The sequence below is a fragment of the Coffea arabica genome, chromosome 2c (assembly GCF_036785885.1).
Source record: "Coffea arabica cultivar ET-39 chromosome 2c, Coffea Arabica ET-39 HiFi, whole genome shotgun sequence".
In the NCBI taxonomy this organism is placed as follows: domain Eukaryota; kingdom Viridiplantae; phylum Streptophyta; class Magnoliopsida; order Gentianales; family Rubiaceae; genus Coffea; species Coffea arabica.
Genome location: NC_092312.1, coordinates 65059375 through 65163249, shown reverse-complemented (window position 1 = coordinate 65163249; position 103875 = coordinate 65059375). Strand labels below are relative to the sequence as shown.

At 35.3% G+C, this 103875-nt stretch overlaps 3 protein-coding genes and 1 long non-coding RNA gene across 44 annotated transcripts; 1 reads left to right on the top strand and 3 right to left on the bottom strand.

The window, feature by feature from the left end:
- Positions 1 to 18203: 18203 nt before the first annotated feature.
- Positions 18204 to 22788, bottom strand: LOC113724511 (uncharacterized). The gene is made up of 5 exons (XR_011839914.1): positions 22533 to 22788; positions 20530 to 20607; positions 20350 to 20438; positions 19891 to 20214; positions 18204 to 19009 (listed from the first exon to the last, which is right to left on the bottom strand). It is a non-coding gene; the product is annotated as an uncharacterized lncRNA (long non-coding RNA).
- Positions 22789 to 36455: 13667 nt separating this feature from the next.
- LOC113727460 (uncharacterized) lies at positions 36456 to 54712 on the bottom strand. Of its 41 annotated transcripts, none has more exons than XM_072076117.1 (18): positions 54183 to 54438; positions 53976 to 54075; positions 53771 to 53865; positions 53478 to 53572; positions 52409 to 52452; positions 51944 to 52030; positions 51739 to 51814; positions 51572 to 51645; positions 51322 to 51427; positions 51142 to 51230; positions 50681 to 50766; positions 50519 to 50581; positions 49999 to 50102; positions 49727 to 49799; positions 48729 to 48861; positions 46626 to 48619; positions 40705 to 43016; positions 36456 to 40608 (listed from the first exon to the last, which is right to left on the bottom strand). In XM_072076117.1, the coding sequence occupies exons 17-18, from the start codon at positions 41788 to 41790 to the stop codon at positions 40360 to 40362; spliced, it is 1335 nt and encodes a 444-aa protein (XP_071932218.1). In that variant the 5' UTR covers positions 41791 to 43016; positions 46626 to 48619; positions 48729 to 48861; positions 49727 to 49799; positions 49999 to 50102; positions 50519 to 50581; positions 50681 to 50766; positions 51142 to 51230; positions 51322 to 51427; positions 51572 to 51645; positions 51739 to 51814; positions 51944 to 52030; positions 52409 to 52452; positions 53478 to 53572; positions 53771 to 53865; positions 53976 to 54075; positions 54183 to 54438; the 3' UTR covers positions 36456 to 40359. The 41 variants fall into 41 exon arrangements, 38 of the variants coding, with proteins under 38 accessions (XP_071932218.1, XP_071932221.1, XP_071932214.1 ...); XM_072076120.1 differs by having other exon boundaries at positions 54196 to 54438; XR_011839530.1 differs by having other exon boundaries at positions 40705 to 40798; positions 41274 to 43016; positions 53771 to 54438.
- Positions 54713 to 69338: 14626 nt separating this feature from the next.
- On the top strand, positions 69339 to 72810 carry LOC113727459 (GPN-loop GTPase QQT2-like). Its single transcript, XM_027251625.2, has 7 exons — positions 69339 to 69490; positions 69616 to 69689; positions 69782 to 69899; positions 70056 to 70282; positions 71266 to 71556; positions 71966 to 72171; positions 72347 to 72810. Exons 2-7 carry the CDS (start codon positions 69627 to 69629, stop codon positions 72618 to 72620), a joined length of 1179 nt encoding a protein of 392 aa, XP_027107426.2. The 5' UTR covers positions 69339 to 69490; positions 69616 to 69626; the 3' UTR covers positions 72621 to 72810.
- Positions 72811 to 79516: 6706 nt separating this feature from the next.
- LOC113727458 (uncharacterized) lies at positions 79517 to 86471 on the bottom strand. Its single transcript, XM_027251624.2, has 9 exons — positions 86160 to 86471; positions 85475 to 85539; positions 84499 to 84547; positions 81253 to 81347; positions 80974 to 81059; positions 80843 to 80902; positions 80650 to 80731; positions 80219 to 80332; positions 79517 to 79987 (listed from the first exon to the last, which is right to left on the bottom strand). The coding sequence occupies exons 1-9, from the start codon at positions 86344 to 86346 to the stop codon at positions 79820 to 79822; spliced, it is 906 nt and encodes a 301-aa protein (XP_027107425.1). The 5' UTR covers positions 86347 to 86471; the 3' UTR covers positions 79517 to 79819.
- Between the last annotated feature and the right edge of the window lie 17404 nt (positions 86472 to 103875).

Here is a 103875-nt window from a genome sequence, read left to right as displayed (position 1 = left end):
GATGACATGGAAGGTGATGATAGTGACATTGCACTCATCACACGAGGTTTCAAAAGAATATTCAACAAAAGAAGATTCAGAAAAGGAGAACATAGCAATTTCTTTCCAAATCAATCCAACAACTTCAAAAATAAAGGAAAGCTGGAATTCAACAAAAAGCAAACTGATAAGTGCTTTGAATGCGGCCAACCTGATCATTATGCAAATGAATGTCCAATGAAGAAAAAAAAGGAGAACAAGAGTGAACGAAAACCAAAATTTAATAATTTCCAGATCACCTGGAATGACTGCAATTCAGAAGGAGAAGTAGAGGAAGAAGAGGAATCCGTCCAAGTGACTTTCATGGCCATTGGAGATGAAAAGGTAACCCAATGTAACTCTCAAACTGATAGTGATAGTGAGTTTGATGTTGATATTAATTCTTTCTTAGAAAAAATGCATAACAGCTTAAAAGAATCCTATGTTAGAAATAAGGAACTAAAACAGAAAATTAGCTTTCTAATACAAGATAATGCAAATCTTTTTCGACAAAATAAGTGTCTTAAGTATGAAAATGAGAACCTGAAAAGGATTGAAACTGATGTGCTTGCTGAACTTAACAAAAAGACAAATCTCTGTGACATGCTCAGAAGTGAACAATGCAGCTTAAAAAAAAGGATGAATGATTTATGTTAATTGTTACAACATATGAAACAAAACCGCCTTCAAAAAAATGACACTGAACCTCACCTTAACACTCATCAGAAAAGATTGAATTATAGTATGTCACGCCCCATTTTTTTAAATAAGAAAAATAAAAGACGAGTTTAGAAAAAGAGCTTTTGATTCAATTTTTGATTAAAAAATGAATTTATTTTAAAAAAAATGAAAAAATATGGGTCTAAATGGGACTTGAAAATGCGACGATTTGACCCAAAATATAGTTTAAAAAGGGTTTTTTGAATGAAAAATGGAGTCACCACTTGGTACAGAGTTAAGGTGTACCAAGTCACCAAAAAATGAATTTTTAAAGAAAAAAAGTAGAAAAATCCTTTTTAAACGACTCCAAATTTACGAAAATTAGAGAAAAAGATTCGGGAGTCACATTTGAAAAAAGGGAAGGCAAGGATAAGAATCCAAGGCACCCTTTCAACCTATCCAAGGCTAGTTGCGCGATTTAGTCAAAGATTTTCTTATTTTACCCTTAAGATTTATCACATTTGGATGTTTTATATGAATGCAAACCTTAGAACTAGGAGGGTATCGGGGGGTCGAAATGTATCTTCAAAACTTAATTGGTACCAATCACATTAATTGTGACGCCCAATAAAGACTTTTCGAAGAAGTCACGAATAATGCAAGTCATGAGATTTGAAGAAAAGAAAAGGAAAATAAAAATAATTATACAAATATACGTGACCTAAGGGAATGCATCATGTCAGGTATGGGGGACTAATGTTCGTGACTCGATGTTCCCTTTAATAGAGGGAATACGAGCGTGTTAAGGCTAGAAAGCCAAACTCGTCCATATCCCATATCCAAGGGATTTTTTCTAGTCTAATCAAGCAAATGTACTAATCTAGTTCTAATACTTAGATGAAATGCAAGTCTAATGTCATGTTTCATACAAAGGGATAAGTAATATACATATAAGGGAAAATATGGGGAAATGGATATATGTATAAGGAAGGATGTCATGCAAAAATGATAAAAAAAACCCTAAAAGTGAAAATATGCATGAGATGAAGTGATTTTATCATACAACCATGATCTAACGCTCGAGAGGCTCCTAAGAGTCTAGCATTGGACTAACCCATGTCTACAATTTCCCACTAACATTGGACTAGTGAGAAAAGTCGGAACAAAGGACCACAACTAGTGTTGGACTAGTGTGGACTCGAGGAATTGACCACAACTAGCATTGGACTAGTGTGGTGACATCACACATCGGTTACAATCAAATAAATCATGTAAGACCTAATAAAAGCATGTAAACACATAAATCACATATAGCACACAACACATAAGCATGATATTTAGATGTAAGACCCTAAGAAAGCGGTAACACATAGCACATAGACATGCAAAACACACATAAGGCAAATAAAGCAAATAAAGCCCTATCTATTACATTAGGGAGGCCCTACTACCTCAAATAACCAGATAAATATGAAGTTGAACCATTGAAAGCATTTAAATAACTAAACAGTCCATATTCACAAAATTAGGATCCAATTGAAAGGAAAAAGAATGTTTAAGGGATCAATTTGATTAATTTTTCAATTGCTTGGGCCATAGTATAATTAGACAAGAGGCAAGGGGTTGGAATTCAATTATTGGAAACTTTTCATGCAACCCATGCAATCCACGAAGGAAAACAAGCTTCTGCAATACTTCCTATTAAGCCTCAGCAACCGAAACAAAACCCAAGCACACAGCTTGTTTTCAAAAATCAGATTTCAAATCCAAATACACAGCTTTAAACTAGGCAGCAAACCACATCATTACCATCATCCAAACAGGCAGAAAACTTAGAAAGATCTCATGCAAAATTCTGGAAAAGTATGCAAACATTTGAAGAACGAAACTGCTGCAACTTTCTTAGTTTCTTATTCAAGCAACCCAGATTAGCATTATGCGCATTTTATCATGATCAAAGTAATATGTACACAATCAAATGCATTGTAATGAAGTAGATAAATGCATCCAGACCGCAAAACAAAGACAGGTGGCTTAAACTTGGTTCAAGGAACATCAAAATCACAACTTCTTTGCTAGTTTCTGGTCTCGAAAAGGAAATTTCTTTTGCAAAGGACACCATTCCCATTACGCACCCATTGCACCAAACTAGAGACAAAGCAAATGGAAAGACAAATGCAACCCAGAGATAAGCAAACAGGTCTCAAAAGTTAAACAAACCGAAAACTTCAGCAACTCAAAGGAGAAAGAAATCTGTTTGCACAACCGCAACGTGACTTTCAGCTCCTCTAAGCTCTAATGTACTAACCTAGAGATGACTCAATACAAATCCTAATATATTCCGGCACATAAACCTGGGATGACGAGGAGAGGGAAGATTCAACAAGGCTCCTAACATGAAATGCAGCAAGGCCGTGGAACGGGTTCAACCAAATCACAACCGAAATGCGGCAACAATGCAAGATGATATAAACATCTATTTACCCCTAACTCAGGACTTTGAGAAAATATTCTAAAGCCCAACCGAGACAACAAGCAAGGTGCTAAGAATAAAATGAAAAGGAAAACAGCAAGAAAACAGCAACAAAGCACTGCCGCACGTAAACGGCTAGAAGAAAACATCAATCAGAATTGCCCAAAGTTTTATGCCATTTTTTTTGGATTTGTTTGTTCAAATGCACGAAAGACAGCCATAAACATCAACGTCCCACATATTCATCCGATAAAACTTCTAGAAAAACCCATAAACCCATCATCCGAATTCAATACCAAACAACCAAAAGTACGAAAATCTGGGTTGGAGAAACAGCTTGCAAAACCAGACTTGTTTATGAAGCTTTTTACAAATGGAATGGGTTTGTTGCTAACTACCAGAAACATGGGGTCATTTCTACATAAAAAGTCTCAATGATGCATACTAACGCAAAACCCAGATGCAATGAGATAGTGCAAAGATCTGAACCAACAACATATGAAAAAGAAAGCACCGAAGGCAGGGAAAAACAGAACCATGAAACCAGAAAACCAATCACCATAGGATATGAATCTGAGTATATGTAAGTGAAAGAGAACGGAAAGAAAGGCTACCTTATAGATCTGAACACCGAGTATGTGAAACCCGTGAGCGTTGAAGATGATCGTTCTCCACAGAAAGCTAAACCTTCTTCAGACCTTGATGAAGAAACCTCAAATCTGGACCTTCCTAGTCTCGTTGTTTCCTCTCGATTCTTCGCTTCTTTTCACTCTATCTCTCAATCTATCCTTGCTTCCAGCCGCCACCCAAAAGAAACCTCTCTTGCTCACTCCCCAAAACCTAGCCGCTCATCTTATCCTTTTTGGTTTCTTTCTTTTGCCGTCAAAAACCTCTCTGTCGTTACTCTCTCTCCTTTTTCCCCCTCCGGCTGCGGTTTCTTTTCCCAGCCTTTATATATTAAGTGAAAAACCCTAAACCCTCATTTCAATGGTTACAAACCAACCTCATCTCAAACCTTCTCCCTTGGCCATCCGATTGCACTCTTGCATGAAACGGCATCTTTTCTCTTTCTTTCTCTTTTTTTTTTAAATAGAAATTAATTCTTTAATAGAAAAATTATTGCCATTAAAGTGCTTAAAATCCAAATCTAAAGGGTGAAAACACACTTTTTGAATTTTGTGAGGATTTTCCTTTCTTTTTTTCTTCTTTTTTTTTGACATTTAGTATAAAAGCACAAATAATAAAAAATAAAAATAAAAATAAAATAAACTTCAATTTGAAACACGTAAAACTAAAAATTAACTAAACAAATAAAATGTAAAAATAAAAAATTTGGTGTCTACATAGTAAAAATGAGTTTACTGTCTACAAGAGAAGGCAAGTCAGATTCATTAAACCTGTTCATTTGATTGATCCAATGACTATATGCAACTTTTGTTGTCAATTTGGTTACATGAATAGCAACTGTTATGTTAAGAAAAACATAAGAAATGGAATGAGATGCATGTGGGTTGTTAGACATAATGCTAACCATGAAGGACCCAAAAAGTAATGGGTACCAAACATTATATTGTGAACTATTGTGTAGGTGAATCTGGTGAACATTGTTAAAGAATCAAAATGGTTCATAGATAGTGGATGCTCAAGACATATGACTGGTGATGCATCACAGTTCATCAAACTCAAGCCAAAAATAAGTGGAAAGGTTACTTTTGAAAACGATAATAAAGTCAAAACTGTTGGAATTGGTGATGTTGGTAAGAATGGTCAAACTTTTGTTCATAATGTTCTTTTAGTCGACAACTTGAGTTACAATTTGCTGAGTGTTAGTCAATTATGTGATAGGAACCTGCTCGTGTTATTTAAGAAACATGAATGCCTTGTTCTTGACTCAAAGTTTAACATTGTTTTCAAAGAAAAAAGAGTTAATGACATTTATGTGGTGATTCTTGAAAAAGTTGATGCTTCCAACCTTAGTTGTCTCAAAGTAGCAAATGAGGATCGCTGGTTGTGGCTAGAGCTGCAAACGAACCGATCCGAGTCGAGTTTTGAGCTAATCGAGCCAAGTCTCGACTAAATTTTACCAAACTCGAGTTCGAGCTCGAGCTCGACGAGTCGGCAATTTTCAAGCTCTAGCTCGACTCGAATAAATAAAAAATAATATTTTATTTTTAAAAAAATAAATAAAATAATAATTTTTTTCTTAATAAATGATAAAATATTAAGGATATATACGTAATTTTACTATGAAAATAAAAAAAAATATATATATAATATACGTAATTTTATTATTAAATAAAAATAAAAATAAAAATATATATATACTCAAGCTCACGAGCCGACTCGCGAGCTAACGAGTTTAATATTTTGAGCTCGAGTTCGAACTCGAGTTTGACTCGAGCCGACTCGAATTCGACTCGAGCTCGACTCGAACTTGACTCGAGCCGCTCGCGAGCAGTTCGATTCGTTTGCAGCCCTAGTTGTGGCACAGAAGGCTTTGTCACTTCAATATGGATTTGCTAAAAAAGATTTCCAAAAAGGACCTGGCTAGAGGGCTTTCAAAACTCAATTTTTGTAAAGATTGCATCTGTGATGTTTGCCAATTTGGAAAACAAGTCAAGGTATATTTTAAACCAAAATAATGTGTTTCTACCTCAAAACTCTTAGAACTCCTACATCTTGATCTTTTTGGTCCAACTCAAACCACAAACCTTGGTGGCAAGAGATTCTGTTTTGTTGATGTTGATGACTATTCTAGATACACTTGGGTGATGTTTCTTGCACATAAAGATGATGCTTTCAAAAACTTTGTTTCCCTGTTTGCCAAGATTCAAAATCTGATTGGTTTGAAAATCATAAAAATAAGAAGTGACAATGGCACAGAATTTCATTTTTGTGGATTTTCAGAATTTTGTGACAACAATGGCATTACATATGAGTTTTCTATTGCTAGAGTACCTCAGCAAAACGGAGTGGTTGAGAGGAAAAATAGAACTCTTCAAGAAGCTGCTAGAACCATGCTTAGTGAATGCAATTTACCAAAGTACTTTTGGGTTGAAACTATAAACTCTGCATGCTATACCATGAACAGAGTTCTCTTAAGACCAATCTTGAACAAGACTTCATATGAGCTGTTGTTTGATAAAAAAATTTGTAGTTGGTTATTTTAAAGTTTTTGGTTGCAAATGCTTCAGTCTGAACATCAAGGAGTATCTTGGTAAGTTTGATAAAAAATCTGATGAGGGGATTTTCTTGGGATATTGTGAAAATAAGAGAGGCTTTAGAGTTTATAATCGTAGAACTCTGGTTGTAGAAGAAGCTATACATATCACTTTTGATGAATCTAATGGTGACCCTTCCATGAGTTGTGGTGAAGATGATGATGCGGGTGTTCGAGAAGAATTAAAGAAGCTAACAATCAGCAATCAATGCACAGCTCCATCAGAAAATGATTCAAAGGAAAATGAAAATCAAGACAGTCCTGCTAGAGAAGACAATGACAGTGACACTGCGATTCCTAATGATCTTCCAAGAGTCTGGAAATTCGTCCAAAATCATCCTAAGGAACTTATCATTGGGGATCCATCTGAAAAGGTTAGAACACGTTCCTCCTCTAGACAATTAATAGATAACTTTGCATTGGTCTCACATTTTGAGCCCAAAAATGTTGTTGATGCATTGAATGATGAGAGCTGGATTTTGGCCATGGAAGAGAAATTAAATCAATTTGAAAGAAATAAAATTTGGACATTAGTTGCTAGACCACAAGATCATCCTATTATTGGCACTAAATGGGTTTTTAGAAACAAAATGAATGACAAAGGTGAGATAGTTAGAAACAAGGCCAGATTGGTAGTTAAGGGTTACACTCAAGAAGAAAGAATAGATTTTGATGAATCATTTGCACCCGTAGCTAGGCTAGCATCTATTAGAATGTTTTTAGCTTTTGCATGTTTCAAAAATTTTAAATTATTTCAAATGGATGTTAAAAGTGTTTTCCTAAATAGTTTTATAGATCAAGAAATTTATATTGATCAGCCCCCTGATTTTGAAAATGAGAATTATCCAAACCATGTTTTTAAACTCTCAAAAGCTTTATATGGATTAAAACAAGTTTCAAGAGTATGGTATGAACGCTTGAGTGGTTTTTTGATTGAAAATGGGTTCAAAAGAGGCATAGTAGATACTACTCTTTTTACTAAACAAAGTTCACGTGATTTTCTAATTGTTCAAATATATGTGGATGATATTATTTTTGGTGCTACTAATGAGAATTTGTGCAAGGAATTTTTTAAAATTATGCAAAAAGAGTTTGAAATGAGCATGATGGGAGAATTAAATTTTTTCCTTGGACTCCAAGTGGTTCAAACCAGAGAATGAATGTTTATCAATCAAACAAAATACACCAAAGAGCTGCTCAAAAGATTTGGAATGGAGAACTCAAAGCAGGTTGGAACACCTATGTGCACATCTACCAAACTCGATAAAGATGAAGAAGGTATAAAAGTTGATGAAAAGAAGTATAGAGGTATGATTGGTAGTCTGCTTTACTTAACTGCTAATAGACCAGATATCATGTTTACTGTATGCTTGTGTGCTCGTTTTCAGTCCTGTCCAAAGGAATCACATTTGAATGCAGTAAAAAAAATTCTTAAATATCTAAAAGGAACCTTGAATTTTGGTCTTTGGTATCCTAAGTGTAATGAACTCCCATTGAATGGATTCTCTGATGCTGATTTCGATGGTTGTAGAGTTGATAGAAAAAATACATCAGGAATATGTAGCTTTCTTGGAAACTATTTAGTATCTTGGTTTAGCAAGAAACAAAATGATGTTTCTCTTTCTACAACTGAAGCAGAATATATTGCTGCTGGTGCTTGTTGTGATCAACTGTTATGGATGAAAAATACATTAAATGATTTCGGACTAATATATAAATGTGTGCCTATGTATTGTGATAACACTAATGCTATAAATTTGACAAAAAATCCCATTCAGCACTCTAGAACAAAGCACATAAACATAAAGTATCACTTCATTCGTGATCTTGTCCAAAAGAGAGAAATCTGTATTCAGTATGTGTGTTCGAAAAATCAAATTGCTGATATTTTCACAAAATCCCTTCCACTAGACCAGTTTGTGTATCTTAGAATAAAACTGGGCGTCTATAAAAAAGTTCTCTAAAAACTTCCATTGGACGTCCGATGTGTTAGAATGGACGTCCGACAGTGTTCTTCATCAGTTTCCCCAGAAAATTTTTGTTCGGACGATTGTGTCGAACGCTTCACTTCGTTCGGCCGTCCGACACTCAATTTACTGCGCCTTATAAAGAAGCCATCCACTTCATTTAGTTCAGTTACCTCCTTAGACTCCGACGCAACCCTTCGGTTCTTCTTCAAATTCAAAATTCAAATTAGTCTCTCCCGCATTCAAGTTTCAAGGAATTGATCCAACCAACTTCATCACACCTTCATTGACCGTTTTACTTCACTCATAATACCCCATAACTTTCAACTGCCTCATAATTTCCAATTCATACTAGAAACCCTAACTTTTCCAAATCCACTACCTGTAATCATCTCAAGCATCCTTTGCAGCTCTTAACGCACTAGTAGTCAATTTGACACGCATCTGCACTACACTGCATCTCAAAAATCAACTGCATTACATCATGGTGAGAGTTAGAGGCAGTTCAGCAAGTGCCGGACGCACATTTAGACTCAGGGATGAAGATGTTGAGATCGTAGAACCTTCCACCAGGGTATCCAAAAAGAGGACAGGGACTCGTGGTGGAAAGGCAAAGCAACCTGCAAAAAAGATACAAGATGCTCCAACTGCTGATCCATCTCCTCTACAAGTGGAAGCACATCAAACTAAGGAACAAATTGCTGAGGAACAGCAAACACCTGAACCCTCTACCAGAAAATCACCTAGGACAAGGTATGGTGCTCAGACTACTAGGTCATCTGCCAAACAAAGTGCAAAAAGGAAATGCACTTCAAAGGAACCAGAGGCTTAGCCTGTCAAAGAACCTACACCCCTGCCAAAGTTCATTGATGATGAGGCTAGAGATAGATTTGAGTTAATCTCTCAAAAAGGATTCATCATTTAGAGGTCTGTCATCCCATATGAATTTTGTAAGATTGACTTCGAACCTGTGCTTATGCTTTTTGAGTTCCAAAAATAGACTCACCTCCTGACTATCCTATACACCTTCTACCCTGACATGCTTTACCAGTTTTTTGCAAATCTTAGGAAAGGAAACTCACACACCGAGCTTATCTCTAGAGTCAATTCTGTTGATATCACTTTAACTCCTGATATCATTAACTCTGTTTTGAAAACTAAGATTGAAGATGGTTTCAGAGGAAAAATTGCAAATTTCTTTTCATATGAAGAATTCCCCTCTGCTTACCATCATTTTCACATCTCCAAGTTCATGATTTACTTTCGCACTCATTTCAACACTCCTGCTGAGGCGAGATTAGAGGATCTCAGTCCTCAGAACTTAATTATCTTCACCATTATTTTCAATCTGTTGGTACCCACTGATGGTCACAGAGCCGATGCAAACAAAATGGAATTGTATCTGTTTTACTATTTTGTGAAAAAGATCAGAATTGATTTTGGTTTTGTGATGTGCAAATTCCTGTTTAAGATTAGTATCGACAGTCGTAGGAAGCTTTCCTATGAAAAATTCCTAACTCCCATCTTTTCTCACCTTGAAATTCCCTTCACTGGAAAGTCTCCTAGAGATAGTGCCTCAACTGTTTTCTCAAAGGCCTATTTTGAATGAAAAAATTTGAAATTTTTTGAGGGTCACTGGTGTCACAAGGAACCTCTGTCAGAGTTCAGAAGAAAGAGCCTTCACGAAACTCCAGTCACTCCCAGGACCCATCGAGATCAATCCATGTATATCTCTCCTGTCACCATTCACCCTAAAAAATCAGCCAACAAGTCCTTTGTATATAACTCTGAGCTCATCATGTTGCTTGAAAACCTCAAGCAACATGTTATGCTCATTGAAGATGGTCTAATGTCGACCATGACACTTGACCAGCAGGCTTCCTTCATTGAGAAACGAAATCTTCTTGTGCCTCCCACTCCTGTGAACAATGAACATGCTCATCAAAAAGAGCCCAAAACTGAGTCTACTGAGCACACTCCTGGTACTGAAGCTACTTCAGAAGCTCATGCCTCCAGTTCTCAGCCCAAGAATAAAGGAAAAGCTCTCATCTCTGAAGAGGCGACTGAAGTTGATGCTGAAGATACTGAAGAGGAAGATCATGTAGATCCTGAGCAATTTCGTCTGACTAGGAGAAGACCTGGAACATCCAAGATCACCATATAGGCACTACTAGGCCACTGCACTTCATGAGTAGTTCTCAATAATTCTCTTTTGCATATTTTGCTCTTAAAAGACATCTGGTGTGTTTGTTAATTTTAAGGAGTTTACTCTACTAGTCTGTAAAAATATTTAGCTATCCGTTGTTGGAAGATGTTTCTATATTATGGTTGTGTCTCTCTTGTCTTAAATAGATGTTGTTTACTTTTAGCCTTGTCAGTTTATGTTAGTTCTTGTTGATTGCTGTCATTTGTTGCTGCTCTGATCTCAGCTCTGATTGATTTTGGTGTTGATATGGATATTGCTGTTATGATGATAAAAAGGGGGAGAAACATGGATGGAATCAGGATATGAATCTGATCTATACGTGAGGGGGAGTCAAGTAAATTTTTCTGTGGGGTATGAAAAATTTTCTGAGGGGGAATCACTGAAGGGATGTGGATATCATTCTGAGGGGGAGTTGTAAATACTCCAAAACCTCTCTAAGAAAAGAAAAACTATACCAAAATTCCCTCACTTCATCCATTGTTTTGTCATCATCAAAAAGGGGGAGAGAAATAATTGCTAAGAAAGTCTTTAGGTGGATTTTGCTTTTCTTCATATGTTAATTTCTTTTTAGATCAGTTTTTATTCTTCTGATTTTAGCTGGTAGTTATTGAATATTTTCTTTCTTTTTTTAAAAGTTTTTTGGTTATACAAGTGCTTGCTTCATGGTAACTGGTAAGTATACGAAAGAATTAGCGCGTTCTATTTTTTTCCCTCCTTTCCATTTCTTTCTTGACTACTCACACTTTTGTTTAGAGTGTTTTTTTTGGAATGTCGTTCTCATATCTTGCCTAATGGAATTTTTCTTTGATGTCTAATGTTTTGTGTGGTTAGAAATTTAGGATCTACTACATAATTGTTTATCTCTATTGTGCTTAAAGCTGCATGTGTTTCAGTGATTACTAAGATTCCAAGAATTTGATATTTCTCTTTTTTTCTACTTTTGGAGTTTAGTTGTTTAAGTATTTGTCTTGTTTGCATTGCTAAATCACTATTGTCCTCTTAAGGAAAAAAGCTTCACAGTAGCCAAGAGGTGTCCCCTCAAATTTTGGTTTTGGATTTTGCTTTGGAGTATAGTGTCACCTATTATCTAATGTTGGATTTGTTGCATGCATGGTCTTAGTTTCTTTAATTAATGATGTGCCTGCTGAATCTGTAGTTTCCAAAGCCGTGTCATGTAAGTTATAATCTTGTTTAAATTGATTTAATAGCTCTATTCTTCTCACAGGTCCTTGGAATTATAAGCATTAAGAATAACTTCAGCATGAGGCAATTGGCGCATGCATGGATGATTTCCTATTTCAATTTTGTCTGTGTTCTCATACTAATGGTGCTGTTATATTCATCATCATTGGCTTTTTTTTGTCTGCAGGTTCTGCTCTTGGTTCGGTGAATTTCTAGGTGCTTTTCCTACAGCTCCTATAGTTAGGTTTTGTCTTTACCCTTTTTTTTGTGTTTTTGTACTAATGATACAGCTTAGTTGATACACATAGTTTCACTGAAAATGCTATAAGTACTGAAATATCTATCTCATTCCACTGAAACTACATAACATTTGCCTAGTGGTTAGCTTTCTCAGCCATCAGATCTATGCATGACTTTTAAAGGGAAAGCATTAGCATTAGCTCACTTTGAAATAGTATTTGAGCTCTATAGTCTTGATTGTTCCCCTCTAAAAACTCCAAGAATCACCAAAAGCTGAATTTACTCAAGATCATTGTTTCTTCCTTTTTTTAAAGATCTTTTCATCTTTCCATCTATGGAGTCCTTTAAGTTCTTTAAAAGTAACAATGGTCAAAATTAAAATGAACTACAAATGATGAAGAAACTTGAATATTTAAGCACCTAGAGGCATCACCTGTTTCTTTATATTTGACATTTTCCTCTTCGTCTTATGCTTCTTTGACACAGAGATCTTAACCTTCTCTTCAACTGACTCCTGCCATGTGTACAAGAAGTTAGGAAACTGATTCTTCTAGTGACAAAAGTAAAATTCAACTTTCCTGGCATTTTAATTTGTGATTGCCAAAAGAAAGAAATTGATGACTTGAATTAGTATAATCTGTTAATGGTTTGTTCACTTTGAATTAATATAGATAGTGGAACCTGTGATTTGGATGGAAACTTAGAAATTGCATAACTCATTAATATCCTCCATATGGTCAATATGTTTATTTCTGCTGAGGATTTACACGATGACTAATTGGATGTGGAAAGGTGTTGTTTAGCAATTAAGATTGATTGTTTTGTCTCTGGAGTAACATGTTTATCAGGTGAGATTGACTTTGATTGTTCGTTTTTTTTACTCTTGAAAAATTGAGAAACATGGGGTTTGTTTGGACAATAGATTATTTGGGATTATTTTTAGCCTACTATTTAAGATTGCGTAAATATGAAATAGGCATTTGGATGATAAATAAATCGTGTAAATTAGTGTTTCGATAGGTGCTTATTATTGGATGTAAACAGTTGACTTTGACTTCGAAAATTTTGACTTTGTAGTAAGTTTAGACTAAAGCAATGCATACTTAATACATACAAAAGAGTAAGATTAATTTAGAAGTTAGAACAAAAGGTCATTTTAAGTACACCGAAAGATGGATTGTACTTTTGCGGACAATTACAAAACGGTGAATTGCGATGAACACCTAACGGCGTCATCATCCCCGTGTTGCGTACATTTGAGTCACTATGTAGTCTCGTTTAGTCTTCCATTCCGCCAGCTTTACAAGAGATATGTTCAATGCGAACGGCTGAGGTACTAGCCCGCTTACTTCTGACTCTTCATTTAAGTGCACGTCTTCTGAATCAAACCATTGAAAATGGGCATCTTCTGGTTGGTGCATCCTTAAAAAGTTGTGCAACGCACAACAAGCAATGACTATAGTTATTTGAGTGCTCATGTAGAAATTATCTACCAGACCCTTTAACCATTTGAATCTTTTCTTCAGCACACCGAATGTGCGCTCAATGACATTGCGAAGCTGCGAATGTCGAGTATTGAACAAGATTTTTGCCGGAGATTCGGAGCTCATGTTCTTGTACGGGGGCATGAAACCAGGAACATTCCTATATGCCGCATCAACTAAGTAGTATTGGCCTAATTGAAAAAGTTAAAAAGTTAATAGACGGGATAAAAAGTAGGAGTTTAGCATTTAAAGCATAGCAGTTATTGACTTGAAAAATTGGGCACGGCTAATTACCAGGTTGCGGCAGTGGAAAATCGAACGGATATGCTAATGCTGACTCTAATACTCGCGCATCATGTGCACTTCCCTCCCATCCAGCATACACATAGATGAAACGCATGTCATGGTCACAAACTACCAGAACATTCTGTGATTGAAACCCGTGCCGATTTGTATATGTCATTTGCTCACCTGTCGGAGGACAAGCTGAGATGTGGGTGTCATCAATCGCTCCTACGGCATCCTAATATTCATGAAAAACATATAATTAGCTTTTTTGAATTAATTTACTGCATCGAGGCAAAAAACACTCTTCTTTACACATTACCTTGAACCATGGATAAAAATTAGTTGAGTTTGCAATTCGTGGATGAACTGCAATCTGGTCACCCGGTCGTATTATTTTAGCTGTATATAGACACAGGCCTCGGAGCACCTTTCTTATATTTTGGTTAATCGTCTCTATGGATCGATCAAAAGTAGTCCCTAACACATGGTGCGTATGCTTGTGACTCACCAACATTAAAGTCATAGCTAGCGCCTCTTGTATGGGTACACGCTGTTGGTAATTGTGTGGAACGTACTATCTCTGGACAAAAATATCGGACAGTAGCAAGAAATTATCAACTGTGATATGCATGTTGTCTATTGATCGTCTATGATGATCGTAGAGTAATCGCTCCACCCACTGTCTATCGGTGAATGAGCCATCATGTTGCGGAAGTGGTTGATTTTTGGTTACGTGTGCAAGAGACGGATGCATTAACATTAACGAGGCACTCATAAGAAGTAAGGCCTCATCTTCCTCATCTTGCCTCATGCAATTCGAATTGCGTCCCCTAGCACCACGACGGTTGTTCCAGACTATGATAATTGAGTATATATCTGTATATATTTTTACATAAGTGTGTTCATGTGTGTATATCTAATTTCATAAATTTGTTTATATACGTGTTTGTTTACATATGTAAAACGTATATACTAGACATAAAATGTCTTTAACTTAAAGTATCAATTTCTACATAAGTGTCCCATCAGAGCCTTCATCATCCTTTCACACCAATTATGAAAACGAGAGCAATTTTATGGAATTAAAGATACATTAGCAATATGACTTTTATATCACAAGGATGATAATTCATTACTATGACAATTCTTTCCTACCGACCTCACTTAGGAAAAATTTTTCTACATGTAAGATTATTAATTGGAGTTTAAGAAGGACATAAAGTATGATTAACATTTGATGTGATATTCTTCCAAATAAATTTGAAACAATATTCAAGTTCAAAAAGTGGGCCAGTAATTGTTCTATATAATTGCACAAATAATCTAATCACATGAAGGCTCTTTCTTTCTCCTTAAGTTTAGAAACTGATTTATCAAGAATTTGTTCTCAAAATAACCTTTTAACTAATTTTAAGTACGTTGAAAATTGTTTTAAAGGAGAGGCTATGGTTGTATTAAATTGTGCACGGGACAATTAAATGAAATATCACTTTGAACATGCAAAAATCACTTTAATTCGTAATACCTCAAAATTAAAATATCACTTTAATTCGTAATACCTCAAAATGAAAATATCACTTTTTTTTCCTTTTTCTCTTTTATGAAAGTTATTAGAATTTAGTACTACTTTAGATTGAACATGCAAAAGACAACCATTGGTAAAAGTTTGATTCGTACTACCTCAAAAAGAAATACTATAATATGAATATTACTTTAACTACGAACTTCCACTTTAATTCACCCTTACCTCAAAATGAAATATCACTTTGAACATAAAAATATGACTGACTTTTATGCGATACACGTATAATGCATTAAATGGGACTATGAACGGTTTTCATAAAAGAACTAAATAACCACAGAAAACAAATATGTAGATTGCAATATTTACTGTGAGGAAAGCTGCTACTTACCTCGTTTTACCTGGCACACCACGTAGTTTACGGTTTGCCACACTCATTGCCCACACAGCTACCACGTACACAATCAACTGGGAAATATAACTTTGGGAGGAGAAATGGCCGGCTATTCGTCTTGGTGTTATGTCTCTGGTTTTCATTCTTTCTTTGAGGTGTAGAGGATTGGAGTGAATTTCTTATGGTATATATATTTATTGGGGTGGTTGGCTGATCTGCATTGGATGCATGGTTATCGTACTACCATAAGTATCTCTACCGCAATGCCTGCTTTATGGTAGTACGATATATTTGGTGTACAGGCCTTGGGATGCCGATTAGCACATACATTTCTGCAATTTATGGCCCCTGTAGTACACTTTATAGCTAGTACATACTGGCAGACATGACAAGTCCCTGAATATAGCAAGTGTTGTAAGTAGTACAATTGCTCACATTTCTACTTTTTCAAACTTGTATTGGCCAGCAAAAGCATGGCTCACTTACGTACAAAACCTATCTCCACCATGCTTGGTAGGGAGCCTGGCCCCATACAACTAAATTATTTGTTCATCGTTTTGTAGTGAGGGTGGTAGTACACATTGCCATGCTATAGTATATTTTTACACTTGAACAGCCTCCCTGTGGGTATAAGGAGTGTGTTTACATTGGAAGCAACGTAAAATCATTTTATTGTATAAATTTTAGTGCTAGTAAGACCACTTTCCCACATTTTATCCAAAGTCACTTCAATCTGTAAGAGGATAGCACGCTTTCCATCTAAGAAGAAAGCAAATGTTTGTGTGTTAAAATCAAATAACTAGAGGGGTTTGATACTATGGTTTTCTACGCTCTCTTTTGTCTTAGGGATAATTTGAGAAAGAGCCCAGTTTGCATATGTAAGCAAAAATATTCAACGACTATCCTGACATGCCTACTTTTAAAAGCAATAAAATATTTTTTTTTTAAAATTTAAAAAGCCGTTTTCCATCTCCAATCATGACCTCATCATCGTCGCATTCAGTCATTCAAATGTCCTCCACGTTGCCTTCCCTATTATCACCAATACCAAACATCAAAACAACACAATAGTTAAAACTGCTTTTACTAGTTTTGCTCTGCCTAATCACATCCTTAAAGAAAAATGTCTTGAGTTACCTTATAGCCGTAAAGACCTCTAAAGTCATTTGGTGCCAAGATTTGCTGGGTACCAATCACCAGCACGCTGAGAAATGAGGGGCCAAAGAAAACCCCATGAGATAATAGCCTAAGGTTGAACAGAGCAACTGACAATATGAGGGCAGATCATACCACATCCTACATAGATAGGACTAAAGGCAAAATAAAACCTACACGACAAGAGCAAGACACAAGCATCAGTAATATGTGCTACAAGGAATCTGCACTGGTGATCCTAAATTCACACTTGCAACTGGCCCTAGAAAAGGGCTCTTGATGTAAAGGATAATAGTAACATCAACCATGCCATGTTGAATAAGACAAAAGTGGATGAACCACAACATCCTCTTTCTTTCACTTTTTCTTCTCTCTACCATTGAAAAGAGAAAAATTGATGCTGATTTCAATATCATCTGATTAGACATAAAGCTATGTAGGAATCCAAGATATCTCGATACAATTATGACAACTAGTACCAGCCTGCTAGTGGTAAAGAGTTATTCAAAGCAACTAGTCACTTGTATAGCTATGCATCAACTCAGTCAGGCATTTTCTAGCTTGGCAACTAGCTATTCTACAACATGTGCCACATCTACAATGGACTTGCACCATCTTATGAATTCAACGTCAGGAGAAACAATGAGAATAAGAAATTAGACGTGGATACAGTAAACTATTTCAAGTATTTCCCACCTTTCTCAGGACTTATAACAGAGAGGCAGAGACTCAAAATCAAATTCACTTGCTGGTCTAAAAATTGCAGTGTGGACTTGAAATCAACTGCACCTAGCATTGGTAAATCCCCAGAAGAGAAGCTTACGTGTTCTTAAATAATGTCAACCCAAGGCTACGGAAATTGTCAAATCCACTTGTTTCCCCAATACCACTGAAGAACCATTTGAAGCAGCTCCAAAAGAAGCTAATGCTCAAATATTTTTCATGAACAGCCTCACTTGTTTCCTGAGAAGCCCAAAGTGATATAACATTCCAGAAATTAGGACTAAAGATTGAAAGACACAACTATTTGCACAAAATAAGAACCACACAGCAACATGCCTCCACCTATGTTTAACATTATAGTCATTTTTCATGAATTGTACTATAATTCACAGAAAGCAAAACCAAAATAGCATTGAACCCTTACCTGCTTAACATAAATAGCAGTTAGAGCTATCAAAGCTTTACCCAGCTTTACCCAGTATCAAAGCTCCACCATGTCCAGAGAATCCTATTCGAATAGATGTATCTTCAACAATCCAGAGCACGACAAGCAAAAGTGATGTAAACTTTGCTGCATAGTCATGGATTATATGTCCAAAATTGTCTAATGAACTTAATTCATGCTTCATGACAAGTTAATAAAAAAAGCAACAAGGACATGGAAGTGTGAATGCACAATCCCGAAGAAACATATCGTACATAAATGTTGGATACAAATTAACAAGAATAAAAAACAGATTACATTTAATCCATGGTCTATCACTTTCTAGAAGTACAATCATCCACAATGTACTTTCAAGTAGAAAAATTCAACATTGGCATGCCACATAATGTGTTCTTAAGCCATGCCTTTCTCCTTCATCAACTTAAGGATGTAGTCGTAGCGGTCTGCTGCAGAAGCCCTAAGGAAAATAATCCTTTCACCCTCTCTGTCACTATTGGCATAATGACAGTTAGCATGTATTCTCCAATCTTGCGGAATCTCCATTGTGCTAATCACATCCTGGCACTGCATTACACTGTAGAGGGACTCGAACTCCATCCTACTCTGTCTGTCCTCAATTACGAAATCGGAGTAATTTCCAATCTTGCTTATAGTATCCTCAAAACTAGTAAATGACCGTGTCAATTTTGAACCTCTAGTCCCCTCCGGTTCACCGCTGGTTCCTAGACTTGAGGCTGACCGTTTTCCTCCAACTGTCCCAAGAACTGGGGGAACATAGTACACATCATCGTCATCCTCTTGGACAGGGATGTTCGCTGGAGTAGGAGCCTTCGAGCTAGAGGCTTTACCTTTTCCCTTCCGACTTTTAGCAGAAGCGTTGGCCTTTTCACGGCGAGGCAGTTCCGATGGAACTACCTCGCTTGCAGACTGGGCACGGCTGTCTGTGACGTGTCTTCCAAGTAGTATTGGTGTCAACCGATCGTACCAGTAGCATGAATTCTCTTTTTGGAATTCAGCGTACGAGGCATTAGTCTAATGAAATGCAAATCTGAAGTCAGCATCAAGTAAAGAGGCTCTGACTACTATTTAACTACTGAAATAGAAGATATTAGAGGCAGTAGAGATGCATTTCAGTTAGTACGAGTCTTGGAACAGAAATTTCTTTACCAATATTTTTCACTGATAGAAAAAGTAATGAGCCAGAATTTGGGAAATATAGAAGGCCATAGATCATAAGCAGTTATCTAGACAAATATTGGAGAAGGAACGAAGCTCGGCAGGAGCTAGAAACAATACTAAAGTAAGGTAGCAGTTATTTTGGGACCAAATGTCAAAAAGTGTCCTAGCTACAGCAACCTTTCTAGAACCTCCTAGATTTTTCCACTTGTTTAGAGGGATAAGAAGGAGAAGAAATACGTTGCAAAACTTTAAATACGTTATTTGCACTTGAATCAGCCTAAATATTTCTCAATTTGAATCCAAGTAATATTTTGCACAAAACAGCATGCAAAAGGGTTTTAAGTACATCCACGGCAAAACAAATAATCCTAAAGTTTACAACCTAGAGGCATAATGTGAAAAACTGGCCCATACCCCTATGTAACGTGAACCACAAAGTGGACATGAAAATTAGGTCAAGAAACAAAGAGCAATGCTGAATTTTCTAGTGAGACAAGTGCAAGCTAACTTTATCTTTGGGTAGATACAAGTTTAAATGTAAGCATCCCACACAAGCTACTGCACTCAATAAGAACAATGAAAAGAAAAAAAGGGTTCAATACAAGTTTTTCATTAGAAGTTTTAAAAGGCATATATAAAATGCAGTATTAAAAGGCACTTCAGAGTCTGCACAAATCCAAACTGTGGCTGCCGAAAACCAATTAACAGAAGTAAGGGTAGCGACAAATCCATACCTGCACCAAGTTGGCTCAATGTTCATCATCAGCAGTGAAACAATAGCTGTTCTCACTCCACCCAACCCCGGTCTCTGATTTTGATGACATCCCCCATAGATTACAGAACAAGTCCCATTTCTTCTTGATGTGGTAGAATCTGGTCTGCAATTGCTAGCCAATGACTGTCATTATGCCATTACTTGCCAAATGGCCTGCCAACATGTCGTAGTTTGTCTCTAGCGACTTCTTGTTGTCCCACTAGTTATTTTTCCTAAAGCTAACATAGGCTGTGAGGAAAGCTTCGTCCATTGCATCGGTCCATTGAATCCTAGAAGCCATTTGCTATGTTTGATGGAAAAAAACAGTTAGCGCTTGCCGGAGAATACAAAAACTGTTCGCAGTGCTTTGAAAAAAGAAATGGACAATTAATAGAGAAAGCAAAAACAGGTGCAGAAGGAAGTCAACGAATTCACTTGCCTCAACGTAGATGGAAAGGCAGTCGATATAGTTGTTGGAGGCAGTTGACGAACGGGAGGAGCAATCGAACGTACAGCTAACAGGTTAGGCTTCAAAATTCGAACAATAAGCTGTAAGATTCAATTAATATGCTGCAAAAATTGCTTAAGTAATACAGATACACATGGAAGAAGGACATACAATTGCAAGAAAGCTTCTTCCTCTTCTCAGCGGTCATAACCGAAGGGAGAATAGCCTCAGAACAAGTAATGGCAGCAGCTGCTCAGTAAAATTATTTAGTCATCAGAAAAAATATGCACCTAAACAGCACCTAATTGTTTGCATCAAAACAATCCTAGCATGTTAGCCATAAATTCCAATGTGAAAAAAAATAAATCTTGCATCTGACCATTGTGGAAATTACTTTGAACAAATAATAAAGGTTTTCAAGTCCAAAGATCAAAAATTAGACTTAAAACAGGCATTCAAAGTTAATGCAAGTACATATTCATGAACTGTGCAGGCTATTGTAAGCACTTTCTCAGAGATGGTTGTCCAGCTAAATATCTGTGATTATTGTATTATATGGGAGATCCATTCATAAACAAAAGACTACCTTTACTCCGTACAAGAAACCGACAAAAAGGGCATACTATCTCACATACTTCCACATGAGCTGCATGACATATATAATCTGGCTTTTTGCATGGCAGTTTCTTTATAGTTCCAACCATGATACTACAAGACTAAGGCTGGTGAAACTAGCCATATCACCATCATCATTACTATCTCGATTTTAGGCAAGGCATCATTTTTCATTATCTAGTGAAATTGCTGTGAACCACTTAAATGTTTTGGTTCAATAATTTCCATTAGAAGATCTACTTGCTATCAAGATTCTATTAAAAGATAGAAAGGTAAATAGATCCTTTTCTGCACAACAATTTTATGGTGAAAGTAGAAAGTAATAAGGTAAATATGGTCGTCAATTTTTTCTTCATGATTTCTGGTGAATTAATCATTAGTATTACCAAGTACCAAAAATATAATGAATCTAATTTTTCCAAATTCCATACAAGTAAAAGTTAAACATGCAATTTATGTCTAGCATTAATTTATGTCCAAGAATATATTGTACTTCATTTCTTTTTCTTTTCAGGGGTGATGAAGAACAAAATAATTTATATCCTGCTTCAAAGTGAAATATTTCAAAGCAAAATACACTTCTAACATCCTTATCCTCCTAATAAATTACGACAAATTTTCCCATCTCCAATTTAAATTTTTCCATCCATAATCACGAAATAGGCACAAAGAGGAATAAATTCCCTACTTGCATTTTATTACTACTATATAAATTCCCTACTTGCATAGCTAATCCAATTTTTTTTTAACACACCATCTCGAAATCAGAAGCAGCTTTGGCAGGCCCCTGTTTCCGCTCTCCCTTCTTCTCATCCACTTCCGATTACCCATTCCCTTCCTCTTACCAAAATCAACATAAAACCATCATCTCCTCTATTATTACATTTAACCTTATGAATCCACTTTTCCAACCAACACCAAAACTCATAATTTAGTGTTGAAAAAAGCAAGAATTGCTTCCATTGCTCTACTTAAACAGTTTGCACCTTCATCGTGTGAAAATTGACAAGTTCTTTCATTGGTAGCGCCTTTTGACAGTATAAGTAAGAAGCCTAACAAATACTCAAGAAATAGACAAAACAGAGGATCGATCAAATTAACCAGAAATGAAAGCTCATGATGGGTATTAAATGTAAATACCGCCCTTGATCTGTCTAAAATAGAGAAACTAAAGAATTAATTTGTTCATTGCATGGCCTTGAAATGTTTAAGCAACATTTCAACTTTTGCTTAATTGGAAGGTGGAGTCTGCACAACACCAGCTAAAAAGTTAATCGGGTGGCAATCCACAATCAGAAAGACTGTTTTAATTCTCATTCCCTCCCAATTTGGAATGCCAGAGCAGCTTTATTCCACCATTCCATTCATATTCGTGTTCAATTAAAACTGAAAAATTAATCTAGCTAAAAAAAAACTCTACTCTTCACACATACCCAACACAAAATCAAGCGTTCCAACGATGACAAAAAGACTCAAAATCTGTGGAGAACTAGAAAGAGAGATCAACGAAGGAGGAGGAATATAAATTGTAGCTGATGGTAAATCGAGAAAATACATACCTGTCGCTGTAGATATGGAGAAAGAGGGGTGTTCTCGAAGTGCACTTCCGCTGGAGTATTGGATGTCTAAACCGCAGCTGGACGAATGCGGGCTGGAGATTCAAATCGCAGCTAAAATAGTTGTTTGCCAGATCTGATTGCACACTGGTTTAGATTGCAGCTGTCTTTGCCGGTGCGAGCTAGATGAAAATAGCGATTGGAAAAAGCACAGAGAGCACGTGAAGCCTGTCGTGCTCTATTGAGGAGTAAATGGCTTTACCCCTCAACCAACGGTTACTTTTGCATGCCTTTGAAAAGTTGAGTTGCCACGTCAGCTATTTGAAGTGTTGTATGACTTTAGTGCAAAAGGCTACGGCACGTATAGGAATCCAATGTCGGTTAAATGCACAGGAAATAACCCCACTTTTATCTTATACAGTCCAAATGGTAATTTCCTAAATAGTGAAATAACCAACTAATTCTGCTTTCCAAACAAACCCATGGTTGTTCTGGATCTTTGAGTTTTAAATACAAGTTTTAGCAAACGATTAACATTAGCAAGATAGAAAATATTTGTTATATCTTATATGGTCTAGACCATGCTAAGTTAATAGATATAATATTATGAGTCTCTAATTGGATTCCTTAAAATGTATTAATAGCAAGGATTTCACGGATTTCATTATTTGACTTTGTTCAAAATTCCATCAACTTGATAATTCTTAGTTCTTCATAAATTTCTTATGCAAGCCTGTTCTCATTTCTCTTAAAGTCTCATTATGGCATTTGCTTGTATAGTTGTGTTTTGACTTGTTGTTTTACTATTCAATATTGGCTATTTGTTTCATAAGGAAACTTCAGACTACTTGGCAGCTTGGTGGTCTACCTTGCATCAATTTTTTTGGAACTGTAAAGTATGATATTATATATTTTCTTTTTACTAATAAACAAAATAATTAGATACCGATCTTGTTTAAATTTGAGGAATTCCGGATAAAATGTTTTGCACTATGGTTTTAAGGCTGTAAATATTGGCCAACATGCAGCATAAAAGAAAATTATGTCATATCCTATTTTTATTTTTGAGTTGCTTATGATGTTTATAGTTTGCTCTGGTGGACAATTATAGTATAATTAAGTGGATGGACAATTACGTCACATCAATTAGACGTGATTTCGTGGACAATTACGTCATATCATTTTTTAGTTGCTCTGTCTCCACTTCATGTATCACTACCTTTTTTCTTTCGCCTTTCATTTTAATATAACCATCTCTGTGAATGGAATTTTTTTTTTACAACAGTGTCTATATTTTGTATATAATAATGTAATGAAAAATTGTTCATTTGTAGTTATTGCATGTTTTATATTGCATAATTGAAGATTGTTCATTTATTCTTTGGCTACACTGGTACAGTATGCCCCGACCTATGAAATGTACAAAAACCTTTGCCCCATACTTTTGCCTTTAGGGATGATTATATGGAAAAAGCTTGTCTGGCAAATAGGTGCATAGATAGACACTGAGTTGATGTTCCTGTAACTGAAAAATGTTAGACTAAAATGGAAGGGGCAATGATAAAAGAAAAAAATCTATGATATATTTTTTGAGAGTATGGTAAGTGTTGCTAATATTTAACCGTATGAAGTGACTTTTTGCAATACCACTCAAGAATGTTTTTGCCATTTTATTAACAAAACTATGTGTTTATTTATGTAGGAAGCAGAATCGGCCACCCTTGAAGCATCATCAAGTTCAAAGCCTGGAAGAGTATGATGCAGGATACTAGATTTTGCACTAACAGTAGCTATATGATCTCTGTATTACCTGCTGTAAATGTATATCAACTCTTGATGCATTATATCTCACGTGGATGGTGTTATCATGATATTTTTGTTTGGTTTAAAATCTTGTGTAACTTGCAGAGTTATTTTGTGCCAAGAGTTTGACCATCCCTTTTGATACTGATGTATTGAGACGATACAATTATGACCTATATTAATAATCCTCCGCTTTTTTTGGTCAAATGCAATTTATCCCACTAAGGTTGATATGTAAGCACAGTTTCTTTTCATTGAATTTCTTGAAGTTACAGGCTAATGAAAACCTTTATGATTATTATACTACAAAGTAATGCGTTTTTTGGTCTTTGGGTTAGTTTGAAGATTTTAATAATAAGGAAAAGCTGTGATGCAATACTACACTATCAATTTCTTTTTTCTTAATATTTTTCCCTTTTTGAGCTGGAACAGGTTTGATATGCAATGAAAACCTCTAAACTATAGTCTACTGGTCTTAAGTTTCATAAATGAAGACTTTACATTATCTCATGCACTTGTCTTTCCTTTTATGGGATTCTAGCTATTGACATGCATCAAATGATAAATGGTAGAATTGCATCAAGGCCTGTGTAACTTCCTTTTTTCCTTTTTTGTATGTGTTAAGTGGTTGACCATCCCCTATGTTATTGATGTATTCAGAGGATACACCCTGCATTAGTAATCTTCCTTCGTTTTTAGTCAAATGCAGTTTATCTTACTAAGGTTGATATGTAAGCACAGTTTCTTTTCCTCAGATTTCTTGAAGTTACAAAATAATCAAGCCATTTTGGTTATTGTATTACAAAGTAATTGGTCTTTCTTTGTGGTCTTTGGGTTAGTTTGATGCAATTACGAAAACAGTGGATTGGTAGTATCAGATTCTAATAATAAATAAGGCCAAGCCTTGATGCAATACTATATTGTGCTCTTTTTTTTTTTGGACTAGAAAGTCACAGGTTCTGGTGTATATAAAAAATATAAGGCAACATTACACAGCGATATATTATTTTCAAACTAATGACATTACCATTACTATCCAATTAGTCAGCAAAAGAAAAATGATTGTCATTTAGCAATCAGGTTGAAATTTTGGCTTCTCTTCATTACTTAATAAAATTATAAAAAATAATCACAAAGATTTTAGTGCACCTTTATGTAACTCTTTATATTTAATATCCCACTTTGAATAATAGAATATTTTTGGGCAAGTCTGAAAATTACACCATGCGAAGCATGGTGTTCTTCTCCTAGTTTTATTGAAACGAAGAACGCAAACAATTGCAATTCTAGAAAGTCATTGGGTTTATGTGTACAAAAGAACTAATAAATGTATATTGAAGCACAAAATGTCTTTATAAAAGGAATAGAAAATAAGCTGTCTTTCATATTGTCATAAAGATAGTAACATATACAAATTAGATAACATATTCATGAAGAACACAAATTCGACTGATCCAAAGGATAGAAACTAAGATTGCTGTTGACGGGTTTTTCAACCACTCAACAACATGTCTAAGATAATCAAATGGACTAATTCGAAATACAAAAGTGGTCAATACTCTGTTGACAATTAGTCTAAAACAAAACAAATGAAACTCTTAAATAAGTCTAATTCATGATCAATTTTTTTTTGGATCTCTTTCACTTTCGAGCAATGGTGGTAGTAGGTTGATGATTGCTGCAACTTGTTCGAACATCACGGTTGGGCTAAGTAGAAGAATGAACTTTTGTGCTTAGAACATGAGAAGAAGTAGTGGATGCTACTGCTTGGTGTCTTGTTGCACTTGTTATAAAGGTTGTTCCTATTTGGCTCTTATCCTATTGTGTATACACACATAAATAAGGGCAACAAATCTAGTTAAAGTTAGAACTGAAGGAAAATGTAAGTTAAAAAAACTATTAAGTGCATTTGATCTTATATTGTTTGGACTTGGGATGAGGTGGATTCTTGCATGTCCTTTTGTTATGCCCTGATTTAAGGCATCTTCTGCAAAAAATAGTCAAGCCTTTTCTCGAGGCTTTTTGGGGATCTCTAGACTCTTTAGCACCTCTGCACCTAAGTTTTTTAGGTCTACCAAGCTGTTTCTTGACAATCAAAGGCATCAACTTTTGCATTCCACTATCAATTCATAACTCCTTGGAAGGAATTGTGCCAATGTTGAAATTCTATGTTCTCAAGTAAGCCTATTTGATGTACTAGCTGTCAACATATTCTTCTACTTTTAATCTTGCCTTTTAGAGTACAGCAATAGCATGAACACATGGGACCCTATCTATTGAAATTCTTTACATGTACAAGTCTTGTTGAAAGATCAACCACTTTAGTTTTGTTATAACCATCTACCTTGTAAGAGTGAGCTCCGTCAATTATGCAAACACAATGTCTAACTTGAATCTTATACTTCTCAATTCTTTCAACAATGCTAGGACACAACTGGCCCTCATACTTCTCTATTCTATTACTCTTCACAATTATCCTTGTCATCATTTTTCTTCTAAAGAACTCAAGCAAAGTAATTATTGGCTCATGTCTTGCTTTTAGAATGTAGTTGTTGAAAAATTCATTCAAGTTGTTAATAAAAATGTTACCCCTAGCAGATGTGTTATAATATGTTCTAGACCATTGTTTGCTTGGTATCCTCTTCAGCTAAGTAGCTGCAATTAACTTCATTCTATCCTTAGGATTAGCTCTTTCCAGATTCTCCATTGCCCTCTTGAAATCCCACACATTGGTGGATGACGCAATTGCCCAGAACTGTTGCCTGAGATCATGTTTCTTGTACCTTAACTTGAAGTTGTCAAACAAATGTATTAGGCAAAACCTATGCTCTGCCCTTTGAAATAACTCTTCAATAGAAATGCACCAAGCTTTTTTATCTATTAGAAACGAATGTGTAAGGAACTTGATTTCCCTTCCCAAAGTGACATATCATCCTTTAAGTACCAGTTCAATTATCATATGTTTCAGCCTCAACCTTAGCAACTGCAATTGGAAATATATTCTCATTTCCATCTCTTCCCATTACAATGAAGAGCTGACTCCCAAATGGACTTTCTAAAAACAACCATCGACACCTTCTTCAGTATACCCAAAGCATAGTATATCCTCTCGAGCATGGCTCTCTGCTCAAGTGTCCTCCTTTTAATTTGCAAAGTTATGTAGCTGTCAGGATTTGTTGACTTTACTATAGCTATACAATCCTACAAGTTCTCATATTGTTAAGCATCATTACCCCAAAAGTCATCTTTAGCCTTTCTTTTAGCTCTATATGCTTGCTTGTTACTTATTTAAAAGGCTCTTCTAGCATCGTTCACACTCCTACTTATGCTGCAATTAGGGTCATCTCTCATCTTGTCTTGGAATTTCTTGCTTAAGTAAGAGGAAGTTACATGCCTGTTGGAGTAGTCCCTTCCACAATGGTGGCTACCTTTCAGTGTCTTTATTTGGAATGTGGTAGTTCCCTAAACTCATCCTCCAACTGCCATTGTTGTCATGCAATACCTCATACCCTTGTTTAATATTCCACTCAACAAGTGCCTCTTTGAATTTTCTGAAATTAGTGAATTTTTCTCTACCTTTAACTGGAAACTAGTTTTTTGGAACTCTATTTCAGCATTGAAGTGGCCATGAATAGGCCCATTACCATTTCCAGAAGCTGTATGATCATCAAGAAGATCTTCCCTTTCTACTACTGGCTCATTCCATTCTTCAGGCTGATTGTTTCATCATTTTCTTCCTATATATGTCTCTCTATTTCTGTTGTAGGCTACTTTGGCTACTCTAGGTGCTAATATAGGCTGCTGTTTATGGGGCTATTCAGTTTGGTGTTGCTATCTAAGCTACTGCTCATAGATTCTCTCAGGTTGGTATTGCTCTTCGGGTTACTGCTACGTCTTTGTCTTGCAGTGTGCAAATATGTTTTCATCCCTAAGAAATTCTGAACCTTATTTTAGCCACTTAGGATCACCACCTTGGCCTTATCCTTCATTTTCAACACTTGAGGGATTGGGAGTTGAACTCTAACAAAGTTTGCTAGGCTTTTATTGGAGTTATTTCCTGTAACAGTGCTTTGCCCCTGAGAAGCCTCAAACTGTATTTGCCTTGTTGACTAATGTAGTATCTTAGTTAAGTTCAACTCTTGTATTTGTTGCTTCCTTGCAAATTAGTTGCCCCACTGACTCTTTTGCAAATTATCTTTGTCCTTTTCATAATAGTTTGATCCCTTCTAATTGAAGGTTTGTCTAATTTCTTCTTTATTTCTTCACTTCTTCAAGTCTGCTGTCTCTTGGCTATGCATATCATGATTTGATACGGAAACCATAATTTTAGATATGGCACTTTCTCAATGGTGTAATACATTCTTAGCAACTCAAATGGTGATAAAATATAAGGGTCATGATCCTTAAATAAATATCCTCACGCCTAGGTTTCTCTATGAAACGCCTACCATATTGCCTGTAAATTTTAACTTTTCAAAGTTTGAAATTGTCTTTCACCTGAATTACATAAATAATTACATTATCTATAACTAGCTAAGCACACAAGCCATCAACTTAAAAATAATAGTCATATAATCAAACACATTGAAATTTGTAAAAACAGACAAATATAATTATCTATTCCCTATTACAGCAGTGTGGCCTACATAATTATATTCTAAATTGGTATGGACCACATGAAATTGTGTTACAATTTTTCCATAAAACATTCATAGGAGCTAAGTTTATTTATGTAGGCAAAATTCTTAGCAACCTGTAAGGATTGAGGACAACCTAAGAGGGGGGTGAATTAGGCTTTCAAAAACCTGCTAATAAATATTCTACCTTTTTGAACAGACAGCCTTTCTTTTTCCCAAATGCCTCCCAATGAACAAGATAATACAATAGCACAGGTATTAGTGAGATGGAGAGAAGAACAGTTTATATAGAAAAGCAGTAAATAAGAGTAAAGAACCAAACCAAGCTTCAAACACAACTGAGGTTTGAACACCACTATTATATACCAAGTTACTTCAAGTTGAATAGACTTGCAACCAATCTTATGTGTACAAGGAAGGGATCACTTCCTTCTTGCCCCAAATCACACTTGGTCAAGCAAGGAAGTTTTACAAACACTCGCAAACCCTCACTGTGCTACACTATTGAAGAAGCTATGTCACACTTGAAAAACAACTGCACGATGATTGCACATGCAAGGAATACAAATGTTTCTTTTGAGTATTCTATCACTTGAATCACTCACAATCTGATGTAGGCTTGATGTACCGAGTTCTTTTGAGGTGGTTGACTTTGTTCCTTTTATAGGAGACCAGAGAATTCCTCAATTAATGCTGTCAGCGGGTAGAAGGCAGCTGAAGAGTCAACTAGCCGTTGGTGCTGTCGGACGTCCGATGCTTGGTTTTTATGCGTCCGAACGATATAAATGAGTTCTGGAAGTTTTCTCGAGTCCCTTAGGACGTCCGATCATGCGTCCGAGGGTAGGATGAATACTTGGACTTTCTTCTTCAATTCCTTCGGACGGCCGATGCATCCAGAGTGTTGTGTCCGAAGATCAGCAACGTTTGTCGGACGTCCGATACACAGGTGTTGAGCGTCCGAACCTAATTAGTAATAGAGTAACTCCTGGCTTGTCTTCTTCGGACATCCGAGTCTGAGTTCTTTACTCGTCCGAAGATGCTCAAAGAATGTCGGACGTCCGATACTTTCCTTTTGTGCGTCCGACATCATCCTCAGCATACTTCATTCCTTTCTGATGTTCTTTTTCTGCTTTAACTCCACATACCTGTTTGGTTTATTTCTGAAAAGGATCTTTACAAAAAGTATTAGAAACATCCAATTGTTTTGTAATCATCAAAAGATATGAATTGAGATAAACACAACCAACGTAATTTCCCCACAAGCTTACAAGCACGCCAAAATCCCAAAATTTTCACCAACAACACATACGATTTTCATCAATACATGAGTAGATCTAAACCACAAAACCCTTGAATCCTTAAAATAAAATTTTCTTGATGTATAACTCTAGACCTAAATCATAAAACCCTAGAATCCTTAAAACAAAATTTCCTAATGTATAACTTTAGAGAACTAACACAATCTTCATTTCTTGTGAGATTCTGAGAAACTCTATGCTGATGTTTGTTGTGAGATTTCCTAGGTTCAAACTTTGGAAATTATCTTCCTTGATCGGAGTCTTGACCTCTAATTTCTCTACGATGAGATATTTTGAAAGAAAACATGGTCTCTCTCGCTATAACACCAAGAACAACAAGAAAGATTGTAAGCTGTCCACAATATCCTCGTATTTTAAGTGAGGATAGCTGTCCACAAGGGGCTTATGTGGATATTTTTAAAACATAGGGGACCATTTGTCTTTTTGTGAAACCATATGGGGGTTTATTGTATTTTAACCTTATCAATATGTAATATAGTACACTTGACAGGAGTCTAATTTTGGATGTTCAAGATCGTAAAGATGAGTGAATCAACTAATCAAGTGAGTGTACATAAAATTTACTCATTTTCTTTTGAGCCAAGAATGTGAAAAGACCATTACTAGTATAATGTGGTACACTTAACAAGTCTAATTAATACTCAAAATCATGAAGAAAATAAGAAAAGAGTGAATCAACTTATCTAGATTCACTCATATATATGCCTACAAAAATATCCATATCAAATCACATGTTAATATATGTTAAAACGCAACCCTCTTTTCTTTACTAGGAAACATTAATTTCCATTGATAATGAACCATTTTTAGAGTCAGCCATCTTTTCTAATTGTTCTTTGTCTATTGGTCTCAATTGAGTTGCTAAGAATATTGACTTGAATGCTAAAAGAATATACTACACCTCTAGTTGGTTCACAAAGGGAAGCAACAATGAAATTAACAAGAGTCTGTGTTTCTTTATAACACTGGATGTTTTATCTCTAAAAGAATAAAGCATACAAAATTATTTTTTATCCAAAGATGTAGACATCAAAATTTTACCATTTATTTTACTTCATTTTTATTCCTATTTTTGTTCATTTTTAGTTTATTTTAGTTTATTTTGTTTCATTTCTATTTCTTAAGAGAATCACTTCAAATCATTTTTTTAGAAAAATCAAAAAAGAAAAGGAAAGAGAAAATAAGGAAGAAAAATTAGAAAAATCAGTACCATTTCTTGTCAAAAAAAAAAAAAAAAGTACCTCACGCGTGCATCATCTTCATGGCTTCGTGCTAGAAGCCATGAAGATGAACATGGTACAATATTGCAGCTGCATTTTGGACCAATTTTCATGCTTTTTTTTTTTGCATTTTTTCTTTCCCTTCAAGCCCCCCAGTACATGGCCACCTAGCCTTAATATAAAACATCAATAATCTTCTAGAATAAAGCCATCTAATGGCTCCAAAATTTGCAACAAAATCTGTTTTTTAAGAACCATTGATATGACGGTTTAACAGCCCTTGTTCCTATAAAAAGCTTAAAAAACGCAACACTAGGGTAAAAAGAAACAAGAGGGAGGCAGCGGAAAAGCAAAAAAGGAGAGAAATGAAAGAAAAACCATAGAGAAAAAAAGAAAGAAAAATTTCTGGAAAATTTGATACTAGGCTGATGCACTAGCCCTCTTTGGATCCAAATTCTCACTTTGATTTTAACCCTTTGAGCGATCCTTTTGTTTCTGCATTATCTGTAGATGTAGGACAACAAATTTTGTCTTGAAACTTTCCCCAAAAAACATCGTTAATACTTTGAATCCGAGCTCAAAATCAAGGGATTATCAGCACTACAAGATTTGCAACAGAACTTGTTCAGCTTCGTTTCAGCGACTTTTTTCGGGATTTTTCAGCTTTTATTACATCAATTCGAGCCTCAATCATTGGTAGGTGATGATAGTTTTCCCTCTTAATCTATGTAACATTATTTCATGAGATTGTTGGGTCATTACATGAGTTGGTCTGCATGAATTAGGTTCTTAGATTTTTTTGTGATTTGTGATGCGTTGAAAGATTATTTTCATGGGTGGAATTCGCACAAAAGGGTTTGAAGATGCTATGATGTTGGATGATTTGATGGTTTGATCAGAAAATCTTCAGCATCCGGTGGATATTCCTTGGTTCCACCATGAGTTGATTTCACGTTCTTCCTGCTTGTCTTTCTTCGTTTGACCCCCAAGAAGTGGAATTTGTAGTTGGGTTTTGTTAAATAAAAATGGGTTGAAATCCTTGTGCTAGGTTTTTAGTTGATAAATCGATGTTTTTTTTTCTTTTCAGTTAGAGTAGGAATTGTTGTGATAGAATGGGTTGCAAAGTTGCAGCAGAAGAAAGGTAGAAGAAAGCTGTGATGAGCTTGCATGAATAATCTGGAAAATTTACACTTTGGCCCCTCACTTTCTAAATAATTCCACTATGGCCCAAAATTTGAAAAAATTGAACCAATTTTGCCCCTTTTAAGTTTTAATCCCCTTTTGCATGTTTTAAATGTGTTTTTGAGCAAATTATTTCTAGGTTATAGGACATAATTAGGTCTTAATTTTTTTAGGTGATTTAATGGTTTGTTGGGTTTAGTAAAATAAGATGAGAATTGGGTTTGCATTATTTTGTTTGGATTTTTGGAAGTGGGTTTTAGTTATTTCTGATGGGTTTTGACTTGGTTTTGGAATCCATGACCCATGCATTTTCGATTAGGTTTGTTTGGTTAAATTTATGGGCTAGCCTGTGTATTTTTCCTTGGATATTTCTCTGGGCTTGGGAGACTTTGGCCCAAAGAAGAAATGAACATGGCCCAAATGGCCTTTTATCTCAAGAAATCTGATCCCGTTTATTGCATTACAGTCCCTAGACTTTTGAGTAATTATACTATGACTCTAAAAACTTTTATTTTCTTTCAATTTAGGTTCCTAATTTAATTATATTTTGGTCCCTAAACTCTATTTTCCTTTAATTGTTGACCCCTAATCTTTGTAATAATTATAATTTGATTATAAAAACTTTCTTAATTTTTGCAATTAGGTCCCTTATAGTTTTGTTTTCTTAAATATAAGTTACTTTTCTTCTTTAATTGTTAATTATACTTCATTTAAGTGCTTTAATTGATAGATTTCATGATTATTTTCATTTCTTTATAATTAAATTGGTACCTTGATCATTTTGTTAATTTTAGAGTATAAATAAGGCAAATTTCACCCCATTTAACCACAATTTCAAGGGAGGTAACCTCTTTTATTATTTTAAATTCTTTTATGTGCTCTTATGTTTTTTTTATGTATAATTGTATGTTTTGAGTGCTTTTTTTAATAGTTTATTTTATTCATTTTAAGTTTCATTTATTTTATTTAGTTTTGAGGATTATTTAAGAGGCATTTAAATGCCAAATTATAATAGATAGGTGTTCAAACATGTATTTAATTAGGTTATGTAATAGATAAGTTTTAATTTTTTTGTCAAAAAATATAATTAATTAGATAAATGTAATATTTAGGTTATTATTTTTAAAATTTTTCCCTTTAGATTGTAGTTAGAACCCCGAATATAATAGTTAGACTTTTATTTGCATTTATTTGCTTTTGTACTTGCATGCTTGTGTGCTTGCGTGTTTATTCTCTTTCACTAGAATTTTGCATTTAGAAATTATGTGTATGTGTTATGTGTCCTATATACATTATGTATTTATTTGTGTTAATTATGCTTTATAAGATTTATTTAGTTATAATAAACGCATGATGTCGTCACACTAGTCTAGCGCTAATTGTGGTCTTTCTCCCTGATTTCTCACTAATCTAACGCTAGTTAAGTCTTGTAGAAATTGGCTAATTCAATACTAGACCCTTTAGGTCGTCTCGCGCTAGATTCATATTCTTTGCATGACATTCATAACATTTCATACATTTTTTTTCATTTTTAGACCATTTTCTCATCTTACATGATATTTTCTCTATATATTATCTCCTTTACCCCTATGTGCACGAAACATGACATTTAGATTTGCATTCCATTTAAAAAAATAAAAATAGGTTAGTCCATTTGTTTGATTAGATTAGAAGAGTCACCCTTCAAATATGAGAAATAGACGAGTATGACTTTTTAGCCATAACACACTCATAACTCCTCTATAGAAAGGAAAATTGAGTCACGAATTTAGATCCCCTGTACCCATTATGTTGCACTCCTCTCTTTTATGTCATGTATGTTTATATATTATAATTCTTCTTTTCTTCGAGTCTCATCTTTTGCATATTCATGACTTCTTCTAAAAATCATTTTGGGCATCACAATTAATGTGATTTATACCAATTAAACTTTGAAGAGATATTTCGACCCTCTCAATATTCATCAGGTCTAGATTTGCATCCATATAGAAACGCCCAAATGTGATAAGTTTTATAGGTTAGATTAAGAAAATTTTCAACTAAATCTCGCAACTAGTCTTGGCTAGGTTGAAAGATGCCTTAGATCAAATGTTTGCATTCCCTTTTTTCAACTGTGACTCCCGAGCTCTTTTATCTTATTTTCAAAGATCTGGAGTCGCCTAAAAAGGGTTTTATTTATTTTTTTTATCTTAAAAACATATTTTGGATGACTTAGTACACCTTAACTCAATACCAAGTAGCGAGTTCAATTTTTTTTAAAAAAATCCTTTTTAGACTATTATTTTGACCAAAACCGTCGCACTTTTTAAATCCCATTTTAGCCCTTTTTTCTTTATTCTATTTCTAAAATTAATAAATACATTTTTCAACACAATAAAGTTATTTTTAAAAAAATGGGGCGCGACAACTGGTGACTCCATTGGGGAATTTAGAGAATCCAAAAACTTGGTTTAGTCGATTCTTTTCTTTGTCTAATCTTTTTACATATCACATTGGGATGTTTAGGTTGCATTTTTTCTTTTTCTTTTACTTTTTTAGAATTTTTTGTATTTCACACACATGATTGTCTCTTGCTCTCCGTATATGTAATGGATGATTTTTTTTTACTTTCATTCATGTTATTGTGCTTTTCTGTTAAGGATGGGGGGAATATCACGTTAGATCCTTCACACGTACTTAATATTAATCCCTCCTCTCAAAAGAACACTTTATACATGCATACGCTATTTTTTTTATAACCCTTCATTTGATTTTTTTTTTTAGTGATTATCACACCACTCCTCCCTACTAAAATTAGAATCGATCCACTTGGACATGTGGCCATGGCACGACGTGCACATAGCAATGTATGAGAGATCACTCGAACCACCAACTGAAGGTGTTAGGATTAATGACCTTTTGCCACTTGGTCTGAAAGTTTGGGAGTCTGAAATCTTATCAAGTCTAGATGCATTAGTGAGTTTAATCTCATGCATCCATGTTAAAAATAGCCTAGGATAGAGTCAACATTACCCTATTAGGCACACTAGATACGAGGGGAGAGATTTTACTCATTTTCTCTTCTTTTATATTTTTGTATCATTTTATTGTTCCAACGTACTATGTGTTATTTATTAATTGAATTAACCTCTCTTTCTTTTCTCTTCTCTTGCATTCACAAACCTTAGAAAATAAGAGTTTTGGCATGATATTCGTTTAGAAAAAATTGCCTTTTATAAAAAGCATGTTTAAATTTTAGTTATTGCATTAATAATATGAATATATATTGCACATCATTTTCGACTTACCCCGATATTTAAATAGGGCACTTTTAGATCATATGCCAATTATCGCATTGTATATATTTACGCAATTATCGCATTGCAAGGAATAATCTTCTTTGTGCAAGCAGCGGCATACCATTCCTTACCAACAGCCCTAGTAAAGGTCAAATGGCCGCCGAAGTGGGCCGGAGAGGAGATGCGAACCTCCCTATTCCGGCTATGGCGAGTCCGGAGGCCTCTTGGAACAGTCGCTTGGGAAGACCTACTCAAAGGCACAGTAGGCTATGAGGTGAAGATGGAAGGTCTATTCTTGCTTTTATTTTTTGGTTTGACCATTTGATATCAGTGAACAAGGCAGGGGTCAGGGTACAAGTGCTCAAAGTGAGTCAACAGGCAGCCAACTAAACAAAGGGGTCCCCAATCACAGCTCCAAATACCAACAATTAGAGAACTAGACAATAAACATCCCAAAATCTAATTAAACAGGTAAACACAGCAAGACTCCCCCAAATACCACCGATTTAATCCAAAATTTAGCAAATAGTCAACAGCAACCACAGACAAAATCACAGCACCCAAATTAAGCACAAAATATATGTCATCAGCTAGAAAATCAAAATATCTAGCCTCAGCTACAAATTTAAAAATATGTCCTCAGCTATTCAAAAACTAGAAATCTGGTCTCAGCTAAAAGGGATAGCAAAATTAAAGAAAGAAAACACCTCAGGGAAGAGCAAGCAGCGGGTATGATGGCGACAAAGTAGAGGCGGCAATGAAGGAGGCCGCGCGCAACAGCCATGTGCGGAAAGGTGGGCAGATGCGCCCTGGGTCACACGAGTTGGAGGTCGCACGCGCGCAAATGAGGCGTGCGCTTGCTGCTGGGGCGCTACTGGGTTCCTAGCTACGCCTGGGCGTTGGTTGGCGAGCTGGTCGCACGCTAGGCTCGTGTGCAAGGTCACCCGAGCTGGAGTCGAGTGCCTGGTAAACGAGCTGGTCGCATTCTTGTTGCTACCACGATAGGAAGGAAGAGGGCACGCGAGCAGGTCCTGCGCCTAGTTTGCTAGTGTGCGCAAGTGAGATGCGCGCTGAGCCGCGCGCTTGTTGGCAGTGAGTTGCGGTGGCGGATAGCGAAGGGGAGACGGTAGCGAACCGTGGTGATGGCTTGGTGTGGCAGCGGAGGAAGATGCGGCTCGATGGAGGAGTTCAGAAATGGGTGGCGGCGGACAGCTATGGGAAAAGAAAGAAGAAGGAAGAAAGAAAAAGAAAGAGAAGAAAAGAAAAGTGGGGCAACGGGTCCTTAAGAAATTTTTTTATATATATATAATAAATGAGGGCAATTTCATCTTTTCACCTTTTTCTTAAAAAATAAAAAGCAAGGAACCCCTGTGTTAGGCTTGGGCACGCCTAACTGCCTACGAGTCTTCTGACCATCCTCCTAAAATTTGGATCTTAAGCGTGACCACCTAGCGTGGGTCCTAACTCATATGGAGTCTTCTGACCAATCTTTCGAAATTGAGTTCCAAGTGGTCACGCCTAACTACTGGAGAGTCTTCTGTTTGTGAATTTTCAATTTCGTTCTTTAGACGTAATCATTTAGCGTGGACACGCCTAACTGCCAGCACCTGCCACAAAACAACAACTCACTAAATGCCACTACCACTTAACAAAAACTCAAAAAACACAAGAAAACTAGAACAAATAGTCTTGGATTGCCTCCCAAGTAGCGTCTTTCTTTAACGTCTTTGGCTAGATTTGGCCGAAACTCTTAAAAAGGATGAATTGGATCCTCGAGTTGTATGAATTCGACTTCCTCAATGGAGAATCCTTCATAGTATGGTTTGAGACGATGGCCATTCACCACGAACTTCATATCCATTTTCAAATTTTGGATCTCCACTGCACCATAATGAAAATATTAGAAACGATAAATGGACCAATCCAACGAAAACGCAACTTACCGGGAAAAAGTTGAAGTCTTGAATGATACAAGAGGACTTTTTGCCCTACTACAAATGATTTGATTGAGACTTGTTGATCATGAAAAATCTTGCTCTTCTCCTTATAAATCATTGCGTTCTCGTATGCCTCATTCCTAATTTCTTCCAGTTCTTGTAGTTTCAATTTTCTTTGGACCCCTATTTCTTCAAGATCCATATTGCATTGTTTTACTGCCCTGAACGCTTTATGCTCGAACTCCACTAGAAGATGACAAACCTTACAGAAGACTAGTGTATACGGGGACATCTTAATCGGCGTCTTATACACGGTGCGATACGCCCATAGTGCATCTTCCAATTTCAAACTCCAATCCTTTCTATCGGAGCGCACCATCTTCTACAATATTGATTTGATCTCCCTATTTGACACTTTGGTTTGACCATTTGTCTGCGGGTGATATAGCGCAGATACTTTGTGGAGTACGCCATATTTTCAGAGCAGGGCAGCAATAGTTTTATTACAAAAGTGTGTACCCCTATCACTCACCACAACTCTCGGCATTCCAAAACGGACAAAAATGTTATACTTTAAAAATTCTACAACCACTCTAGAATCATTAGTTTGGGTGACTTTTGCTTCCACCCATTTAGAGACATAATCAACAGCAAGTAAGATGTATAGGAAACCAAAAAACAAGGGAAAATGACCCATGAAATCTATACCCCATACATCAAAAATTTCAACAAACAACATAGGGATTTGAAGTATTTGGTCCCTACGAAAAATATTCCTCACTCTTTGACACTTATCACAAGTTTTACAAAATGAATATGCATCTTTAAAAAGGGTGGGCCAATAAAAGTCATTCTCCAACACCTTACGAGCTGTTCGCTTTGGCCCAAAATGCCCTCCGCACGCAAATAAATGACAAAAAGTTAAAATGGAGTAGATTCACCTGCATTTACACACCTTTTTAGCACTTGATCTGAAATTTGCCTCCAAAGGTAGGGATCGCCCTAGATATAGTATTTGGCATCACTCTTCAATTTGTCTTTCCTAGCCTTTGACCAACCTGCAAGTAATTGATTAGTTACTAGCATACCAAGGTGTAGATGAATCACAAGCAAGTAGTTATCCCTCTGGAAACTCCTCTCTCAATGGCTGCTCCTTCTTATGTGCAAGCAAGCAACTCTAGTGATCAGCCACTAAGTTCTCTGTCCCACTTTTATCTTTAATCTTCAAGTCGAACTCTTGCAGGAGCAATATCCATCTGATGAGTCTTGATTTTGCATCTTTTTTCGACAACAAGTACCTTAAGGCTGCATATCAGAGAAAATTATTACTTTTGCAACCAATAAATAAGACATAAATTTTTCTAGTACAAAAATAACAGCTAATAATTCTTTCTTCGTCGTAGAGTAGTTAAGTTGAGCTCCATTCAACGCTTTCAATGTATAGTAGATTGCATGAGCCGTCCTGCCAATCCTTTGCTCCAACACCGCTCCTACTGCGTAATCACTCGCGTCGCACATTATTTCGAATGGGAGGCTCCAGTCTGAAGGTTGAATGACGGGAGGTAATATTAACGACTCTTTCAATTTATTAAATGCCTCCTTGCACTCATTGGTGAAATCAAATGCTACATCCTTTTGGAACAATTTGAACAAAAGTGCTCCAATTTTTGAAAAGTCCTTGATGAATCTCGAAAAGAACCCTGCATAACCCAAAAAGAAACGCATTTCTCGTACACTTACGAGATAAGGTAAAGCAGAAATAAGGTCAACTTTTGCTTTATCTATCTCTATTTCTTTAGCCGATACTATATGTCATAAGACAATATCATGATCCACCATAAAGTGACATTTTTTTCAATTAAGGATTAAGTTTGTTTCTATATACCGTTTCAGAAATAAAGTTAGATTGTCAAGACATTTCTCAAAATTATCCCCATATAAACTAAAATCATCCATGAATATCTCAATAATCTTTTCTACATATTCGGAGAAAATACTTACCATGCACCATTGGAAGGTTGCTGGAGCATTTTAGAGGTCGAAAGGCATCCTCCAGTAGGCAAACGTATCAAATGGGCATGTGAATGTGATTTTCTCCTGATCCTCTGGTGCTATCGCGATCTGGAAGTATCCTGAAAAATCATCAAGAAAACAATAATAAACATGACCAGCCAACCTCTCTATCATCTGATCAATAAAAGGGATAGGGAAGTTGTCCTTTTTGGTCACGGCGTTCAGTCGCCGGTAGTCGATGAACTGGCGCCATCCTGTGGGATTTTTGACCGGAACCATCTTGCCTTCCTGGTTCTCTTCCATAGTTACTCCCGCCTTTTTCGGAACTATTTGAACTAGTCTCACCCATGGGCTGTCTGAGATGGCGAAGATGATTCTTACTTCCAGGAGTTTGAGTATCTCCTTCTTAACTACTTCCATCATCAGTAGGTTCAATTTTCGTTACGCTTGTCTCACTGGTATTGCATTGTCTATGAGCCGTATTCGGTGCATGCATGAGGACGAACTGATCTCCTTGATGTCTGCTATACACCACCCAATCATCTCCTTATGATCTTGAAGAAAACGAACTAGGTTGTCTTCTTGACTCAATGACAGGTGTGCAGAAATTATCACCGGTAGTGTCTCCTTATCCCCGAGAAATGCATACTTCAGATGTTTCGGGAGAGACTTAAGCTCCAACTTGGGTGCCTACACAATAAAATGCATCAACTTTTTCTGAGTCTCTGGCACAAAGAGAGAAGTCAGCTCATATCTTGAAGAAATGGGTAGGAGTGAGTACAGTACTTCAACGGTACGGTATAACTCATCACTTATTTTCACATCAAGAGTTAATTCCAACTCGAGATGTTTCGCCAAAGCCACTCTCAGTGCATCCTCCCTATCCAATTCAAATGTTTTCTGTATAAGGGACTCAATAATACTTAAAGCAAAAACAGAGTTAGATTCCTCCGAGTAGTTCATCGCATCAAAAATATTGAAATTTATAATTTTTCCATCAAACTCCATTGATAGAATACCTTCATTCACATCTATTTTTATCCTAACAATGTTAAAAAATGATATACCTAACAAAATAGGTGACGGATTTAATAACCTTTCATCCCCCATGTCTAAGACATAAAAATTCGCAGAAAAAACTAACTCATTGACCTGTACGAAAACATCTTCAACTAACCTCTCTGAATAAGTATTGGTATAGTTTGCTAGTTGAATTATGATACTTATGCCTTTTAACAACCCAAGATTTAGAGAGGCATAGATGGTTTTAGGCATCACGTTAATCGATACCCCCAAATCCAATATTACTTTCTTAATTGGGGCATCCCCTATTTTACATGGAATTGTGAACATACTTGAGTTCCCACACTTTGGTGGAAGTTTTCTTTGAAATATAACCGACTCATTTTCTTTCACCGCCACTCTTTCATCATCTCTTAGCTTCTTCTTATGAGTGCACAGATCCTTCAAAAACTTCGTGTATTTCGGTATCTGCTTAATAACATCCAACAAGGGAATATTAATCTCCACTTTTCGGAACACATCCAGGATCTTTTTTTTCTTTTCTGCCTTCTTTGTCTTTTCCAACCTGCAAGGAAAAAAAGGTAAGTTAGATTTAATAGGAATTGAAGGAGTAAGTGTTACCTTAGGGTCTTCGTGAATGCGCTCTTCATTTTCAATCTTCTTTTCTATCTCTTCTTCACTTTTACTTTTTAGGTTTGCCAACTTAAGTCCCTCTACTTCCTTGTCATTTCTCAGTGTCATGGCACTCCCATTTTTTAGATTTCTCTTGGGTTGTGATGGTAATTTTTTAAAAACCTGAGACTCTAGGCGATTAATGGCAGTTGTCATTTGGCTCATTCGAGTCTCCATATCTTTTATGCCCGGCCTAGTTTCCAATAAGCCCGCTCTCGTTTCCTTTTGAAACTGAGTAGTATTAATGGCCAGACTCTTGACAATGTCGCCAAAAGATTCTCCTGAATCTGCAGACGAAGGCTAAGGCTTTGGTTGCCATGATTGTTGAAATTCTGGAGGACGATTTCCAAATGAATTATATGGCCTATTTCCGTAGTTGAAGTTGGGATGGGTCCTCCAACCCGGATTGTATGTGTTGAAATATCTTGCCATGTTTACATGTTCAGCTCCATCTTCTTGCAAGATGGGACATGCATCTATGGGATGATCCATACTTGTACAAATTCCACAGACATTCGCTCGCTGCGCATTCCCTACGGCTAATTGCCGAACAAAAGACGTCAACTCTGACAGTTGCTGCTGAGTAGATGACGTCTCTATCTTGTTGACCCTACGGGTAGGTAATAGAGGAGGGTTACTCTCACGAAAGCGAAATTGCTGAGAGTTTTCTACAATTGCTTCAATAAACTCCCACGCTTCCCTCGGTTTCTGATTTGCCAGTGCTCCTTCACTCGCAGCGTCAATAATACTTCTGTCAGATGACTGGAACCCTTCATAAAAGTATTGGATCAATAGTTGTTCATTAATTTGATGCTGTGGGCATCTAGTGCACAACTTATTGAACCTTTTCCAATAATCATACAAGGACTCCCTGAGGTACTGCTTAATGCTGCATATCTCCTTCCTCAAACTTGTAGTCCGGGATGCAGAGAAGAATTTTTCTAGAAATTTTTTTTTCAATTGTGCGCATGTGGTAACACTACCTACAAATAGGTAGTATAGCCAATCTTTCGTTGCATCTTTGAGAGAGAAAGGGAAGGCTCCAAGTCTAATTTGCTCTTCAGTTACCCCAAGAGGTTTCATGCTAGAACAAATCACTTCGAACTCCAGAACGTGTTTGTGGGGTTTTTCACCAGAGAGACCATGGAACGATGGTAGGAGGTGAATTAACCCTGATTTCAGCTCGAATGAGGTATTTTCAGCCAAAGTTGGGAATGTAATGCACAAATGTTGGTGGGTCAACTCCGGGGCAGCCAGTTACCTTAATGTTCGGTTGTTGGTCATGCTAAATTCATCTTCTATTGATTCGTTTGCAGTAAATAATTGCCCTTCTTTTCGTCTTTTGGTCTCTTGCCTACGCCTACGCGCTGCCTTCTCAATTTCAGGGTCGTATATCAATTCACCTGTGTGAGAAGAACGAGGCATAAACTAGCAAAAACACCAAGAAGAAACTGAACTCAAAAAATATATATAATTCAAGCACCAGTCCCTGGCAACAGTGCCAAAAATTGATAGGTTATCGAACCTGTACAATAATAATAATAAAACCTAACTACCACTTAAAACAGTCAATAATCAATTCTAGGACTGGAGTAGGGACTTTAGGTATGCAATAGATTACTTGATTCACCCTATTCCGAAAGAGTTTGTTTAATCCGATATATCAGAATTAATTATCTGACAAAAGTCACTAACTAGTAGACAATAGTAAGTAGGGTCGTCTCCTCAAAAATTGGGGATAAATTTGTTTCCTTCGAGTCGAGATAAATAGGGGGTTTTAGAATTAAATGCTAATGGACTACATAAATCAAATGCGAAAAATAATTAATTGACAGAAATAATTAGGAGAACTCTAACCAAAGGTACACTTCAGAAATAATTCATGCATTGATCATCGATTCGCATAAAATTTCAACATTTATTGATAAATTAGTTATAACTGTCATACACGCGATAAACAACCAGTTTTTTCTTACTTTTTCGATAGTCAAAATATGACCGTTAACTATTTCTCTAACCCGAAACAATCTTAGGTACGACCATAGAATTTAATTTCTAGATTGTATTAAGGTTTAGAAAAAATCAATTTTAACTAACAAACACGCTACGAGAGTTTGTTTAAACTAAATCGTATGTTCTCCTAACATAATCCAATTATGCCAGTTGCTACCGGGACAGAGGTAATCGAACAATTACGGATCCAACTACCCCTAATTAGCAAAATAACTTATGTGAATAATTAAATATTGCGTACTATTCAATCATACACAAAAGTTATAACAATTAAAAGTAGAAAATATATAAATACCAATAAATGAAGGAAGCAATTTAAATAATTTAGATCTCACAGTATTTGCCAAACCAAATCGTCAGTTGTCCTCTTGACTAGAATTAGGGAATTAGTTCTCCATTAATGGAGAACAAACTGTGACGACCCCACCTTCCCCTAGGGCATACCCTAGAAGTTAGTGGATCGCCTGCCTGGCTTTCGCCAGAATTCACTCATTCACATTAACTTCAGAGATAACATTACCATTGGACAACTGAACATTCACTCTTAAGTACATCTCCAATCAGTTTGAAACATAAATTTGTCCAATAAAAGAAATAAAATATCTGTTCTAAATATCCATTCTTAATATCACACCAACTTAAAAAAAAATTCAACCGTCTCAAAATTCAAAAAAGATCATGCCTACACTACATACACAGAATAACGAATCTTTCCAAAATAATTTTCTAGTTCAATCCAATCACTCTTCAATCTCCGATTCCGGTAAGAAAAACAAAACTAAAAGGGTAAGCTTACGCCCGTGAGGTTTCCATGCAAGAAACATTTAATAATCACATGAATCAATACAATTAAGCAAATAGTGCATATTTCACTGTACAATCACTTTCATTAGCAATTGGGAGACACTTCACTGAACAATCACTTTTAAAAGGATACGGTGCTTGCATTAGAGCCACTTCAATGCACTACACACTCCGCCGAACTCCTCCTTATAACCTCCAAAACAATAAACACTTCCCTCACTTGGATAGCCATATCAATATCAGTAATCTGCTACTCCGTGGTAATACTCGAGCATACCAATACACTTACCCAAAGCTACCGTCCTATCCGACCGAGCCCTTTTTGCTGGCTCGAATAATCCGTTGAACAAAGGGTTTTGGGACCAAGTTCAGCCAGTGTGATAAAGTACACACACGGCTTACAGTCATGCACACTTACAACATCACTTGATCAATTATCAACCTTCAATCTCAACTAAACCGAGTGCGATAAAGTACACTCTCGACTTAGAAGGCGAGGGACAATTGAGATACACTTTGCAATGAATCACTTAGCAATATTTCATAATAAACACATTTGCCATATAATTGCACTTAGGTAAACATAAGCAATTTAACACATAAATTCGGAAAACACTCACCAAATATCCAAATAAATTATTCTCGAGCCTCGTGTTCATTTCCTGGCTCACAGCTACTTCTTGGGATAAGTTCATAATTCCAAAGTAAATATATAATTTGTAGATGCTCACTTATTATTTATTATCATATTATTTGATCGATTAAAGTCAAGTTTGACTTTAAAATATAAAATATAAGAGATTCAATATTTATTCAATATTTCATTTTGACTTATTGACTTTATCATTTTAAACCAAGAAATATACATATTCCAAGTTTATAGTCTTATAAAACGTTTAACCTAAGATTAAACCATTTTCTATCCAATATTCTAAGATTAAGGCAAATTGACTTTTCATTATTTTCTTTCTGGATTAAACTAGATTCCAAGTTGCCAATAGTTTAAATCTCGTTTAAATTTTACTACTTTTTCAGCTATTGCATTCCCCAACTAAATTTTCTAGCAGTGTAACGGTCCAACATTTGTTGTTTTCTCAAGTCTTTCCTTTCACTTTCATATGCCCCAAGTAGACAGACAAATCACAAATTTCCAGTAATGTTATTTCAAGCTTTTAAGCAAAAACTCTATTCTTTCACTTGCTTAAATCTCTATATACTTAAGTTACATTCATTTCAGCATATACCAAAGCAATTAGCATCTAGTTTCAACGGATTATTCAACCCAAAAGCCACAACTAATTCTGTCATTAGCTAAGTAAACCTTCAGCCATAAGACAATTAAAGATTCGGTTCTTTCTTCAGTTTTAACTTCAACTCAACATGCAAATATATAATGAACAAGCTTACAAGGTAATCTTGGACAACAAGTATAAAAATTGCAACTAAACTTCGAAGGAAAAACTGATCAGATGCCCAACTCCTTCTCTCGGCCATGCTGGAAAGATTTTGACAGCCACTCAGCTCTTAAACACAGATTTCTTCAGTTTTCTTTCGTTAAGTTCAACAAGCAAGGATTGGTTATCAGACTACAGGGTACTTTCAGCAGGGATCTAAAGCTTACAGCCAAGGGAAATTGAAAAGCAACGCTGGTTCAGATGCTGATTCCCCCCCTCGGCCATGTTCCAAAATTCTGGTAGCAGTCACGTTGACACAATTTTCTCCAATAATCTCTTCAATTTATGTTCAAATCTTTCATGCATGTTCAGACCAAGCCATTATATGATATATATTACAGTTTAACATAGAGTTTCGAGGCCACAAATCCATGTGGACAGCTAGAAACCTTTTCTTTTCTTTCTCTCGGTTAACCTGGAAAAATTTCCAGCAGGTTTCTTCCTACGGTTTCAACCCCAAAATTTCGAACTTTCCTCAAGTTTCTTCAACTAAAATCCCCTTAACACATAAAGCTAACATGTTACATGCATTACCCAACATAGTTTTCCATTTTACAGTAATCACAGGCTGCAAATCAACCATGCAAGCTCTCGGTTCCTCAACTTCAGTCCAGCTCCCATTTTTCTTCCTTATCAGAATTCCCTTCAGCTAAATATTATTATTCCTGGCTAAAAACCAACATGCAGCCACTACTTTCAGTTATACCAGATAAGTAGCACAAGATTGTTGAAGTTTCTTACCTTCTCCGTTAAGTTTCACCAGAGGCAGATTGTTTTAAGTTCCGGTTCCTCCTAAAATTGCAGCAACTTTGACTCTTCCTCTCGGCTGGAGCTAATTAGTGATGGGACGAGCAAGTTTCTCTTCCTAACCTTCACTTTAGCTCTCAGTTTTGATCGGCTAAAGAATGTAGAAATGGGAAAGTTATCCGATTGCTCTGTTTTGTTTCTCGGTTGCTGCTGTCTAAGGAAGAAAAGATGCAGAGTTCTCTCCCTCACTCTCTCGGTTGGTATTCTAAATACTGACCACTCACTCTTCAGTCGGTGATAGAAATTTCAAGGCCTCACCACTCAGTTTTGTTGCTATTATCAGACATTCCACAGCTTTCTTCACTCGGCTTCTAATTCTTCATTCGGTGCTGGACACTTCGAGGCTCCTTTACTCGGTGGCCGACCAACTTAGCCAGCCACTTTCTATTTGTTTCCTCACTTCCACTGCTTGCCTTAGCATTTCTCTGTAGCTTGCTCTCAATCACCGCCCAAGAGTTTTGAAGTGATTTGCCTAAGTTTCTTTCGGTTGTCTAGAAGCTCAATTCCTCTCTTGGTTGCATGGTTAATTATCCAACCTTTAAGGTTAAATTGGTCGTCCTTTTAGCTTATTTGCTTACTAAGGCCCGTAGTTTATTATTTCATGCATTGACTCCTAACTTTATTTATTCTAATTTGTATATCCCTATAAGAAATTTGTCCACCATTCTAGGATATTTCTAAATTCTTGATTTTATAAAATTTCAATTAGACATTTAATTTACCCAATTATTTGTTATATATAATGTTTCTAATATCAAGGTAAATAAAATGAAATAAATTTCAGGACATACATATAATTTTCTCGGGTTCTCACACAAACCATGCGTAAGGAATTTGGGAAAAGTTGTCAATTTTTGCCTGTCCAATTTCGGTCAACAGAAGAAGAAAAGAATAAGGAATTCTGTTGCTTTCAATTGTCTCCAAAGCAAAGCATACAAGAGAGTCTTATGCTTTTTCAATTTGGTCAAACCAAAAATAAAAAGCAAATTCCACGTGTCCACAACTGTGGCCCTTTTGTTGGTTTCTTCCTAATTGTTTTAAAAAAACAAAAACAAAGTCAAAGACAAACCTTAGGAAAAGTACAAATCCTTTTACGTCGGTAGCGGCCCAAAAGGCCAAGGAATTCCTCCTTTTTTCTTTCGGCCGGGCCCCACCAAAGAGAGCAACATAAATCTCATCCTAGTTTTTCTCCTAACTAGGAGGCATGAACCGCGCCCTGCGCGGTGATAATTTATTATGGATGCCCATAAAACATATGTAGCAAGTATATAATTTTGAAAATAAATAGGACATTGACTTTATTAGATGTAATAAGTTGGAATAACAAAAGTAACAGCTAGGACAGGAGGAATGTTTGTTGCTTAAAACTCCAAAGGCTAAAGAACTATACAAAGATCTAGGTTTTAGATACGCAGAAACAAAACAAAGTCTAGTAATTGTCAAAGTGAATGAATCGTCTAAGTAACAAACATATGGTCTATAGTCTACATATCACTATTCCAAACACTACTGCTGCCTAAGAACTCAGCCCAAGAAGAAAGGCTCTGAGCTGGCAGCATAACACTATTCCAAATACTATTGCTGCCTAAGAACTCAGCCCAAGAAGAAAGGCTCTGAGCTGGCAGCATAACAGAGCATCCCAAAGAAAATTTTTTAAAAAGAACAGAACCACTAAATGCTATTAGTATCAATAGCATATAAGCCTCAAAACTAATACCGACGCCACTACAAGCTCAAAGAAGTTCACGAGCTGACAAGATAGCACAAGAAATAAGCATCCAAAAACAACCACTCTAAACTGGGTAGCAAGCAACAACAGCGTATTTAGTGCACGTCACTTTGTTGATTACATCGGATGAACGGTTAAAATAGCATAGGAGCCTGGTCAGTTCAATTCGACAAGCCACACGATGGTACAACTTAAAGGTCTGCAAAAAGGTTGAATCGAAATAAAGTGGCAATTCAAGAATCCATGTAGACAAATCAGACCATTAAAATTGCATAAAAGAAAGTTCATTAATGACAAATCCAAATGACCTGGCTACATATAGTTGAACAATCTCCAAGTTCAGGTATCTATGCATGAGAAAAGAGCAACACATAACCTCATCGTCAGCAGCCTCAAACATGTCAAGCGTGCTAACACCAACCAGCTTCTCAGCTTCGACACCTAATGCAATAACATTTACACACCCAGTATCATCATGAAAAGTGACCCGGATCCATGCTCTATAACAAAAATAACATTAACCACCGAAAAAAAAAGGAAACCAAGGAATGCATAGGGTTTTTAAAAACTAATAACTAATAACAAATCCACGATGAACCTAGGGAAATCATACATTCCCTGACCTCAAGCAAGGTATACAAATAGTCTTATATGTTGACAAGAGACCCTCAATTGATTTTAGTTTTCTCACGTGGCACGACATTGTTGGGGTAAAAGATTGGAGGCACAAACAAAAGTGACACGAAAAATCGAGAAACATAATTTCTTTTCACAAAAAATCAAGATGCAGAGGGGAATGCAATATTGGCCATACATCTTTAACAAGAGCTTTGTGTTATTGTAGCAATCAAACTTCCAGATAAGAGTTTTGGAGCCACGAAAACAGGCAATTTCGCATTTCAGACACATGCAAACGTTTAATTCTTGTTTATCGATGAAGGAACATTATTACAGTTGCAATGTACATTTTTTGTGTGCTAAAATGTCTAGAATTAAAAAGTTTCATCCTCCATTTGCAAAGCCTTCTATTGCATGATATAGTTCCTGCCAAAATCCAGATGCAGCAGTGATTTGATACTACAAACAACTTAACTAAGAGAAACAGCTCCTTAGCAGTATCAAGAACAACTGAACATTCAGTAGTCATGCCAGACTGTAGATTTACCAAAATGATCTCATAGCATTATGCTAGATCAATATTGAACAAGCTAAACGTTTAAAAAAGTTTCCTCGTCTAATGTAGCTCAGGACATAGAAAACAATGCATGCAATAAATCTTATAGAATAATCAGTGGGTAGAAGCAACCTTTTTTGTAGACAAATCTTTTTTTTCTTTTTTTTTGCACTGGCTTCTTCACGGTCGACCCAAACGCTTCATACTTAATAAAAAGAAAAATGTTTAACAATCAAAAGCTGTCCCATTCCATTTCCAGTAGCAAAAAAATTAAAAATAATTGTCTAGTTTATGGAGTAAATCTTGCACCTGAGTACATGAACTATTAACCCAATGCAGGAAAGGTCAACTGCACATTAATTAAAGTACTGCAATTCAAATAGAACTAACATGAAACGGGATACCTCTAATCAAATGCATAGGGATCATCTGCATAAGGATTCAGAGATCCTTCTGAAACCAGATCACCTATATTAGATGAATTTGTATGAACTTGTCCCTTTGTTCCCTATCGTGAAATTCCAATCACAAATGTCAGCACACATAACATAAATTATATGTGACCGTAATCACAAGGCATCCTGCAGTGTACAGAGACAAACTTCATCCCATACAGTTAAATTTCTCCTTGTTTCTACTTTACCTTGCTCAGGTTAACCAATTGCTCTGTTTCATTGCATTAATCTATTAGTAATCACAACTTAATCCTAAATGATATGAATAAGAGTAACACCATTTCAAGGTAAGAGAATTTCGTGAGCACGATTATTGTCTGTCTAGTACATCCCATTCATCAAAAATAGGCAAAAATCCTACTTCTTGTTGGGTGAGACACGACTGACACTCCACAAAAGATCAAAAGCTAAAAAAACCAGCATGATGACACAGAGAAGGAAAATTTATCCTAGTTCATTGTTTAATTACCTTAGTAACAGCTCTAGGTGTAACAGCTTTTGGTGTCTCTAGCTTTTTATGTCAGCTTGGGTCCTGTAGTAATAGAGACAATTACACATAACCAAGAAATATACACATAAAGAATCGTTCCCCTACGACAATGCATACTGATCAGAAATCAAAATTACATACCGCAAACATTACAGTACTTTTGGTTTTCCTTTTTTTGTAATTGTTCTTCCATTTGCTGTTTAGACTTCATATTCATGATGAGTGACCTGCTTAAGCAAGGAAAGGAGGTTAGACAAACGGGTACAAAGAGTTGGGTTGAATTTTCTATGAACACAGAGAGCTGATCAATGATATTCAGAAGCATGAACTGAATTTTCCATGTCTTTCTTGAGATATAGATTCAATTGACAAAAAAAGAAAAAAAAGGAGAGCGAGGGATAGGAAAACTGATACGGGTCATGGATTTCTCTTTCATTGTAAAAATATAGACTGGCAGGCTTTCCTTTTTTTTTATTAGTGCTCACTTCCCTGCTCTTTTTTCCTTCAAAGTTGAAGGTTCCTAGCTTTCTAATTGATTAAATATTTGAGAGAACACCTTAGCATACTACCGTTTATTTCATGATACAAAGATAGAGGCTCACCTTCCTACTATGCTTGGGAAGACTAATGACACTTCCTGTATTCCCCTTTTCCACTTTTCTTAGCAAGTTGGATGCGAGTGTTTGAGTTGCTGTCAGATAAGGTGAATCCGGCAGAGACATTAGTAGGTTTAAGAATGTCATTTGTTGAAAGCAGTATAGACAAAGGTTATAATTTTGCACTCTGTCTGGGGTTGCTTGAACTTTTTGACCCTTTTCTTCACTGTCTTCTTTGAAAGCAAAGGCACTGCCATCGCTGCTGATTCTTCTTACGTTTCCCCTACTTAACCTGCACATTTCACACACAAATCACAATCAGATTATAAATCACAATGTTAGTCTTATATGTTGATAACATGAGATTATAAATCACCATCCGTAAATCAGTCTCAATCTAAAGCAGCGTAAACTCATTACATTATCCCATAACAACCTGAACCATTTCCAATAAATTGATGAAACAAACGTGTAAGGGAAAAGAACCAAAGAAATGTCCAATTGCAGCACCTGCGCATGAAATTGATAAAAATACTAAAAGAGTAAAGGAGAAAAAGATAAGATAAGAAAGGAGGAAAAAAACCCAAAGAGGTTTGGCCATACCACTATAAAAGAAAACCCAAAAAATTGATGAGATCAGATACTGAGAAATCCACGAGCAGCATCCCACTAGTCATCTCTGTTTTAAAAGAAAGCATGGAAAAAATACATTTTTAGAGAAAATACTGATTTGGCAACTTCTAAGTTCAATATGGAGTTGCTAATGAAAATGATGGAACTAAGCCTATTTAATATCGAACTGGAGCACCTGCCAATAGAAAAAAGCCAGAACTTGCCAAGAAAACAGATGACCACTACAAGCAAAAGAGGAATGAGAAACTCTGAGGAGAAACTGCTGGAAAACGAGTAGAGAAGGAAATACAAATCAGAGTTATGCAATGAATTCTTGATGAGAGAAAAGCCGAAATGGCATCTGCAAATGGGAATGATGCTGAAGAGAAAGGTTTCTAAAATCTTCTGATGATACAGTAAGGAAAGGAGGAATACATCTCTGTAAAAAACCTAACCAGAAACAAAAGGAAACATGAAGAAATATTCAAATTAAAGGAAAAATTAAGAGAAAATTGTTCATGAATGGACACATTTATTCAGAAACACGTATAGAGTACACTTAAGAGCAGTTTACAAGTTCTACAATCATCAATCTAACTAAAACAGAGCCCAAGGAATTAAAAAGATAAGAATACATACATAAAAAAGTTAACAAACTTACACAGTGAAGGAGAACGTAGCACAACAAAAGCACCAAAAAGTTCCCTAAAAAAAACATATGCAAAAAAAACAAGCAAATTCAACAATAAGCATAAAACCAATCTAAATATTCCACAAGAAGAGAAAAAGCATGCCATTCAAAAATTGCAAAAAATGCTCACTGAAAAAATTAGCAACAGTATGGAGAATAGCATAGATAAAGCAGAAATAGATGATTTTAGTTATATCAGGTCTAATAAAAAGAAAGGGATAAAAACAAGCAAACTTAACAATAAGCAAAATACCAATCTAAATATTCCACAAGAAGAGAAAAAGCATGCCATTCAAAAATTGTAAAAAATGCTCACTGTAAGGATCAACAACAATATGGAGAACAGAATAGATAAAGCAGAAATACATGATTTTAGTTATATCATGTCTAATAAAAAAGAAAGGGAAAAAAAGCTGACGATAGAAAGTGCTGGAAAACAATAAAATTTTGAACAGATCTGCAATGTATCTGGGAAAAAAAGACGATTGCTTGAAACCACCACCAACAGAACTCGGTAATGTTATTTTCTTGACAATCATAGTCCAGCGAGGCCGAAAGCATATGGAAAAGAAAATTCTTGGAATAGATCGGCAAGTGCTTTGGAAAAACAAAGAGTTTGTTTTCTCGGGGAAAGAATGATTTTTTGTTTCTTCTGAGAGCGCTAGACAAATATTAAAGGGCGGGGGACAAGAAGGGGGGAAAAAGAGCAACAGTCCAGAGACTAAAAAAGCCACATCACAAGACACACAACTACACAGCCTCGAGTTTGCAAGGGAGAACCACAAAAAAGGGGAAAAAAAATAGCGCAACGCAGGGGGGAAAAAACGCAAAGACCAACGTCAAACCCATGTAGACCAGATAACGGAACAGCCAAACCAAAATACAACGCAACGTGGAGGTAAAAAGCAAAAAAAAGGAAAAAAACACTGCAACAAAAAAGGCAAGATCGACGCTCACCGGAGAGGAAAAACACCAAAGGAGGAAATATCAACCCTAGGCTAAAAACATACAGAGAAAAGTCACATTGAAGAAAACATACTGGTGTAGAAGGCGAAGTGGCGATGGTGGTTATTGTTGGTAGTTCTGGGTTTGAGGGATCTGAGGAGCGGCGGCCGAGGGGAAGAAAACCGTCTTCTGTTCAAGAAAGAGAGACAAAAAGAATGAAATAAAGAAAAGAAAGGAGAGAATAGAAGAAACGGCGGAGTTAACCCTAGTTCTAACAATTTTTTTTGTTGCGTGTAAAAAGGCATGCCTAACTCCTAGCAATGAAGAAGTAGAAAACTCACCGGAAAGGAATTTTATGGAAGGAATAGAAAAGGTACAATGGCTCACCGGAAAGAAGCGCACCTCACCGGAAAGGAAGAGGTAGAAAAGGTACAATGGAGGAGGAGGAGGCGCCGCGAACAGACGGCAGCTGATCTAGACTACTGCAACACAAAGAAAGCGAGAGACAGAGGATGCATGGCCTCTACGCAATTCGAAATGGGAATCAAAGAACAAGAAATAGAAGAGGTACAACGGCGGAGGAGGAGCGTACCTCACCGGAAAGGAGCGCAACTCACCGGAAAGGAAGAGGTAGAAAAGGTACAATGGAGGAGGAGGAGGCACCGCGAACGGACGGCAGCTTATTTGGGCTACTACAACACAAAGAAAGCGAGAGACAGAGGATGCATGGCCGCTATGTAGCTCGAAATGGGAATCAAAGAACAAAAAGCAAAAATATCAGTTTTAGGTTTCAACTCACAGAGGAAGCTCACAGTGAATCATGCACTTCACCGGAAGTAAAAAGAAGAAGAGATAAAAATAATACAACGGAGACCACTGCAACCCAGAGACCGCGAGAGACCGAGGATCAATGCTCCTTGCATAGTAAGAAGAGAAACAGAGCAATATCGTCAAGAAGAAGCAGAGAGAGAAGTTAGGCGAAAGCAGAGGCATTGGATTCTGCCAGATAGAGAAACAAGTCTATCAATGCGGTAGAGAACGCAGCAGGAGACACATGGGTTACTGACAGAAAGAGAAGAGGCCAACGGAGCTGAACCCGCCGCGCCATGCGCGAACAACACAATGCTGCTAACCCACATGTGCGGCACGTGAGAGGACGACGAAAACCTCCAGGTCATCACAGCTCTTCGCACGTTATCTACTTATGTTGAAAAGTTGGTAACCGACTACCAAAAATTTCCTTATTAACAAATCCTATTACAGATAGCTCTCTTCAGCTTGGGAGTGACACCACTGTTTTCCAAAGTTGTAGTCCACTGCATCGCTCAATATTCTGGAGCTTCCCACGTGCGACTGAGTACGGCTTTTTGGATCGGGGTTAGGCGTGAGCACACCTAAGTGTCAAGAAGTCCTCTGAAATTTGATTTTCAGCACTTTTTAACATTACTTCCTACAATTAATACAAACCGCCAAACCTGAGTAGAATCCATCAAATAGAGCAACATTTAGTCCCAACAACTATGAAATAACAGGGAAATACTCCACTCAAATGCACCCTATCATTTATCCCATCAACCATATTGGGTTTGAGTTTTATCACACCAATTGTTTATTTTATTGGGTTTGAATTTTATCTCACCGATCTTTTTTTTGTTGGGTTTGAGTTTTATCTCACAAACTGTTATTTTGTTGGGTTTGAATTTAATCCCACCAACCATTATTTTGTTGGGGTTGAGTTTTATCTTACAAACCTTTATTTTATTGGATTTGAATTTTATCCCACCAACAGTTATTTTGTTGGGTTTGGATTTTATTTCACCAACCGTTTATTTTGTGAGATTTGGCTTTCATTCCACCAACCTTTATTTTGTTGAATTTGAATTTTATCCCACCAATAGTTATTTTATTGGGTTCAAATTTTATCCCACCAACCCTTTTATTTTCTAGACTTTGATTTTTCAATTTATTAGGTTTTACTAGTCAATTCAGATCTAGTTGGGTTAAACAAGTGAGTAATTTGGTATCTATATCTTTATCTTGAATTTCTGCGAAATTCACACAAAGAGGGCAAGTAGATACTAAAATTTTTTCATTTATTTTGCTTCATTTTTATTCTTATTTTTGTTCATTTTTAGTTTATTTTGTTTAAATTTTATTATTTTAGCTTATTTTATTTCATTTCTGTTTCTTAAGAAAATCACTTCAAATCATTTTTTTAGGAAAATCGAAAAAGAAAAGGAAAGTAAAGAAAACTAGGAAGAAAAATTAGAAAAATCAAAAAGAAAAGTAGGAAGAAGAATTAGAAAAATCAATACATTTTTTGGAAAAAAAAAAAGTACCTGAGCACACGCGCATCATCTTCATGGTTTCGTACTAGAAGCCATAAATATGAACATGGTACAATATTGCAACTGCATTTTCATCCTATTTTCATGCATTTTTTTTTACATTTTTGCTTTCTCTTCAAGTCCCCCAATACATGGCCACTTGGCCTTAATCCAAAACATCAAGAATCTTCTGGAATTAAAGCCATCTAATGGCTCCAAAATTTGCAACAAATCTGTTTTTTAAGAACCATTGATATGAGGGTTTAACAGCCCTTGTTCCTGAAAAAACCTTCAAAAATGCAACACTAGGGTAAGAAGAAACAAGAGGGAGGCGGCAGAAAAGCAAAAAAGGGAGAGAAAAGAGAGAAATGAAAGAAAAATTAGAGAGAAAAAAAGAAAGAAAAATTGCTGGAAAACTTGATACCGAGCTGATGCACCAGCCCTCTTTGGATCCAATTCTCACTTTGATTTTAACCCTTTGAGGATCCTTTTGTTTCTGCATTATCTGTAGATGTAGGACAACAAATTTTGTCTTGAAACTTTCTCCAAAAAACATCGTTAACCCCTTTGAATCCGAGCTCAAAATCACGAGATTATCAGCATTGCAAGGTCTGCAACGGAACTTGTTCGGCTTCGTTTCAGTGACTTTTTTCAAGATTTTTCAGCTTTTCTTACATCGATTCGAGCCTCAATAATTTGTAGGTGATGATAGTTTTCCCTCTTAATCTATTTAACGTTATTTCATGAGATTGTTGGGTCATTACATGAGTTGGTCTGCATGAATTAGGTTCTTAGATTTTTTGTGATTTGTGATGTGTTGAAAGATTATTTAGATGGGTGGAATTCGCACAAAAGGGTTTGTATGATGTTTGATAATTTAATGGTTTGATCAGAAAATCTTCAGAATCCGGTGGATCTATTCATTGGTTCCGCCATGAGTTGATTTCACATTCTTCCTGCTTGTCTTTCTTCGCTTGATCCCCAAGAAATGGAATTTGTAGTTGGGTTTTGTCAAATAAAAATGGGTTGGACTCCTTGTACTGGTGTTTGATTGATAAATCGATGGTTTTTTTTTTGTTTGACCTAGAGTAAGAAATGTTGTAATAGAATGGGTTGCAAAGTTGCAGAAGAAGAAGGGTAGAAGAAAGCTGCGATGAGCTTGCATGAATAATCTGGAAAATTTATATTTTGGCCCCCAATTTTTAAATAATTCCACTATGGTCCAAAATATGAAAAAATTGAACTAATTTTGCCTCTTTTAAGTTTTAATCCTCTTTTTTTATGTTTTAAATGTGTTTTTGAGCAAATTATTTCCGGGTTATAGGACATAATTGGGTCTTAATTTTTTTAGATGATTAATGGTTTGTTTGGATTTTTGGAAGTGGGTTTTAGTTATTTCTGATTGGATTTTGACTTGAGCTTGAAAGCCAAGGCCCATGCATTTTCAGCTGGGTTAGTTTGATTAAAGTTATGGGCTGGCCTGTGTATTTTTCCTTGGACTTTTCACTGGCCTTAGGAGGCTTTGGCCCAAAAAAGAAATAAAAATGGTCCAAAAGATAGGTTTTAGTTAGGCTATGTAATAGATAGGTTTTAATTTTTTGCCAAAAAATATAATTAGTTAGATAAATGTAATAGTTAGATTATTATTTTTAAAATTTTTCCCTTTAGATTATAGTTAGGGCCTCGAATGTAATAGTTAGGCTTTTATTTGCGCTTACTTGCTTGTGTGCTTACGTGTTTATTCTTTTTTATTAGGGTTTTGCATCTAAAAATTAAGCCTATGTGTTATGTATTCTATGTGCATTATGTATTTAGTTGATTTAATTATGTTTTATAAGATTTATTTAGTTATAATAAATGCATGACGTCATCACACTAGTACAACGCTAGTTGTGGCCTTTCTTCTCGATTTTTCACTAGTCTAACGCTAGTAAAGACTAGTAGAAATTGGTTAATCCAATGTTAGACCCTTTAAACCGTCTCGCAGTAGATTCACATTCTTTGCATGATATTCATTACATTTCATACATGTTTTTCATTTTTAGACCCTTTTCTCATTTTGCACGATATTTCTTCTACATATTGTCTCCCTTACCCCTATTTACGTGAAACATAACATTTAGACGTACATTCCATTTAGAAAAATAAAAATAGGTTAGTCCATTTGTTTGATTAGGTTAGCAGAGCCACCCTTCAAATATGAGAAATGGACAAGTATGATTTCTTAATCGTAGCACGCTTATATCTCCTCTATAGAAAGAAAAATTGAGTCATGAATTTAGATCCCCCGTACCTTTTATATTGCATTCCTTTCTTTCAGGTCATGTATACTTATATATTATAATTCTTCTTTTCTTCGAGTTTCACCTTTTGCATATTCGTGACCTCTTCTAAGAATCATTTTGGACATCACAATTAATGTGATTTGCACAAATTAAACTTTGAAAAGATATTTCAACCCATTCGATATTCATTAGGTCTAGATTTGCATCTATATAGAAACGCCCTAATGTGATAAGTTGTATAGGTTAGATGAAGAAAAATTTTCGACTAAATCTCACAACTAGTTTTAATTAGGTTGAAAGGGTGCCTTAGATCAAATCTTTGCTTACCCTTCCTTTAACCCTGACTCCCGAATTCTTTTCTCTTGTTTTCAAAGACCTGAAATCGTCTAAAAAGGGTTCTATTTTTTTTTTTTTTATCTTAAAAACATATTTTGGATGACTTAGTACACCTTAATTCAATACCAAGTGGCGACTTTAATTTTTTTTCCTAAAAAATCCTTTTTAGACTATTATTTTGGGTCAAAACCGTCGCACTTTTTAAGTCTCATTTTAAGCCTTTTTTCTTTATTCTATTTCTAAAATCAATAAATACATTGTTCAACACAATAAAGTTATTTTTCGAAAAATAGGGCGCGACATAAAGAAATGCATGGAAAATTCAAGATATGTTGATAACATTGATAGATATCCCAAAAACAAAGAATTTAATTGTTGTACTAACTAGTAGCCATTTGGAGCAATGGAGAGTGAGTATTGATTCGCAATGGATCTGTAGTATCATCTCTGTCCCATTTTTTATTATATTTCTATTTTCCTTCATAAACATGATGTTTTAGTTCTTTTTTATTTCCTTAAGATCCAACAACTATTAACTGAGTAAAAAGTAAAAACAACACTTTCAAAAATATATATATAATAGAAAATTAAAAATAAGTAGAAAATTCATAGTTTGTTAAATTTTGTGTATTACTCTGTTAATAGTTATTGGATATTAAGGTAACAAAAAAGAATTAAAACATGATATTTATGAAAGAGAAAAAAATATGATAAAAAGTGTAACAGAAATTGGCACAGAAAATGGGACAAAAGATCCATTGCGGTATTGATAGGTGTAATGAGGCAGAAATCTTGAAGCCAAAAAGCTGCATATATATCAAAATATTGACCCAATCCTTTACATTAAAAAAGTGTGAGTAGTAACCGCAGCAACTCTCCAAATTTTCTTTTAGGCCAAAAAAGTGGAAAAAAAATGTGGCTAGTATGTTTATAATGTGGTATATGTAAAAGGTACTTTTGACACTTTAAATCATTAAAAAAAAAAAAAGTGAATCAACTAATGTAGATTCACCCATGGATATTCTTGCAAAAATATCCACACCACGTGTAAATATATCTTAAAACCCAACATTTTTTATTTATAAACATACATGCCATATTGTTGAATAGAATATTTATATTTTAGTACCAACTACTAAAATATTAGGGCTTTTTAATATATATTTTGTTATCTCTCTCTGTTAGACTGTTATCCAGCACTGCAGCATGAGAGATCTCTTCCTCTATCTTTTCTTGTACTTTTACAAGTTTATGTGGAAATTAAAAAGATTTATTTATCTAAATCCAGTCAAATGATCATATTTTAGATGGTTAATTTTATGTAAATTCTGTTCTTTCTGTCTCTTATTAACAACTTTATGGATGTTATGCTAATTCATATTATTTTTGGTTATGAAATTCAAACTTTTATTGGTGTTGCAACTTTATTTAGATGTTAATATGCAATAGAAGGTTTATGGGTTGGCTAGTTGCTTCATTGAACTAGATTATGCTAAAAAAATTAAATCATGTGAGTTTGGAACTAATTGAATTAGGCTCAATATCAACTTTTTTGTGAGCCAAGTATGAGTTACTAACATGTGAGCCTAGTTGAGTTGAGTTTGGATTCAAAAGAGTGAAATTTCATGTTAGCTGAGTTTGAGTAAGTCAAAATCCAACTAACATAGTCCAATTGATAGGTCTACTTAAATCTTTGTAAGAACAAAGCAACAAAAGAGTGAAACAATTGTTTTAAATGATTAAAATCCCTTAATGCAGTTTATAATTACTAGGGATAATTTTAGAAACCTTCCTTGAGATTTCTGACAATTTCACTCTACTTCTCTCAAGTTTAAGAAATCACACTTACCTCCCTTAATATAGTAAAATACCTATAATGCCCTTCACTTAGTAGACAATTTTAAATTTAAGACAATAAATTTACAAAATCTAAAAAAAAAGCTATTTTTCTATCTTTTATTTATTTTCTAGTTAATATAACCTCTTTTTATTATCTTCAATTTTATGGATATTAGCAAATTGAAATTACAAAATCTACAAAGGGAGTAGATTATGTGTCAAATTAGAAGAAAATGAAGAGACTCACGGTGATAGAGAAAAAAATAATAAAATTGATGATTGAAATAGGAAAAAGAACTAAAGATGTGGAATTTGTTATATTTTGTTTATTGTAAAGAAAAACTTTTATAAAATGTCAATAATTACATAATGATTTCTTTTATTGTATTGGAAACATTTCATTATAATTTTATTATGGAGATAGAATTTATTCTCTACTTTTGAGATATTAATATTTTTAAAGCCATAGAAGAATTGTAATGGTGGTTTTATGCCATATTAACTTATATTAAAAAAGTATTCGAGCATTGATATTTAATTTGGGGGTATAAAAATGGTAGTCAATGGGGTTTTGTGTGTGCGTTTTTTGTCGTGGAAAATATTTATATTGTATAAGGAATTTGGAATATTTTGGATGCCTACTTGATTTTAGAACTTATACTTGTATAGTTGTTAGGGATTTGGTTTGTTGATTTATGTAAAGTATGAAAGAAAATAATTGAGTATACTAATAGGATGCATAATTGTCATTAGATTTGTGTATATTTTTCCCTTGATATTTGTCAAATATTGTATTATTGGGTAGATTTTACTTATATTTGGTATTTGGTGCTAACTGTAGGAAGGTGGAGAAAAAAAGTGATAAAAGGGGAATTTTTTAAGAGTTGCTGTCAAGTCCAAAGATGTGAGAATCGTGCGTGGAAGTTTCCTAATTGATGACTTACTAAGCATGTTTTCAATTACAGTTGGGAACAATTTAGATTATCTTTTGTCAATTTAGGAATTGTCTTTTTCTTAGGAAAATTAGGAACTTTATTTTATTTTGGATGCTAGAAAATAAGAAATACATGCGACTGCCTATATAGACTAGTGATTAGTACTTTCGAGGAGAATAACTTTTGGTTGGCCCTTGAGGATTGACTAGTCACGAAGTTAAAAGAAAACAAGGGCAACCGCTTTTTCTCTTTTCCTTCTTGGGAGTTTTTCTCAAGTCGAACATTTTATGCAAACATTCTCGATGGATTTGTTCGGATTTTTTCTTAAGGATGCACAACTAATTCTCTTTTCTAGTCAAGGAATAACAAGGATTTGTGTCATCTACGCCTGTGAAATCTAATTATTTTTATTAATTTCTTTTATTCGTTAGTATTTGCATGTCTTCGAGTTTAATTTCTCATGGTTGTTAGTTGTTTGAATATCGAAGGTGTCTGATATTTAATTCAATCTAACAAACTATTGCCAGTTATGATAGTTAAACCCATAATTATTTAATTGTTTTAAATTAATAGTGACTAGTGTGATTGGTTTCATGTTAGGGAGACATATAATCTAATTAAATAAACTCTGGTAATATGTTTGTTGATTAGAACAGGACTTTTCTAGTTTTTAATGCAGTCAAGAAATTAAATTCTACTAGCTTACCAAGGGTTATTTCTTAGTTAGAAAAGTAGTTAACGGTTGTATCTTAACTATTGAGACGGTAAGGAAAAGTTGGTTGTCATAACTTGTCTGACAACTATAACCTGTTTATTAACGAATAGATGAAATAATCATTGCATCAATGAGCAGTTGTATGAACCACTTTCGAAGTTATATCCTTGGCTAGACCTTGTTTATTCTTGAGTTGAATTTAATTTGCTTTAGTTAATTGTTTTGAGTCACATTGATTATTTATTTTAGTTTTAACTCTCCAAAACCCTCCAACTGGTTTTGCTTGGAAAGAAATAGATTTTCCCCTTAATTCTTGTGAAGATGATCCTACTTACTCTTATACTCATTTATACCTTATCATGAGTAGGTTTTTATTATTACACAACTCGACACCTCTCAATTTTTGACGTCGTTGCCGGGGATTAGCGTTGGTTAATTTTTTTCTTTTTGAGTTTGTTTTATTTTATTTTATTTTTTCTGGTATTTTTGCTCATTGATGCTTCTTTCTTCTCACACAAGTGAATTGATTTACGATCCTGAGGTCGAGAAGAAAGCACACAGATTGAAAAAAGAAACCAAGAAATGCAAGGAAAAGCAGTCATCCACCACATCTCCAAGGCTCAATTTGGCTGTGGAATTGCTCAAGTCTTCTAGTGATTCTAAATAGGAAAATGTCATGATGGCAAACAATAACCGAACTTTAAGGGAGTTGGCTGCTCTTGATTTAAATCAGCAGCCTTTATACATTACTTTTCTTGATTTTGCTGAGAATGTAACATTTGAATTAAAATCAGGATTAATTCATCTCTTACCTAATTTTCATGGTTTGCCAGGTGAAGAGCCCCCACAAACACCTCCAGGAATTCACCGGGTCTGCACAGGTATGAAGCCACCTGGTATCACTAAGGAGCAGATTAAGATGCTGGTATTCCCTTTTTTATTAAAGGGGGCTGCCAAAGGCTGACTATACTACTTGCCAACAGGGAGTATCACAACATGGATGGATATGAAGAGAAAATTCTTAAAAATATACTTCCCTGCATCTCGAGCTGCCAGCCTATGGAAAGAACTATGTGGTATTAAGTAGAATCATAAGGAGTCTCTCTACGAATAGGAGTCTCTCTACGAATACTAGGAGAGATTCAAGAAATTGTGTACCAATTGCCCTCAGCATTGGATTAGTGAACAACTTCCCATCCAGTACTTCTATGAAGGCCTGCTTTATAGGGATAGGAGTATCATTGATGCTGCAAGTGTAGGATGCACTAGTGAACAAGACTCCTCGAGAAGCCTAGAATTTGATTGAAGAGATGGTTGAAAATTCCCAACAATTTGGCACGTAGGATGATGTACCAACTCGTCACGTGAATGAGGCAAACATTTCATCGATGCAAGAGTAATTGGCTAGGTTAACTTCTATGGTTCGCCAGATTGCAATGAAAAATATGCAAGTCAAGACATGTAGAAATTGCAAGGAAGTTAGCCATCCCACTGATGGGTGTCCAATGCTTCAAAAGAAGAATGTTGAACAAGTGAACATGGCTAGCAACATGCTCGCGCCATGGAGGCAATATTATCCATACTCCAATACCTATAATCTGGGTTGGAGGGATCATCCGAACTTTAGCTATAGAGGAAACAGGCAACAAAATTTTAGTTAGAGTAAACAGCAAGGATTCCAGCCTCAATACCATCCAAAGTCTCAACCATCGTCCTCTAATTCAGGAGGCCCCTTGGAAGATATTGTCAAAAGTTTGGCCACTAGTACTACACAATTTCAACAAGAAACTCAGTTAGGCATGAAAAATCTTGAAAACCGAATAAGTCATATGGCAACAGTAATTAACCACTTAGAATCATACCTTTTTGAAAAATTGCTATCTCAACTTGAAGCTAACCTGAAGAATGTGAGTGCCATAACCTTCAGAAGTGGGACAGAGATTGAATGGCCAAAACCTATAATTCCAAAGGATAAGAGTGACACTCAAATTGAAAAGGAGATGGAAGAAGAGGGATTCATCAAAGCAGCCTAAGGTAACTCCCAATCCTGTAATTCAAGTTAATCTAATCTGACTCGCTTTCCTACCTGGTTGGAGAAATCAAAGAAACAAGACGAAGAGAGGGAAATTTTGGAAATGTTTCAAAAGTTAGCAATCAATATTCCTTTATTGGATGCGATTAAGCAAGTGCCCAAATATACTAAATTTTTGAAGAACTTGTGCGTCAGCAAAAAGAAATTGAGAGACGATGAGAAAGTTGTGATGGGGAAGAATGTATCTGCAGTGCTACAAAAAAAACTTCCACCCAAATGTGGAGATCCAGATATGTTCTCTATTCCCTATCAAATAGGAAACACTAAAATCAAAAGGGTCATGGTAGATTTAGGAGTTTCAATTAATGTGATGCCCAAGATCATTTATAATCCCTTAAATCTAGAACCATTAAAGAAAACTAGCATCATAATTCAGTAAGCTAATCGGACAAATGCATATCCCGATGAGTTAGTTAAAGATATTCTAGTCCAAGTTAATGAACTAGTGTTTTCTACTAACTTTTATGTTCTTGACATAAATGATGAACGCTCTCTTAATCCATCACTTATTATATTAGGGAGACACTTCATGAGTATAGCTCGCACAAAAATTGATATTAGTAAGGATACTTTGATGATGGAATTTGAAGGAGAAGTAGCTCATTTTAATATTTTTGATGAAATGAAACATCCTATTAATTCTCAGTCTGTATTTGCCATTCATGCTATTAATCCCTTTGTGCAAGAATTTTCTGAGATTAATATTAGAGGTAAATTCAAAATTGCTGCGAATAAGTCTCATGGGATAAAAGCAATTTATGAGGTGAAAATGAGTAGAAAATTAAAGAAAATGGTTACACTCAATGGCTATTTGGATCCTACAGGAATGTTACCCATTGTAAAAAAATTTGAATCACATCCAAATTGAGAAGTGATGCTTCACGTCTAGTAAAAAATGTTAAAGAAAGGTGTTTATTGGGAGGCAACCCAATTTATTTTCTGTTATTTATTTATGTGTTTTATTATGTTTATCTTAGGTTTTTCATATTTGATGTGTTTAATTTTCATTTTTTTATGTTCCATTGGTTAGCAGACTTCCTCCCAACAAGATGTGCCTATGTCTTAAGGGCACATTGTAACGAGCATATATTCAATTCTACCTTCAGAAGACTACTGCCTAACCTTTACCTTTTCCACGCCTAACTGACTGGAGAGGTCATGTTTCGATTTCAAAAATTCTAGTAAACGACTAAACAACAAGACATGCCCACATCTTGAGGGCACGTTGTAACTCGAAATTAACTTGCCATTAGAAGATTCCAGACCAACAAGACGTGCCCACGTCTTGTTCCAACAAGGGGGCAAAAAAATGACAAAAAGATTTTTTTTTCTTTCTTTTCTTTTTTTTCTTTCCTTTCCTCTTTCTTTTTCCTTTCTTTCTTTCTTCTTCTTTTTCTCTCTTCTTTTCTTCCTCTTCTTTTCTTCTACCTTTTCCTTTTTCTTCTCCAGTCACTGCTCGCTGCTCCTAAAGATTGCTTATCGCCATCCACCATTTCCTTGCTGATCGTTGCTCGCTAATTGATAATCACAGCTATTATATTCGTCTCCATCCATCATCGACAGGCTACCTTCCTCATTGTGCCAATTGCTTTGTGCTGCCACCCCTCACGAACTACTGATTACTTAGCTATCTTTGGTGAAATTGGAGCTTGGAACTCGTGCATGATAATTGTTATTGCTTGAGTGATTCATTGCTCGAGTATGGCCAAGTCTAAGACCACTATGCCACCACTATTGCACCATAACGCAGCATTATGGAAGAGATGTGAGCACATGTCGATGATGGGAATTGTGATCCTGACCCGTCTACCTGCGTGGCCCTCCCTCAATTATAAGGAAGTTTCACTGTCGCTATTCCATTTCTTTTATTCTTTATTACTTACATTGGAGACAATGTAAGATATAGGTGTAGGGGGTAGTATATATTGATAGTATATTTAAAAAGTGCAAGTATAGGCATTTTTGTTGAAATTTTTTGTTCGACTTTGTCGAAATTTATCCAATTTTTGCCACGTCTTGTGTATTTTTGTGGTTATTCCTGATCAACAGTAACTAGATGTCTCGAATTTTTCTATTGCTAAGATTTTATAGTGGTCAAGTATGACATGGTTAGATCTAAGGCTGTCTTTTTGGTGAATATTTGAGATTTTATGGCTTTTGCACTCTTTGGTTAACTTTTCTAGGCATCGCAAATATTTGTCTGGCATTTTTCATAAAAATTGGTTTAACTATTAATCTTAGTTCTCAATGTTTGAGAAATGAAGTGGATTGATATGATCTTTAATTATATTTCATGCTTAATTGTAAATCATATTTAACTATACTGCGCTAGTTGTCGCTGCATAGTAACCAGAGGTTTTCACCAAAAGTGTTGACTTTTGCGTATAGTAGCGATGACAATGAGTATGTGGTCTTTAAAAGATGAGAGTTGAATAACCGGATTCCTTCATTTAGTAGGTGTTGGAGTTCACATAAAAAGGTTTGAATAAGTTTGAATGGATAAGGACTAAACTTTTTCCCCTGAAAAAAAAAAAGTTGAGAGTTCAAGTATGGGGATCCTTAAAAGGTAGAAAAAAAAGTTGTGAAAAAGTGAAAAATGTGCAAATGTATGAATGATTGTGTTAGCCTACTGATCTATGAGTTTTAATATTGAGATTTTGCTTAATAATTGAACCATTTACTAAAGAATGCTGGTTGAATATTTTATATCCTTATATTAGTTAGTCAGGAATTAGAAAAGTCCTTGGTTTTAAAAACTAACCGGAGAGATATCTCTTGGAACTAACTACTAGTACTTGATATGTGTTTTAATTATATTTTGGCAATAGATGATTTGAATAATAGCCATTATTTGAGCTCAATTGCTTAATTGACTGTTCTCATGCTTGAAGACAAGCATAGTCTATATATGGGGGAATTGATAGAATGCATAATTGACATTAAATTTGTGTATATTTTTCCCTTGATATTTGCCAAGTATTGTATTATTGGGTAGATTTTACTTATATTTGGTATTTGGTACTAACTGTAGGGAGAGAAAAAAAGTGATAAAAGGGATAATTTTTCAAGAGTTGCTGTCAAGTCCAAAGACACGGGATTCACGCACGGCAGCTTCTCAATTCAAGTCGAAGACTTATGAAGCATGTTTTCAATTACAGTTGGGAAACAATTTAGATTATCTTTTGTCAATTTAGGAATTATCTTTTTATTAGGAAAATGAGGAATTTTATTTTATTTGGGCACTAGAAAATAACAAATAAGTGTGGCTGCCTATATAGACCAGTGATTAGTACTTCCGAGGAGAATAACTTTTGGTTGGCCCTTGAGGATTGACTAGTCACGAAGTTAAAAGAAAACAAGAACAACCACTTTCTTTCTTTTCCTTCTTGGGAGTTTTTCTCTAGTCGAACATTTTATGCAAACATTCTCGATGGATTTGTTCGGATTTTTCTTAAGGATGCACAACTAATTCTCTTTTCTAGTCAAGAAATATCAAGGATTTGTGTCATCTACACCTGTGAAATCTAATTGTTTTTATTAATTTCTTTTATTCATTAGTATTCGCATGTCTTCTAGTTTAATTTCTCATGGTTTTTAGTTGTTTGAATATCGAAGGTGTCTGATATTTAATTCAATCTAACAAACTATTGCCAGTTATGATAGTTAAATATGTAATTATTTAATTGTTTTAAATTAGTGGCGATTAGCGTGATTAGTTTCATGTTAGGGGGACATATGATCTAATTTAAATAAACTCTGGTAATATGTCTGTTGATTAGAGCAAGACTTTTCTAGTTTCTAATGCAGTCAAAAAATTAAATTCTACGAGCTTACCTAGGATTATTTCTTGGTTAGAGAAGTAGTTAACGGTCGCACCTGAACTATTGACACGCTAAGGAAAAGTTGATTGTCACCGCTTGTCTGGCAACTATAACCTATTTATTAACGAATAGATGAAATAATCATTGCATCGATGAGTAGTTGTATAAACCACTTTCGGAGTTATATCCTTGGCTAGACCTTGTTTATCATTGGGTTGAATTTAATTTGCTTTAGTTTAATTATTTTTAGTCACATTGAGTATTTACTTTAGTTTTAATTCTCCAACCCCCCCCCCCCCGAATTGGTTTTATTTGGAAAGAAATAGATTTTCTCCCTAATTCTTGTGAAAACAACCCTACTTGCCATTATACTCATTTAAATCTTGTTGTGAGTAGGTTTTTATTATTGCACAGACTTGACACTTGTTATATACTATATTTTTTTCGAGTTTTGTACGAAAGGGTAATTTTAGATTTTTGAAAGAAAATTTAAGTTCTTGGACTTGTATTGTTACTAAATGATAAAAGTCGGGGAGGTATATATAATTTTCAAAACCTGAGGGGAGCTCTTTGTAATTGTGAGAAACCTTAGGAGAGATTTGTGAAATTATCCCTAATTATTATATGAATTTTGGTCTAATAGTTAAAGTTGAAATCTCATAACCTAATGTCCCGCCCCCTTCTCGGTTTTTAAAACCTAGCCCTCCCTTACTAGAAAAAAATTATTATATGAATTATACAAGTCAAAATAACTCTTATTAATTGCAAAAAAAAGTATTCAATGTTCATATAGCATGGAAATATCCAATATTCATATAGGTATTACAAATTCTAGACTCTGATCCTGTATCCCCTCTTTACTTCTTAAATTCTACTCCTCTTTTGCCAAAAGAAATTACAAATAAAAAAGTATTAAATATTCATATGTTGAAATAGATAGGAATACTCCTCAAGGACCTCGACTAAAAGTGAGCCAACTGTAATTTTCAAAACCTAAAGGTCAGTCCATGCAATTATGCTAAACCTTAAGGGAGAAATGTGCTATTAAACTTTCTTCCTTTATTTGTTTATTGGAATAATTTCAAAAACCTCTTGTGTGATTTTTGACAATTGCAACCACCTCCTTTCAAGTTTAAAAAATTATATTTATCTCCCCTTGATACCATGAAAAGCCTATGATAGTCTTCACAAAGTTTACAAATGAGAAAAATAAAAATTTCTTTTTTATAATACTTATTTATCCTAAAACTCTAACATCATCTAATCTAGTATATTATACTTGGTTCTAAATTTTTTTTGATTAGATTTATTCATGAATTTACAAAAAGTCGACCAACCAATTAGGAAAACATTTGTTAAAATAAGTATATTCAAAAACTACTTAACCAAAAAAAGGTCCAAAGTATCAAAAAGAATGCTTTCAAAAGAAATTTCATCTAACGGATAATGGTGATAGTTAACTGTTAACTATTTAATTTGTTTTACATATCAGAGAGGGGTAATATTGGATTTTTTTTTTTTTTTTTTTTGCTCAGATCATCAATTGTTATCAAGATATATTTTCTCGAAGAGGTTTTCATAAATTTTCAAACCTCAGCGTGGGTGGCTGCAATTGTTAGACACTAAGGCCCGACACAGCGAGTACTCAACGGGTTCTTTCCTGTGTTCGACTTCTCGTCTCGCTAAACCCCACCGGCGGCTTCTGTTCTCCGACACCGACACCACCACCACCCAGCCTCTCTGATTCTCTGAATTTGGTAAAATAAAAGTTGCAGAATTTTGTTTCTATAATATTTTTCTCCAGTCAATTTTCTGCTAATTAGGGTTCATCGCATGCCCATTTATCAATTATTGCTTTTGTTATTTTTTTTGGCTTGTCTAGTTTGTTGGGGGATGGAGATTGACCCTAAAGAAGCATCAGAGGATGGTGTAACATCAATGCAAATCGGTTCCCAAGTAAACACCATTAGCTTATGAAAGTTAATTCCATGTTTGGATATATTTCTGGCATTGAATTCCTAAGGGTATTTGTTTTTCATTTATTTTAGTCAGAGGGCAAACATGAAGAAGTCGACATTGCTCAATCAATGGAGAAATTGAATGTTGCAGACCCATGCCCTTCGTTTAAGCGAAAGCCAGTCATCATTATTGTTGTTGGGATGGCAGGTGTGTGCATCATATTAACATAAAATTGTTTTATTTCTTTTGTTCGATATTTTAGTTGTTATTTTAGAGGTACTCTGAGGGTTTCTTTTAGTTCACCTAAAAGGGTTTTGTGTTCAGATAGTTTTGAAGTTTGAGTGGTGTTTTAAATATGAATAGGGAGCGGAAAGACGACGTTCATGCATCGGCTTGTGTGCCACACAATGGGATCGAATGTTCGAGGTTATGTGATAAATCTTGACCCTGCAGTGATGTCTCTTCCTTATGGTGCGAATATTGATATAAGAGACACAGTTCGGTACAAGGAAGTGATGAAAGAGTTCAATCTTGGACCGAATGGAGGAATTCTGACCTCACTCAACCTATTCTCAACCAAGTTTGATGAGGTAAAGCTAATGATTGAGCTTTTCTGCTCTTCTTGTTATAACCCTGCTCTTTTGTTTTTCAGAAGCTAATGTTAATGTTTACTGTAAAATTGATGTGAGTTTGGGAGAAATGGGTAAAGAGAACAACTAAGTTGTAGCTGGCCTTTGAAAAGATAGAAAAGTTATTAGACAATGTTAGATTGGTTAGTTTTTAAATGTTTTATGTCTTTGTGCATTGATGGTGCTTAGTGGGGTATGCCAGCTTGCTCAATGTTATTGTGGTAATTTTGATTTAAGGTTATTCTTGGTGCTTTTTCTTCCTTCTGTAATTTTTTCTTATACATGTGGCAAAAGGCTGCCAGTTTCTTTCCATCAAGTCAGCTAGCTTCTGTTGGTGAAATTCGGGTGAAATTTTATTGTGTTCAAAGGAAAAATAGTTGAAACTTCTTCTAAAACATTCATTCTACAACTGTATTTGGAGAAGCTAGTTAAAAGCAAGTGGAAAACATATGAGCCACTGCACGATCACCATCTAAATTCAGGGTTTGAAGGATGAAGGCCTATTTTCAAAAATCCAATTTGATGGTGGGCCAATAAGTTTTTTAGATAATAGGAAAATTAGATTTCAAGATGGTGGAAACAATTAATTAATTACATCCTGTTTACCTGGAAATTGCATTTTTGTTGTCAAAAATTGCATCCTGGGTTTTCCTTCCTCTTTTTCTAGGGTTGTTTACAGAATTCAGTGAAGTGGCTTATATATACCTAGACCTGCATAGTAGTTGATAACTATTTTTTCCTTAGCAGATACACTGGTTTTGACAAGCATAGATTTGAAATAGTAATTTCTGCTGTTAGAATTTTGCTTTAATCATTTGTACTGCTTATTTGGAAAATTTTCATCTTGTCAATATTTCCATTGAATGGGCATGCATTCATCAGAGGGAGAGAGGATATACCCTCATATTGAGACCACTGGAGGCTTAACAGATATCACAATGCAGGTTATTTCAGTGATTGAGAAACGAGCAGATCAGTTGGACTATGTTTTGGTTGACACTCCTGGTCAGATTGAGATTTTTACCTGGTCTGCCTCGGGGGCAATCATAACGGAAGCTTTTGCATCAACCTTCCCTACTGTGATCACATATGTTGTCGACACACCACGGTCAACAAGTCCGGCTACCTTTATGAGTAACATGCTGTATGCCTGTAGCATTCTTTACAAGACACGACTACCACTAGTGTTGGCATTCAACAAGACAGATGTAGCACAACATCAGTTTGCTTTGGAGGTATCAGCATATAATCAACTGCTTGGTTATGTTTATGCATCTCAGTCTGACCATATATTTGACAGCTTACTGGGTATAAAGTATATAACCAACTGCTTACTTGCTATCATGGACAGTTGTGGCTGTGGTCTCTTCTATGAATACTTTTTTCTAGTCTCTGTTAAGGCTGATTATCTTAATGCATCTCAAATTATTTTCTCAGTGAGGACATATTGAGAGAATATGATAATTGCTTTTCCAAAAACAAGGCCTTTTGATTTGAGTAAATTCCTACTGTTTGTTCTCTGCTTGTATAAGATGACAAGGGATCTGCTTTTCTGTATGTTGTCTTTGTCTACTGTTTGTGGACTAGGGTAGAAATTTATGGTATTTCTTTTTATTCTTATTTTTTTGTTTTTTTCAAATGCAGTGGATGGAAGATTTTGAGGTATTCCATGCAGCACTTGATTCAGATCACTCTTACACATCAACACTGACTCGCAGTCTTTCCCTTGCTCTGGAGGAGTTCTATAAGAATCTTCGGTCTGTTGGAGTATCTGCAGTTTCTGGTGCAGGGATGGATGCCTTTTTTAAGGCTATTGAAGCTAGTGCTGAGGAATATATGGAGAATTACAAGTAAGGTTCTGAACTTCTTAGTCATCCAATAACAATTGGCCTTTCTCAAGGCACTGCGATGAAATAGATAGGGTGTTTTTAAGGTTCTTACATTTTCCCTTTTCTTGTAGCTTTTTGCTAGACATGGTTATGACTAAAATTTATTCCTGTTCCCATGTCCTGTTCTGCTCTCTAGGCCTGATCTTGATAGGAGACGAGCTGAGAAGCAGCAGTTGGAGGAACAACGCCGTCGTGAGAATATGGATAGGCTGAGGAAGGATATGGAGAAGTCAAGGGGGGAAACTGTGGTCTTGAACACTGGCTTGAAAGACACAGATGTGAATGCCAACACCATGATGCATGAAGATGATGCAGAGGAAGATGATGATGTGAACTTTGAGAGGTTTAGCGATTATGAGGATGGCATAGATAAGGATGAAGATGAAGAGATCGCTAGTTTCTCATTTTGATTTTATGGAAAAGCTTCGGTTGAGATTCCAACTTGTACAAAACTAATCAAAATATGCCCAGTAGTGAAGGCAGGGTTTTACTTTGAGACGGGCAACTCCATCTTCCTCTCTGAACTTATGATTGCATTTTTGTTGCTATTGTTGGTTCTGCTGCAAGTAAATCTATCATGTGTTGCCGGTTATGTGCTTATGAATTTGTCTTTGAATGGTTTGATCGATGCTTTATAGTCAAATTTATACGCTCGAATGCCTACTTCGCTGAATTTTGTGGTGGTGCTGTTTATTGATATAGAAAAAAATTGTTAGATATGATGTCAACCGCGTGCTGCAAGTTTATTGTTAAGAGCAGGGGTATGGCCTCTCTGGGTAACAGTCCTTGTCTCTTCGACGTGTTTGGTGGTATATTACGATTATTCTTGTTAAATTATTCAGTAATTTTTCAATAAACTCTTATAGTGGACTTAATGTACCTGCATTAGAAAAGATAAAATTTATTTAAGAAAACACCATATGTTTTACTCCCTCCGTCCCACTTTGATAGTTTTGTTTTCCTTTTTCGTCTATCCCAAATTGTAGTCCACTTTTTCATTAAGAAATGTAGTAATCTTTCAAATTGTCTAAAATACCCTTATTAAATATCTTGTTATTAATACATTGTTATTAAATACTAACCCACTACATTGAATACATTGAGCTTTTTCAATACTAATCCATTAGCTGTAACTGATATTAATTGGCACTATTCGTGATTAGCATAAGGGTATTTTAGGAAATTATTGATCTAAATTTATGTTTCCAACCAAATTAATTACACTTTCTTAATCTGTGTGAAAAAAAAACCAAGACTAACAAAGCGGGACGGAGGGAGTATGTAATAAGCCTCAAAGAAAAAGCATTAGAATTAGAGGTGGCAATTTGTCCCAAATCTCAATTGGTTACTCATGCCCAAAGGGACTTTGGACGGAATGGGTATTATAATTTGATATTGGATTTAAAATGGAACATATTCCAATTGTATCCATTAATTAATGGGAAATGTTGAGAAATATTTGAGTACCCATTGGGCCCAAATATCTCCCAAAGGGACTTTGGATGGAATGGGTATTATAATTTGATATTGAATTTAAAATGGAACATATTCCAATTATACCCATTAATTAATGGGTAATGTTGAGAAATATTTGAGTACCCATTAGGCCCAAATATCTCCCCGCCCATATTTGGCACCTCTTCATGATATCAATGAGGAGCCTGCTTGTCCTAGGCCTTCTGTTTTTTATTTGGAGCAGCCATCCTTCACTGAAGAGAATATCAAGGAGCTCATTTGGCGGGAATCCGTAAAATTTAATTCGGATCCTACTCACTGAGAATGGAACTAATGGTGTATAGACAAGTACTTTGACACGACTTTCACTGAATACTTTGTGTTGTATCCAGAGTGAAACCCCTGATTAGAATCATAAAATAAAACAATGGAAATGTTGAGGTTGACAAAATTTCTACATGGTAGATCTCAATAGATTTTTCTTCTGTCATTTTCTTTGTATTTTAAACGTTCCAATATTGTACAAAGAAATTGAAGCAACGTTCACATAGGCTTAACTTGCATCTAGGAATGCCAATTTCTCTTTGGGTGATCAAAGAGAAGGATCCCTTCTTGCTGTGAGCTTATCTTATAATTTTCTATTCAATTGCATAACTTTAATCAAATGTTTTATGTTATCGAGTATCAAGGCAGCTAAGTAGTTGTCCTAAGAACTTTGCATAGAGTGTAAAATGAATTCATAAAAATATAAATTCATAATAAGACTAAAAGAAATTTAATAAATAAAAAATATTGAAGTTCTTTAAAAAATAAAAAATGAATTAAAGGAAAAAAAATATGTAGAAAATAGATTTGGGTATTGGGCGGGATCAATTTAAACCCATCCCAAAGTGATTGCACCTAAATTAGTCCCAAAACACATATGGGTAAGATTGGACCCAAACCCATATGACTCGGTTCCATTTCAAAACCAAGCAAATCCTGCCCATCCCGCCCATTTTGTCACCTCTAATTAGAATACAATAAGCCTCAAAGAAAAAGTATTAGAATACTACCTTACTACTAATAAAATAATAATTCCATCAATATCTAAAAAAGATATTCACAATAAATTAGAGAGAATACCAGAAAAAATAAGAAAATCTATAGAATGGATTTATATAGATTTTATCCAAATAATTATTAGATCTACATTTAGAGAGGGACTAAATACTCCTGTAGATCTTGCTATAGTTGATAATCGAATAAAGATCTATGATTGATAACTGAATAAAGAGTAGGGAAGAATCTAACTTTGGTATTCTTAGAGGAAATCTTAAATATCAAAAGTTAATTTTAAATACATATCCAAAAAATTTTATAATATATAAGATAAAGATTTTGATAAAATACTTTCCTTAATACAAGATTTCTTTTTCAATGGAAATAGACCATATTATATTACATATATGATTTCTTATATTCTATCAAATACTTATCATACTGAAAACTTTTCAAATACTGAATTTATAGATCTCCCTAAATTATTTTTTGAAGTATGAAAAATATATCTTCCAGAAATTACTAATATAGAATTAGATGAGGAGTTCAATTTAGATATAAGTCAAAAATTCCTACTAGATAAGCCAAATACATTGTTACCTAGATTATCCTATATAGGAAATATGGTTAGTAGTAGTTCTCACAGTTTCCAAATATAAATACCAATTAAAAATAACGACAAGTAATAAAATAGAAACTAGATATTGGAATGAAAAAAATATGGTAAACTGTAATATTTTAATAGATACAAGAGTTAATGGAAATTATATGTCTCATAGATTGGTTGAGTACTTACCCATTTTTCAATTACAAGATCCTTATCAATATATAAATTTTAATAGAGAAACTCATGAAATAAAAGAAATTGTAGAAACAGAAATTGAATTAACTGATAATCTTTATATACCTATAGGAATAACCTATAAAGATTACAAAGTTAAATATTTTGTAAAATATATTGATAGTAGATCAGGAACATATTTATGTAAACCTACATGTTTTCCACCACAATACCATGAAACCTTACCTGATCGAACAGGTATTAATATTTCTAACAACCCTGTTATTTTAAATTTTGGAATAGTTAAATCTCAAATATTACTTGATTCATTTCTTGTTAAATGGCCTCCATTTTACTTCTTTGATATAGGATTTGAAATACTCTTAGGAAATAATTTTCTTCAATTATTTCATAAATTTTTATTTGATATTTTACAAACTCAAATGGATTTTAAAACTCCTTGTGGCCACTAGATCGTAGTTTTCCGCCTTAAACATGCTTATGTCATTAAAATTTCTATAACTTTTCATTCTTGCATAGATCAGCTTGGTGATATTGGATATTCAAAAAAATCAAAAATACCTAAAGGAAGCTCTATGTTAAAATTTGAAAGACAATTACATTTAAAATAACTACAATTAAAAATCATATCTACTACCCTAGAAGACATAAAAGAAAAGTTACGATTAAGTTATACAAAAAATCTTCTAAACTTTTGGGACAAAAATCAAAATTATGCTGAAATAAAACTCAAACACGAAAAAAAAATAATTAGAGTAAAGCCTATGAGGTATAATCCAATTGATCAAGACGAATTCAAAAAATAAATTAAAGAATTATTAAAAATACTTTTAATAAGAGAAAATAATTCTCCCCATTCTTCATCTGCTTTTATGGTAAGAAACCATGCTGAAATAATAAGAAATAAATTTAGAATGGTTATTAACTATAAACAATTAAATAATGAAACCATATTCGAAAGATACTTTTTACCATATAAAAAAAACTCTCATAAACATGAGTAAAAAAAAAAGAAAATATATTCTAAATTCAATTGCAAGAGTGGGTTTTGGCAAATAAAAATACATCATAAATACACAGCATTTAGTACTCCTCGAAAACAATATGAATGGTTAGTTATGACGTTTGAACTAAAAAATGCCTCCCAAATATATCAACGAAAAATGGATAAAATCTTTAAGGGTTATCCTTTCTCATATGTATATATTGATGATACTTTAATAGCATCAGATTCAATAGAAGAGCATTCAGAGCATCTAAATATATTTTCTGATCTATGTCTAAAACATGGAATTGGATTATCAGAAAAGAAAGCAAATATAGGATTAAAAGATATTAAATTTTTTGGTCTAGAAATAAATTGTGAAGGAATAAAAATGCAACCACATATTTTAGAAAAAATACAGGCATTTTCTGATAAATTAGAAGATAAAAAATAATTACAAAGATTTTTAAGAACATTAAACTATACATCAAATTTTGTCTACAACCTAGCATATAAAAGAAAGGAATTACAAAAATTGCTAAAGAAAAATAATAAATACGAATTCTCTAAAAATTATATACCTCTAGTGAAGAAAATAAAAGAGCAATGCAAGAATTTACCATTCCTAGCTCTACCTTCTGATGTAGATGCATATCTACATTATTAGAAACCAATGCTTTTGAAAAAGTATGGAGTGTGATTTTAAAAATGAAAAATAATCCACAATGTAGATATGCATCTGTAATGTTTTCAAACACAAAAAAAAGATAAACATAAATGAAAAAGAATTGCTTGCAATAATACAAGGATGTTATAAATTTTCTACTTTTTACTACCTAAAAATCTAAGTTACGATCGGATAATTCTGAAGTAAGAGCATTTATTAAAAATAATATTAAACATCTACCTCAAAATAAACGATTAATTAGATGACAAATGGCATTATCTAAATTTATGATTGAAATTGAACTAATAAAATTTGATGAGGATTGTCTTGCAGATTTTCACACTAAAGATGGAAGGCCTAATGAATAAGCAAACAATCCTCTTGGATAAAACGTTACTCAATGACGTAACGAATATTGTGAATTATCAAGATATGAATAAAGAAGTTTTCAAACTTCTTATCAAATATGCCGATGGATAAAACGTCATTCAATGACATAATGAATATTGTGAATCATCAAGATATGAATCAAGAAGTTTTCAATCTTCTTATCAAATATGCCGAATAAGGCCATAATACAGTCAGCCTTTATGATAAGGTTGAAATATTATTATATGGTCTATTCAAAAAGGATGAAATAGAAAATCTTCTTCCTTCATCGGGACAAAAAGATTATCAACAAATTGAGAGATTTGGAATAAATTCTCTCAATGATGGAATATCCTTAAGACTGAATTTTAGCTGGAACTAGACATTTCAAAGGATACTCATACTTGATAATATAATTAATGAGCATCCGCTCATCTCTGAATGCAATTCTCTTATGAGAGAATTATATGGTTTATAAAATATGGAAACATATTATATGAATTTCACAGGAATCTAACCTCAGATGAGAGATGTGATAGCAATTTCATTCAAAAATGGTACAATTTTGGAATAATCAACACTATTTATATGACTACTCCTACTTTTCTAAAATTTTCAAGCTGCCTCGGTGGATTCAAGAAGGAGTATAGCATATTTATTAAAATAATCTTACATATGGTCCTAAAGACATTTTAATACTCAAGATTATTTCAACTAGACCAAATTTTGAAGATTCAAATAGATATGATACCTTTCATTATATCAAAGTTATCAAATTGGATGAATTAGAGAAAAAGATTTACCCACAACGAAGGAATATGATTTTTTTTTTTAAATAAATACATTATCGAAGAGCCCTTGGAATAAGAACTGTTTTACAAAATTTTGAAAATACATTCAAGCAAGGTTTTTGTACATATAAAGGAAATGGAGTATTTTTTTCAATAATGACTACATATGCAGGAAAGACCTCGAAAGTAGTAATGAATTATTGAAATTGAAAAATACGCTTACTTGAAAGCAATCGGATAAAATCCAGCAACAAAACTTTGTGCAGGATGAGAAAGTACAAAAATAACACATGTCTGACTTGTATTAAGGAGAAAAAAGAAGATAAGGACACCGCATCAAAACAGTCAAAGTATGGAATAAAATGTAAGCACTTATGTCACTCCCAAAATCCAAAATATTTTGTTCAGATTTGCAGGATTGAAATAAGTTAAAAACCATGGAAATATCAATTAAAAATGCATCCTGATAGTATTAAATACACAGTATTTAGTACTCCTCAAGGACAATATGAATGGTTAGTTATGCCTATTTCTTCATAATGATTTTTATTTATAAGATTTTTTACTCTATTTATTTTAGCTTTTATTGCTAAGTCTCTACTAATGTATTTTTGACATTCTTGGCAATATGCTATTCTTTCTGGGTTATTCATTGTTTATCTAAGTGTTCATTTCCATCATCAAGAAATTTTTGAGGTAGAGGAACCATTTACGAAATGTTAGTGCACTGATGATTCCCACTTTGCTGAGATGATATTAATTATCGATAAATGAAGGTTTAGCTTCTTTATCATATTCATACTCACATTTTAATTATCTTAAATTTTAGTCACAATAATTGAACATACTTGTGTAGCCAAATGTCTCTTTTCTTGATATAAAACAAAAGTTTTCTTTTTTATTATTATTATTTTTTGTATAGTGTATATACCATCACATCTAGCCAAGATTGTATAAAGTAAATTTTAATGCATCGCCCCGATGAACGTGTCAAAAATTGTTATGGGGCAGGCATTTGTAATGAATTTTATTGGGCTTTTGAGGGCGAAGGGGTGGTGGTTTGTTTTGGCAAATCGCAAGTATCAACAACTTCCCCCGATCAATATACTAGTAAAAGCGTTGAAGGTACTCCCGTATCGTTTCAGTTTTGGAGCATATACCAAAAAAAATGGAAGAAGAAGGGCAAGTCCTCCAAATGGTACACACAATCTAGTAAAATTCATATACCCTCAGCCTACTTTAAGGAACATTACAACCAGATTCCTGGGCAGAAATCAAGTTTAAGCAAATCAATGGCAAAAAATGCTCCTATTTGTCTTAGAGCACTAAAACACAAGATAGCTATTCTCTCATGGTCGTAAAAGGACTTTGGATAGCAAAAGAACTACAATTAAGCGATCAAACATTAACTGATCCAGAAACTTGTCACGCGACTGAAGGTGCTTGCAATCCCCAGTTCACAAGGGAAGACGTAGTCATAAGCCATGTCAATAACTTTACTACGATAGTTTCAAGCTTTTTAAGGTGGCAGTAAGCAGAGAATGTTTGCTTTGATTCCTCTGTTTATAGTCCTTCTCCAATGCAACTGCAGAAAGAGATTGTAGCTGTGAGTTCTCCTTGTCTTCCTTGTTCCGTCCTTTTGTCAGTTGTCCAATAGCAGCAGTACACTGCAAAACATTTATAATAAACTAATTTCAGCCAGATCCCACTTGGACTTAACTTGAAAGCTAGACAAAAATCCAATGATGAATGTTTATTTATCCAACAGCACCAACCCCCACTCAAAAATAATAACGAACACTACAAGGAATTAAAGAAAAGAATAAAATTCAAGCTGGCATTTTTATGATGCCCAGTCCAGCAGGCACATGTATCAAGGGGATCTGCTGAGGCCTCACCAGGCATATACCAAAAAGTGCTCTTGTATTCTTTCCACCAGTTAAGTCTATTGTAGAGGCATAATATTTCTTTGCTGTCTGTAGATTTTCCAGTCCACCAAGAGTGTAGAGCACCTAGTTTAACCAAACAGATAAAGGAAAAACAGAATTATCAAATCAGATTAGATCCAATCAAATAAAATAATAATTTTAAGACGTGTATGTATTACAACATTCTTATACATTATGAAACAGCTGCAAAATGTTAAGAACTTTGAGGTCAGTAAAGGCAACTTCCTGCAGGCAGCAGTTATGTGATTTGCACCTCTCAAAGAGAAGAAAGAGGGACAAAGTTCTCAAATATAACTAGCATAATTGAGTCCTACAGTGTGCTTATGCATTTCTTCATAAAGGAAAGGGGGGAAAACAGAGCATTTGGTCGAGCCACTTACATCAGCATAGCTCAGGTGAAACAATGGAATGGTTGGTTGTGACAGAATAAGCTCTTCATAGCAGAAAGCTGCTTGCTTGTACCTATTAAATTCAGGAAATTCTATTACATTGATGAACAGTAAAATCAAGACTATATCTATACCTTGTTTAGTTTGGTTCTCCAAACCCCTCAGAGAATTGAACTCAACTCACATTTGTAGGGAAACATAGATTTCAGCTAGTTCTCTCCAGGCATCCTGATCTGCCATGAATCTGAAATGCAAACCATTATAGTACACGTGGTTTCTTTTAAAAACCATAAAAATGCTTAGGTATATTCTTACATTTCAAGATATTTATTGAGAGACTCAATTGCAAGCGGAATATTCCCCTGTGCTTTTGCCATGGCTGCCCTCCTTTTGTGTACTATCTGCATAAACCATTAAGTGAAAAATAAAGAAATATATGTCGCGTATCAGCCATATCCAAAATAGCACTCAAGTCATTTACTCTCTCTGTGAATAAGAGGTCACATCCACAGGACCAAACCTGGTAGCGCCCGGAAGGATTAGAAGCTTATGCAAGATTTATCACATTGTTAGGAATGACACAATGACCACTACCTGATCAAGAGGATTGTCCTCCAAAAGGCTCATGTAAGCCTTTTCCGCCTCTGCCCATGATCCTTTAGCTTCTAGTAGCATTGCTTCTAGCCTACCTACAAATTACATGAAGAAATAAGTCAAAGCCATAACTACACAATAACGCACATTTTTACACTGACCAGCAGCCTCGATTTAGAAAGAAAAACACTGCAAGACCAAATAAAATAGGTCCATTATTTCTTACTTCATTCATTTTCTTGAATGTTGGATACATTTTGTGAGACAAACAAATTCAAAATACTCCGACCAATAAAAATTCAACTTAAATAATGAACCTCTTACAAGTGAAGAAACAACCAACCAATAACACTATAAACAGCTGAAGGTGATATTTTGATTTATGCATTGACAACACCCAATTCCTAACTATGCAGATAAAAGTCAACCATAACCATCCAAATTATGAAGTTTTTTTTTCTTTTTAATTTTTTTTAACAGGGAATGGTGGGATTTAAGAAGTGAAGGGGGGGGGGGGGTTTGAACCCAGGACCTCTGAACCTCAACCTTAGCCACTAGACCAAATCCTCCTCAGCTCCAGATATGAAGTTACTTGACCTGATCAAATATTTATTTTCGCGCAAACTAAAGCCAATCAAACTCTTACTTGTGTGAATGATGCAGCCATTGGCATTAAGCATTAACCAGAGACAACTAAAACCATAACCTTAATGACAGAACCCATTCCTTAAAGTAGTTCAGATGGAGAGTCTGGTTTAGGCTTCAGATGATACTGTTGCTGTATAACAAACACAGAAACTTTTTATTTCTATCTTCAAGAATTCACATGTCAACAATTTTTCTCTTTTCTCAGTAAATAGACACTTTTGACATCCTGAATGACAAGAACTGAGTAGTATAGTGGTCAAAATTTTATCAGCATATTTATGAGCTCAACCAAACTACTTGAGGAAATTACAAAAACATGTACAGACAATCAAGTAGGTGAGGCTCTTGGAATTTTAGAGTTGTTCATAAACTAATTTGTGCAACACAATGTATCCAAAGAGAATGGTTATACTCCCACCAAAAAGAGAACCGTAACACTAAATTTCTTAACCAAGTAATGCTCCACTTTTATAAGTGTATTTAATAAATCTGCAATTGATGAGAATTCCCTCAAGTCTCCAGAAACAAATTTCTCATCATATTTCTTTTCGTTGCCACTTTCTGCAAAAATCAATCCTCTCTTTCCTTTTCCTTTTTGTCACAAAAATGTGAATGAAAATATTGTCCTTTTTTTGCCCCAATGGTACAGATTTCTTTTCTCTCATTCCAGAGATGGTTTTAACCATACCAAAAGTTTGAAACAAATCCACCAACCACAGAATTAATCAATCGCCAAAAAGCACTAGTTTCATTCTCATGGGAGTTCTAATAATAGTTACAAGACATTGGAATATTGCTGCAAGGCAGGATGTTTTCAAGTAAAATCAAAATAGTGACCAACATGTGATTGTAGTTTTAGGGGATAGGAGGGAAGCAAGATCTACAATGTATGAGCAGATGCTTTCCCTGTTCATGATCCAAAAGAAGATATATTAAATTACTTCAATTAAAATCGACACTTTTTTCGATGCTGATCGAATTGACAGGTTTTCTAGGAAAACTTTTACAATGCAGGATAAACCTTTTGATACAATACAGAATTCAGGACCTGAAATATCAATATCCATTTGTTTTCAATTTACACATATTTCAACTGCTTGATTTTCTGAAAGCATATATATATGTGCGTGTGTGTGTGCGTATATATATATATATATAGACGCACACACATACACACATATATGGCAGACCAACAATACCAAAACCAAGAAAGCGAAACAAAAGAATGATTCCAAATTTTGGTACAAGCTAATGAATGAAAGAAATGGTAAAATATTGTGGACTACATTTTATTAACGTCAAGTATCAATTATCGTACTGAAAGGATAGAAAAGCTTCATGGGTTTGACTTTAAGCAATTTTGTTAAACCACGTTTGCCTCATTAGAGATCGGCATTCTAAACTAGACTAGACATCAGAGAACAAAGTTTGGCGGAGCAGGTAATATATTCTTCCCCAAATATTGGGGTGAAAAGCAATAGGATTCAAGTAATTTTAATGCAAATATTTGTGTGTAGAGTTCAGTAATAAATCTATCCAGCAACTAATATCAATCAAATAACACAGCATCATAAATGGTGCCTGTGCACAAAATCACAAAATACAAAAGCGGAAGTACAAAACTAACATGTATCATGCATTGGCTTTTGCACCAGCCACTAAAGCTTTTTAGATTGCTCATTTATCTGGGCATCAACTGCCACATACATCAATTTCATCAGTACTACAAAGCATGAAAACCGTATAACATTGCTATTTTTCGGGTTAGAACAAGTGGATTGTCATTGATATAAACCATTCACAGGCAAAGTTGCTCATTAGCTATGGTCATTTCCGGCACAGCAGGTGCAGTCATGTGCCTAGTTTTTACCCAGGTCAGGAGGCATGCATAATTGGGAGCCCAGGTGCAAGGCACAAGGTGCTTGAGGCTGAGCCTAATCAAACTGTAGTTGCACATTATTGCCCATTTAACACCTTTCTTATACCCCATGTTAGGTATATTTTCTGCGGAAGAAAGCCTTCAATTACAAGTCTAGTTGGTCAAGTTCCCCCAGCTGACTGCAACTACAAAGTTTCTTCCCTTCCCACCTGCTATATTTTCTCTCTCCTATTATCATTCTTCTATACTCAGACAACCACTCTTATCTCTCCCTCCCAGCCTCCTCATAATTATCTCATTTTTCTTCTACTTTTTCCCTCACTCTTCAGCCTCTAAGCCACTAGTATTCCTACCTTATCCTCCTACTTTCCATGTAATTCTCTCCATCTCTGCATCTTCTTCCATTTTGCACCAGATATATACAGTTAAAATTGCTAGTTATGCCTCACTTGCATGTGCCTCCCCTTGCAGCTTGATTTTAAGCCTTAGAAGACCTTGCCTGATGGCACATTGTTCCTTTAGTAACTATGCTCGTTTGAGTTTCCATTGTTAAGACTAGTTACGTGTGGACTATACATATGCATCATAATTCCTCTAGGTCCACATAGCACCCCCAGAGAGAGAGAGAGAGAGAGAGAGAGAGAGAGAGAGAGAGAGAGAGCTGTGTGCTATATTGAAGCTCACTGAAACCAAGCATAAGGTGGCAGACACATACGTACCAACCCTTTTGCTTCCCGGAAACTTCTTTTGTAACACCTTAGTAAACTCCTACAAAAATCCAGTCATGAGGTTCGTAAAGTCCAAGTTCATTATCAAAAATAATAGAAAAAACAAGCCAAAAGGCACATTAACCAGAGCACAAAGTATTATACCAAAGCTATGTCAAATAACAAGGTCATTTCTGCTAAAAAATATCTAGATTTCAACACACCACTTATGACAGAATGATGACTGAGTAGCTGATTACTTTCACAAAAGAACAAATAGAAAAGTGTTTTAGACATCATTCCCATCTCCTGGGTTCTCAGTTCAGTAATATTAACTGCCTTCGCATCATAGGGCCTTTAGTATGAACTTCACACATTTTGCTTAACATGAACACTGTTGTAACAAAGTTCAACCACAATGCTATTCTAGCTGAAAGAAGAAGTTGTAGACAAATTAGTCCAACAATATTTTACTGATTGTTATTAGGTCACCAATCTTTAAGGACCAAGTTAGCCTTCTTTCTCCGAGGAGGATTACAAGTATCAAACAAGTGAATCCCCTCGAGTCCAGAAAACAGACCAGACATTCAGTCTGAAAAGCTATTAGAAGAAATTCTTGTGAGCGGTTTGTCATGCCAAGAGGTAATGACCAATTGGAAACTTTCACATTTTTGTTTTGTAAAGTTTTTATCATTCCACTAGTTGAAGAATAGTAGAGCAGTTGCTACAACAATCGCACATCGCACATAAGCATACTAATCCAAACACCTGATTTCTTCACTGTTTAAAACATTATCATGCTCTTTCAACAAAAAAAACACATTATCATGTTTGGCTATGCAAATAAAACATGTAAAATAATACAAGGAAATTCATGTACTCTCACTTCACGATATTGGTAATTCTTTAGCATTTAAGCATACAATTTATTAGTCCAAGAAAACCAAATATCAATAGTCAGCCATAACAAAGAAGAATGAGGATCTACCTTTGCCACATCAAGACACTGACAGTCCATAGCCGCAACAGCTACCTCCTCATATAAAGTCCATTCTACATCAATGCCAAAGAGGTACATAAAGAGGGTTACTCCAAAACTTCAAACAATAACAGAACGGGCTGATAATTAACAATATGCAGTAACAGAACAAAATGCTACAGTCCAGTATTGAACATCGAGCTCTTACATGGAATATATCTTACAGTTGACAGAAACATCATATCGAGTACACACACCGCGCAAAACGTTGTACACGTATGAAATACAAACTCATTGTATCAACTGACAAGCTGAAATCCACATTAACATTGTGCAAATAGGTAGAAACCATAACTCTCCAGCTAACCTCATCAGAATATGCAGAATTCAGCATAAAATCACAAAGTCCTATACACTTCGAAAGAAATTTTAAAACAAAATAAACCTAACAATTCAAGGAAACTAGTAAAATTGCAACTCTACAGTCAACGAAGAATAAAGAAAAAGAAAAAACAACCCAGAAATTCAATCAAAGGTCTCCAAAAAGCCCATATCCCAGATTCTAAAACTTCCACATTCTTGGAACCCACAAATAAATTAATCATGGAACACTAAAATCTTTCAAAATTAACCCCCAAAAAAACCCAAAAAAAATGGAAAACAATGGTAGACACTGGCAGAACTGATTAGCTACCTTCAGGGCCAAGAGCAGATCGTTTTTTGGGGTCATTGAGGATGGATAATCCGAACTTTAAGACTTTATCAGAGCGTCTAAGCTTTAGCTTCCTGACAAGGCAAAGGTACTCCCAAGCACCCCCTCCTCCGTTCTCCACTTGACTCTCCAATCTATTCACTTGCTCTTCCTCTGTTTTGCTCACCATCTTCTTCTTCTTCTTCTATTCCTCTCTCTCCTGATGAAAATGAAGATGATGGCTTATGCCTCTTCCCTTGGAACTGGAAAGGTTGGGGAAAAGCCGGCCTTTTTAGCCCTCTCCGGGACTGGATCTGGATGTGGATCCGCCACAATAGTTAGGATAATTTGCTAAAATAGCCCCTCACTTTTTAAAAGAGATATTTTTTGTCCGCATAAATTTGGTGCCTCTAAATATATGTGCATACATCTATTTAATTACAAATCTACTCTTGAGAATCACATATATATAACCTCAGTTGCAAACCAAAGGTTTAATTGTCTCCAAAGGCCTAGGAGGGAGAATGCCTCTAAATTTGATCAGTATAGTATAGTAAGCGCAGATTGATTTTATTCTTGCTCACAGAAAGACTTGCAAATAGGCATTTAAAACTTATGGATGATCTCAATTTGATCACATCTAATTGATTTTTTCAAATAAAATCAAATCTCCCTTTTCTAATTGTAACATATTCTATTAACTCCAAAAAACATTTTGCCATATTTTTTTACATAGATAACTATAATTTGAATGATTTGAATAGGGGTTTTATTTTTAGTGAAATATCTTTTAATAATCTTAAAAAAAATACACACAAGCCAAGAAAGAACAAGCATTCTACTAGCATGTTACCTTATCCAAAATGAAACAAAAGAGGTAAATTTGGCAGTTGCTTTAACAAAATCATCAAGCACTCAATATTTGTATGAAAAAAAGATGATACTACACTTCACCTTCTTTGCTTCACGAATCCAACAAACAAAAACATATACTTTCTTATACATTATCTTACCGTCCTCTTAACTAGGTATGTTACATGGGTATTACTTAAACCAAACCTAGGAAAATTCAAACCCTACCCAAATTCAAAATCCTATGGGTGAATTATAAATTTAAGTAAGACCGAATTTTATATTATCCATACTAAAATTTAGATCCAAACCCTCGACCCTACTCAAATTGATATATACATAAATAAATACATACGTACATACATCCACACACACATACACATGCATGAGAAAAAGTTAGTCGATATAAACACATGCAAATTATGAGCAAATAGAGTTGCTTGATAATTATTTCATGCTTTTAATTTACAATGTTGCACTCAACATTCTCAATTGTTAGTTTTCATATATTGAAAATGTTAATTGAATTGTATTTTGGTTATCTTTAAATTCCATATGTTTTTTTATTATTTTTTAATTTAATTTTTAATTGCACATCAAAGCACTACCATTGGTAGAGTTAGACATGCAAAATCAATGTTGGAGGAGACCAAATGGAGGTTAGATAAGAAAAATATTAAGGAACCAAATTCAAAACAACATAAAACAGAAGGGATTAAATCCACAATTTTATTTTATTATTCGTATTAAATAACAAATTGGACAATCTGCACATAGAATTTTCTCTAGGATTAATCACAAAAACTCGTTGTAAGATATATTCATTTTACACGTTATCCATTAATGTTATTTTTTTCACTTTATTCCCTAAATTGTTAGTCAACTCTAACATTGTGTATTGGTAATATCAAAAAGACATTATACCCCTGAAAGTTTTTTTTTAATACAATTGTTTTTTATTTATTCATAAAATAAAATAAAAAGTACAAAGAGCTTAAGATAAACGATCCTAGCTGACAACTAGCTAACAGGAAACACATGTGACTGATGGAAACTCCCTGGCATCTAAGGCTAAGTATGCCCGCACGTCCCTAGGCAATTGTTGATATGATTGGAAAACCCTACTGCCTTACCCCCATACCACTGCTAACCAATGTTTTAAAAACCGGACCGTTAATTGAACCGGTGACGTGAAAGGGTCGGTTCAACCGGTCGGACCGGTTCAACCTCGATTCAATGAATTTTTTTAAAAATTATTTATATAAATATATATATGTACAAAATAAGACATGTAATGAATTAATTTAATACTTTATATGATGAAAGGTTTACTATTTTTTAATAACTTGGATTTTTTAAAAATAAATTTTTTAAATTATAAGTTAAAACAAATAAATTTCATCTCAATTTCAATTATATCTAAATCCAACCCAAAAATATCACAATATTTTGAAATTATACAAAATTCACGTCTATGAGAATTTAGATATTGTGAACTTAAATTTTAATTTACGTTTTAGAGATTGCAATTTAAAAAAGGAAGTTTGGAGTTCGAAGGAAGTCAAGAAAATCGAAAATAGAAATGTAAACTTGATAAGAAACAAAAAATGAGATAAAAGTGAGTGGTTGTAGCATTAAATAATTTGGGTTAAAAAATAATTCTTTTTTAAATTTTTTCAATTTAATGGACAAAAACAAAATTAAAAGATGGAAAAAAACATCAATAAATAAAAAATAAAGAGGTTTGATTAAAAAGGGAGTGACAAAAAAAAAAGATGATAGAGAGAGAGATAGTTGAAAATTAAAAAGAAAGAGCCGTGAGAGGATGAGATTTTGTAAGAAAAATGAAAAAAAGAAATATGAGTGTTTGATTTATATAAATAAGTTATCAAAAAAAACTAATAAAATGTGATGGTGCAATGGTTAATACTTAATACATTGATCTTCTATTACAAAGGTCTTGAGTTCGAATCTTGATAGCTGAAAAAAAAAAAAAAAAGGGAAGGTTGAAAACCGGTTCAATAGCAGTTCAACCGCGAATTTTACGGTTCAACTAGTTCTTGACCGGTTTTCTGGCAAAGTCAACTATGGTATTGAACCAGACCGGTGCCATGGCCGGTTCGCGGTTCAATCGATCGAACCGGCCGATCCGGTCCGGTTTTCAAAACATTGCTGCTAACCTATCTGCCGCTATATTTACTTCTCAAAATATATGTCTCAAAGAAAACGCTATTCTCCCTAAAAGGCTTCTGATCCTTCGCAGCATAATGCAACACTTCTAACCCCCAGCGATGCCAGACGTAACCAATGAAACCAAAATCTTAGAATCCGCTTCTACCATAACCTCGTGTACCACACATTTGAAGCCCTTCCAACAAGGCTAATCCCTCCGCCTGTAATACATCCACATCCCCAAACTCTTTAAAAAATGCAAATACCATCCTCCCATCCGAATCCTGTAACACTCCACCTCCTCTTGCCACACCATTTATCACACTAGCATCAGTGTTTAACTTATGCATTAGCTTAGGATGACGCCTCCAAGCAACAGGAATCATCCTAACCCTGCGCGGCACAATAGATATAAAACGCGTCCAATGGCAATCCATGTCTCCCAAGAACTGCTCCTTCGTAAACTTCCTTGCCCTTCCTAAATCGTATAAAAACCCCTCCTGTGAGGACTCGAAGGAAAAAAAAAACTATTATTTTTAAGCCTAATTTATGGTTTAATAAATTATCTAATTGGATTTTATCACGAGGAATATTTTCTAGTCTCATTAGACCTAAATACATGTCAATATAATTTCGTTATATTTTTAAAGTGTCTCGTTTCAAAAATTATTTTTCTTAGGAGCTTGTTTAGAGAAAATGTGAAAATACGTTTGGAGAATTTTTGCCAATTAGGAGTACAATTAGCCTGGAAATTTTGGGACATGTACAACGGCTTTAAAATAGGTAATTTTAGATTTAAGTACTTAAGTGATAGTTAATAGTATTATCATTATAAGAATTTTTTGGAGGTTTCGCGTAATAGCGTTAAAATTGTCGGTACGCGTTTTCATACGCGCGGCTTTATTTGAGGGACTTTAGACCCTTATTTCGAGATAATTAAGAGTGAATAATATTTATATGAACATAAGTACATTAGAGGTTTAGTGCACTAGTGAACCAAACGCGAGAGAAATCGAGCCCTAAACGCACCAAACGAGCCCTAATGAGAGTTGACTTTGGAGTGAATTTACACCACTCATTTTAATCTTCTCTTAGAAGCTAACCTTGATCAAATTTCACTCTTTCTTCTCTCACCAACAGCCGGCCAGCCTTCCCTCTCTCTCACTCCCTTGCTTCACAAATTTCTTCATCAAATTAACCACAAAACTTCAATCAATCTTCACCAAACTTAAAGACCATCTAGCAAACTACTTGGAGGTTGGATCTAGCTAACTAAAGGGCTGCATTTCACGGTTTCTTGGAGCCTCTTGAGGACCAAAAATTTCTGGTTTAAAGCACTAAGGAGGTATAACCTCATCCTACACCTTAAACTTGGATTATGATGGTAGAAATACAACTTTAAGCTATTGCATGTGTATGGATGGCTTGATATTGTTTGAAAATTTGAAAAGTGGGCTTTATGAATTCCCACACTTGGGTTGTTGTTGATTAGAGGATTAATGTTGGATTTAATGGTAGTTTAGTGGTTAAAATGATGGATTTATGGAGTATTATTGTTGGAAACTCAAAGTTGAGGTCATGACAAGAAATTTCCGAAACTGCCCCTATTTTGTTCGGCCATGATAAGGCCAATTTTTGGTGATTTATTGGCGTGAACCTGATGTTTATATGTTATGTTATATGTTTAAAAATTTTCATTGGAAAACATTAACGTTTAGATGGGCAAATGAATTTATTCGTGAACTAGGCAAGCTGGAAAATTATTTTCGGATAACCCTGTCCAGTGGTAGCATTTTGACCATAACTTTGTCCTCTGATGTCGAAATTGAGTTCCGTCAGTGGCATTCGAAACTACACATCCATACCTTTCCAACGGTATAAAATGCATATTCTGATTCCATGTGTAGGAGCCGAACCATTCGTTTTAAGATAGCTGTCCTGTCTCTCGGATCTGCTGGAATGGTTTGTAGAGGCAGCAACTTGAGGCTCAATTTCGAGCTGGTTGTTTGCCAAATTTCAGAACATTTCCTTCTGTGAACTTTTAGTCCTATGAATGTATTTTTCAACGCCATAAACCATGCTCAATTCCGAGTTAAATTCATTGAGTTGTGATCAAAACAAGAGGACTGCCCTGTTTTGGAAAAACGTAATATTTGGACTGATTTGGGACAAAACCCGGGAGTGATCTTATTAATTGAAATTTTGATGCTAAACCATTACCAAAGGTATCATGGATGTATCTTAGACCTTTATTTCACAAATGAACCATGGTTGGATAGCTTTTTTGGTTAAACGATTTGAATTGGGAAATGAAAGTCAAAAGGCAGATTGCCTTAGAAATTTTCCGGAACTTTGGATGATTAGTTAACTACCTTCCCGAGGGTATTTTTCCCTAAAATTTGATAGAGAGATACCTTTCATATAGAAGTAAAATACTGCCAATTTTGGTACCAATCCAAGTTCGTTTCGATATCTAATTAAATTTCTAGTGTTGGAGGTTCAAATCTGGAAATTCTTCTCCAGTCTTGAATTCCCCCAACTTTGAGCTATCGTATCTCGGTACTCGAAACTCCGATTCTTGATCCGCTTGCTTTGGTATAAACCTCACTTGCAACTCTAATTGAGTTACAAATTTCAGAGACCGGTTTGCAACGTGTAAATCGTACCGAATTTTCAAAGTTGGCCGAAATCCAACTTAATTCTGCCTTGTAAACCGAGTCTGTACCTTCAAGCTCATTTTTTAGCACTTTCCACTTCGATTCATGGAAAAGTGTCTTCTAGAAACTTATATTACTTTCTAAGAGCTTTCCAACGGTATAAAGTTTTCCAATTCTCGACTTGTACCGAGTGAGTTACGATTTTTCAAAAGTTCATAATAAAACTGAAAATTTTCCAATTTCAAGGAAATAGCGTTTTTCAAGAATTCTTTATTCTTTTGATATTATCTAAACGTTTTATCCCCGATTTCCTAGATAAAGACTTAAATACTTTTGAATGTTATCAAACCCCACTCGAACCTCGATTTACGAGTAATTGAGGTTCATTTTCACGGAATTCCCTCGATTAATGCTAGTGAACGAATTATTCCTCGATATTTGGGATGTGAATGATAAATTCACTATTATTTGCTCAGGCACACACGAGGATCTTCAAGAGGATTCCCCGGTGGACGCTTGAACTTCCCTTGACCTTACTCACACCTAATATTTGGTGAGTGTCAGGTGTATGTAAACTTGTTACATGTTTAATTGTTATTAATGATTGAAAATCTTGAAAGTGGAGTCGAGTGTGTACTTTACCACACTCGTTCTCATTAGAAATGAAATTTTAATGATTGAAATGCATTGAATGAATGAAATGTATTGGTATGCTAGCTGCATATGTCGTTGGAGTGAATTTCCTCGACACACAAGTGCACATGGGGGACGCCCAAATCTCATTGGCCGATCTTGGACTCGAGTCAGCATGGGCTTGGTCGGGAACATTGGCGAACCATGAGATATATAAGCTTGATCTAATGAGAGGTCTTGTTTGGCATACTCGAATAGTATCGTTGTAGACACCAAATTTTGGTGTAATTTCATTTACTATTTATTTTTTTAGGTTGTGCTCGTTTTATTTACTCTTTAGTTTTTAGTTTTTTTAGTTTTTTGTGTTATTATTATTTTTAAGTTTTTAGCATAGAATTTCTCGAAAAGAAAAGAAAAGCATTCAAAAAAATATGTTTTCTTGGAAAAATGGAAAAAATGAGAATGAAAATGAAAAATGAAAAAAAAAAGAAGAGAAAAAGAAGAAAATGGTTCACAAAAATACGTTCATTTCTTTTAAATTCAATCTGTTGGCATTTTGTTTATTTATTTTGAAAGGGAAAAAGAGGAAAAGTGAAAAAAAAGAAAAAAAGAGGAAAAATGGAAATTGCACTTTGTTGTTCTAGTTTATTTTTTATCAAATGTTAATTAATTTTGTTTTGGTTATTTCTTTTTATTATTATCAATTTTGTTTTTTTTTTAAAAAAAAAAAAAGGGGGGAAAAGGACCGCGGCATGCAAGCTGCGTTTTTGCAGCTTGCAAGGAAGGGCTCATGGGCAGCCCTTGGGCTGCAATTTTGGAGAGAGTGTTTGAGGGTTTTTAGGGTAGGAGTCCCGTATATAAAAGAATAAGATGCAAGAGGGGGGAAGGATATAGACAGCCGCAAACAGAAAAAAAGAAGGTAGCGGATAGAGTAGAGAGTTGAGGGTGAGGAAAGTGACGGCTGATAAGGAGCAAGGGGAGGGGAAAAAAGAGAGAAGCGACGGCTGCAAAACTTAAGGAAAAAGAGAGGAAGGAAATAGAGGAGCTGGGTTTTGGGCAGACGAAGGAGAAGAAATAAGAAAAGGGGTCAACGAAGGAGAGTGAGGGTGGCGGTTACCAATCTGGAAAGAAAAAGGAAGACAGAGGTGCGGCGGTGGAATTAGGAAGGAGAAAGGGAAGAGCTTTGGGAGGATGAACATCTGAAAAAGGGAGACCAAAGGGAGAGTTCCGTGTGAGTTTAGAGGTAACAACTGGGAGCAACCGAGAGAGAATTTGGAGACGGGTTGAGAGAGTGAGAAGGAAAATCAATTGAGGAAGCTCACGGCTGAGGAAAAGGAACAAGGGTTGAATTTCTGTCTCCGCACTTCGTACGTGCTTTTGAAGTCTTTCCAGAAATGGGCATCTACAAATTTGACCTCTAGACACAAGCTGCTCGACCCTTCCTTGGGCGTTGAATTCCATAAGGTGTTAAGGAAATTTGGTTCGCCACTTTGCACGAAGCTGCCTCCACTTCATTCAACCATCACCTGTTGCCGTCAAATTACATCGAGAAAGACACTGTAAGTCTCTCTTTTGCCTTTTCTATTGATAGCTTACTATGAGAATCATGGATCCCGTGAGGTGTTTAGATGGTTGATGTTGAGTTTTGTTCATGAATGTTGGTCCTGTGTCGTATGTCAAGAATGTTAGACTAAAAGTTGGATGCAATAAGATGGAATCTTTTGGCCTGTTGCAATACTTTTAGTTTACCTTCTTTTCGGGTTTGAGATAGCAGTTTGTGTAGTGTTTTCTCTGCTGTTTGATCGAAAAACCACATCTTTATTCAATCTGATGAATTGAAAGCCGTGTTTGAAGCTTTGTATGGCTGAAGGCCTGCAAATCATAAAGCTGTCAAATTTCATGTGATTTTTTTTCTTGAGCTTTGTCTGAGGTTTCATGTAGAAGGTGTAAAGAGTGTTTGATTAATCTGTTACCTGGGCTTTATTCATCCAATTTGTTAGTTAAATCTTGCGCAAAATGCTTGATGAGGTTGCATGTTTTAATCCAAAACTCTTGATGTTTGGTTGGAAAGATCCTGACTCATTCTCGGCTGTCAAAAGCTTCATAGCTTGTTGAATTTTTGCTGCAGCTTCTTTTCCTTCTTTTGTTGTCAATCAAACCAGATTTGTCATCTTAATCTCACAAACGAAGTTTCATGTTTTGATTTGGATCAATAATTTCTGGTTTGAGGAACCTTGTTTATATGGTGAAATTGATGTAGTTATTGCTGGAAATTACCGCAAACTTGGAAACCAAAAATGCAGCAAGTTTCACTTTGATTGTTTGAACTATTTATTTGATGTGTTTCGAGAGTTGATTAGCATGGTTGAGTGGAGCTGATTCATAGTTTAGCTTGAATTGTATGCTTGCTGTAAGGTTGCTTGGGATTGCTGAAGTTGTGTGCGAAAAACTATAGTAGAAATGGCCGAAGGAATGGTCGCAGCTTTGGTCGAAATTTGCTGATTGCATGCATGCAAATATTTTTCAAAAATTGCATTTTTAGACCTCCAAATCCCCTCTTGACTCACTATGGCCCAAGTAATTGGAACATTTAATCAATTTGATCCTTTTAAGTTTCTCTTTGTGCCACAAAAGCCCAAGCATGTTTTAGTATCTTGTAATTAAGTCCTAAAATCATTACAACTTCAATCATTGTTTGGCTTTTTCTTTATTTTTTGGAATCTTTGAAGTGCTTAAACGATTTATTTGGACTTGAATGTTTGAGTAATGCTTGCTTTGGATCTTTAGTAGATGCTATATTTGGAAACTGAACGGGTTATTCCGTTTTCTTGGTCTTTAAGCATTTTTTGAGCTCATTCAAGTTGCAATTAGGTGGGTTTTGGTGTTTTTGCTTATACTTTACTTTTAAATTGATGCCTTGACCCCTTTATTGTTTTGAAGCCATTTTCCTTCATTTGCTTACCATTAGGGGAAGGTATAATTTCTTTTATCTTTGTTTGTCTCTCCTATATGATCCAATGTGCTAAGTGAATTGCATGTCTACTTTGCTTTCTTTACATTTCTTTAATTCCTTTCATTCCTTTCATTTACTTTTGCTTTATTAAGTTTTTTCTTTATTGGGTATGTGTACACCTCTTGGCTTGTAATAGATAGGGCTGTGGCGAGCAATTTGGTCCATTTTCCCTTTCCCCTTTTGTTTTAGTTAGTGAATGTAATAGGTTCATTAGTTGGTTGCATGCCTACGTGTTAAGTGTTTAATCGCTTTATTAGGTCCTTGCATCTAGTCGAGCATGCTAAATGTTACGTGCTACGTGTTTATGAGTGTTTCGCATGTCTACTCGCTTTTTATAGTCATGAATGAATGTGATGGATGAATGGACGTAACCACACTAGTCCAATGCTAGTTGTGGCCCCCTTTCCCGTCACCACACTAGTCCAACGCTAGTTGTGGTTCATTGTTCCGTTTCCACTAGTCCAATGCTAGTAGAAATTCATAGAAAGGGCTAGTCCAACGCTAGACCCAATAGGTCCATTTCCTTTTCATTCGTGCATTGTTTGCATGTTCATTACATGTCATGCATTCTTTTAGTTTTTTTATCATTTTGCATGCCCCTCGAACCCCTTTTCCCTCCATTTTAGGATTTTTGCATTTCATGCTAATTATAGGGTTCATTTGCTTGAGAGTCCCCTTAAGTATGGGATATAGACGAGTGTGGCTTTTTCTAAGCCTTAGCACGCTTGTATTCCCTCTATAAAAGGGTAAATTGAGTCACGATTTAGGTCTCCCCGTACCCAATATGCATGCATTCCCTAGGCTCATGCATTCTAAATCCACTCTATCATTACACTTTCACTTTTCCTCCCATTTGCACACGTACACCTTTTATCCCTTCACTTGCACACTTTCACTTTTGTCTCATTTGCACACATGCACCTTTTTATCCCTTCACTTGCACACAAACACTTGTAAATACATTTGCACACCTCCACTTACATCCTATTATTTTTATTATCTTTCTCACTTCACATATCCTCACATTGCATACATACATTCCATTCATTTGTATCCCACTCGCATTATTCGTGACTTCTTCAAAGGATCGTTATTGGGCTTCACAATTAATGTGATTGGCACCACTCAACCTTTGAAGAGAAATTTCCCCCAATACCCCTAGGACTAGGGTTTGCATTCATGTAGTGCATCCAAATGTAATAAATTCTTTGGTTAAAACAAGAAAATCTTTGATTAAATCAACGCAACTAGCCTTGGCTAGGTCGAAGGGGTGCCTTGGATTTTTATCTTTGCCTTCCCCTTCGTCAAACGTGACTCCCGAACCTTTTTCGTTGGTTTACGTGGACTAGGAGTCATTTAAAAGGGGTTACTTACTACTTTTTCGTATTTTTTTTCTAAAAATTCATTTTTTTAGGTGACTTGGTACACCTTAACTCATTACCAAGTGGCGACTCCAATTGTTTCAAAAACCCTTTTTAAACTACATTTTGGGTCAAATCGTCGCATTCTTAAACCCCCATTTAGACCCATTTTTCTTTTAAATCACAATTCATTTTCCAATCAAAAAATACATTTTTAAACCATTTATTTATTTATCAAAAAATGGGGCGCGACAGTTGGCGACTCCACTGGAGAACTTGAGAATCCGAACAATCGATTTAGTCAATTCTTTTCTTCTTTTAACCTTTTCATTTATCACATTGGATGTTTAGGATTGCATTTTTCCCTTTTTTTAGGATTTTTGCATTTCGCGTATCAACTCACTTCCTCACACATTCGCCTACGATTGTTTGGATGGATGGATGATTTATTTATGTATGATTTCGCGCTATGCATTGCATTTGGGGGGGTGTGTGTCACCCTTAGAGCCTTGCGATTGGTTCTCGACCCCTTCCCTCAAAATAGGGAACACTTCATACGTGCACGTTTACTTATTGTTATCCCACTTTATTTTATTTTTTCGTGGGCGTTTCCCACACCGCCTTGTAGGATTAGGATCGATCGCCTTGGGTAGGCGGCTGGTGTGCGCTACGCCCATAGCGCTACCTAAGGGATCACTCGAGCCACCGACCAAGGGCCCTGGGGGTGATGACCCTTCGCCTTTAGGTCTGAAGGCTTGGGAGCCGAAGCCTTATCGAGTCTAGTTGCATTAGTGAGCCCCAACCTCATGCATCCATGTTAGACTCGCCTAGGGTAGAGTCGACCTTACCCTATTAAGCACATTAGGCACGAGGGAAGGGGTTCTACCCCTTTTACTTGCTTTATTATATTTCTTTTCTAAATTGCTCCCAATGTGTTATGTGTACTATCAATTGCACTAACCATTCTTTTGTTTTCTTGGCTTGCATTCATGTGCCTTAGCAATAAGAGGCCACTTTGGCACTCTTTTAGTGACCTACCCCATTAGATAACTCACATGTTTAAATTTCAGTCATTACACTTAATTTTCAATAAATACATTTCATTTTAGACTTTTTTCCCCCCCGATGCATTATCTATGTCCTTTAAGCCATATTTGTCACATATTTACATCGCTTTAATAAATGGCATCATGCATAAACCATAGAAAGGGAATGCCACATAGGGAATCCCGTGTTTAGGAATAAACCACCTTGCGTCTCGGATACGTAATCCAACGAGACCTGCACGTTTACATTTTGTACCATCCAAAGGGGTAGTGCACAAGGTAAGGTGGGATCCGATCATTTTCATAGAGTGATCTTTGGAATATGAGCATCTAATAATCACTTTTTGGCCATTTTATCAAAAATTGGTAAAATTCCCTGGCATAAAGGACATTAATTTGAAGAAAATTCACAAATGATTCCTCCTATTGAGGCGATAAATAAATTGAGGCCAAAATTTGATTTTTAGAAGGTCATAGACTAATGCACTTCAATAATTTTGAAATAACCAATGGCCGGACAATTCAACCAATCCATTTTGCCGATTCATTCGATAAATCGTTAATTCATTTGACCAATTTACCCTTTTTTAGGGTCATTCGGTCAATTTTTGAATAAATCAATTTCATTTGACCAATTTACCCTTTTTAGGGTCGTTTGGTCAATTTTTTTTTTGAATAAATCAATTTCATTCATTTCGTTTGACCAATTTACTCTTCTAGGGTCATTGGGTCGATTTTGGAATGAATCAAATTCATTAATTCATTTGACCAATTTACCCTTTTTAGGGTCATCTGGTCGATTTGTGAATAAATCTTCATTTCATTTCATTTGGCCAATTCACCCATTTTTAGGGCAATCTAGTCGATTTTCTGAATAAATCACCAATTTTTCCATTCTTAGGGCGATCTTATCGATTTCGAGTAAATCATTAATTTCGTCCGATTCGTTTGACCAGTTTACCCTTTTAGGGCGATCCGGTCAATTTTGAATAAATTCTCGATTTCATTTGACCAAATCCCTTTTTTAGAATGATTCGGTCAATTTTGAGTAAGCTTTTAAATTTCACTCAATTCATTTGACCCGATTCCCTTTTTAGGGTAATGCGGTCGATTTTAAATAAAATTGTCAATTTCGTTCAACCCATTTGACCAAGTAGGGTTTCAATGACGAATTTCAATTTGGAAACCTAGTCGGTTTTGAGAAAACCATTCATTGCATCCAGACATTTGATCAGTTGGAGTTTTGACCCGTGCTTCACTGAGAAATTTTTATCAAGGAATTCCAATCTCTTCGATAGGAAGTTCGTCAAGGTCAAACCCGTGCGTTTTTGCAAATATCGATCAAAAGTGATCAATCCCTTCGGACGAGGTCCTCTTTTTGACAAAGTGTCTTTCGTCTCTCCAATTGACCAAATTCTTCAAAATTATTTTTCACTCAACGAATTGATCAGATCCATCAGGTATTGTATAGTGCCTACTCTAGCGGATTGCATTTTCATGCTAGGCCTACCCTTGGCACAAAAAGGGTTCCCCCATAGGACATGCATACCGATTTTGCAGTTTTGCCTACTAACTCTGGGTATTTTTCTTTTGTTTTCCCCCTCCCCTGCATTCATAAAAATGTTTCAATAAGACGAAAATATTCTTCTATATCTGATGCTAATTTTAATCCCATAAAGTTTGAAGATTACAAGTGTTATTTGATTCTTGGGCAGATCTTACGATTAAAACATAAATGATCCATCTGGAAGCTCTACGCTAAAGCCTCTGAGAGATGTCGTAATTGTTTTCCAAAGGGAAATTCTGTTTATTTGATTTGTTAAATTTTGTTCCAAAAGAAAAGGAAACAATAAATTTTCTTCTCATTTGTATCATAATTGAACGAGAAATTTTGTTTCAAATTGTTTTTCAGCAATAAAGTTTTTGGACAATTATTATTTTGTGTATATTTATGTACATTTCATTCTTTATTCTTACTCATTGGAGATTTCATGATGAATTTTGAGAAATAAGACCAAATTGAGATATTTTTAATCTCCAGCCTGAAAATTCACAAGTGAATGCTTCCTAAGATCCTTACACTCGATTGGTGACCCGAGTTATATAATAAGAGTGCTCAGGAAAAAAGTAAGAGGTCACTCGAAAGGCCCAATGAGATACCTTTTCTCCTTCATTTAACCCCAAAATAAAATCAGTCACATTGATTGATAAATTGCAAATTGGGGCAATCTTTACTTGAAAAATGTCCATTGTGTCTAATTAGATTCAATCTACATCTCAGTGAAAGCAAAATGGTGCACTATCCTTATCTATTTTGGGAATTTGGGATGATATTTCAAGCGTTTGTTTCTCTATCCATATAGCTTTTATCATTTGATCTTCCATTTGAGCCTTTGAAAGAATAATTTCGTTTCAAATAAGAGCCTTAATGATCACTACCCTACACGGGAAAATTTTTCAAATATCAAAAAAGGGAATGAATTTTCAATGAGCAATTCGTTACTTTGGTTGTCATGGAGTGTAAGAATGATACTTTGGCCATCGTTTCTACAATCTAAACACAATTTACCCATTGCATCCTCATTTGAGCTAAAATCGGTGGTTCTTTTCAAAGCACTAATGATCGCACCCCACATTGGGGAAGGAGATTGGAGAATTTTCCAAAAGGAGAAAAAGCAAAAATGCTAAAATTAAAAAAGGAAAAGAGGGAATCATAAATCGGAGGAATTTGATTCTACTTGAGCTTCAATTTTGAAAGAAAAAAAAAAGGAAGAAAAAGAAGAGTTTTGCCCGGCGAATCATGAACGTCTTCCTCAGTCAATTAATTCAGATACAGGCAAGAAATTTCGCATTCACGAAAGTTTCCTTTCAGAGTTAATGTAAGGAACGGATTAAAAGTCAGGCCCTCTTCTTTTCCAATCGAACATTCTATCCCTAATTATCCCTTTTGAGCTTTCAGAATAAATTATTTCGTTTGGCAACCCCTGAGAATCGCAAACCCCACACTGGGGTAACTTTGAGTTGGAAAAGAAAAGAAAAGTCCCAAGAGGTGAAAAGTGCTAAGGCAACAACAAAAGCAAAAGAAAAGAGAACCTCAGTTCAAAATAAACTGGGGCAAATTTTTGAAAAATTTCAAAGGAATGGCAAAAGGCCGAGGGAAAAACAAAATGAAAGAGAAAAGCCTCAATTGAGCATAAACTCTGGGGCAAATTCTGATTTAACCCTAAAATAGGGTTGGTGCAACAATGCGATCTCAGATTCTTCAAACCACTTTTGAAATCCACTTTCAAGCCTTAACTTTTCTAAGCACCCCACCTGACCTCATTACAAAAGCCGAAAGTCCTGACTTCCGTTCTTTGCAATGGCCCTGTCAAGAAAATTTCTGATACCGAAAATTTTAGCTGTATTTCTGAATTGCTTGGGTATGGGGTTGACATTACTCATTATGTGAAAACCCGCAAGGGCACCTTTGAAAAGAAGAAAGGAAAAGGAAGAAATGCAAAAACATTCGATGCTGAAATTCCCCGTTGAGTGGTGACAAAAGTCAAACAAAATTCAGGATCTTCAAGTTCAAAATAGGGGCAATTTTGGAAAATGCGATTTGCGGTGCAATATCCTTGAAAGTCTTATTCTTTAACTATCGTTTTCAAGCCACATTACAAGCTCATAAAGTCCATCGTTGACTTATTCTTCATGACAACTTGAAGTGAGGATTATGCTTTTAAAGAATCCCACGATCATTCGGATCATAAGGGTATAACCAGTTTTCACCTGTTTAGCTATCGTTTCCGCCCATACGTTACAAGCCCAGAAAGCTTATATGTTGACTAAATTTTCTTGAGAAATAAGGGTGACAAACTCTTTGCTTTCACTAAGATGTGATTACATACAATTGGGAGCACAATAACAAGACAAATCTTGACTTCTCATTTTCCTTAGCCACCCCAAAATCAGAAATAACACCCACTCGGTTGGTCCTGAAAGATTGAACCAACAGGAAATGGTGACCCATTACCCAAAGCATCGGTGCTAAAATGAGGAAAGAATCACTTGTAATTTGGTATTATTTCAAGAAATTCATCATGAAATTTCCTTGTAGGAAACATAGTTCTTACAGTGTTCAAATAAATGGAAAGTCATCCGAACAAGCTTTTTCCATTAAATGGGCCCACATTGAGGCAAATTTTTATTCATGGGATTTCACAGAATAAGCCCACACTGGGGCAAAATTTTTATAGTTCATTTGAGGATTTCGTCCAAGAATCAAATAATGCATTTTTCAAATCAAACACGCTGTTTCTTTTCATGAAATTCAAGTGCATGTCATATTTTTGTAAACCCCCTGTGCAGGTATTCATAGTTGAAATCGACGAAGGAGCATCTGGTGATTTGAAAGGCCAACGCCGAAGGAAGAAAAGAGAGAAGGAAAAAGGGACCCTACACTGAGGGCAATTTATTTTGAAAAAGATTCTCTCGAAAAATCAGAAAAATTCAAAATTCAAAAATCAAAAATCAAGTTCAAATTCTTGTTTCTTGGAAAATCAAATTTCTTGTTTCTTGACAAATCAAATTCAATTTCTTGACCAATTGGGTGGCAGGACTGGGTCTTATCCCACTGGCCATTCACAAATATCACATTGGGCCTGGACTTCGTACCGCCAACCTTCCAAAAATCAAGATGGGCCTGGACTTCGTGCCGCCAACCTTTCAAAAATCACGTTGGGCCTGGATTTCGTGCCGCCAACATCACAAATCACGTCGGGCCTGGACTTTGTGCCGCCGACATCCTATTGAGTCTGAAATTTGTGCCGCCAGTGCAACCAAGGCAGGCTTGGGTGTAATCCCACTAATCAATTCATCATACTGGGGCAAATTATTTTGGGAAGTTTTTCAAAAAATCAAAAAAAAAATCAAAAAAATCAAAAAATCAAAAAAAATCAAAAAATCAAAAAAAATAAAAAAAAAATCAAATCAAAAAATCAGAAAAAATAAAAAAAAAATCAGAAAAAAAGAAAAAAAAGAATCAAAATCAAAATCAAATCAAGTTTCATCACGGCAGGCTTGGGCTTAATCCCACTGACCGATCGTCAAAGCATTTTCGGGTCAGTCCCATGATCAAAAGCTTATTCGGGTCAGTCCCACGATTCAAAAGCTTATGCGGGTCAGTCCTACAATTCAAAGCCTGTTCGGGTCAGTCCCATGATCAAAAGGTTATTCGGGTCAGTCCCACGATCAAAAGCATTTTCGGGTCAGTCCCATGATCAAAAGCATTTTCGGGTCAGTCCCATGATCAAAAGCTTATTCGGGTCAGTCCCACGATCAAAAGCATTTTCGGGTCAGTCCCATGATCAAAAGCATTTTTGGGTCAGTCCCATGATCAAGAGCTTATTCGGGTCAGTCCCACGATCAAAAGCATTTTCGAGTCAGTCCCACGATCAAGAGCTTATCCGGGTCAGTCCCATGATCAAAAGCTTATTCGGGTCAGTCCCACGATCGAAAGCATTTTCGGGTCAGTCCCATGATCAAAAGCATTTTCGGGTCAGTCCCGTGATTCAAAGCCTGTTCGGGTCAGTCCCGCGATTAAAATCTTATTCGGGTCAGTTCCACGATCAAAAGCATTTTCGGGTCAGTCCCACGATTCAAAGCATTTTCGGATCAGTCCCATGATCAAAAGCTTATGCGGGTCAGTCCCACAATTCAAAGCCTGTTCGGGTCAGTCCCGCGATTAAAAGCTTATTCGGGTCAGTCCCGCGATTAAAGCTTGTTCGGGCCAGTCCCATGATTTGAATTTCCTTCTCTAGTCAGTCCCAATTTTAATTTTTCTGTTCGGATCAGTCCCGTTTTCAATTTCTGTCTGGGTTTTAAATTTCTGTCTGGGTCTATCCCATTTAAATTTCTGTTCAGGTCTATTTCGTGGGTCTATCCCATTTACATTCCTGTCCGGGTCAGTCCCGTTTTCAATCCATGTTCGGGTCAGTCCCGTTT

Excerpts from the sequence above, each read along its gene's own strand:
- LOC113727459 (XM_027251625.2), top strand. The coding sequence starts at position 69,627 with ATGGAGATTGACCCTAAAGAAGCATCAGAGGATGGTGTAACATCAATG. Across the intron at positions 71,557-71,965 it reads AACATCAGTTTGCTTTGGAG|TGGATGGAAGATTTTGAGGT; the intron begins GTATCAGCATAT and ends TTTCAAATGCAG. Across the intron at positions 72,172-72,346 it reads GAATATATGGAGAATTACAA|GCCTGATCTTGATAGGAGAC; the intron begins GTAAGGTTCTGA and ends TCTGCTCTCTAG.
- LOC113727458 (XM_027251624.2), bottom strand. The coding sequence starts at position 86,346 with ATGGTGAGCAAAACAGAGGAAGAGCAAGTGAATAGATTGGAGAGTCAA. Across the intron at positions 85,540-86,159 it reads ATCTGCTCTTGGCCCTGAAG|AATGGACTTTATATGAGGAG; the intron begins GTAGCTAATCAG and ends GCATTGATGTAG. Across the intron at positions 81,348-84,498 it reads TCCGGGAAGCAAAAGGGTTG|GTAGGCTAGAAGCAATGCTA; the intron begins GTACGTATGTGT and ends TGTAATTTGTAG.
- LOC113727460 (XM_072076132.1), bottom strand. The coding sequence starts at position 41,790 with ATGGAGACTCGAATGAGCCAAATGACAACTGCCATTAATCGCCTAGAG. Across the intron at positions 40,609-40,704 it reads AGTTATACCGTACCGTTGAA|GCACCCAAGTTGGAGCTTAA; the intron begins GTACTGTACTCA and ends TTTATTGTGTAG.